Source organism: Cyprinus carpio, chromosome B9 (genome assembly GCF_018340385.1).
Source record: "Cyprinus carpio isolate SPL01 chromosome B9, ASM1834038v1, whole genome shotgun sequence".
Taxonomy (NCBI): domain Eukaryota; kingdom Metazoa; phylum Chordata; class Actinopteri; order Cypriniformes; family Cyprinidae; genus Cyprinus; species Cyprinus carpio.
In genome coordinates, this window is record NC_056605.1 from 21937056 (window position 1) to 22081234 (window position 144179).

The 144179-nt window shown below is 37.0% G+C and overlaps 8 protein-coding genes across 17 annotated transcripts; 5 read left to right on the forward strand and 3 right to left on the reverse strand.

Annotated features, from left to right (window-relative positions):
* Positions 1–567: 567 nt before the first annotated feature.
* Positions 568–14134, forward strand: LOC109096819 (POU domain, class 2, transcription factor 1-like). 7 transcript variants are annotated; one of them, XM_042731572.1, is made up of 14 exons: positions 568–775; positions 4668–4733; positions 5086–5177; positions 6874–7053; positions 7987–8119; positions 8215–8306; positions 8442–8615; positions 8822–8963; positions 9249–9403; positions 10532–10714; positions 10809–10881; positions 10965–11307; positions 11401–11501; positions 12872–14134. In XM_042731572.1, the coding sequence occupies exons 1-14, from the start codon at positions 730–732 to the stop codon at positions 13162–13164; spliced, it is 2073 nt and encodes a 690-aa protein (XP_042587506.1). In that variant the 5' UTR covers positions 568–729; the 3' UTR covers positions 13165–14134. The 7 variants fall into 7 exon arrangements, with proteins under 7 accessions (XP_042587506.1, XP_042587510.1, XP_042587507.1 ...); XM_042731576.1 differs by having other exon boundaries at positions 11401–11489; XM_042731573.1 differs by having other exon boundaries at positions 10535–10714.
* A 5502-nt stretch (positions 14135–19636) lies between these two features.
* Positions 19637–26875, reverse strand: cd247l (CD247 antigen like). The gene is made up of 8 exons (XM_042731580.1): positions 26647–26875; positions 22162–22259; positions 21995–22066; positions 21204–21254; positions 20921–20953; positions 20677–20733; positions 20500–20529; positions 19637–20182 (listed from the first exon to the last, which is right to left on the reverse strand). The coding sequence occupies exons 1-8, from the start codon at positions 26702–26704 to the stop codon at positions 20111–20113; spliced, it is 471 nt and encodes a 156-aa protein (XP_042587514.1). The 5' UTR covers positions 26705–26875; the 3' UTR covers positions 19637–20110.
* A 2039-nt stretch (positions 26876–28914) lies between these two features.
* Positions 28915–34917, forward strand: lamp1b (lysosomal associated membrane protein 1b). The gene is made up of 6 exons (XM_019110472.2): positions 28915–29215; positions 29800–30005; positions 32099–32221; positions 32327–32393; positions 32479–32643; positions 33596–34917. Exons 1-6 carry the CDS (start codon positions 29155–29157, stop codon positions 33733–33735), a joined length of 762 nt encoding a protein of 253 aa, XP_018966017.2. The 5' UTR covers positions 28915–29154; the 3' UTR covers positions 33736–34917.
* A 1-nt stretch (position 34918) lies between these two features.
* On the reverse strand, positions 34919–38629 carry grtp1b (growth hormone regulated TBC protein 1b). The gene is made up of 8 exons (XM_019110470.2): positions 38402–38629; positions 37952–38103; positions 37690–37848; positions 37465–37589; positions 37091–37187; positions 36295–36467; positions 35932–36117; positions 34919–35841 (listed from the first exon to the last, which is right to left on the reverse strand). Exons 1-8 carry the CDS (start codon positions 38476–38478, stop codon positions 35755–35757), a joined length of 1056 nt encoding a protein of 351 aa, XP_018966015.1. The 5' UTR covers positions 38479–38629; the 3' UTR covers positions 34919–35754.
* A 984-nt stretch (positions 38630–39613) lies between these two features.
* On the forward strand, positions 39614–59068 carry LOC109096809 (mediator of RNA polymerase II transcription subunit 14-like). Of its 2 annotated transcripts, XM_042731581.1 has the most exons (30): positions 39614–40021; positions 40533–40559; positions 40922–41027; positions 41111–41284; positions 41372–41501; positions 41628–41756; positions 42589–42696; positions 42925–43057; positions 43140–43290; positions 43735–43846; positions 46111–46236; positions 46318–46396; positions 46472–46631; positions 46714–46908; positions 47140–47274; positions 47368–47444; positions 48184–48344; positions 48430–48576; positions 48950–49041; positions 49147–49299; positions 49485–49754; positions 50052–50268; positions 54310–54435; positions 55485–55667; positions 56414–56640; positions 56752–56931; positions 57181–57288; positions 57761–57886; positions 58112–58301; positions 58426–59068. In XM_042731581.1, exons 1-30 carry the CDS (start codon positions 39852–39854, stop codon positions 58497–58499), a joined length of 4266 nt encoding a protein of 1421 aa, XP_042587515.1. In that variant the 5' UTR covers positions 39614–39851; the 3' UTR covers positions 58500–59068. The 2 variants fall into 2 exon arrangements, with proteins under 2 accessions (XP_042587515.1, XP_042587516.1); XM_042731582.1 differs by lacking the exon at positions 54310–54435.
* Positions 59069–59759: 691 nt separating this feature from the next.
* Positions 59760–62377, forward strand: si:ch211-218d20.15. Of its 2 annotated transcripts, none has more exons than XM_019110789.2 (8): positions 59760–60146; positions 60250–60368; positions 60457–60517; positions 60591–60658; positions 60742–60844; positions 61340–61458; positions 61565–61710; positions 61794–62377. In XM_019110789.2, the coding sequence occupies exons 1-8, from the start codon at positions 60083–60085 to the stop codon at positions 61897–61899; spliced, it is 786 nt and encodes a 261-aa protein (XP_018966334.1). In that variant the 5' UTR covers positions 59760–60082; the 3' UTR covers positions 61900–62377. The 2 variants fall into 2 exon arrangements, with proteins under 2 accessions (XP_018966334.1, XP_018966333.1); XM_019110788.2 differs by having other exon boundaries at positions 59763–60146; positions 60454–60517; positions 61794–62376.
* Positions 62378–62568: 191 nt separating this feature from the next.
* Positions 62569–81191, forward strand: si:ch211-269e2.1 (cohesin subunit SA-2). The gene is given in 33 exon segments (XM_042731583.1): positions 62569–62680; positions 63759–63844; positions 64010–64094; positions 64261–64425; positions 64547–64643; positions 64802–64878; positions 64962–65033; positions 65323–65527; positions 65615–65766; positions 66370–66443; positions 66537–66660; positions 66770–66865; positions 67904–67983; positions 68119–68226; positions 68359–68476; positions 68629–68746; positions 68867–68970; positions 69122–69214; positions 69298–69384; positions 69712–69912; positions 70103–70179; positions 70512–70599; positions 70683–70763; positions 71844–71936; positions 72670–72847; positions 75027–75166; positions 77225–77309; positions 77312–77325; positions 78966–79120; positions 79430–79558; positions 79651–79856; positions 80293–80350; positions 80435–81191. Coding segments are annotated over 32 exon segments (3528 nt in total). The 5' UTR covers positions 62569–62680; positions 63759–63803; the 3' UTR covers positions 80562–81191.
* Positions 81192–81195: 4 nt separating this feature from the next.
* On the reverse strand, positions 81196–101269 carry LOC109096808 (serine/threonine-protein phosphatase 2A regulatory subunit B'' subunit beta-like). Of its 2 annotated transcripts, XM_019110468.2 has the most exons (14): positions 101144–101269; positions 99803–100203; positions 87566–87754; positions 86934–87037; positions 86187–86289; positions 85215–85289; positions 84901–84987; positions 84389–84545; positions 83923–83971; positions 83716–83805; positions 83222–83397; positions 82972–83090; positions 82781–82887; positions 81196–82045 (listed from the first exon to the last, which is right to left on the reverse strand). In XM_019110468.2, the coding sequence occupies exons 2-14, from the start codon at positions 100151–100153 to the stop codon at positions 81904–81906; spliced, it is 1749 nt and encodes a 582-aa protein (XP_018966013.2). In that variant the 5' UTR covers positions 100154–100203; positions 101144–101269; the 3' UTR covers positions 81196–81903. The 2 variants fall into 2 exon arrangements, with proteins under 2 accessions (XP_018966013.2, XP_018966012.1); XM_019110467.2 differs by lacking the exons at positions 99803–100203; positions 101144–101269 and adding an exon at positions 90434–90778.
* Between the last annotated feature and the right edge of the window lie 42910 nt (positions 101270–144179).

Consider the following 144179-nt stretch of genomic DNA (forward strand, 5'->3'; position numbering starts at 1 on the left):
GACTTCAGTAAAGAATATACTATACATATCATTTTTGGTAAAGGAATCACAATTTGTAACATTGTCAAAAATATCTAAATACACAATTTTCCCTGTTTTTGCAAAATTGCTTTTATAAAAAAAAAAACTTTTTTTTAAATAGTGTTTCATCTGCTTTTTTTTCAGTCATATGTGACTAAGTACAGAAAGCAGTCGTGGCATTTTGGTCTTTCGGTATGTTATACAGCTTTATTTATTATTATTTTATTGCATTTTTTTCATATTAACTTGTAGCAAGATGTACTGTTATTTAAAAAAAAATAGTTGAATAATACAGTTTTTATAAAATGTGTGAGATGTGGTTAAATTGTGATTAAAAAGTGCTTAAAATTAATTAGGAAAATGGACACTTTGAACATTGTCTCTGTAGGCTCTTTTTGTTTGTTTGTTTCTTACTTTATTTCTTATTAATTCACTACATTTTTCATAAAACAAAGCTTTTCTCCCGTTCTTTTGTTTTTTGCACATGACCAATAACGCATGCAAAGGTCTACACGTGTACAAGTGTATTTAAAAGTTGACAGTGTAATTATGGTTAACGATCGATGTGAGCGTGTCCTTTGGAGGTGGTTCTGGGTAAGTTGAGTCGCACTGATGGGAACTCTCAGCTCTTCCGTGCCCATGCTGTGTGAGTAGTGCATCGGTGAGCCTCTGTATTGTGTTTTGAGGATTTGGGTTTAAATATTCAAAATGGCGGACGGAGGAGCAGCGAGTCAAGATGAGAGTTCAGTACCAGGTAATCATTACTGCATTTTACATATTCATATTCATATTCAAACACTCTTTCTCTCAACCCAGTAAAGCGCGGTAGGGAAAGCGTAAACAAAATACTCAAACTCGATGTTGCATTCATATGCACCCTTTAAATGAACGTATCGGGGAATAATTCTCTGTCTGTGCGACGGTGAAACTGGCGATGCAGTGCGACGGCAAATTAAAGGAAAATGCCTCCTTTGTGTGATTAGAGCAGCCGCGTTACATATTCATACCGCCGCTGAGAAATCGCCGCTTTGCATATTTTATTAGCCATAATCGGCGACAGCTCGCGGGGTTTTGCACTGTCCCCGGTCAGAGGTTGTTAGTATTTTACAGTTAATCATAACTAAAGGCTGCGGTGTGTATGCTAAGCGGCTAATGCTACTCCAGCGGCTTTGTGTTGCTGTATTGTGCCGTGAGCCAATCCCACAGATAAAGCTTTGAATATTCATTCGCTCGCAATCAGCCGGCGTCTGCGCAACGTGTTTACGGTGAAAATATGAAAGAGCAGAGCAGCTGGGGCTTGCTTGGTGTACAGTTAGGACACGGCGTGATTTTTTTTTAATGCCTATTCTCTTGTCTTTTGTGCCCATTGCAGGCGTGTAGCCCTGTTATGTTATTCATGTGGGCCTTCTAGAGCTCAGAATGCGCTGTTCAGCATATTCTATCAGAATGAATCCATTTCATTGTCGAAGGATGGTGGAACGTGCCAAAATGGAACTCTGGCGGCAGTTTATACAACGTATCCAGTGCGTTGTGACAAATTGATACTTTGTAGCGCAGCCGGTGTTTCTGTAACGTTATATCAGTCTGTCTGCTCAAGGAGATGTATGCAGGCATTATGCCAGCTTTATTTGCTAGTCTAATGGGTGATCCGCAAATAGAGCACAGCGTCTCCACTATTGTTCCAGAAGCTGTATGCTTGTTTATTTAGTCATTTTACTGTTTCATCATCCGTTAAAAGCCCCCCAAAAAAGTCAGTTTTGCTATTTTTATTCTCTTGTGACAAATAATCTTTAGTACTTTAGTTATCATATTGCTTACAATCATTAATGTAACTCTCAATCGTGACGTGGTTTTGTATCTACGTTCGAATCACAGATGTTCACTGTTGAGCTGATATTCAGAACTAATTCAGGATTGGTAGTTTTATTCGTGTATCGTTTTTCACAGCACTTTACAGAACAGCTTGACAGAAAATCGTAATGTTAATGATAGTAATAGTCCACGTTTGGCAGATTAAAGCTTTCTATGGTAAATATCGCTTTATGTGGGTAAAGTTTTTATCTAATATTTATATTTTATTTCAGCTTTATGTAATTTACCAAAGGTTTTAGGTAACAGTAACAACTTGACGCATATCTGGGTTAAAGATTTTGGTCATTTTTCCCAGTTATATTGCTTTTATACAGTTGTTCCTGTAATTAATATAGAGTATCTTCCATTTAAGGCAAAACAATGTCTTGGCTCATCAAATCAAACACCAGACCTAACTGTTGAAAATGTTGTTTGTTATGTTATGTTTCACCCTGATGTCTCAGGAGAATTTTTTTTTTTTAATCTGCTTTGAAATCTATTGTATCACCCTTCTCTCATTTAACATGAATTCTCTGACTACATGAGAACTATTTGGTTTGTAATATAAATTAGCATATAATTGTTTGGCTTTAGACATGTCATGGAGTCAGGTCTAACAGACCCTGCTTTTAAACTGATAACATTTTCACTCTGTGTGTAGGGCCTAGAGAGACAATGACATGCTGAAACTTGTTTGTTTCCTGTATCCACAGCTCATAGCTATAGTGTAAATGACCTGCATGAATCCTTAATTTTATTTTTGTAGTAACTGACACTTTTCAAGCATAGTAGTGAAACTTCATGGCATTTTGCGTCTCCCTTTGACCATCTGTATTTTTCTTTTTGTTTTGCTTGAGTTTTTCTTCATGCTCTGCTGATGTGAACATGTAGAAACAGTCCCTGCAGGCTAACATTCTATTAATTAAAATGATTATAGACCTAAAATCAAGTGAGAATTTGTGGTTTTTGCCAGCCTTTGAGAATTATGTGAAACAGTCCTCTTTGTATTTATATGTGGCAGATTGGAGTGACTTCATGTTGTCCAGTTAAATGGTTTTGTCCTATTAAATTATAATATATGAGTGAAAATAACTGTAATCTGTAAATGGTTGTCATCAGTGTCTTTAATTTTTCATCAGTTCCTCTCTAAAATGCAAATGTATTGTTTTCTCAAATGCACAATTTGAATATGATGTTATTTGTTCCTGCTTGCTGGTAATGAAATATTGAAATTTTGTCCTCTGTGCTGAATTCAGTTCTCTTTTTCATAAAATGGCCCAAATGCCTGTTTATGGAGTATGATATTTGCATTAAATAGAGGATTTTTTTTTTTTTTTTGCTAATTTGAATAATACTCTCCAGGTTAGTTTTGCCATTAAACTAAACTGTCAAATGGTTTTCACAGTTTCTCTTCGGATAAGAAGTTATTAGCTGTTTTGATGGATTATGTTAGTCTTGTAATCTTTCTGTTGTCTGAGTAAAGTTTAGCGCTCTGAAAAAGTATTTTAAGTGTCAGCAATACTTCCTTTTGGATAGGCGGATTTCTTTATGCTTACTCTGCCAGATCTTTGTTCTAATGTGTAAATCTCTGTTCTGTTGTAATTAGGCCAAGCTCTGAAAATATCAGTTAATGAGGTGCACAGTTAATCTGGATATGCAAAGCAGACTTCATGTTCTTTTCCAGACAATACGGCTACAGAAGTCACGGAATTTGATCCGTGAAGTGTCTGGGCCACAGGGGGCTGTGTGAATAGGATGGTGGAGAATGGCAAGTAATTTACTTCCCGAACAGCTCCATCCGCAACTTCTGGTGCTTAGAATGTATAAGAAATGCAACCTGCTCTCTTTATGTCCAGATACCGTCCTCGCCGGTTTGTGCGCTTTGATCGCATTGACAGAAAGCTCACCTGTTTCACCTAATTTAACCAGCGCTCCGTAGGTAATTGGGCTTGTGCATTGACACTCTTTTTTTCCATTCCTCCTTTTTCCCTCCAAAGCGATCCAATTAATATGCTAATGAGATGATAAATATTTATGAACATTTAAATTAGGGAGAAAGCTCTCAGAGCGCCGTGCGAAATGAATTGCTTGCAGGACTTCAAAGTGTTGCTCAGCTAATGAAGTGAGGCAGATTTGCATATGGCTTTAATCAGCTGCATACTTATGCTTTATTACGGCGCTGGCAGCCGCTGCGCTTCTGTTCCGTTCCAGAATGAAAACGAACTTCTTCACACTCTAGTTGTTATGACAATCATGGCACAGAGAGAGTGAGTGAGAGAGAGAGCAAAGCAAGCAAGCAAGCCGGAGAGACTGAGAGAAAGGCAGCCACAGTTTCACTGAAGCTTAGCTGTGCTCTGCACGCGTGTTGTTTTCCCACTCCAAACCGTTTAGTTACGCAGAGAGAGACTCCTTTGCTTTTGAGGGTTGTCTGCGAAAGGGGTGCTAAGTTTGTTGTGATGCTTGTAGAGACACTTGACAAGGCAGGTGCAGCAGCTGCTGGTGAGTGATGTTTGTGGTTGGCAACAACATTTAAGATCTGTTTTACCGTATAGTGATGCTATGCTATCTAGGGTTGAGTAGTCAACGTTTTAAGATTGTTCATTAACAGCATTCAGTTTTTTTCATTTTCTCATAACTAAACTTTGAGACATTCCGTGTAGTCAATAGCATATGAAGTTGGAATATTTAAAAAAAAATATTGGGTCATGGTTTGTTGCTGTCTCACTTTTGAAAGTCACTGAATGATTGGTCTTTGAAGAGAAACTGAAAGTCCGACCTTCCTCGGTCTGTTCCAGATTCTAAAATGAGTAATCCATCGGAAACAAGTAAATGTGCAATGGAGAGCGGGGACGAAAACACTGGTGAGTTACCCAAGGAACCGTTGGTTCCTTAACTTGCATGTTTCTATATTTTCTCAAGTAGTCTGCTCAGATCTTTTGCCTTGATCTTCCTAACACAACTTTCTTTTACGTCTGAGTGAGTTGAAAGACTATCACTTCACAATTTGTAAATTGGCAAAGGGTCACTTGCTCTGACTTAACTTAAACATAAAATACAATACAACTCAACACAAAACGAATAACGTTTTTTTTTTTTGTTTGTTTGTTTTTTTAGATTGAAATAAGAAAGGCCATGGAGCTGAATAACTTGGTTGAAAAGACCTTTTTGTGTGGCTCTGATCTATTGTAGCATCGACTGCTTTTCTTCTTCCAGGTGCCCAAACAAATGGACTGGACTTTCATAGGCAGACTGTGCAAACAACAAGCGCAATCACCAACGCACACGCACAGGCCTTGCTCCAACAGGTATAATCTTTTTCTCTGAGCTCACACACACATTTGTGGTCTGTGACATGGATGAAAGAGCAATAGGAATTTAGAGATGTCCCCAGGGCCTGTGTCTAAGTCACAAAACTGCCATGGTCTTGACCCGCGTGTGTCATTATCATGTTTCAGAGTGACTGCAGAGGCTTTCCACCTCATGTCATGCATTATTGTGTCTATTCGAAAATAATGTGTGAGATTTGTCGTAACTTTGAAGATTAGAGATTTAAAGCACAACATGCTATCTCCTGGTTACAGGGGAAATTATTGGGCCCCATATGCTAATTAGCTGCTCTGCAGTTGCTCGGAAACAGATGGTTGAGAATATGCAAATCTATGCAGAATTTACATGTACTGCATAACAGTTTCGTTAATTAGCATACCCGCTTTGCTCTCCACTTGAAGTCTCAGAAGGCTGCGGTATATTTATATCACCGTACATGAGAATCGAACAAAAAACATTTGATTTCGGAGAGGTGTTTTGGGAAGGTCTTCCTCTGTATTTGCTTTCTCTGCCCCCATTTCCACATTGATTGAGCAAAAGGTAAAAAGCCCTCTTTATTAATCCTTATTTGCTTCTGCCACCAAACTGGAACATTTAAATCAGAAGAAGCATGAACCTTATTGTGCAAAAGAGTACAACAGTGCCTGTCTGCTTTTTCTTCGGTCTTCGCTCCGAAAGTGTCTTTCCCCATTAATTTTTCCATTGAGATTTTAAAAGTCTTTGTTAAAGAGTTAAAAGCCATAAACCAAACCAGCCACTAGGTGAATTGCAACATTACACAAACAGATTGGTAGCAAAAAAAAAATGAGGGAAAGAACATCAATCCTATGAAGCATTGCAATTGACATCACCAAATATACAGCTATTGTTTAAAATCTGTTGACTATAGCTATATAAAGAATATATTATACATGTATTGTAAGCTATTCATATATAAATATTTAAAACCTTTGAGAGCAAAGGCAGACTGACTACATCATTATGTTATGTTATGGATTATGCAGTTTTTCATGAGGAGTCCCACTGTTATACATGGTTATTTAAAAATAAGTTCAAATAACATGTTGCCTGTTCATATTGTACTGCACTATTCATCATCATTTTCTTCATCCTGTACAGTTGGGTATCGATTTCTTTTTTTTGAAGTTGTAGAAGCCTTTTTGTGACTTGAAAAATCACCTTTAGGTTGACCCTTACTTGTCAATATCACAAAAATATATATCACTTCAGGCTGCAAGTCCTTGCTGTTTTGATTGGCCGAACTCGAACCTGGACAGGCTTTAGTATCAATGCATTTTTTTCACAATCAAACTATCAGTGTGGTTTATACATATAACCCTTTATATAGTGATACACTGAAATTTCACTGTGTTCTATTTTGTGCACAAATTAAGGATTTAGGGAAATGTTTTAAAATCATGCACACTCAAGGATTTTAGTATAGGTTGGTATAGTTGTTAAATATAATTAATCATGGCTAACTGTAAATAGCACTTTTCGACAGTGGCAACGTCTGCAACTGCCTTTTAGTAAATAAACACGCTGAATCCAGGGTAAAGCTTTGTGAGTAACGGGGTAATTTCCACTTTGAGAATTTTATAGAAATGGGCCTACTGCCAAATGTGATAATTAGAGATTAAATAAATTGTCTTTGTCTCACTCTCTTTTCTGCAGTTGACTTTGACTCCAGCGCAGCAGCAGTTATTGCTGCAGCAGGCTCAGGCTCAGCTCTTAGCAGCAGCAGTGCAGCATTCAGCCGGCCAGCAGAGCAGCACTACAGGAGCCAGCATCTCTGCCTCCGCTGCCACCCCCATCACCCAGATCCCCCTCTCCCAACCCATCCAGATCACACCTGTAAGAGAGCCGCAGTTTTATTCATTCGAGTCTCAGTACTGAAATGGCCTTGTTTTATTTGATTGCACGGCACCATTCTTTCAATATGATTTTGTCATTTGAATGAATGGCATTTCAGTAAAGGCAAAACTAATGGATGACAGACATTAACGAAAGGACTTTCTAAAAATTAATTTTTGTTCATTTTTATTTTTGCCCTGGCAGTATTTTGACTTGCCTTGAGAATGCCTCAAGTGTTAGAAGGGAAGTGTTTTTAATTAAAATTAACATTTAGCCAAATATAGGACGTTGGCTGAAAGTAATGGTAACAAATATGTCAATGGAAAAGATGATATATTAAGGGATAAATATAAAATTTTTGATGGAGTTTGGGGACCTTTCAAATTGTTCTTTAAATGTGGTGGACTTGGAAATTTGTTGATAGAAGGCTAAGAAAAGAGTTGGTGATGTATATTAATGTAAAATACTGCAAAGTTGTTGTTTTTTTCTGGGGTTCTTGTTCGCTCTGTTACATGGAAATTTATATATACACGTATATAGTTAAAATGCTATAAAATATGAAAAAACATTAACATTTTGTTTTCCAGGCCCTTCAGCTATTTATACGTAGGAAGCTGCATCTGAAGTATATAGAGAATCAAAGTACCCAAAATGAAATTATTAAATCAATAAAAAGGGTGCATTTAAATTGGCAAATTTAAAAAGGAGGCATTTCCACTAGGATCAAAATAGCAGAAAACACAATCATATGCCTAAATGTTTTACTTTGCTGATTGTCATGGCAACAGCAAAATGTATTTTTCCAACAAAATCTAAAACATCTTTACTGTTGAACCCCACTTAATTGGTGAGGTTGTCATGGCAGTCATAGCTTAACTGGTGCACTTGGTATAGTGACACATAGTAACGCTGTGTTTGTGTGGAACAATACAGCAGTTACAGCATCTGCAACAGCAGCAGAACCTCAACCTGCAGCAGTTTGTGCTGGTCCAGCCGGGCCACCACATCGCAACACAGCTGCAGCCTGCGCAGTTCATCATCTCGCAGACACCACAGGGCCAGCAGAGTGAGTCCCGTATCATCTTAACCTTCTTGGATCTCTCCGTTCCTCCATGTGATCAGCCTATCTGATTGTTTGGTCTTTCCTCTTGCTCTAACCAGGTCTCCTGCAGGCCCAGAACCTTCTAACTCAACTACCTCAAAGCCAAGCCAACCTCCTGCAGACCCAGCCAAGCATCACACTTGCCACACAGGTCAGGGGCATCCCATTCACCCACTGGATCCATTTGTACACGTCATCTAGATTACTTTATTTTTGAAAAACCTGTTAGATTAGCATACATTCCAAAACCAAAACTTCTAAACACCTTTTTCCTTCCACTTCACAGCCTGCTACACCCACACGCACGATAGCAGCGACCCCCATCCAATCCCTTCCTCACAGCCAGACGACACCAAAGCACATCGACACACCCAGCCTGGAGGAGCCCAGCGACCTGGAGGAGCTAGAGCAGTTTGCCAAGACCTTCAAACAGAGACGTATCAAACTGGGCTTCACGCAGGTAAACTGGACTTACCTCGTCACAGTTTGTCTTGTTGCACGCTCTAGTTGATTTCACTATTCAGAAGTCTCCGATGGTATTTAATCATCCAGGTCATCACCAAATGTGAATTTTTTCTAATTATTTGTGTTCTCCTCCATCTGAGACTTATAGGGTGACTTGTAAATTATGTTTAAAACTTAAATGCTATTGTGTTGTTGTACCAGGGGGATGTTGGCCTTGCCATGGGAAAACTTTATGGAAATGACTTCAGCCAAACCACCATTTCTCGCTTTGAGGCCTTGAACCTGAGCTTTAAAAACATGTGCAAACTGAAGCCTCTGCTTGAAAAATGGCTCAATGATGCAGGTATGTATTTTCTCTACTCTGAGCCATTTCTCTCCTCACTCAAAATAACATTGTATACCATGAAGGATGTTAGAAAGGATATGAAGATTCCTGTCGCATTCCTCTTTAGTTTTGGAATGCAAAGGTCTGTAGTACTGCAGGTCTCAGCTCTCCTTTCTGTTTTTTTTTTTTTTATATATATATAAAGCTAATGTTTTACTTAATGTTGCTGATGCTTTGAGGCGCGTCTGCTGTGTTGTTTGGCACAGGTGCTTATATCACTCCTTTGTGCTTTCGTGTGCGCTGTTTGTGCAGAGAACCAGACGTCTGACCAGGCCCTGTCCAGTCCCAGCTCTCTTGGCTCACCTGGGCTGGGCATGGAGGGCTTGAACCGCCGCCGCAAGAAGAGGACCAGCATTGAGACCAACATCAGAGTGGCCTTAGAAAAGAGCTTTCTGGAGGTGAGCGACATCTCGCATCAGAGCTTATTTGATGAGCCGTTATTAAAGTTTTACTGGCTCAAAATCTTCCGCTGGTTTTTAGTGACAATGTGATGGAACTATCAATTAAATGTTGAATGCGATGTAATATTTTCTGTAATTCAATGTATTAATCATATTATTATTATTATTATTATTATTATTATTATTTATGTACATTAAATTATTTATATTATTTACACCAGGGGTAGGCAACGTCGGTCCTGGAGTGCCAATGTCCTGCAGAGTTTAGCTCCAACCCTGAAATAAAGCCTCACTTGTCTGTAGCCTTAGTAATCATGAAGACCTTGATTAGCTTGTTCAGGTGTGTTTGGATAGGGTTAGAGTTAAACTCTGCAGGACAGCGGCACTCCAGGACCGACGTTGCCTATCCCTGATGTACACTCATTAATATTTTCTGTAATTTATACACAGATTTATATTCCATTTTATTATAATTACACATAATTATTTAAAATAATGTATTCTTTGCACTATTAATATTAAACTTCAATTAGGTAGTAGTAAAATATTTTTATAATACATTTTTTTTTGTATTTATTTATTTATAATATTTGATTTATATTATTAAAATATTAATAATAATTTAATTTCCTTTAATTCAATTTACACAGATTTATATTACTTATTATTATTATTATTGTTGTTGTTGTTGTTGTTGTATATTGTTAGTAATGTACTTCATTGTTATTACTACTACTTAATATTAACATTTTCTATAATTCAGTTTACATAGTTTTGTATTAAATTGTTTTTGTTGCTATTAGTAGTAGTAAGAGTAATGTAATTTATTATATGATTATTATTATTATAATTTTAAATAATAATACAGTAATATAGAACTGTAAATTGAGAACTACAGAAAATGTTTGTATGTTCTACCTTCTTACATTATAAGAAATGGAACACCCACAACATTCAGCCCCTTCTTTAAGGAACCAAAGTCTCTTGTTTAAACATTTGATTTTGTCTCAGCTTGAAAGTTTCCAGCTGAATTATTACCTCCTCAGACCATGGACTGAAGGCTTGTAGGTCTTTGTGATTTGTTTTTGCCGTAAGGGCGTTTCTTGTGCTTTTGCCCTTTTCAAGCAGAACCCAAAACCTACCTCTGAGGAGATCACCATGATCGCGGACCAGCTCAACATGGAGAAAGAGGTGATCCGAGTATGGTTCTGTAACCGCAGACAGAAAGAGAAGAGGATCAACCCACCCAGCAGTGGCAGCGCCGTCAGCACTCCTATCAAAGCAATCTTCTCTCCCGCCACACCTCTGGTGCGCAACATGCAAACTGCCTCCCTTCATTCATCACAGCAGATGTGACTGCTGAAAATAGTGCTTAACCTCCTCCTCCTTTCCCCTGTTACAGGCACCGAATACAGCAAGTCTTGTGACCAGTAACACTCTCACCAGCACTAGTGTCTCCAGCGTCGGTTTCACTGGTAGGCAAGAAAAGCCTAAAAACCTCCAAAAACATTCCTATTGTTCACCTAACAATCTTTAAAAGAGCCTTTTCTTCCTACAGGCACAACTATTGGCTCTGCTAGCACTAACACTGCATCAGTCATCTCCACTGCACCTGTGATCACCACCGCAGCATCCTCTCCTTCGCTCAGCCCTTCTCCCACCGCAGCGCAGACGTCCTCTTCAGAGCACACTTCAGCTCAGGGGACGGTGACGGCTGTAAGTCAGGCACCTTCTTCACTGGCGGCAACTCTGGGCACTGGGCAGGTGATGGTGGCGGGACCCAGTCTTTCAGCCGCTCTGCAAGGAGCCACCCAGCTGCCCACCAGCGCCAGCATCGCTGCCATGGCTGCAGCCGCAGGCCTCAATCCTGGGCTCATGGCGTCTTCACAGTTCACTCCTGGGTAAGTGTCATTTTAGTTCTCTGAAAGAGCATCAACCTCAAGTTGTGATTGGATATCTGTGTTTAATACTATTCTCTGGTGTTTCCTGTGAAGCGGGGCTTTTCTAAGTCTGGCACCCGGTGGTCTCGGGAGCGCTTTGAGTCCAGCACTGATGAGCAACAGCACCTTGGCCACAATCCAAGGTGTGTGGAGCGGCAAGTACACTTATATTTACAATATGGCTCTGCATGTGCTTATTAATCTTGGCATCATCAGCAAGATGAATATGTGGCCGTAAAACAGATGTCACTCTACACTCTCAAAAGCTTTCTGCATTCAACATATTTGCATGCAATTCCAAGATATTAAATGACTTTTTTGCATACAATGAAAATATTCTAAACGACTTATTTGCATACAATGCAAACCTTTTTATATTTAACTTCATAAGTTCATGTGACCATCTGAGTGCTTTTAGGTGTTATGGATTAAAAAAAAAACTCTTTAAAAGAAGATTATGATGATTCTTATTTATATTATTCTTTATAATAATAATAGTGTATTTCATTATTATGAAATAATAATAATAATAATAATAAATATAAAAAGAAAATGAAGAAAATTGTTCTTAGTACTAACAATAATAATCATTTTTATTTTTTAATGATGAGTATCAATCTGATTTGGTCGATGTAATTGGTAACATAATAGAAAGGCTTATTTGTCCAAAATAGACCTTTCATTGTAATTTTTTTTGTAATATTAACATTATTTTATGTATATTATTAAAATATTAAGTTTCTTTAATTCAGTTTACAGAGATTTATATTACATGATATTATTATTGTTTATTATTAGTAGTAGTGTACTTTGTTACATTATTACTACTACATAATAATATTATAATAATATTAATAATAATAATAGTAGTAGTAGTAATATTTTCTGTAATTCGTTTTACATAATACAGTGTGATATAAAACTGTGTAATTTGAGAACTACATTTTTTTTTTTTTGAGTTTGAACACCCACAACATTCAGCCCCTTCTTTAAGAAACTGTTCATCCAACGACCCGTCTTTAAACATTTGATATTATTTAACTCTTTTATAGATAGATTGATGATTCTTATTAATAATATTTTTTTATATTTATAACATTAATAGTGTATTTCAGTGTTATTTAATAATAATGATAATATTAATAAATATAAAAAGAAAACTAAAAATTGTTCTTAATTCTAACAATATTAAAAATATATATTTTTTAATGATTAATATCAGTCTGATTTGGTCGATATAATTGGTAAAATAATAGACTTATTTGTTCAAAAATAGACCTCACTTTTTTTTTAAACAAACAAAAGTATACTAGTACTACACCTTTGTCAGTATCTGAATTTATAAATAAGCTAAAATGTCTCATAAATGAACATGCAAGGGGCTGGGTATGTGAAAATTCATCTTAACAGTCAAAATTTCTATAGCGCTGCATCTCTGTTCTAATAATTTGATTTGTTATAGGCCACTGCTCTGTTTCGATATTTTGAACACCTGGTGTTAAAATGTTGTTCATTGTCTCTTTAGCTCTGGCATCTAGTGGCAGTCTGCCCATTACATCTCTGGATGGGAGCGGGAACTTTCTGTTTGCCAACACCAGCGCTGGCAGCACCCCTAACCTCGTGACGGCACCGCTCTTTCTGAACCCTCAGAACTTGTCATTGCTTGCCAGTAACCCGGTCAGCCTGGTGTCTGCGGGAGGGGCCGGGGGGGCCGCCGGAGCCCTCAACCTGCACATCACCGCCGATGCCCACCAGAGCGCTGTCACTACAGCAACTATGCCCGCCTCCACCATCACCACGGCCTCTAAGGCCCAGTGAAAGCTTTACCCACTCCTCTCCTCTCCTAGACCCCTTTCCTTTAATTTCTTTTAGTTTTTCTTTAATCTCTTGCTACCACCAAAAACAAACCTTTTAAATAGGATTTAATGCCGTTTTAACGTTATTTTAATGTTTAAGTTTATATGTTCTTACTTTACACCTTAATCTGCTATGTTTGGACCTCATTGATGGGTTGACTTTATCCAAATCAACCGTAAGCGAATGTTGGCGTCTCCACAGAGCTTGCATCAGGAGAGCAGAAACCTCCCTGGACATTGTGCCAAGTCTCTATGCGACGCAAAGACATATTCGTTTCAGTGAACTCGCTCTTTTCTCCCATTTTCACATCAAACCTCTTCTTCAGAGGTATTTCTGAAATGCTTTTAACCAAAAAACTTTGTTTACTGTGTTGAATGATACCTTCTTACAGCTGACAGTAACCTCTTCTTCCTCACTGTAGAAAAATGTTCTGTCTAGATCCTGCTTTACAGACGTTCCTGTCCCCGTGGAACGTTTCCTTTTAGATGCACATGATTTATTTTCAACCAATGGGTTAGCTTTATGTCCAGTATCTTACTAACTTGTGGTTACAAGGCTTTAAATGGAGTAATAAGCAGCTGTGATGCGGTTTCATTGCTTTAAGGAATCGTTCGACTGGCCTTTCTTTCTAGTGAAACGCTTTCAGATATTGTTTTCATATCATTTCGTAGTTTACCCAGTAGCAGAAGACTAATCTGGGTCTGAATCCTCACCCAGTAACAGGCTCATTTAATATACTAAAAGCTTTAACGAATTATGAAATGATTCGTCAAGGAGGAGTTGTTCGGCGTGGGCAAAAGTAACTGAGCAGTACCATCTACTTTGAAGCTTCAGTAACTGAGAGCTGGTGACGTTAGCATCAGGACTATGTAACCACGTAAGGTTAACCTCCTCACGGTCTTCCTAACATGGGATGTACTCACGGTATCACCACCTGATTGTGAAGGTGTAGGTCAAGTGAGATAAAGTTGAGGTGGATGATGTTCAAGTTTGTTTTTGTTTTTTAGGATCTTTGATTTTCTACTTGTGCACAGTATCTGTACCAAAAAAACTGGATTTGAGAACTGCAGTCTGCTCGGTTTTTAGCAGAACTTCTGTCACGCTTTAAGAGGTCTTTATTTCGGAGGTCTTTGTATTGCCTCTATTTCAAGATATACCAAAAATCTTTGTTATACCTGTTGCTGTATATTGCTACTGTAGCGTAGTTTAAGCCTAAATATTTATGAGCGAAGGCTCTAGGTAGACCACAGGAAATATAATGCAATATTTTGATCTTTTCCAAAGACGAAAACATAGTTCTTCTTGTTTTTTTTTTTATTTTATTTGAGATGGCTGTTCCTCCTCAATTTTGTAGTGTCAGTGAAACTAACCAAATAGATCCGAGGTGAGAGCAGAACGTGATACTACAGCAAAGGACCAGTTTGAGGTTTTGGATTGTCCTTTCTGCTGGTCAATGATAAATGGGGGAGTCATTTTCCCATTCTGTTCAGATCATTGAAAATTGTAAACGTGAAAGTAAAGCAAGCGTGTTCTTACCTAAAAGGCTTTTTGAACATTTTCCCTTCTTTGTAGTTGCAAGGTGCCAGATTCAGTCCTCCATAATCTGAAATCAGGGCCTTCTCTAAATTTCACTCCAGCCCAATGTGTTGGCTGTACCATGGAGGACAGTAGCGGGGCCTGAAATATCCGTTATAAAGGGGTGAGAACGTAATTGGGGGTTTTAGCCGGATGGTCCGTTTTGTTTTTCCCTACCAATGTAATGCAGCCATGATGTAAAGCTTGAACCAAAGTCGATTTCTCACTAGCTGCTGTGCCTGTGTGGGTCAGTGCAATGCTGACCACACTTTCACTACTCACTACTGACTAACTTTACCATATATTATACTTCTTTGAAACCCTACTCTTTTGACTTGCATTGTCCAACAAATATGAAGAAATATAGCTTCTCTAGCACAGCGCTAACTTGCTTTAGCTCTCGATATCCGAGCGTTTAACGATCCAAAGAAAATCTTGAGGGCCTTGTGTTTAAGTGCTGTTGAGATTTTGGGAGTCTGTGTCCTTTATTTCATTCTTTTACCTTTACGGCGTGTCTTTGTTTTGGATGTAATCTCACAGGACTCAACACCCATGCTGCGTTTTGACGAATGAATAGCAATAGAAATATCAAGAGTCCACCAAACTCTTAATCCAGAAGAACCTGTGGAAGTGCAAAAGGCTCGAAAATGGCTTCATTTGGCTTCATTTTTAGTATTCCATTGGTACACTGTCTAGACTTGTTTTTTGTTGTTCTTGTTAATGAACAATGGAGAACTGGTATTCTGGGAGAATTACATCACTGTTTTGCTTTTAACACTCTCACATTTTAATTTCTGTGAAGAAGAGGTCAGAGTCTCCCCTTTCTGTCCCTTTTGTCATTCGTTAATGTGGCCCGGTCTGTCAATTTTTGTTACAACGCCATGTGTGTTTTATTGTTAATATGATTTGAAATACCTCAGCAGCACTTACATGGAAGGTTCACTTTAAGCAAAAGACACCAGTAGTCAACTCCAGAATGTACAAAAGCTGTTTCTGACAGTCCATTTTAAAATGACCAATGTGTAAAACAAAACTACAAAGTATGACAGGAAAATCTGTAATAATAATGTCACATAAGTCTACTACTGCTATTTCAAGTACTACTACTACTACTACTTAAAGGGTATGTCCAGGTTAACTTGTAATGAATATTTTGTTATCCTACTTGCCAAAGTAAAAAAAAAAAAAAAAAGCCTTTGTCTTTGCGGCTGGGTCTTGTTGCTGCTCATTCCGCTGGTTCTGTCCGGAAATTTCAACGTAGCCTCTCTGGACATGTAGATTTATGTGTTGTTTTGCGCATTAGTGTCACGACCCGGTGGTCACCGGGACTGTGGGGAGTTACTGATATATTTATCTGAGGAATGACTCAAAAGATTAGAGAACTTCTTTTCTAAATTCTATATATATTCACTTATGTAAGATGCTCATATTTTATATTTGAACTAATATCTAGTTTGAATGTAGTGTTTTTGTCATGCTTATTCACTAAAAGAAAAAAAAATAACAAAAAATTACTTCATTTATATTATAGCTATTCTAAAAAATTAAAAAAAAAAAAAAAAAAAAAGTCAAGACCAAAAATTGCGACCACATCCTTGTGATGTGGGAGTGGCTGTTGTGTGCCCTGCCCACATTTAAATGTGGTTTGTTTGAGTGGGAGGGGCTTGTGATGGTGCTCCTAAAGGAAAGACCCAAGTTTCATTGATGTAACAGACTTGATAGCACCAATTTGTTTTTTTTTGTTTTTTTGCTTTACTTTTTATGAATTTCATTTGCCATGTTGCTTTTTAACAATCTTTAACAATCATTTGAGTTTAATTACTTTATGCCTTTTTTTGTATATCATGAGGGAGCAACGTCAATAGCTTTCTTAGTTTGACAAAAACTTGCATTTATCATTTATGCCTTACTATTATTTCTGAGTTTGACACATTGTAGCAAACTGTAATATGTTGATGTGAGATGATTTTGTTTGGTTGTGTGTGTGTGTGAAAGGGGATGCAACAGAGCATGCACCAATCTCAAAACTCACATGGTGCATATCAACCATGAAAATAACGCTGTGAGTTTTATTTGTTTTGTGATATTTTGGAAGTGTTGCTACCTATTTTTCATAGGTAGAATTCAAGTCGGTTGGATACCTGTTAAAAGCTTTACTAATAACTCAACTCCAGCTGATATGTAGGGGGCGCTAGTGGTGCATTACTTTGAAAGATAATACTTTAGAGAGGTTCCGTCTGACATCATATCTTAAAAGTGAGACTTTTTAATGAGACTCATTGGTAGGAAATACAGGAAATTGATTTTTTTTAAGTGGATATAAGGACGCATCATACATCATTTGATGCAATTGACCACTTAGCTGTAAATGCTATCCTTTTTAACCTGTGTGCTCATGAGATGTTTGGGATGTGATTTATCCAAAGATGTTGAACCTGGCAACAGCTCTGTAAATTTGAAGCTGTTGTGGATCCTTTTTGGCACTTGATTTTGGCGTGTGTGGATGCTCTGACTTGTGATTGGATAGTTTCACGATTGTAGCGGGGTTTGCCGCTGTAGACCCTCAGTCTAGTGACAAAATAGGATAGTTGAGGTCATGCACCAGAGAGCCGAGCGAGAGCTGGTCTGAGTAAAGGAGCTGTTGTATACCTCATTTATAACTCGAAACTGAGTAAAAACTTGCTTTAATCTACTTCAAATGATAAAATAATAATAAAATAAAGATCGGTCCCAGAACGGAAGCCTGCAGATGTCTGTTTAAAGTTTTGAGTGAGGAACTGGATGGATACCCAGAAGGCCACACATGCTTATTAGAAGCTCATCCCACTTAGTTATATTTTCCTTTCACACAAATTTAAGTTCACACTATAGCTCCTTATTAATTTTATAATTTGACAATCTTCTTTATAAACCCCTAACCCTTATTTGTTGCACGGTTTGTGCGGTTTGCTCTTCTGGGTTTGCGGTCTGCTTGTTCCTCACCTTCTCAGTGGTAACCAAAGACTTTCAATGTGATTGTATGGACTAAACTCTCTCTTCTAGTGCCCTGCCTCAACCATCAGCTTGCGGTTTTAGATCATTGGTCACCTGTGGCCAAGTGGGCAGGGTTTACTAGAAAGAGGAAGCAAAACAGCTCTGCCGGCTTCTGGAAAGGACTTAAAGTAACCCCTCGTGGGCTGGGTGATGTTTATTAATACACGCTGAAGGATGTCCTGGGCTCACTGCAACCTGCTCAGGATAAACTGTCCTCTGGAGTTCCACTCTGTGGCTGCAGCAAGACAACACTGTTTCTATGATTGTCTACAGAAAACATGCAACGTCTCTCCATAGTCGTCTTTTAGGTGCTGTCGTCCCGTGGTTTCGCTGTTTTGTCGATGTCTTTTATCTAGCTTTGCTGTTTCCACTATCATGATTTCAATTGGTTTGATCAGCTGTGCAGCTATGCATCGTTGTCCTCCATCCTGCAAGGGCGGCGTCTGTGCGACACGGCCCTTTTCAGATGGATCGTAATAGTTTTATGCCGAGTGGAGGGTCGAAAGCAACTATAAGCTCTATCCCAAAGCAAAAATATCCAAATATGAAATGTTTTACAAGTGCAGATACCAAAGATTACTCTGTTCTTTTTCCTCTTCCTTCCCAAACCCTTCAGCTTGTGTATTAAGAAACAGAACCCAGCTCTGACAGTAGTCCTAACCTCAGTAATTCCAAAGCTTAGATGTATATTTTGGTATTTTTCTGAGATGCTTATGGAGAAAAAAAGTTTGTCGTTTTTAATTTTCTTGTTCCTTGGATCTGTTGCTCTTTCTGTGTCACAGCATGGAATTTAACTGCAAAACTGTCTTACTGTAGGTTAAAGAAATAGTATTTTTGTATGTTTTTGGATGTGTCAATGTATGTGATATCAGTTTCACTGCCCAACTTATCATTGTTTTTAAAACAAAAGAGAAAAAAGGTTAAGATAAAAAAGACTATGTACATAATACTTCAGTCACTGATTTCAAAAGAAATCACTCTCTATACTCTCATTTCCATGTTTCCTGCAGCTGAGGCTCAAGGAATGTGTTCCATTTTCACCCTGTCACATACTGTAGATTGTACTTCTATATCTCCCTTCAGAACGCTGTAACTCACTGTTGTAATAGTGATGATTGGTTGGATTCTGAGTTTCACTACAGACCTGAACTCTAGTGCCACTCATGGCCTGTTATCAAGCGACATATACCCAAGACTGAACGCTAAACGGCTACATCGCTGTAGCTTAGAACTGAATGATTGTGTAGAATATAAGTATGTGAATCAGGATACATGGTAGATTTGATGCATTTGTCTGCTGTATTTTGTTTGTTTTTTTATATATATATAAAGATAATCTTTTACTGTAACTGTACAGTTCTCTTTTGTTGTAAACATCATTAAACCATTTTCCAAGTGTTTTAATATCCTTACATGTCTTTGATCTGTTAATATTTGCCATATTTTGGATCATGTTGATGATTTTATGGAGTTGATAACATTTTACATTTATTTTTACAGCAGTACACACAAAATATGCTATTTTACACAAAATATGTATTAAAAAAAAAAAAAAAAAACAGTATTACCTCTCCAGACAGAGGTTTAGTACTTTAAATTAAAGTACAAAGATGATCTGTTCATGCCTTGCATTAACATTCAATATCCTGTATTGTAATAATAATAATAAAAAAAAACTTTCTATACATACATACATGCATGCATACATAATACTGTTCAAAAGTTTGGGGTCTGCAAGATTTTTTTTTGTTTTTGAAAAGTCTGACTAAAGATGCATTTAATTAGAATACAGCAAAACAGTAGTACTGTAAAACAATAATAACATTTTAAAATGTCTATTTTAGTATATTTAAACATGTTTGTTTAGTCCTGTTATTGCAAAGCTGAATTTACAACGATCATTACTCCAGAATTCAGTGTCACATGATTCTTCAGAATTCATTCTATGTTGATTTGGTGGCCAAAAAGCATTTATGTTTGAAGCAGTTGTACTTCTTAATATTTTTTTTATAAAAACCATAAACTTTTTCTGGATTCTTTGTATAGACAGTTCAAAAGAACAGCATCATAAACATGTCTTTACTGACACTTAATCAAATTCATGCATCCTTGATAAATAGTAGTATTTTTTATAGTTTTTGACACCAAACCATATAATTGTAGTATATGCAAGACTACAAAATACAGGTTAGGCAAAGTAACACATACAAACAAAGACATATAAATGCATTCAACAAAGATACACAATTTATCTGTTAATTGGCAGATATACAGGTTGCTCCCAAGCTAGTGCTGTGTGCTAATTGTAATCAGTGGGAAAAGTGTCCATCTCCACAGCCTCGGCTGCATCCCTGTTTCTCCCTGTTCGACCCTTTAAAAGAATAAACCAATGACTTAAACTGATTAATTTGGGCTTTTTTTTTTTTTTTTTTTTTTTTTTTTTTTAAACAACACTGCAGTCTGTTTTTAACCTACCATGTTGTGATTACCTAGAACACTTACAAGACACTTAACTTAGAGGATACGTTTAAAAATAATAATGTAGGAAATATGCTTGTATGAACATATTTGTAGATAATATGTTATATTTATATACAAGGTGGTCATAAAAATAAATTGTTTAAATATGTAAATGCGATTAAGATACATATAAAACCAAGTGTTTAAAATTAGTAATTGGTACATTACCTCATTAGATTTGCTCTTGGCTTTGCGAGGCTGCAGAAATAGAACATTTAATATTTAGACTGATTTGCCAACTGAGCACACTGAGGATATTGTGCATCACTGCTGGGTAAACCTCACATTAAAAACACCTCCTAACCCCACACACTTTTCTCAAATTCGTTGGCTTAATACACTTACTTTGGTTCCTTTGGTTCTTATTTCCTGGTATTCATCACTTGTATGAGCTCTCAATTCCTATAAAATACACAAACCAAAGCAAATACACCAAACACCATTGCAGAACGATTACAAATATAAGTGCTCAACTGTAAACAACCACAGGAGGGCAGCAGGGATCAGAGTCCTCGTACTAAAAGGTAAGAAACTTTTATCTGGTTTATCTCATCTCTCACATCCTTTTTGACAAGTAAGTGTTACTGACCTGATAGTGTGTCTCTGGCTCTCGTCTTCTTATCTGAAATATGTAGATATAGGGTAGATGTTGGTAGACATCTAAAAATAACTTTTAGAACTGCAATGAACGTTTATCGTACTGAATCATAGATTACAAACAAGATTGGAGATCAAGGCAGGAAGTAAAGTATGTGTACAACACACTAGATATGTAACATTAATTTGCAGTTAATGCACTGCTATGTTCTCTCTACTATTGTGGCTAATGTAAATATACTTGTATAGTAAATTAACACATTAAATAATCTCACCGGTCTATCCAGTTGCTGATAATCGGAACTCATCTGAGGCAGATCCAAGTCCTAAGAAATACAGAACGCATGTTGTCTTTTTAGTGTCATTCCAATAAATAAGGGCTTTTGAATTTCGTCACAATTTAATAAATGCTTCTTTTGTAATTTAAGGAGATGTTTTAAAGTTAAACCCGACTTTTTAAAAGCTCTGGTCAGACTCAGGGTGGGAATTATCGAGACTTGAATGAAGTAAAACGTACTTACATATAAGTATACATTTTTAATTTGAATTTTTTCAAACATTTCAGTTATCACAAAATGTTAGATTAAAAATTAGCCAGAAGGCATGGAGGTAAACAGACTCTTGCAAACAGATATCGTATCGTTACCAAATGCAACCAGAACGCAGAATATTAGCGTTTTCTTTGACATTTAAATTGTTGCCAAAAGACCTTCTGAGTTGATATAACAGATGATGCAAATAATACTTGTTATATATAACGTTTTTGAGTAGCCTATAGAAAGGAAAAAAGAGAGGCCTTAATAAATTGCCAGTTTTTATTTTCAGAAGTGCATAGCAACCATGCACATCAAAAATATAGCTACTACAAACTAAAAGAAAACTCAAACTTCATCTATAAAAACTGGGGGTTTAATATTTTATCAGATATTACACCCATGATAAGGAGAGGAAAATGCACTTCATAGTAGGAATGCCCCATTCAATTTAATACACTTCAACACATGAAGTATTTTTGAACCTTGAACATGAACCTCTATTTGGATGACGTATATTAATGAGAACTCACTGTATAGACAGGCTCATTGGGGTTACGGGCTGAGGATGCAGGATCTGGAGGAACAGGCCCTTCCCTTGTAAACTAAGCGAAACAAGGCAGAACACAGGTTAGTGGTTAAAACCGTGAGGTACATTTCTTCACTTGGAACGAATGGTGCATGCTAGAGCTCAACTTACCTTCTCTCTGAAGTAGAGAGCAGTAAAAATAATAGAATACAGCAGCAGAAAAACATCAAAAATATAGCAATACGTTGGGTCAGACGCAGACAAGGCCCCTGCAAATAGAACAAACATTTGTAAAAAACTTTCGTAAAGTACTCTACTAAACATGGTGTTCGAATTTGGTGGCTTGTTCTGGTTATTTATGGATGTTTTGTAATGTTTTTCTTTCTTTCTTTCTTTCTTTCTTTCTTTCTTTCTTTCTCTGCTTAGTTTGATTGGTAATGTTAAAAAGCAAGAAAACAAGAAAGAATACATAAGAGAATGGAAAAAGAGAGAAAAAACACCTCTAGTACCTAAACCATCATGCAAATAGAGAGAGAAAAAAAACAGTATTGATGTAAGATTAGTTTTAAGGCACGTAAGAAGTTGTAAAACATTTGAAAAGTTGTATATGCCTAAATGTCTATGGGATGTTATTACAACTGTCCAATACCAAGGCTTTCATGTCTAGAGTCAATGATTACTATACAGTGACTTTCTCTCATGTTAATTCTTGTAAAACATACCAATTAAATTTGAGTTTAAACAGGGGCATCTCAAAAGTGACACACAAATTATCTGCTTGCATTTATTGGATTAGATGGATAGAATGCAAACTGATTTTACAACTTAATAAACAAACCACAGAGAAAGAAAACTTACTGAAATTCTTAGACAAATCCAACAAAGCTGAAAGATAGATTATGTGCCTTTTAGTCTATTTTGTTTTGTGTCATTTTTTAAAGGAGGTTTAGAGACGACCTGCCTATGGCCAGTGGATGAAAATTAACCAATGGTTAAATCCACTACAGTTCATTGAATGGAAAAATTGATTAAAAACAGTACACTGTCCCTTTACAAATAAATAAATAAAACAGTGCACACATGTATAGAACATTTAATCGGACTGCTCGATATGCCACAGACTCTTATTTAACATAATAATCCAAACAAATCCATGGATAGTATTTGAGATTACTTGATGTTTCTTGAAGAAAGTAAATGTCTTGAGTATGAACAAAACAAGTCTAAATGTGTTTTCTAATAAAACATAATTATTAACGAGCGTGACATGAAAATCTTTCGAATCCTACTATTTGCACCATGGTTTGTCATAAGTACACAACAGAGATTCAAACAAACAGACAAAAATGGAGTAACATTGCCCTTTGATGTATAGAGTTTTGCATGCACTATATAATTGCATTCATAATTGTTCCTCTTAAACAGAGGAAGCTGGGCCACATCCATGGGTACTTTATAAGGGTTGCATTGTTCATTAATTTAAAATAGTTAATTTAACTATTAATTTAGCAAGGTTTTATGGATAAACTTCCATATCTAACTTGACTTTTCACTTTAATCAATGACTTTTAATTGCAATCAGTTCTAAAAGATATCAAGAAATTCCTGCACTAACGATACTTGCCTATCATTGGGACAAATAAAAAACATTCAAGTATTTGAGACAAAAATGACGGTGTAATGCAAGCAGGAATCTCCTATCAAATAAACTTTGGTCTACTCAACCCATCCTCTACTGCTGTTGAAATACACACACATATCTTTCTATCTATCTATCTATTGACATATATATATATATATAATGTTTAGATAAATAGACAATGATTAGATAAATGCATTCAAAGAAAGTAAAACTAACATGCACCATACGGTACACTGTAAAAAATTCCGTAAAATTAACGATAAAAAACGTAAAATGTACCATAAAACAATATGGTAGCAACATTTTAGGTTTTATGATTTTAACTTAAATTTACAGTTAAATACCATTATTTTATTAACTTATAATGTTAATATACCAACCTATTGTAATACTGAAATCTGTTTTGTACCTTTGTAATACACTGATAACACCAAAAGCAGGTGGTGATGAGAGTCACGTGATGAACCAAAGCCTATGACAAGCATCTTTTAAACACAGTGTCATTAGACTAGAACCCTAATGTGCAAAACGGATAAGAAAAAAACTAAGAAAAGACAGTTATTTCAACAACAAAAAAAGCATCAAATTTGAAATGTAACACTGGGAATTTTAGGAATGTCAATTTACGGTTATTCACTGTAAATTATACATTCTTTTTCACTTCCAAAAACAGTATACTACCATAAAATGACATGTAATGTCCAATACAGTTTTTCACCGTATATAGAAGGGGAATTTACCGTTAACCATTTAAACAGGTTTTTACTGTAGCATTTTTACAGTTTTTACCGTTAAATTCATTGTCATTTTTTTTTTTACAGTGTATGCCTAATTCAGTTAATTCAGCATTTTCTATGATCTTAAACTGCTTGTTTGGTAGCCTATTGAAATATTATTTTAGACTATTCTTGCATAATTAAATGTAAAAGGGATGAGTCTCATTCCTCACTCTCAATCCGTAATTTGTTTCTACATTATGGGTCACAAAACAAATCTTTATGAAAAAAAAAAAAAAACTGCACTCATGCCTTCCTGTTTGAGGCAGAAGAGGCCCAGGCTCCTCTGTCTGTCTCTCTGTGATCTCTGTGTAAATGTGTGTGTGTGTCATCTATTTCAGTGGTTTCTCTGCATGGGTCTAGTTAAGTGCAAGAACGAGCACAAAACAGTGAAGCCCCCATTGCATTACTCAGATCACGTAGGTGTTTATGGGGGCTGGTGGATGAAGGTTAGCAAACTGACCACACACCTTTCACATGCCATGGGGTAAAAAGCACCTTTCTTCTGCAAGATCATTGCATACGGAAACAAAATACAGTATATAAGGCTAGAGAAATAAAATCTTTATACACTCAAAAAACAAAACAAAACAAACAATGTACTGGTACTGTATTAAAGTGAAGATTTGTTTTCCATAAAACACCTATATTTTGAATTTTTATGTTTTAGCGTTAATGCTAAAATTAACAGATAATGTCCCGGCAGATTATTTTACAGTTTACATTTATCAGTGATGCATTACTTTTTTTTAAATTTTGTTTGCTTAATATAAAAGAATGATTCATTACAAATGTAAGATTCAGATTCATTGCAAATGTTGTAGGTTTTATTATGTTAGGCTCCTAATTACCTTGAAGAAGCTATTAATACTAAAATTAAGTTGTTTACCTAGCGTGATTCTATTCAATATATGACAGCAACACAGAATCACAATGGATTAAGAAAATGAGAAATAATATTTGTTTAGTTTTTTTTAAATGAGGCCACACTGACTGCTAAGATAGCATTATCATATACAACAGATTCAATGATTTTGCAGTGTGTTCCAAATGTCAGAAATATCTAGTATGTGTATTTGAATTTAGGCTAAAATCATTGTACATTAAAATGTATATGTAAAAGGGATATGTTGTCAGTGTTGCCTCAAATTTGCACATAAATTCCTCCGATTACGGTGTTGCAGCAAACACAGACATATTTAATAGATACCGAAAAATTAGTTCGTTGTCTTTTTGGCATGTTTTGTTATTAATTTGCAACACAAACTTTTTGTGTATTTGTACAAATGCGCTAGTAAAGTTCAGGCATGTTTCTAAAATATTACTTTATTCAACAAACAAACATTCCTTTAATTAATACTAATATTGTTTTCCTTAAAAAAAAAGTTTGCTTTCAGCTTTTGTACTGAATCAACCGTGTGGTTGAATTTGCTTATCAAATTCTAATTTTATCATATCAAAACAATTATTCAATAATTAAAAATAATTCTTTAAATTACCTAAGTATTTAAACTGAATATATAATCACCTTCTGCATGATTTGTTGCTGTATTTGTTTTACTATAACTTTTTAAATAACGCTTACAACAACCACTACAATAAAATAATATTATTAATGGTAATAATAAGAAAAATATAATAACTTGTTTGTTTTAAATTAAATTTGGTAAATTAAAATAATTTTTAAAATAAATTAGTTTAAAGCACTATATAAATAAATAAAGGTGACTAAGCGGCCAATAATGTTGTTGACTTTTGAAAAGTTGCTATTTGCTGATCCTGTCAATTTTGACCTCGAAGTTTCGTAAAAGGAGAGTGTGGCTTTTAGAGTGTCACGAGTGGCTTTGCTTGGATCCTTCTTTTTGAATCTCAGAAAACAACATTTAAGAATGAAGATGAAAGTTCCAAACCACCATAGTAATGCTAAAAAAAACTTTAATCTTTGCATACATTATGTTGCAAACACAAAAGTGTATTGCACAGTCGTCACAGCTGCTACATTTTATGCTACAAGTCTTGTTGAGTGTAAATGGAAACTAAAATGGCCACATGAAGATGTCCTGATGTTTGACCTCAATGTTCTTTACAGGAGAAAACACACAGAAGAATTTCTAAACATTCACTCCAGCGACAAATACAGATTTCACAACCCATATAGTAAACCATCAAAACTCTGCACCGAATGTGCTAGATGTATGTATGCAATACGTATGTAGAGAGCAAGAGAAATGATTTTACCTGTGGAGGATACATGTGAGGCCAAGAACAAAAGAGAGATGGTCCTGCTCATTTCCATTACATTCCTTGAAATGACAGTTTCTTTGGATGCTGTACCTTACTGTTGCTTGGCCTGTAAGTGTTGTACGACAGTTTTTAGCCTTTCTGTTTTGATTGCTTCTACTGTGTTAGTCTTTTACCTAACAGGAAGTGGCCCTAGCCCTGAGTTTTCTGTTCTAGTAAATGACAACCACTGCCTCCACCAAAGAGTCTCTTGTCCTCTCATCTCCAAAAAGTCTCACCAGCATTTCCTGTGTATTTTTAGACCATCTTCACACTAACAGTTATGTGTCTTTCATCAGTATTGCAGGTTACAAAAGTTACACTGTCTGCTGAGTTTGATTTTTCCATTTTAGCAGCATTGGGTTGATGTGTTCATAACAAATCTGAATCAAACTTCTTTTTCCTCTGCAGGAAATCATACACAATAGAAATATTTGTTCTAACAGTTAAGGAAAATTTTAAATCAGGCAACATCTTCAAAACAGAGATCAAAAACATAAAAAAATTAATCAACTTCTACTTTTTAATTGAAAATATTTTGCAACTTTCATTTCACAAGCTTGTTTTTTGTGCCCCCTGCTGTTCTGCAATTGCCATTGGTGTGGTCTTGTACTTTTTTAAACACTAGTACAAGACTAGCTTAAATTAGAATAATATTTCTTTAGCAAGTGCCCAGCTAACAGAGAACATTCCCAGAACTTTGTCTAACATTTTGGCAAAGTTGTACAAAAATTCTTAAAGTAACATTAAAAGAACTTTCATTTGAAGTCATGTGGTCTTTGATTTGTTTTTTGTTTATTTAATGTTAGCACAAAAACTTTATTTATTCATTGTTCATAGCATTTTTCCCCTGAACTGTTTTCTTTGGATGTTCGTCTAACCTTTTTAAATTATTATGTGTTTCAGAATGTGTAGAGACCATTCAAAGGTAGCGTTCCTGCTTGCAGAATCGTCTAATGGAATGTTCCTTTAATATTTGCATAGCCATGAAGAAAAGGGTTTAAAAACATTAAAAATCTAGACATTTTGAATTTTCAAAGAAAATCCAGAAATAGCGTTCTTATAATGAGAACTTAGAACATATTTTTGTTAGCTGGGGGTCAACTATATAATAGAAGATTTTAACCAAAATTGTAAAATATTTTCTCATTTCATAAATGTCAGATCTATATTTTGTATATTTATTTATAGTTATTAATTAATAATGAATTTTATTTATTAATTACAATATTTGCAGAATATAATTCTTTTGCTGATTTGTATTTATAAGGCATGTTCCACTGTGACGTCATATAGAGTGACAACATTCTATGTATCAGTTGTCTGTGGAGAAACAGATTTTTCACAATAAATCTACCTTGAGAAACTTTCACTAGAGTAAAAAGTTTGAACACTAGCTCCAGTCTCCCTCATAATTGCTGCAAGTGTTAGATACATTTCATAAGATCATTATGGCTCTTTAAATAAACCATTGCAAGCAACATAAAAGGGTTAAAGGTCAGGTGTCACACTTCTGTGATGGCATTGCGGAATGGTCCTAAAATCTTTCGCCTCCTTGTAAATTGTCTGTGTGATGTAACACTTAGGAGTCTCTTAAGTCACATGTATCATCATTCCATTGCTCTCTACATCACTTATTTTAGATCACTTATGTGTAGCTATTTTTAAATCTATATACAGTAGCCTACATTTTCATGATATTTCACAATTCTTTAGGTAGCGCTTAACGACAGTGAACAAACAATATAGGCAATAACTTACTTGTTTATAATTGTCAAAATATTAATCACGTATAATCAAGATGCGAAATACACACACACACACACACACACACACACACACACACACACACACACACACACACACACACACACACACAAACAGTTGATACTGTGGCCCGTTATAGTTATCCAATCACAAGATGAAATGCTACACTACAGGAAATGTTATGCATGGATGTGTATTTTTACGATTATTTGAATTATTTTATGATTCACTGAAAATCCAGGAACTAATAATTTATCACAACGCTTACAGAAATATAAATTTATATGACTGAAATGTGATACATCATGAATCATTTTTTTTATTATTATTATTTTATTTATTATTGAGATAGATAGCAGCACTCCATGGTATATTGTGTTCTATCTGTTCTAAAACAACAAAAACAAAAAATGCATTTAAAACAAAAAACAAGAATAGGATGCGCATGCGCATTGCTGCTGCTGCGTGACGCTAGCAGTCGCTCACATGACGCCAGTGTTTCTGCTGCGGTTACGAGAAACTAAATTCTGACCTCGTGCGTTTATCAGATGCAGATTTGGCACAGTGACAGTTCAAAGCGGTCGTATACGTCTGCTCCATCACAACAGTTATCCGAATAGTACGTCTGAAGGCGCATATTGCACAGTCTGCCATCCTCTGTTTTCTGTCGAGTGTGTTTTGATTACTTTGGCGAGAAACATGATTCCCGTCATCTGCAAACAAAACATGCCCCCCGGGACAATTTTTAGCCTGCTGTTAGGTAAGTTTGATTGAAATATTGTGTATTTTGGGCTGCAGGACTATTTGGTATGGTTATATTTTGGTTAATTAATTAATAATAAGAAACGGTACAGTCCATATATTTATGGGGGACGCTACAGTGTTTTTCTTTATTAATTTAATGTTTCTTTCTTATGTATTTTTTTAAATAATAATGTTTATTCCTGCAAAACCTTGGCCTACGTATGTCTGCTGTGTAAGAAAAGCTGAGTATTTCTCATTTGGAGGGCAATATTTGTACATATTTACAGACATAACTTGTAAAACTACCAAATCCGTGCTGTTTTCTGACTACCAGTTAGTACATTTTTAAAGGTGCAGATGTTCAGTATCTTTTAAAAATAAAAAAAAACGTTTATAAAATTAAGAAATGACATGATTATGTACTTTTAGTAAGGCTCAGTAGCTAGCTATATATAAAAAAGAAACTGTACTGTGGACACCTAAGGGGTCTCCTAATCATGGGTGCCATCATATTGCCATTAACTGAACAGAACCCTTTAACCCTTACCAGTGCTACAACTCATCTGGAGCCCTCTAAAAATAATTACATTACCGTTCCAGCTCTCACTATACATCAGACTTTGAATGCTGATGTTCCGCCCACTGCGGTCGCCCCTGAAACCAGCTCTCCTCCAGCTTCTCCTGCAACCCCCGGACCCCCCGAGCGAGGCAGCTACAATGTCACCAATGCCACTGATGTTGTCTGTCTCTTGGCACGGATGGGACTGCAACTCAACATTAGCTTTATTTCAAGCTCTCATGGCAAGGTACTTGCACATGCAACTTTCATTTTCATTGGCAGGGCTCTAGACTAACTTCTTGCACTGGTTGCACAAAAGTTAGGTGCACCCAAATTTTCGACCACATCGCATTTAACACAGCAGTGTTACAAGTTCACTTTTTTTCTTTTTAATTGCTGTCCACATAGGCAGTATTGACTTGTAAATGATTAACTAACAATCTGGTCAACATAAAGTTCTTTATTTGAAGCACAATTCTACAAGAAAGGTAACTTACTGAAAAAGTGTTGGTGCTTAAAGTGCTTCACTGAGCTGAAATTTAAACTGAAATTTAAACTCAAGATAAATGAAATAAAAAGAAAATCTAAATTAAGTGTTTTAAGGGCTTCAAACTGAACATCTCATGGCTCAATGTCTTATGGACTATCCTCCTTTGCAGTCACATGCCCCTCGGATGGCCAACTCTTGTAGTTTGGCCTTCTTGATCCTTGGCCTTGGCTAAACCAGCTGGCCACACTCTCTCTAGCATCAAAATCTTCCAGACTTGGCCCCTCTACACTGATTCTTATCAGATCTTCCACTGTGTCTGAATGAAGGGATGCTCTAGTAGTGTCTGATCTGAACAGCTAAACAGTCCCTAAACAGCTTATACTACTGTCTCAGCTATTACAATAGTTCAGTTTTGTATGTAATACCAAAGTGATTATATTTCATTTGGTTTTTTTAAGTTAATTTAGAAAAACGTTTGGAGCAATTTTTGTTTGTTAAATATAGGTTTTAGTTTTTTTTTAAGTAATGACCAGCGTTAGACAGTGAGCCTATGTTTGATCAATTTAGCCTTCTCAAATCATCACAACTCGCCTAAAATAAAACCTATAGATATAAAACAGTTGAAGCATATAACAATGTTTAAACGTTAGACCCAGATAAATGTGCGCTATATCCAATAGTTTGTGCGGAGAGCTTCAGGACATGGAGACACCAGCGTGATCACTTGCATTTTTTTCAGTAGATACACCGTCATTTTTGCACATAAAGGTAAGAGTAATACATCATTCGTAACTGCAAAATGTCTACTTTTATTTGTGTGCACTCACAAAATCAACAAAATGTGAATTTATGAAATAAAGAAAACAAACACGATGCGCTTTCTGCGTCTCGTCTTTAACAGGGGTACAAAAATGAACTGAAAAGCAGTGAAAACATGCCTCACAGATATGATAAATATATCTATAGAAAGCTTTAAATGATTACTTAATGAAAAAAACAAATCAAAAACAAAAACTCTTTCATTATAATAATAATCCGTAAAGATGTGCGTCTAATGAGATGGCGAGTCAGGATCAACAAATTCATCCTTGTGACACAGACTCAGAAAAAACTAGTTTATTAGTAAATAATTCAAATATCTCCTTACTATTTCCCCCTGTCACATTAATGGGAATTACTTTTACCGGTGCTTTGCGGCAAGCTTGAGCCTATTGCGTGTATTTAAATGCAGAACTGTTCAGCTGCGCTGCTGCTGGCGGGACACTAAACACCGTCGAGCCGCTCTTGACAGTCGTGGTAGCACGGTCTTGTGTTGTTTTCGCCAGCGCGGCAATTTTTGTTTTCATCACTAATTGAGGGATGTCTGAAATATAAAAGTAAGGAGAAGTCTAAAACAGGCGGGAGGCCCGGCCCGCGTCGGAAGTATGATGTGAAAATTATCCCGAAGCCTGGCTCGAGGGGTGTAAAAAAGTTGGGGTCCGTCCGTCGGGCTCGGGCTGAAATGCAGGTCGCACTCTAGAGCCCTGATTGGACAGGAGTAGCTTGAAACATTCTGCTAAATATTTCCTTTTCTGTTCAGTGGGTAAACAAACTTTTTTAAATGACAATTTAATTTTCCATTCTTAGCTTGTTGTGCACCTGAGATGACACATAGAAAAATGACCTGTATGCTTCATTTCTATGACAATTTATTTTGCCATTATTAAAATTCCTTGGGTTGTAATGTAAATAAAGGGATTTGCTGGGATAAAGTGATTTGTATGATCATTTTATGATTATAATTCAGAGTAATGAAGGTTTAGTCCTCATTTGTAGATGTAATCTAAATGTAAACATACCTTTCTTTCCAGACTGTTCAGGAGGTCTTGAATCTGCATCCAAACCTGGTTAAAGTCTCTGGATCCTGCGATCCGGACAGTGCGACTCTCATACTCACTGAGGACAACATTACTCTGACTTTCAGCTTTTCTTTGGTATGTTTTGCATCTCCTCCAATTATTTACACTAATGGCCTCTTAAATTATTCAGATCATGTTGGTATTATCATAACATATGTAATATGCTTGTTTCCTTTTCAGAATTCCACATCAAACAAGTATCATCTTAGTGGGTTGGAGTTGTCAGCTGCATTGGCTGACATGGCTAGTAAGTCAGCATTAAATATTCCATGTTAAATAGTTGTAGGTTTTAAAATCTGAGCAAATTCAATTATTTTTTTATTTTTGCCCAGAGCGCCTTGTTTTCAGGAACACCACTCTGAACTACATGGTGGGAAGCCTGGGCCACTCTTACATGTGTCAGAAGGAGAAGACCTTGAGCGTTACACAGGATTTCTCTCTCAACACCTTCCAGCTTCAAGTGCAGCCTTTTGGAGTCAATGGAGATTTTGGAGCAGGTTTTTTTTTTCTTTTCTCTCTTTTAACATTTCTTAGTTTTGTCCTTTAATTCTTCAAGGAATGTTTTGGGTTCAACACAAGATTAATTCGCAGCATAAAATGCTTAGTTGTCATAACAATGTGAAGCTGATAAACTCAATAACATTTGCATAAGGTTACTGTGTCGTAAAAGAGACACACAACAATCTTACTAGAATTTTAATAAAAAAAAAAAAAATCTAAAATTTTCTTTTCTTTGGCAAAAAAAAAGAACTATAGTGTCCTGTGTAAAAAAAAATAATTTAATAATTTCAGTCAAACCAAAATATATTCAGACACCAGATATAATTTGTGATTTTCTTTTACTAGTGGGTGCAAGACAATTTAGTTCATTTATGTAAGTGAGGATAGCAAAATAAAGTAAACTATGACTTATTATACCACCAAATTCTTCATACAGTGGACTAACAGTAAAATGTATAAAAAATTGAGACCAAAAATTCAGACACCATGTTTTGCTTAAGTGTTTTTTCTTTAATTGCTAATGTGAACTTTTTACACCACAGACTGAACAAAATTAAGCATTGCTTGCTAATTGGTTGACCTGAATTAGTAGTATCTAATTGTGTACTTAAATCGAACAGCTTACAGCTATTCAGCCTAATCCATTACATACCTTTCTATCAAAGTTATGACATTATCAAGATAAATTTGTTCTGACACAGTTTAACAGAGTTTTTTTGCATATTTTATACCATTTTCTAAACTATAGCGAATAAACACTTAATCTGAGAAGTCTTGAAGGTGTCTGAATAAATTTTGGTTTGACTATATATATATATATATATATATATATGTAATATAAATATACACACACACACATTTTTTCCAGAAATGATGTGTTTTCCAATTTTTCTTTAGTTTTTTCACCACTTTCTCCCTTTCTCTTCTCTTGCTCTTACGCTGTTATAGCTGAGGAGTGTGATCTAGATGAGGACAACATATTGATTCCCATTATCGTGGGTGCTGCATTGGCTGTTCTAGTGCTCATCGTGATCCTGGCCTACCTTATTGGCAGGAACAGAAGTCATGCGGGTTACCAGACCATCTAACCTCATGTAATCTTCAAGCCAGGATGTGTAGGCACCACAGATTTCTGCTCTCATCTGGACTCAGCAACACTACGAAAACTGCAGCTGCCTAGTTTTAACCTGCCCTGCTGTTGTCTCACCCTGCCACCGCTCAGATGGACCTGTGCTTCCTGGACTTTTTGTTGTATTATGTTAAACATAGTATAATTAGTGCATATTTAAGGGTGCAGGGCAAAATCAAAGGTGTGTTTGAGGCTCTAGGTCATGCTAAGGTATTGTTTCCAGGAACCAGATTATGCTTATCTAGAGGAATGCCTGGTGTTTGTTGTTATTTAGGCTTAATCTGGGTTAGAAAGCATATGATCTGTTTGGTACCTCATATTCTTAAATTTAACCTCATGTGTTTATTTATATAAATACAAAGATTTAGGGGAAACTGATGATGCTGTTACTGCTCAGTCTAAAAGGGACTAGATATTTAACACCATTTCCTGATCCTGATTTCAAAGTTCTCATTTTTAGTTGAACACTTTACAAGGCTCAGCTTTTGAGATTCAACAATTCCAACAAATAATGAATGTAATACTGTTAATAAGCCTTACATTATAGTGTTGAATCAGATGTCAATTTGGGACTAAGTTTTAATTTTAAAGAAATTCCAAATCTTGCCTGGATCTCTCCAGAACTGCTGATGCAGTGGGTACAGAAGAGACTCCGCTAACTTATACAAATGGAATATCCACTTTCTAGAATAGAATACCCTTGAAAAACACTAAATAGCTCTGTTGCCCTCTCATACTACATATCAAAACTATAGCCTGCTTGCTTCCATTTAGCATTGTATTTGCACTCAAAAATGTTAAAAGGGAAATTCTGCTAGAGTGAGGAAATATTATGGTTTTGCACTAATGGATGGACAAAGGGTATGATTCACACTAACACAACAGGAAGTTCTGAGTAACTTGAAGTAGGTTTAGACTATTATAGACCCAGGTAAATGGTTAACTGTTACAAACACAAGGAGTGTACTAAAACACGGTTGAATCTCTCCTTTCTAATGCACCTTCATATGGAATGACTGCATAAATGGAGTTGTTGTGGATATTGAAGTGTTGCCTTGATTGCTATGAAGTTCATGTTGTTTTAAGGGAATGCGATTATAAGTTTCTAAATAAAGTAAAAAAATAAAAGACAAGAAAAAGAGTTTGCTTGTTAAACATCTTTATTTAGTTAAAACATTTAGTTATAACACAAAACTGATTGCCATTAGTAAAAAAAGAAAAAAGTTAATTCCTCTTAGATTGTTGACTCAAAAATGAAAATTCTAAAGATCTACCAGTAGGTGCCAGTAAATATCAGTAGGCTAAAGATCATACAGGTTTGGAACGGCATGCCTCCAGTAAATGCTAAAAAATTTTTTGGGTGAACTACTGTTCAAAGGGTTGGGGTCAGTAAAATCTTTTAAAAAATGAATACTTGTATTCAGCAAGGACACATTAAATTGATCAAAAGTCACATTTAAGACGTTTCAAAAGCATTCAGTAAACGCTTGATTTTCCTTTAATCAAACAATATTTAGCATGGTATCCATGAAAGATTAATATTAAACAACACCAAATCTGCAAATTAGAATGATTTCTAAAGGCTCGTGTGACACTGAAGACTGGAGTAATGGCTGCTAAAAATTCAGCTTTTGCCATCACAGGAATAAATTGCATCTCTAAACTTTTCTATATAAATAGAAAACATTATTTTAAATTATAAATGATACTTTACAATGTTACTGTTCTGCTGTATTTTTGATCAAATAAATGCAGGCTTGGTAATCATAAGAGACGTCTTTCAAATAAATAAATCTTACTGACCCCAAACTTTTGAAAGGTATTGTATCCCTTTCATTATGTTTAAAAAAAAAAAAAATCATATAAAAGCTTAACATACCATAAAGTTTTTCCACACAGTAAGTAATAGATTCTCATCTCACATGCTGAACATGCAGAACTGTATGTCTATGTTCACCATTTAGTGTAAAGGAGGGTTTTATGCAGAAGTAATGCGATTCCTACACATCTTCCTGAGTTTAGTAATTGTTGCTGTAGAGAGACCTCCAGGCTCCATAAAGATTTTCTGGAGGGAGATGACAAACAAACACATCATTATAAAGAGGTCTGTAAGTATTAGCTTAGTTAGTGAATAAACAGCATCCACAGAATTTACCTGCATGAATGTATGGCAGTCCTCTACGAACTCCCCGTGACTGATCTGTTTGAAGCGTTCGCAGATTTCGGAGAGACTCTGTGCCTGTGAGATGAGGTTCTGATTGTGACCAATCAGCGTCAAAGCCACTCGGAATAGGATCTTGGATCCCTCGTAAAACAGGCAGTCCCATATTCTCAGCACTGTCTGAGAAAAACACACGGCTACCAATCTTTACATTCAGTATTGGCATTACAAACTCTACTTATGCTACATAAAACCGACTAGTGATTTCATAAGATTTTAAAATTGTATGAATTCAGTGACTGCAAAGCTAACCACTGAATTCTTTTCATAAAGTACAACCTTTGACTTCATCCTCACCTCTACAGGAAGTATGTCAACATACAGGCAGATGAACCAGCGTGAGACCACCAGGGTCCACATTACATTGTGACTATTCATGACCTGCCAGACAGCAGGAACCTTCATCCTGACAAGCTCTCCAAGCACCTCTTGATCCACTTGAAGCCCCAGCATTGTTGATGTGTAATAGTCTAGATAAAATAATAATAAAAAAAAACCTTTGTGGAACATGATACAGAATGGAATTATGATGAATTCATAATTTCTGAGTATTTATAACTTATTTTAGATGTATGTGGTGGGGTGATTTGAGCACTTCAAAACTATCATTAACTTTGCAGAGCATTTATTACATTAACATTACAGTTAACAAATATGAAATTACTGTGTTAAAAGAATGGTTTACCCCAAAATTAAAATTCTTCATGTACTCCCCAAGTTATTTCAAACCTGTATGACCATTGGTGACCATTGACTTCCCCAATATGGACACATATTGAGATAATTCTCAAATATTTTGTTTTATCTTCCAGGAGAAAAGAAGCCATAATGATTTGGTGACATGAGGGTGAGTAAATGATGACAGAATATAAATTTTGGCGGCAAGCTTAAATTACCTACAGCACTAGCCTAAAAAAATGGCTAAACATCTGGCTATTGGTTAACATTATTTTCCCCGCCCACAAGGTCTAGATGATGTCATCTGAAACAGAAAGTTGTTTCAGGTTGTGGAACAATTTATTACATTTTGATTAATAGAATGATTAATCTATGCAGTCCTGGTTAGATACAATAGTGGGTAAAAGTGACCGACCTGGTAAGATCTTGCCAAGTAAAGCATCCATTAACCAGAAAGACTTCTCTTCATCTTTGGTGATGATGAGGAGGTATCCAGCAATAAAGTTCATTCCCTAAAAAGGCAACAAGGGATACATTTCAGCCGCCTACTGATTTGAATGCAGACGGGTACAACAGGTTCAGTCATTATATTGACAGGGTAAACAACACAAAATTAAAGCAGTTTAAAGTGTCTTTACTTCCTCACTCGTTATAATTGACTATTCTCTGGTATATACACAACAATAGTTTTAGATTCTCATCTACAGTAGGAACTTCAATACATCCTGGATTCAAGTGACACTTTAGTGGCCATGTGTGTAAAAGGGCATGTGTACACGACAGTAGTACCTGACAGTAACCAACATCCTTATTGTGGTGTCCATAGGCCAGAAGTACATTAAACAGGGCTTTTTGTAAACATGGCTGGGAGGAGGCACGGAACTGAATGTTGTCAGGAAAGGTTCTGTGCATATCTGGAAAAAAAATATTTTGTTTCCCATATTTCCTATTAAATCTTATTTGAAATCATGCTTTAAAATAAAACATGGTTTCATGACTGGAGAAATAACTTACCAGCACGTATAACCTCTTCTATTTTAGGGTCATGCTCAGCCTTTAATAGAGAATGATAGTAGCCAGGATTTCTGTCCAGCTGGTCCTGGGCTCCACTAGCTGCCATCCAGATCTGAGTGCGATGTTCACATGGAACCCCTTTCCTCACATATCGCTTCACTGCAAACCCAAATGACAGCTTTAAAAAGTGAAAAAATTCTTTATCCTTTATGTGTTGATTCAATAAAATAAAAGAATAAAATAAATTAACTAAATTGCCTACCTTTTATATTTTTCTCAATTTTTACAGTGTCTTGCAAAAGTTTCGACCACTTCTTTGACCTTCTAGTGACAACAGCTAAATGCTTGGACATAAAGTCCTCATAGGATTCGTAGTTGAAATCTTCCGCTCTCTCAAATCCATATTGGTCTACCCTAGAAACACATTTAAACACTTGTTTTAATGACTTGTGGGAATACTGTTAAAGAACAATAACAGAAACTTTATTAGAAATACCATAACATTATGAAGCTAAAACGAGTTCATTATTATATTTTTACATTACATTACATGTCTTTTACCTGTTTAAGTGTTCAGTATATTGACACTGACGCAAACATCACCTGACGCGCAGGTGCATCTCGTGGCGACCCTTCCACTATCCATAATATAGTGATTTGTATTTTATAAGTAACATCATTTCATCATAGTAATGTAAAGTCAGGTTCATACCTCTGGCAGTCGTTGCTGTCTGAACTGGCGGAATCATTAAAGTGATTCTCCATGTAGAGTTTATTCGTGTCTTCCATCGGTCTCTAACTGAGCTGAGCTGAGCTGTTTATATAAACTCCTCCCCTACACTGAAACCTGGCATATGCACAGGTTCTTCATTTTTACCTTGCGTATTACCTGTTTGATTTTATAGTGTGTAGTTATGTTATGTCTATTATTTTAACTCGACGTTTTAGGCATTTGAAATTATTATTTTTTGAGTATTAAAATGAAAATTTAGGTCATATAATTTATGCAGTTCACTTGATCTACTGTAAACTTCCCAGCATGTGATTGGATGGTTGGAAAGCAACGAAAATACAAAAGCCAAGCCTATTAGGGATATTATATTATTAATTATATTATATGATTATATTATAATTATATTACAGGCTATGATTATATTAGTTTTTAAACTACTTATGTTATAACAATTTAAATAAATATTTAGACTCATACTATATATTTATTATAAATAATTTATTATTTATTTATTATTGAATTACACCAATATTTATCACTTTGTTTCACTTTTGACTACATTAACCAACCAATACTGATTAGATCTATAAATATAACTGCATGCAAAAATAGCCCAAACATAACATTTAAAATATTTGAATAAATGTGGTTTTGGTACATAACATTTTTTATTTTTTTTTGGCAAAGTATTTCATCTATATATATATATATATATATATATATATATATATATATATATATATATATATATATATATATATATATATATATATTCTCGATATGATATTTAGTTTTCAGAAGTCCTGTTCATAATGAATAGCTGTCGTCGTTTTATTTGTTTGTGAAAAATGATTGGCATACATTTCATAAAATGAACCAGTTTTTTTAAACTAGTTTTACTTTGTCATGCTTGATGTATTAAAACAAATTCCAAACCGGATATTCTGTCCGGTCGTTTATCTTGGCAAAATAAAGGTCTCATAGGCTTTCCTTTTTCAGCAACTACTGTCGCCTAAATGTTATTTGACTCCACATACAGACAAAAAGTTTTTTTTATTTATGTTTTAATTAAGTTAGTCTTCCGTGTTTATGTACTATGAAAGAAATAAAACGTGAATAAAAAGAATGTAATCCTTTTAAATCACGTTTTTGGCTTTCGGACTTTTATTTTAAATCATTTATCCAGCGCCATTTAGGGAAAGAAGAGTTTTGTTTCCTGCTTCAGCTCCAGTGGGTGATGGCGGGGCTCCATCTCTCCACATCTTACATGTTACACTCATTTCTTCTTTTCTCCATGGGTTGAAAGTGTTTCTGCCGCCTATAAACATTAGGACGAACGTTTGATAATATTCTTTCAAACTAGTTTGCAGTAAACGCGAGTGGTGAGGGTCGGATCCGTGGACGTACATCGCTCCCGTTGTATTTTAAGATGGCTCCAGTTCAGATCGGTTCGGACGGGCAGCTGGTCCCCGCCGGGGGTCCGAGCTCAGCCCCGCAGCCTCCTCCGGGAGCCCCGGCCACTCAAGGAGTCCGGCTGAGCCTCCTGATCGAGTTCCTGCTGCAGCGAACCTACCATGAGATCACTCTCCTGGCTGAGCTGTGAGTTCATTGGTCGGGCATGCTTACATCAAGTTAGATCTAGTTTAGCACTGGCCCATATGTTTTCTTTGGCAAATGTTTTAATTTGCAGATCATGTCAGCTCATTTATAAATCTTGATTTTATGTTGGTAGAGATTATATTGGGGTATATAAATCATGTGGGGATGTTGCTGCAACTCTTCATGACCCTTGTATGTCTTCTTACCATTCAGAACTTAAATCTAAAACAATTTAAAATTCAGCCAATATCAACCAATATTTTAACATGAAGCTAGTTTATGTGAATGGTCTGCTTATGGGGGATATAGTGGGTGGTCTTATGTTTTATCTATGGAACAAGTCTATTAATATCGAGTATGCTGTTATTGCAAAACAAGCATAAATAGAAATGTGCACACTTTCTTGTTCTGTTGCTTTTATGGATCTGTATTTTTATGTCTCTCAAGTTGTCTAGATGTAAAATGTGCTGTCATTTGATATTATTAAACCTTATCTTTATGATTTTCGCAGACTTCCTCGAAAAACAGACATGGAAAGGTAAGAAACTGTAATGGGGTTTCCACTTAGATTCTTAAAAACATGAATATAATATTGGTTACACCAAATTAATGTTTACTAATTTATTTACCTAGATAAAAAACTGAGTAAATGAATGAATGTGTGAATAAATCTAAAAAAAATCGCAATAGTGTTATTATTTATTTTCCAAATAATATTTTAGACATATTTATAACATTAGTTTTTTACAATATAAATTAGATCTAGTATTGATGACTTCTCAAGTTTTAGGTTGGGGGTCCCTCACAGGATTAGAGTGTCCTTGGCTTCTAAAAGACAGGAAACCTGAGATATAGATTATGCTTGAATATGAATGTAACTGATTATGTCCTCTCTTACAGGAAAATTGAAATTGTTCAGTTTGCCAGTCGGACACGGCAGCTCTTCGTGCGTCTGCTTGCTCTTGTGAAATGGGCAAGTAATGCTGGGAAGGTGGAGAAATGTGCGGTACGTGATTTTTTTCGCACTTCCAGTCTTCTAGTTATTTTCATTCTTGTTGAGGTAGTACTCATTCTTAGTTCTGATTGCAGATGATCTCATCGTTTCTGGATCAACAAGCATATTTATTTGTTGACACGGCCGATCGACTGGCATCACTGGCCAGGGACGCCTTGGTGCATGCACGGTTGCCTAGTTTTGCAATCCCTTTCGCCATTGATGTATTGACCACAGGGTCTTATCCGCGTCTGCCCACCTGCATCCGAGTGAGTAGACACACACAGCGTTCAAGAGCTTAAAGTGGATATTATAAATGAGAAATGAACAGCAATGTTGTTACTTTTTTTTTACAGGATAAAATTATTCCTCCTGACCCTATAAGCAAAGCAGAAAAGCAGACAACGCTAAACCAGCTCAATCAAATCCTGCGACACAGACTAGTCACCACTGACCTGCCACCACAGCTGGCCAACTTAACTGTGGGTAAGTGCCAAGCTCCACACATCTGCTGGCAAAGACGTATTCTGCCCTGTAATGAGTATGTTATATGTTTCCAAACATTTTATTCTATATTTTTGTTCTGATTATGAATGATCTTCCTTGTGTGAGCCAATGGGCGAGTAAAGTTTCGAGTTGAGGGGGAATTTGAAGCCACACTGACAGTGATGGGGGATGATCCTGAGATCCCTTGGAGACTTCTTAAACTAGAGATTCTAGTCGAAGACAAGGGAACTGGAGGTAAGATGTGTAATAATAAGACATAATAAATAAGATATGATGGAACCCATTTGCATGAACCCTTGTTTTTCCATACATTTGAATTAAATATATATAAAAAATAAAGAAAAAGTTTTAGAATTTTCATCATATGTTAAAGTAAAAAATCTTCAGTAATATAACTTTGTTGTGTTTTTTTGTTTGCCGGTTTTTGTTGTATTTGTTATACTTGTATTTTTTAAATTGTTTTTGCCATGAAAATTGCCTAAGATGCTGACATGGTGTTAAATAAATATATACTACTACTATAAAAAAAAAGAAGTTTTTTTATTTATTTATTTTTTTACATATTTTATTTGATCTACTGTTCAAAAGTTTGGGGATGATAAGATTTTTAAGAAGTTTTAAAAAGACTCTCTCTCTCCAAGACTAAAAAATGCATTTTTAGCAGTCAAATACTCCAGTCATCAGCGTCACATGATCCTTCAGAAATCATTCTAATATGCTGATTTGGTGCTTAGAATTTTTTTTATTATTATTAAAAGCTGTGCTGCTTAATATTGTTGTGGAAACTGTGATACTTTTTTTTTTCCTGGATGCTTTGATGAATAGAAAAAAAGAACAGAATTTATTTGACAAATCTTTTGTTACATTGTAAAAGTCTTTACTGTCACTTTTGATCATTTTAATGCACCCTTTCTAAATATTATTTCTTAAAAAAAACTGAACTTAACTTTTGAATGGGAGTGTATGTTTTTAATTTATATGCATACAAATATATTAATAGTTATTCATAAATAAATGTCTTAAATTACTATAATAAATAATAAATATTTCTCAATAATTTCTGTAGATGGACGGGCATTGGTCCACAGCATGCAGGTGCATTATATCCACGAGCTGGTGCAGTCCCGACTGTTTGGAGATGACAAGCCTCTTCAGGACATGTACAACTGCCTCCGTATCCTTTCAGATCAAGACTAAGTTTGGATTCTTTGTTTTTAGTAGAACATTTTATAGGTTGCTCAATTAACAGCCCCAATTAAAGCTTTTGTTTTACCAGCCCATATATTTTCCATACTTTTATAAGAATAGTCAACAAAACTATGTAGTGGAAATTTTGTTTTTCATAGAGATGCAGTGACAGAAAGTGTTCAATCAAAACCGTTTCCTTAATGATTGGTATCAGATTCGTTTTGCCTATCACTACAGCTGGAGGTGTTGCACTCCCAGACTCTGATGTTGATCAGAGAGCGGTGGGGTGATCTAGTGCAGGTCGAGCGCTACATCCCTGCCAAGTGCCTCACGTTGTCTGTCTGGAAGTAGGTTTCAAAATTGGCCAATTTGCTGCAGAGGTTTAATTTTTCTCTTTAGGTTTTGCATCTCATGATTCTTGCCTTGCAGTCAACAGGTTCTGGGTAGAAAGACTGGCACTGCACCTGTGCACAAGGTCACCATCAGAATTGATGAGACTGATGGATCCAAGCCATTACAGATCTCCCATGAGCCTCCACTCCCTGCCTGTGATTCCAGATTAATGGAAAGAGCCATGAGGGTGAGTATCATTGGTTAATATAATCTCTGTATTAATAGTTAACGATGATCACTGTATGGGCTTTTCTTTGATGATAATATACAAGAACATTCAAAAGTTTGGGGTCTGTGGGAAATGAATACAATAATTAATTAATATAATAAAAATTATTTTTTTAAATAAATGTTGTTCTTTTTAACTTTTCATTCTTATTTATTTAAAACGTATTACAGTTTCTACCAAAATATTAAGCAGTATAACTGTATCAACATTGATGATAATAAGAAATGTTTCTTGAGCACAGAATCAGCACTGAAGACTGGAGTAATGGCTTCTCAATAAGTAAAGCTTCTTTCAACAACATAAAAAAAAAAAAAAATCTTGCCAACCCCAAATTTTGAATGGTAGTTTATAATAACTGAGAATAAATGAAAGTTTATGTCTGTTTGTGGGGTGTTCTTTCAGATCGATCATCTCTCAGTTGAAAAGCTTTTGATCGATAGTGTACATGCGCGCTCACATCAGAAGCTGCAAGAACTCAAAGCCATCCTAAAAAGTAGCAACCCTAGTGATAACTGTAAGTATTTTACACCACAATGATCTTGACCATCCTTGTGCTGCTTGCTCTGTGTGTGTGTGTGTGCATATGTGTGTGTGTGTGTGTTTTAATAGAAGGAATATAATGATATGCTGTTCTTGGTTACCAAATTGATTTACAATAATTAAGCAATAAATTACGAGAGGGTGCGTTATATATTTAAAAATGGTCCATTTTCATGCTGTTATTATTGATACTGTAAATAAAATCTATTCAGGGCTCCAAACAAAAAAATCGAGTAAGGAGCCATTGGCTCCTATAAGAAAAAAACTTACGAGCCAAATAATTTTTTTAGGTGCCACAGAATAAACGTGTTTTATTTATTTTATGATTATTATTATTTATTTATTTACATTTTACCATTTCAATCATACTGTCATGTGTTTATGTCTCATCTTTTCTTGACTTTATCAGCATTTTAATCCATCTCGTAGATGACCTGGGAACTAAGGTTCACTTAAAGTGGGAACTAAATGTCTTTTCCAGCTTGAAATCTACAGTCAGAAAGAATTGTTCATTACACAAGAGTCTGGACCAGTATCATGGAGCATAAGCATCACTTGGCCACTGAGTGTAGCTTGGGCTCCTCCTCAGTGCATCCTGGAAATGTTGTCATACACTCTTAAAAATAAAGGTGCTTCACGAAGACATAGAAGAACCTTTTTTGTATAAATGGTTTCATAAAGAACCTTTGACATCTGAAGAACCTTTCTGTTTCACAAAAGATTCTTTGTGGAGAAAGATGGTTCTCCAGATTATAAAGAAAGAGATGGTTCTTTAAATAGCCTTTGACTGAATGGTTCTTTGTGGAACCAAAAATGGTTCTGTGAAGAACCTTTTAAGCACCTTTATTTTTTTTTAGCTGACTGATGAGTTTATTGACACAGAATGGTTATTCTGAGGTAAACGTATATTACGTTGCAATGTTTACAAGCTTTACACATTTTCCGCAGTTTAAAACACTGAATGAGCTTTTACACGAGACATTACTGTAAGTTGTACTGTAGGATCTCTTATAAAAATAGCCTACATTTTGATGTTAATTCATGTTCATTATGTACTATATTAGTAAAGAGAAAGATTAAATGGGTTCACTTGCCCTTGAACTGAGGCGCTAAAGCGGACCGCGCCTGCCCCATTAAGGAGCGCCAAAAACTGCATTGTTTGAATTTCGTTATGAATTCGGAATAATTTTTAAAGCTGGTAACGTTACTTTTTATTAAAAAGTTACAAAGCACATAGCTTTTTGCGATTACTGGACGGGCAGTTGCACTTCAAATAATGAAGTTCACGCATTAAAAGAACACAGACCAAGATCTTGTTTAGAAGAAGCCATATTAGTAATTATTATAAACGAGAATTGTTAACGATATCGCCAATATCCACACAGCTGACAGCTTTACCTGTTCTAGTTTGTTCAAGTTGTGCACGAAATAGACGCTGTATTTTCTGCACTTTCCCTTCTTCCGTCTCCGTCATGTCTCTCTCGCTGCACAGCGGAGCTGCGTTTATCAGACTGTGTGCGTCAGCACTGATGTGCGGCAGAGAAGAGGACTGTCTGAAACTCTCTTTTTCCACTAAAACTTTGATGCGCATCCTCTGTTTAATACGTGAACATAACAAACAGATTTGATCGCAAAACAAAATAGGAAAAAAAAAGCATTACATTCAAATGTTTAAGTTATAACGTAAATATATACCCACATAGCATTAACACAGGGCTGATTCTGGCTGAAATGCGTCTCTGTCGGTTCAGTCTCGGCATCGGTGAGAAGATAATGGGCCAGAGCCACGCCGACTTCTACAAAACACTTCTGGCTCTGACAGACGGCTTTTTCCCCTATGGGCCGATCTCTGCTGAAAGCTGTTGTACACGCAGGTCCACACTCGGTGTAGTTGTGTGTATTAACCTTCGGCCCGAGTTCATTTTTATCACAGACGGGGCGCTGCTAGAATGAAGCAAATCATCCGCCTGAGAAAACTTTTTTAGCGGTTAAATCCTGAGGAGCTTTCGGCGGGTAGTCGCCAGTGGCGACCTCAGCAAAAACGTCACTCGCAAATTAATATTTATGGTCGCAAATGCGACTGTTTTAGTCGCAGTTTGGAGCCCTGCTATTATATTTTCTGTTTTAATATTCTTTATTTTTTTTAAATCATTATTCAAAATAGAAAAAATCAAAAGTAAAAATCAATTATTTATTTCATATGCATTAAAAGATTGATTTTGTGTGTTTATTTTTCAGCCTTCATAGAGACTGCACTGCCCACACTAGTCATACCAATCCTGGAGCCCTGCGGCCGATCCGAGTGCCTCCACATATTTGTCGATTTGCATTCAGGAATGTTTCAGCCAATGCTCTATGGAGTTGGTAAGTCACACATCCATTGGATGCACATCAGAATATTTGAACAGATCAACTACTTAACTTGCCTTGCTTATCTAATTCCAGATCAGTCAATGTTAGACGACATTGAGAAGAATATTAACGATGATATGAAGCGCATCGTCACGTGGATACAGCAGCTAAAGTAAGCAGTCAAGCTACCTGTTCTTGGTGCGTTTCATGTTGCGACAGTGATGATGATATATTATGTTTTAAACAGATTCTGGTTGGGCGAGCAGAGATGTCGACAGTCTGTGAAACATCTTCCCACACTGTGCACAGACACTCTCCACCTATCTAACTTAACCACGCATCCTGTGGGCAACCTGTCAAAACATCGCCTTTTCATCAAACTCACTCGCCTCCCACAATACTATATTGTAAATACTTTAATGTATTTATCTCACAGATAAAGGCTTTTGTGTACACATTAAACATTTAATTAACTCTCGTCTTTCTCAGGTGGTCGAGATGTTTGATGTGTCCAACAATCTGACAGAGCTCCAGTATAAGTACTACTTCCTGTCTGTGAGTCAGATTGAGAGTGAGGATGGGCTGCCTTCTGCTCTGCTGCTTCAGCAGTTTAAGCCCAACCTGGAGGAGCTTGTGCAGGACATTTCGTCTGGACGAGTGGCTCGTCCTGGGTCCAAGAGAAAGGTGGGATACTCAGTGGAATATACTGAAGTGAAGGTTTAACATTTGTTACCACTTTGTGTTGTATTTAAAAAGGGTTTCTAAATGCCTGTTATTGATATTATTGTGAACAATTTTTAATTAATTTTTTTTTTTTAAATGTAAGTTTTTAATTGAAATGTCTGACGAAAACATATTTTCTTTTGTGGCTTTTATTATTGTATATACTGAAGTCTTGTTTTGGTCACTCCATAGTTGTCAGGAGAGCAAAGTGCCATTGAACCGAAGAAACCCAAGAGGTCAGGAGAGATGTGTGCCTTCAATAAGGAGCTGGCACACTTGGTAGCCATGTGTGACACCAACATGCCCCTCATCGGATTACGCTGTGAGGTACTGCATATCCATTAGATGGTGAAAGCAGTGCTTTATTATCTGAAGCTATTAGTTGTAAATGTCACATTTTGTGTTTACTGTGTTTCGCAGTTGTCCAATATGGATATTCATCACCAAGGGGTACAGGTCGAAGGAGACGGCTGTAGCCACGCCATACGTATTCTGAAGTAAGATTTATCTCTGGTTGCCAGTACAAGCGTCTCTGAAGTTAATAAACCAGACCGGCACATATGATAGATGCATATCTGCTTAATACTTTTATTCAGCAAGGATGCATTTAAAGGGATAGTTCATCCCAAGCTATGAGAATACTTTTTGTGTGCAGAGAAAACAAAAATAATGACTTTTCAACAATTCGTCTCCTCTGCTTCACAATTTAGTTTCACATATGTAAACAACGTATACATGATTGTATAAAAATGTTTCGGTATAAAAAAAAAATTTTGTTCAAAAAAATAAAAAAAATAATTTTGGGTGAACTATCCCTTTAATTGATAAAGAAAGATGTTTATGATGTTACAAAAGATTTCCATTTCAAATAAATGCTTGTTCTTTGAAACTTTCTATTCATTATAGAATCTGTCTGTTTTAAATGTTGATAATAATACGAAATGTTTATTGAGCATCAAATATTAGAATATAATTATTAGAATGATTTCTGAAGGATCATGTGACACTGAAGATACTGAAAATTCAGCTTTGTCTTCAGAGGGATAAATTATATTTTAAAATATTAAAGTGGATATATTAATATACAAAATATGTCACAATATTGCTGTTTGCTGTTTTTAAAATCAAATGAATGCAGTCTTGGGGAGGATGAGACCTCTTTCAAAAACATTAAAAACACCTTACTGACTTAAACTTTTGGCCATACTAGTTTACTAACTGGTTTTCTTCTCTCAGAGTTCCACCTTGTAAGGGAGTGAGTGAGGAAACGAGAAAAGCTCTAGAGCGCTCCCTGCTGGACTGTACGTTCAGACTACAGGGCCGGAATAATCGCACCTGGGTGGCAGAATTGGTTTTCTCCGGTTGTCCACTCAACAGCACAGCCAACAAAGAACAAGGTAAAGACAGTTAATTATCTTCTAACAGCTTTCAAAACAATAATGTGTGCGTCTCTTACAATATTTTCTGTCTGTTTCAATTCAGCTTTTACGCGGCATGTCTACCTGACTTATGAGAATCCCCTTTCGGAGCCGGTGGGTGGCAGGAAGGTGGTGGAGATGTTCTTGAACGACTGGAACAGCATTAGTCAGCTTTATGAATGTGTGCTGGAGTTCTCACGTGCTTTACCTGGTAGGTACCTCTGTCCTAACTAGGGAAATCACATCTCTTTCATTTTAATTTGAGTTTTAATTGTTGACCAGCTATGATTTGTATTCCTTTGATGCCATAGTACGTTCAAGCTATTAAATTATTGCATACATTTTAAATTCCTTCACAGAAATACATTCTATTTTACAATATATTTAAATAGAATTTTTCTTATTTTAATATTTTACAATATTGTTGTTTTACACTTTTTATCAAATAAATGCAGACTTGTATGCATAAGAGATTACTTTCATAAACCTTTGAATGTTAGTATAAGTATGAGAAAATACTTGATTTGTGAATGGTTTGAAGAACTTGAATTGCTTGTAATTAAGTAATTATCTCTGTTTTCCAGAAATGCCCTCCTATTTGAGCCTTTTCTCAGAGATACGGCTGTACAATTATCGGAAGCTGGTTCTGTGTTATGGCAGCACCAAAGGCAGCTCGGTAAAAACCTTCTCATCTTGTTAAAATGCAGATGTTAAAGGTCCTTAATCCCTTTATTTAGTGATTTAGTTTCATTTACTACAAGTTGAATCCTGTTTCTTTCAGGTGACGATACAGTGGAACTCTGCATCTCAACGTTACCATCTGGCCCTGGGGACTGTGGGGCCCAATTCAGGCTGTAGCAACTGTCACAACATAATTCTCCACCAGCTTCAAGAGATGTTCAACAAGACACCCAATGTAGTACAACTTCTACAGGTATCTAGAGCCTTGACACTACTAAACATACTTCATTTGCTTACTAGAATTCAAGCGGTTACTGGTTTATGAACTGTAAACTGTATTTTTTATTATTAGTACTTGTATTAAATATCTACCGGCATAGATATTGATAAAGCATTAGTAGATGCTGGAAGTATTCTCACATACTTGTCTGTTCTCAGGTCCTCTCAGATACTCAAGCTCCTCTAAATGCCATCAACAAGCTACCCACAGTGCCTATGCTGGGCCTCACCCAAAGGACCAATACAGCGTACCAGTGCTTCTCCATCCTGCCTCAGTCACCCACACACATCCGTCTGGCCTTCCGCAACATGTACTGCATTGACATCTACTGCCGTAGCAGAGGTGTGGTGGCCATCCGTGACGGGGCCTATAGTCTTTTTGACAACACCAAGATTGTTGAAGGTTTCTACCCTGCCCCAGGACTAAAGGTGGGTGGAGCAAAAATATTCCAAAAAAAAAAATTTGTATAATTCTGACATCATTTACTCACTCCCTTGTCTTTCCAAACTTGTATGATTTTTTTCTTCTTCTGTGGAACATAAAAGAGAATAATATAAAAAAAGTTGAACTTTAAAATATCTTCTTTAATGTTCCACAGAAGAAAGTAAGGTTTGGAACAACTTGAGGGTGAGTAAATGGTATCAGAAATGTATTTTTGTTTGGACTGTTCCTTTAACTGTTGTTGTGGGTGGGTGTGATTGTCACTTTTCAATGATTTTCCACAGACGTTCTTGAACATGTTTGTGGATAGTAACCAAGACGCCCGCAGACGCTCGGTCAATGAAGACGACAACCCTCCCTCCCCGATAAGCATGGACGACACCTTCATGCCCCACACCCAGACGCAGCCTCCAGGCAGAGGGGTTTATCCACCCCTCACATCGCCCCCCAACCCGTACCACGTGCCTCCCTCACCGTCCATGATAACAACACAGTCTCCAGGTATATAAATATGTGTCTCTATCATGTCAAATGCTGTCCAGGGTTCCCACGCTTCTTGAAAGTACTTGAAAGTACTTGAATTTCAGACATATGGATTTAAGGCCTGGAAAGTACTTGAAAACTAACATAGGTCCTTGAAAGTGCTTAAATTAAATTTGAAATCAGTTTTGTTTATGCTGATATTTTTAAAATTGTCCGATATGTGCTTCTGTCAAAAACAGAACAAAACACGGGGGGTTATCTGTTTGATAACTGACACGATCGCGCGCAGCAGCGCAAAGTTGATTCTGTGTTTGCTTGATCTAATATAAATATATATTTTTTTAAAATGTTGTTGATTTAAGTAGCAAATGAGAATAGCTAAAATCAATGCATATATTTTGAGACAAATGTCTTCTTTATGATTTTTGATTATGATAATTAAAGCAACGCTTTTTAAATGAAAGAATATGTAAATGTAGGTATTTGGGGTAAAAAGCGCCCCCGCTGTAGCGTGATTAACATGATAATTAATAGACTGCTGACTTTTCCATTTGTTGACATGATATGGTTAGATTCAGATGCTAAATACCATATTATGTTGGGTGTCCTTCTTGGAGATAATCACCATGTTTTAGAATGAACCATCATATTTAAAACATGATATTTATAATGTTTAAGCGCCGCGCGCTTCACATGGATGTTTATATATCTATAGCGCGTGGGTTACCCGCGGGTCGGGTTGGGGCGGGTAAAGAAATTGTAACTTTATTTGCGGGGCGTGTTGGGGCGGGTCATTAAAAACAAAACAACAACAACAAAAAACATATTGTAGTGTTGGCCGATATGGTAATTTTTCAAATCAGATCAGATCGACGATACACAATATTATCGTGCATGGGTGGAGCAAGAGAGAGACTCTTTGGTCTTGTCATAGCATAACTATTTGGTGTTTTAAACCGCGCAGGTGCCCGAGAGAGAGCCGGAATCACCAATAATCAAAAAAAATAAAAAAAATAAAAATTAAAAAAAAACATTTCCTTTCAAACATACTGATAAACTAACGTTAAATATAAAAATACTGTATTTAAAACGGCTAGTTCATATGTAGTCGGACACAACCATAACACCCGTCCTTCCTGAGACAAATTTGCTGCATCTGCGCACGGAAGTTATCAGTCTAAATGTTCTGCAAAGTCAGTCAACGGTGAAAATCAATAGTAGATTTCATTTAAAGTCCAACAGTTTAACACTAATATTGGACATAAATAAACACGTTAAATATAAAGTAGGATATTCAAAACAGGTAAGTTCATATATTTGAAGGTAGTGTTGAATTGAACTGATGCATCAGTCATACAACGCTCCGGACCGCACGCCTCATGACGAGCTCGACGCACCGCCACAGAAACAAGAATGAGATGCATACTATAACTGTGGCATTAAACTCAGTTAGTGAGGGCTCGTTTAAAATATTACACATATATAGGCCGTTCAGATTACTTGTTAAAGTGCAATGAAAAACCTTATATCTGCAGACGATGTACGACGTCTGTTTGTGGATAGAGACTTCACCGGCTACATGCGCTAATCCTCGCGCGCGTGTGTGTGTGTGTGAGAAATGCGGTGCTGAAGTGAAATAGCTGGGCAGTTTGATAGCTGAATCATAATAGGCTGCCTCTGCGGGTCGGGTTGGGGCGGGTAAGGAAATTTTACTTTATTTGCGGGGATGGGTTGGGGCGGGCCAAATAATTCATAAAAGCGGGACCCACGGGTTGGAAAAAACCCCGACCCGCGCATCAGTATTGGGCGTGCTCGCATAGAGTTAGTGAAGGGAGACGTAAAAGACTGGACATCGCGTTGGTTTCATATGGATTACTTTATTACTTAATATTTGTTGTCGATAAGACTTGCTTAGTTTAAAAGTAGACATGTCAAGATTTCTATAGAAATATCTCTCATATCTCTTTGTAGAGTATTTGTAAAGTTTCAGTTTATTTTAATAACGTATTTCTAAATGAAGATCACGCAGACAAAGGCTGCAGACAGCGCACTCTGTTTGTTTTCTTTATTTTATAAATGCCCAAAGTTTTCTTATTATGTGTGTATACAAATAAAAGTAGACCCTTTACAGATTCTATTGATGTATTGCTCTTACCTGTACGATCAAAACTGAAAGTGTAATTTAAGTTATTTTCGGCGATATGCCACAAAACGCCTATATGCGACTGAACAAAAAATAATTTATATTTTTCAAAATGTGCAGCAAATAGTACAAACTCTGCTAAAGTGAATGTTTTGAAAAAGTATTAACTTAAACATTATTAAAAACAAAAACAAAAACAAAAAACATTATTTTAGCTTAAGGTAGGCTATTGTATCTATGGTCCTCTGTGGGCCTCTTCCCCCGTGTTGGTTAAAAGGCCCCTCTTGCCACCTCATACATTTATAGGATTTTTAAACACAACAAATAACTTGAATTGTTTATTTTCACACAAAATCAGTTGCTCCGTTAATAGTCAATACAAACATATTTTTGTATTTATTATTTTGTATTATTTTGAAATATAACATATTTTAGGCGCAGTGAATAGCAACAGTTTTTCTTAAGGTGTGCCTTTAGCCCCGTTGTAGCCTACCTCCCGCGTTCCTGCAATGTGTGTCCTGCTCCCATATATGGCATATAATTTTCTCACATCAGTGAGCCGCTATCAATATGCGGGGTATTTAAATAGGCAAATCTCGCGGTAGCGGGGGTTTTACCCTAACCGGAGATTTGCGTCCCGCGGGAACCCAATCCCAAAGTCTAGCTCATTAACCTATGGAAAAGCAGTGCTAATTAGGCTATCAGTCTCAATGCCGGGAAAGTGCAAATTCAATGGGATTTACAATAAAAAGAGATTTACAAAATAATTTTAAATAAATGTTATCACAACATTTAGCAGCTTTTTATTAATTAAAATTGAGACATTCTTAATTTAAAAAACTCTTAAATTTTGTACAAGAACTACAGCAAAAACCAGTGTAATGCATTTTTTATCAATATTTCAGAAACTGCATTTGAATATTAGCAGTATTGAATTTACTTGGGGGGAAGTCGTGGCCTAATGGTCAGAGTGTTGGACTTGCAACCCAAGGGTTGTGAGTTCGAGTCTCGGGCCGGCAGGAATTGTCGGTGGGGGGAGTAAATGTACAGTTCTCTATCCACCTCAATACCACGACTGAGGTGTCCTTGAGCAAGGCACCGAACCCCCAACTGCTCCCCGGGCGCCGCAGCAGCATAAATGATACCCACTGCTCCGGTGTGTGTGTTCACGGTGCGTGTGTGCACTTTGGATGGGTTAAAAGCAGAGCATGAATTCTGAGTATGGGTCACCATACTTGGCTGTATGTCACGTCACGTCGTCACTTTTAATGGATTTCAAGTCCTTTAAACACGACTGTCTTATTTTTTGATGTAAGTACATAGTAGTTAAGGCCACTTAATATAAAGTGGGACCAAATTTATAAAACCTACACATTCAAAATATCATTATTACTCTTACATTTATTTATGTAAATATTAAGTCTAAGTGAAATGGTAAGTACAGTAAGGACTTTCATGATGTTATGTGCTGGGGTTATGAATTTCAAAGGTGCTTGATTTAATAAAATGGTACTTTAAAAAGTTCTTGAAAGTCCTTGAATCTGGTGTTCATGAAAGAGTGGGAACCCTGGCTGTCATATTGCTGCCTGTGCCGTCCTGGTCATGCCACTGAGGAGTCAGGGAAACCAAAGGAAAGGAAACATTCTCATTGGTGTTCCACTCATTGCAAAAGCGTCCCACCAGCTCTTCCTGTCTGTTGGTATGCATGCTTTTATCAGTCAGTTGGTGTTTGATGACACCATCACCATGCAACCTCATGAAGAAGCATGCTGACAGTTGTCCACCCATCTCCATTTGGGGTCTGCAGCTCCTGTCCCGCTTTGGCTGCAGCGTGTGTGAAAGTGAGCGTGCAGGAACGGGAGCGACATGCTCTTGTCAGATGTTGATGAGGCTACTGATTGGTTAATTGTGTGCAGGGAACATCCACGCAGCCAATTCCCCTAGCGGAGCTCTGCGGGCCCCTTCTCCCTTTGGGCCCACCCCTTCTCCTTCCTCTCTGGGCATTTCTATGGGGCAGACCTCCAACTTTGCTAGCCCTCATGGTAAGTGCACGGGAGACCTGGATCCAGGGCTTTGTTGATTGGCTTTCCTTTTTACCTCTGTGGTCCAGGGCTTTCAATCTCTGATGGGCTGGTAAAAAAGACATCTGATTTGTTGCTAACGATCGACTTTGCGCATGGTGGATGTACTCTCAAAGCTTAAATGAGCACTTGCTTGATACTTCTTGTATTATTTCTCGATTCTTTGTTTCTTTGACTGGTGGGACTGGGAAAACAAAATTTCGGAATCATATGCATTATTATATGCAAGAAAAAAACTAAGTAAAACTTGGTACTGGGATTTATCCTGATATTTTATTTTATTTTTTGTGTTTGTAAAATTTTATTTGACAATTTTGGGGTCTGTAAGAGGTCTCTTATGCTCACCGAGGCTGCATTTATTTGTTCAAAGATATAGTAAAAACAGTAATATTGTAAAATATTATTTCATTTAAAATATCTGTTTGCTATTTTAATATTGTTAAGATGTAATTTATTCCTCTGGTGGCAATTACTCCAGACTTCAGTGTCTCATGATCATTCAGAAATCCTGCTGTTTTTGCTCAAGAAAGAAAAGTTAAAACCATTAATTTTTTTTTTTAGGCTTCTCTGATGAAGAGAGCTCAAAAAAACAACATTAATTTGAAATGTTTTTGTAACATAATTGTCTTTACAACTATTAATTTCTTTGAAAAATAATCTTATTGACCCCAAACTTTTTGTATAGTATTGTCAATTATCTCACATTAGTCACAGTATGTCATGATTCAGAACATTTTCATGCTTCAAAATATCTTAATTGATGTGCAGTTGAAATCATGTGAAAGTGAATCAGCGTCATTGGTTTAAATCTCTTTGCCTTGTTTTAATCATACAATATCATCATTGTTGGTTGTTGTTGAAGCAGCTCTGACTTTGCAGTAGGGATATGTGTGTTTTTGGTGGGTTGTATCGAGTACTGTTACTGCCATGGACTAAAAACTGTGTACATCGATGGAAACTGGCACTCCTCGAGAGAGTTACCAAACAAATGTCTTTGATTTGTATTGCAGGAACTCTTGACCCCAGTTCACCATACACGATGGTGTCCGCCAGCCCAAGGGTCGGACCATGGCCAGGTTCTCCGCAGGTCTCTGGACCCTCCCCAGGGGCCCGAATCCCTGGCATGTCACCAGGAAACCCTTCTTTGCACTCACCTATTCCAGATCCATCCCACTCCCCTCGAGCTGGTACCAGTAAGTTCAGAGAGTCTAAAGACAGATCCATGTTATCAGAACATATTAAAGTCATTTGCTTATTATTTTATAAATATACATATTATCCCACTTTACAGCAATGAGAATTGTTTTATTGTTATTATTAAATTGCAATCAGTTAGTTTTTCTGCTTAATTGTCTTTATTGCAATGCAAAATACCTTGATGGGGTTTTGCATTGGATTGCATTGATTTTGGGGTTAAATAGTACCTGGACATTTTCTTGACACTTTCTGTGCAATTAACCTGATAATTACATAGTTTTGATGTACACTACTGGTCAAAAATTAGATTTTTAAAGATATTTAAAAATATTTATACCTGTGATGGCAAGGCAGAATATTCAGCAGCCATTACTCCATCAGTGTCACATCCTTTAGAAATCTTCTAATATACTGATTTGGTGTTCAAGAATTTTTTTTTCTTATCATATTGAAAGCAGTTGTGCTGCTTAATATATTTGTGTAAACCATGATAAATGTTTAGGATTTGAGATTAATAGAAAGTGGGGAAAAAAAGCATTTATTTGAAACTGAAATCTTTTTTAAGATTGTCTTTACTGTCACTTTTGATCAGTTTAATGTATCCTTGTTTAGTAAAACTACACATTTCTTAAAGAAAAAGTAGTGTAAATGAGAGAATTTAATAATATTTCCATTTCACATTACTACATTAAGCAGTAATTGAATTTGTTCAGTCAGTCACTGTGTGTGTTTGTGTGTGTAGGTTCACAGGCAATGCCCCCACCCCGTAAACTGCCACAGCGGTCCTGGGCCGCTTCTATTCCCACCATCCTCACCCACAGCAAACTACACGTTCTGCTTCTGCCGTCTCCCATGCCATGCCCAGTGCCAGGGCTAGCGGGCAGCTACCTGTGCTCACCTCTGGAGCGCTTCCTGGGCTCTGTCATCATGAGGCGGCACCTGCAGAGAATCATACAGTTAGAACCCAATGTGAGTCAGAAACGGTTAACGACTTAGAACCACATCATTCAACCAATCAGACTGATATGATTCTGCTTACACACTGTATTTGCATCACTCTCGATTGCCTTCCCTTCACAGCTCACTATTGTGAACTCCAACGAGCCAGGCGTTATCATGTTTAAGACAGAAGTGCTTAAATGTAGAGTGGCTCTCAACCCCAAAACCTACCAGACTCTGCAGCTGAAAGTCACACCAGAAAACACTGGACCCTGGTCGCAGGAGGAGCTGCAGGTCCTGGAGAAGTTCTTTGAGACCAGGGTAGGAAATGAACTTTTGAAGAGAATTGTAATGTGTATTTTAAAACACTGGCCTAATGTCATGATTAGGGACTACTTGTTTAAAACTAGTTTGAAAATGCTTATCCTTGCTATTCTGCTTAGTGCAATTAGCTATGCATTTTTTTTCTTTAAAGCAAATCAGTTCACTCAGTGGCCTTCTTGGCAATGCATCAAGTCGGTATTGTGCAGTTATACAAGTGCAAGTCATTTTCTTTTACTTAAACCATAGGTTGCAGGACCACCCTTTAAATACAACACACTAAATGCCTTTACAAAGCTGTTGGGAGCTCCAACCAACATACTCAGAGACTGTGTTCGCATCATGAAACTGGAGTTGGTAAGCATTCATGTTTATTTTTGCCCTTGTGCAAGCATACACTATGTTTCAAAATTTTGGGGTCATTTAGATTTTTAATGAATACTTTTATTTAGTAAGGATATGTTAATATGGTCAAAAGGGACATCAAGGTTTTCAAATAAATGCTATTCTTTTGACCTTTTTTAATAATAATATAAAAAAAATATCAATCAATAAATCAGCATATTAAAATGATTTCTAAAGTTTTATGTAGCTCTAAAAACTGGAAAATTTGCTCCTGAAAATTTAAAGCTTTAAGCAAAAACCTGGTGTTGCCATTACAGGAATAAAATGCATAAATATACCAGAAAACAAGTATTTAAATTGTAATAATATTTAACTATTACATTGGTTAGCATATGAGATATCTTTCCAAAAAAAAAAAAAAAAAAAAAACTTTTGAGCAATATTTTACATTTGGAAACTCACCGGCCCATCATTTTTCCTCCAGTTCCCAGACCAAGCGGCCCAGCTGAATTGGAATGTGCAGTTCTGTCTGACCATCCCACCCAGCGCTCCTCCCATTGCCCCACCAGGAACCATTGCTGTGGTGCTTAAGACCAAGATGCTCTTCTTTGTAAGTGCTTCAGTCACTCCTTTCTGGTTTTGCAATGTCCCCTTTTACCATACAACCAATTCCTAATGGATAAAATACGATCTCACCATACATAACCATGTACTGAATTCTGATTATTACACTAATATTCCAGCCATTGTACACCCAGCAACTTGTATTTGATCTCTGGTTCAAGTTTACTAGGATTCCTACCGTGTATTAACTTGAAGTGATGCTCTTTTACAGCTCCAGCTGACCCAGAGGCTACCGGTACCCCAGGAGCCCATCAGCATCATAGTGCCTATTGTGTACGACATGGCCACTGGACTGACCCAGCAGGCTGATATCCCCCGCCAGCACAGCTCCTCGGGAGCCGCGGCCCTGATGGTCAGCTCCATCCTCAGGAGGTTCAATGAGCACCATCCACCACGACAAGGTTCACACATCTGTTTTGTTTAATGTGAATTTTTAAATTGGAATGGAAAAAAGTATATAATATTAACATGTATGTATTTCAATATTAATGCTAGCCTTTTTTGTTTATTTATTTTTTTTAACAGGAGAGTGCACTATATTTGCAGCGGTTCATGAGCTCATGGCTAATCTCACGCTGAACCCTGGTGCAAGGCCATAACTTGTTGTCTCTTAGGAAACTTCTCCAGACGATCAGTAAATAACTCAAGGGAAATTCAGGTTTTCTGCTACAGCCGATGGACTGATGTATCATATTGTCATGAAAGGGAGCAGAAATATGATGGAACTTTTTTTATTGTATTATGAAGCATGTAAATTAAAATTTGTGGCAAGTTTTTCTTCTTTTTTTTAATTGCGGAAATGATTGTGATAGAAAGATTTTTTTTCCAGATGCACTTCTTAAGGAAATGATTGTGATAGAAAAATGTTTAACTACAGCTGTATTTTTTTATTTGAAACTTTGCAGAAAAATTCTTGTCTTTTTTGTAATACAAGATCTCAATACTGTGCAAGTGTTGAAGTTTTCTTTATCAGCACACTATTTAAATGTTTTTTTTTTTCCTTTGATTGCATTACTTTGATTTCTTGGGATACCTGTCACTTTAAATATGAGTGACAAACCTTCTAAATAAGCAGTGTTTTATTGTCATTCATTTGAATCATGGAAAAGGTCTAAGATTTTTCTTGTCTGTGTTTATTACTATTTAATAAACATTGAAAATAGCTACATCCTTTCATTCATAACTCCTTGTTTGGTTGATTAAGTGAAAATAAATATATTTAAAGAACAAAATGAGAGCAGTTATCCTTCTCTATGTCTGGCATTTAAAGACTAACTATTGTATATTATAAGTTGGTATGGGTACGTTTTTAGAACAATAAGTAATCATATTTAAAATATATTTATAAATTGTTTTGTCTCTTAAGACAATGTTGGTCAAACACAAACTCCACCCACTGAGTGGAGAATTTTACAAGCTAATAATAACTAATTTATCGAATGCATCACACTGATCTATAACAGAGAACTTGCAAATAGATCAGTGATGCATCATCTTTCAGGTGGCGTATGGAGCCCCAAAATGACAATTATGAGGCGCATGCAAACTTTGCCTTATTGTTACGTTAAAAAGTATACGTGATTAAATCGATTCATTTCTAAATTAAGATAATCGCCTGATAACCGCATTTCGCTTCAGATAGCCTCATCTTAACGAATGTGATTGGCCCATCCTTATCAGCGCAGAGAAAAGTAACGAGCACCTCGTGATGTATGTGCAGCTTCACTATCGGTTTGTAGAAATGTGTGAACCCAGCTAAATCATATAACTACGAAACGTTAAAGGCAAATTAATTGAAAATACACATTTTTAATATTCAAATAAAAAAATAAGCTATTTTGACTCATCGTACCTGACCAATCATATAAAACGCCAGGGCCGCAAGTTCCGCCCTTTCAGACACTCGAGCCATAAAAATGTCCATTCTACCGACTTTATTCAATTTCTATGGCAGGTAGTTCAATGCGGATTCATAGAACATCGATACGTTTCGTGGCTTCTCGTCGTTTGGCAGATTTGACCACGCCTTTTATTTACATCTGATGGGGCTGTGTGAATGCAATGAATACCATGGAGAGGAGCACCACTGCAATGAGAGTCATTAATTGATGAATAAACCAATAAATGCAGTATTAATCATATGAATCCGTGCCACTGCTGGGATTATTAATTTACGGTGATAATGGCAGCTGTGAGTCTGACGGATCCACTTTGCAAGCCTTGCTCTTACAGCCCACATTTCAAAGGTAATGCTGATCTCTTCAATAATAGCTGCATTTTTATGAAATGATTATCTGACCGAATATGAACACATTCATGTTTTATTTCTCGATTCTGTAATATTTGCAGTTGAGGTGTGCGTGAGGAAGCCCTTGATGCCCATCCACCTGAGCAGGGAGCAGGTGGCACTGGAAATGCTATGTCTTTGCAGCCAGATGGACCTCCTGATCAGAGCTCAGGTGCATCAGGTGAGACACTTGCACTGATGCTCAGACCTTTGGACACTAACAGTTCTTGTGTGTTTGTCTCATTCAAGTATCTCATCTAAATTAGCAGTTTCAGGAGCAGCTCAAACAGGACACAAGTCCTGAAGAGTCTGAGAGTTTTCAAAAACAAGGTAAGCTTAGGACTAAAATAATCATTTTTACTGGAAATCAAAATGTATGTACAACCTCTGAATTTGTGTGTAGGGGCAGAGATAATATATCAGATGAACCAGTGCCTTGAACATCTCAATGAACCGGTGCTTCAGCTTGAGGTAGCTAATCACCAATTAACCATTCCTCGTAAACCAGTTAGAATTTTAGGATGATGTGTTTCCATTTATTTCCATTTCTTTAGGAGTATTTGGATGTTGTAGGATTATCTACTCTGTTCCCTCGAGTGGAAGTTTATATGATACATGGAAGCCCTGTTGACATGTTGGAAAGACCACCTTCAGATGGTGAGACCACAGAATGAAGGGGAGAATGATAATGGGATACAGTTACATTTATTGGCCAATGGTTGACTTGATGTGGGTAATAATGAATAATAATAATAAACTTTATGTAGCACATTTCAAACAAGAAATGTACCTCAAAGTGCTTTACAAGAAAAAGCATTACAAAAAGCACAAAGTACTTCACATGAAAACATTAAAAAAATATCAAAATTAATATAAGATTAAAAATTCACTTTATGATAATAAAAAAATTATTAGTAAACATAAAATGCATAACAGAAATGGAAATAATGATAGTAATAATAAAAGACAACATAGAAAGCTAATTTAATATTAAGCGAGCTCACCTCCTTAATACATTTATTCTACATGTATAATATATACATTATATTAAAACAAACAAATGATTAAAAAAGTGGAAGAATCTCACTTATTTGCATCTAAACAGCATAGCTGATTAATCAGTTTGATTGGGAAATGTTTTTTTCATTCCAGTTTATTTTCCTCATATTGGGAGGCTGAATCAGCTGCTGGTTCTCAGTCAGCAGTTAGATGAAGATGTGAAGCATCTGGGCAGTCATAAGTACGTCGCACATCAGCTATCAGCAATTTACGTGAGTTTGTTTGACTTGATCTTCATTCAAATCATTATATCTATGTGATCTGTCCATAAAAAAGTTGATTCTGTGTATCATTCAAAGTTGTTTGTTTCTGGTACAGCAAGTCCTAAACTCTCTCAAAGATATTGTGCCATTATCCGTCATAAGAAAGGATATTGAGGCTAATTTCAAGCAGCTGAAGAAGTCTCTTTCAATAGAGGAGGGGTCCAAGCTGGATCCTCAGTTGCCAGCACATCGCGTGAGCTGGTGAGAGTGGTTTTAGTTCCATTTGTTAGAATTAGCCAAAAGTTGTTAGAATCCAGGATAATTAATGAAAGCACTCTTCACAGGGTGTCAGAATTAACACAAAACGTGATATCAGCGGTACTGTCACTCTCAGAAGAGCTCACCGAAGACCTCAGTCCAGTCATGGAATTTGTCTCTAACCTCTCGTAACAGCTAGATCTACAGTGCCTGAAGCAGATGGTGAGAAATTGTCACGGAATGAAGTGATTCCCTGGAAAAAGGTTTTTTTGGGGGGGAGGGGGAGGGGGTATTTATTCATCTGTACACACGCCACAGATAAGACTGTGATAATGTGATCCAGATATATTTCAAGACCTTGAAAAATGAAAAGAAATATGTTTACATTCTGAGTACTACCACTTATAAATAATTTATTTTAACCATTTTAGATTTTTTTTTTGCATTGTTGGATCATGATTTTTGAGTTTTAATAAATGAAGATGATCATTTCTAAAAAAAAAAAACCTTGTGCAATAATGTATTTTTTAATGCATCTGTATACTTGAAGTGACTGTTGCACATGTTCTTTCCATTCTGTACATGATGGTGCTAGCATTGTTCATCAGCATCACACATGATTACATATCCAAAATAAACTCAAACACGGTAATCAGAAGGGATTGTGGATTTATTTTATTACATATTAGAATTTATTATAATCAATGATTATATACAGTAGAATTTTATAATGTTGTCACTTTAAACTATTTTGTATACATGTAAAATATTGAATAAATTAACCTTATTATGCGTATTAGCAGTATTGATGGTAAACTGATTTGCTCAAATTATGTAATATACCTCTCGTGGGTTTACGTCAGACGTACAGCGCGCTCTCGCTGACGTGCACGCGGCTATGTTGAAGTGGGAGTAGCCAAATCTATACGTGCAGTTTACATTCATCCTCCAATCAAGATGATTGCTGTCACTGGTAAGATTTATTAAACTACATTCGCGTTTTTGCATAGTTATCTTTATATATATGTATATAACAGCAAGTCTATAATAAAGCCGAGAGGTCAGCATACACTGTATCCCGATTGTCCTTTCTGTGCTTATTAGTTTAAACAGTAAGCTCAGTAAGCATGCGAGCCTTGTTCTTAACCTGACAGTTTTGTGAACGTTTCGAGACGGTTCACACATTCATATGAATGAAACTGCAGCAGGTTCTCATAAGAGGCTTTTGTTTCAATATGGCACAGTAACAGAGAAATGGAGGATTTCTGATTGACACTCGAACTAGCCAATCAGGTTTTTGGTTTTGATTTGTTGACGTGCATCTCAGCCAATGGCATCCGAGATTAGGTCACTTGTTACCTTATGTTTTTGTGTGCGTTACCCGAGTTTATTTTCATGTCTGCATCCAAACTGTACATTAAAATACGTGATTTTTTTCAAGTTAAAGTAGAAGCGAAATGTTTTTGATTAAAATATTTAGACAAACATTTTGCGCGTTTGCATTTACTGTAGTCATATTATACTATGATTTTGTGCATATTGTAAAAATCACGGAAAAACACTGCAACAGGAGCTCTTAAATGTATTTTAGTATCTAGTTTCTGTTAATATATTATATTTGAAAACAAACAGCTTTGCCAACATTACAGCAGTACCTAAGGAAGTATAGCTTTGAAATATTGTCTTACAGTAAATTGATAATAGGAGTCAAAAGTTTGACAGCTACTGGGTTAGACTGCACAGTATGAACACAATATATCCTGGATAGTAAGTAACAAGATACCAAAACCAATATTTTAGATCTTGTTTCTTTGATGTGAAGAGAACTGGGTAAATAAAATGCAAAGGTGTGTGTCATCTCTTTCTAGATACACAGTGTTGCATTTGATCATAAATTGCATATAACAACGTATTTGTATTTATATTTGACATTTGGTGTCTGACAATTATTAACAGTATTACTGTCAATGATATAGAAACATTGGTGTACTTAACATGATACTCAGTTGAATTATCATTAACATTTCTAAATTGTTCTTATTTTGTTGCAGTTCAGAAGAGCATCAGTTTCTAGTCCAGCTATGATCTGAGAGGAGATGATAGCGGAGCCAACTTTACTGTCCAGATCGGTGCAAAAGTGAGACACCTGAAAACTACCTATGCATTCGCATCATAAAACAGACTCAATACACTTTTCGATTTTATGCCGTCTTTTTCTGAAATATCCCTATTTAATTACATTTTATTATTCAAGGTGTTCTGTGTGTACAGATAAACAGCTGCCTGTTCTTCCTGTTTTCAGAGAGAACTCAGTAGTAGACGTCTCTTCCTGTGCATCGGTGCATCACGTTTCAAGTGAGAGAAATGAAAACAGACAGAAGACTGTGGTAAGAGCTGCTAAAACCACAAAGTTTTTTTTTTTTAAAAAAAGAAAGAAAAAGAAAAAAATTCTAACAATGGGGTTTTACATCTCATATACTTTTCTTATAGTACAACTGACTTCTTTTACTGTAAGAACATTTCTAATTTAGAACTATATTTTGTCATGTGCAGAGAGGAAAGAGGAAAGCCCGGGAATGCTCTGAGAATGCCAAAAGAAAGCATTCAAAGAGCAGTAATGGCAGCCTGGGCAGAGCAGAGAATGAACAGCTCAAAAATGGAGACGTGGAAGCTGTTACACTGTTTGAGGTGGTCAGCATGGGCAGGAATGCAATGCAGGTACATCCAGCATGATCAGCCCTGCTACAGATAACTACTTGGAAGGTCACAAAGTTCTATTTAGGTCATACTGATTTAAACAAATCTTTATTATATGGATGTTCGGTTTGTTTTGTGAAAGGCTGTGGTGGATGACTGGATTGACGCTTACACTGGTGACAGAGACTCAGCACTGCTCGATCTCATCAGCTTCTTTATCCAGTGTTCAGGATGCAAAGGCAAGTTTCGTAATGTCTGTACTCTCTTTCATAATAGAACATCATTTCACAACAGCGATGACTAATGTAAGTAGTTAATTTTCAGAGGTTTGTTTTTGTTTTGTGGCTTGTGTCGTATAGTGTAGTTCAGGATGTGAATTCTGTCTGTGCTTTTGTAGGGATGGTTACAGCAGAGATGTTTCAGAGCAAAAAGGGTACTGATGTCATGAGTAAAATGGTGGAGGATTTGGATGAGGTTAGACATCCAGCGTGCTCATTATTGATTACTTTCCCATGTCTCTTGCTCTTACTAATGTATGTTTTTTTTTTAAATCACAGGACACAGGTTTACAATATAAGAAATTCCTTGCATTTCCATGGATTTTAACTGTCACGTGGCCTCTTGACATGGTACGATTCAGGGCACTTCATATGATTTTGCGATCATGAATTGTGATCATGTTGTCCTTTTATTTGGTGAAATATTATTAAAATTTAAATTGAAACTGTTTTCTTATTTAATGTATTTCAAAAAATTCATTCCTGTGATGCAAAGCTGAATTTTCAGTAGCCATTACTTCAGTCTTCAGTGTCACATGATCCTTTCAGAAATCATTCTAATATGTTGATTTGGCGTAATATTTTAAAATTTAAAATCCAAACTATTTTTCAATCTTGATCCTCTTTCCATCCTCCTTAGGACAGCGGCGAGTATCCCCTCATCATGTCCGGCCTGTACTGGAAGAGGTTTCGTTCACACTTCTGTGAATTTGTATCGGTGCTAGTGGCCCAGTGTCAGAACTGTGTAATCTTTGACGGCTACCTCTTGAACACACTCATTTCACTACTGACAGAGCTCTCCGATTCCAGAGTTCGCGCTTTCAGGCACACCTGTACACTAGCAGGTAAGTTGCCCCGATGATTAATTCCACTTGACCCACACACACATCCAGAAAGCTGATGTTTTGTTGCTGTTGTGTGTGTCTCTGCAGCAGTGAAGCTGCTCAGTGCTTTGGTGAATGTGGCTCTCAACCTCAGTGTCAGTGTCGATAACAGTCAGCGGCTGTACGAGGTCGAGCTGGCCAAGATGGCCAGCAAACGGGCTTCTCCGAGGCTGGACAGGATCCAGAGAAAGATCAGTGAGGTTAGACGGTCGACAGCATGTCTGGTTACAGAGTTAAACATTTCTATACTCAGATCTTTTTGGAGAGTAGTCAGGGTCTAAAACTAACTTGCCAAGTGTGAGTAAAAATTGGCTTCGGCGAGTAAGTATAACTAAAATAATATAATACATTATCTAAATCAAATTGTAAATATGATACTCTGACACTCACTGATGTAAGTGACTTGCAAAATTCAAACAGGCATAAAAATGTCTGCTAAAGGAAATATTTGAGTTACATTTTTAACAGCCATTTCTCTAGTCCTCATTGTCACATGATCCTTCAGAAATTATTCTACTGTAATATGCTGACTTTTTTGTGTTCAAGAAACATTTCTTATTATTATCAGGGTTGAAAACAGTACTGCTTGATATTTTAAACCAGAAACCATTATGTTTTTTTTTCAGGATTCTCTGATGGATAGAAAGTTATTAAGAATAGAAATCTTTATAAATGTCACTTTCGATCAGTTTAATTCATCCTTGCTAAAAAAAAAAAAAATATTACTGACTACAAAACTTTTGAATGGTGGCGTTGATGTACAGGAAACAGTAAAGTCCAAATAAATTACTTTCATTCCTCAGTTACAGGACAGGAAATGTGAAATTGAGAACATGATGGATGCCATTTTCAAAGGAGTCTTCCTGAAGAGATACAGGTGATCTTTATTTTAACCACACTAGCCTTCACTTCCTTGAAAATAAAATCAAATAAAAACTGTGTACCATTTTAATGGCGTTGTGACTTCCAGAGACGTGATTCCTGAAATCAGGGCCATCTGCATGGAGGAACTCACAGTGTGGATGAAGCTGTATAGTTCAGTGTTTCTAAACGACAGCTATCTGAAGTACGTGGGATGGATGATGCATGACAAGGTGGGTGAGCCAGTAGCTGGGTGTTTAAAGAACAATTCATTTTTAAATGTTTAGACGTTTACCCATGTCAGTTGTTGTTGAGTTGTTTTTTTTTAATAATCTTCTACAGCAACCTGATGTGCGTCTGAAATGTGTGCTGGGTCTACAGGCCCTTTATCAGGATCAAAGTAGTTCCAAAATGGACCTTTTCACGATACGGTTTAAGGTAACGATTGCTTCCACATTCTCACACTATAGTTGTGTCCCAAATGACACACTATGCACTATGTACCATGTAGTGCATGAATTTTAGAAGGTTATTTTAGCCTCTCCCCTTCCACTATGTCAGGAAAGCTGCGACTGCTGATCGCACAAAGTTTTCCACACTTTCATTTGTTTTCAGGCAATTAAGTGCATCATCTTTGCATTTGAAGTGCACTTGTGTCTTGTTGTAATTTTCATTGTGAACACACTATTTACATGGCTGCATGAACCGGGATACTCGTCATGTTCGTAGTCAGGCACAACATGAGAAGTTTCTGCAAAATTTGTCTGTGAACTCTACACAAAAATGCTGTAAACCATGCCACATTCACATCCAATCAGAACATATTTGATGTGTGATATACAGCTGAATGGCTCAAAGATACTTAAAAATGGATGAAGCTACTTAACATGATGCTACAGAAACCAAGCACCCTACAAAAGTTCCACTTGTTGCCATCACAGGTGATTAGAATAAAATCTCAGATTTTCATGACTACTATGTCTATCACATGCCCAGTTAGGACATAGTGAAGTTTTAAGCTCAAACTGTACCTGAGAGTAACTGCTGTAGAAAAATAAACTTCTTTATGGAGAGTTGTTTACTGGCTGTAAGTTTGTCCTCCAGCTCTTACTGTCTTGCTGTTTTGCCCAAACTTCTCAAATGGACGCGTTCCGTAAACGTCTTTGGCAGTTTTTAAGTTAAGGTCCAGTCAAGCTGCAGTGGGACAGCAGGAGGGCATGATTGTTGATTGACAGGCTGAAAAGGCCCTCAGGTTTTGCCTTGGGCTCACAACCCTGATAGCTTCCCACAGGACCCCACCCTCAGCGTACCCTCACTAACGGCAGCAAGCACATTAGCACAACCGTGATTTAAAGAGCTGTTTAAGTGCATCTGGGTCTTTAACTCAAGTCCTATTGTAGGTTTTCGAGATAAGATTGCTCTCATAGCGGGTAGTTAAAGTGTTTACATGAGCGATTGAATGCTGTTTCTGTTGAAGAGAGGATGATCTCCATGACTCTGGATAAAGACCATGAAGTGGCCATACAGGCCATGAGATTGCTCATGGTCATCTCTCAGTAAGTATCTCCCCCTGCTCCTCATGCTGACTATTTCTCATAGAGTTTTATCATTCATACTGTGACTTCTCCTCTGTGAAGTGTATGCTGGGCTGTTCCTCATGTAATTGTTGAAATTGTTCCCTTTTGCCTCAGATCCTGTGAGGATGTTCTGAGTCCTGATGACCACAAGAATGTCTTCCAGTTTGTTTACTGCTCCCACAGACCTCTAGCTACCACTGCGGGTGAATTCCTCTATAACAGGTCTGTGTTCATTGTCATTCTACAAAACCTACCCCTTTTGTGTGACACATGTACATATATGTACATGATAGCTGTAAGTAATTTGCTTACTTGAACTGATTTGCTGTCATGGTGTCATTTCTCTGCTCTTAGGCTGCTCAGTAACCACGAATTATCAAAGCCCAGAGATGGAGCCTCTGATCAGGAGAGGCACAGAGAGTTAGTCTTAGCTAGAGTCCGAGCTCTGATCCACTTCCACACCGAGAATGAGGTATGTTAACTCAAAGTGTGCCATGTTTAAAAATTAGATTATAAGTACATGTGCTCTGAGATCTGGTGGTTGTGCAGGCAAACCTGCATTTAAATGTAAAAATAAAATTGTAAAAAATTAAAAAACACATTTTTCTCTCCTCTCTGTCGTAGCTGCACCAGCATGTGCTGTACCTCGTGGATAGTCTGTGGGACAGTGCAGGGGCTCTGCTGAAGGACTGGACCGGTCTTACCTCACTGCTCTTACCTCACACGTCCTGTCAGGAACAAGGCTAGTACTAGTACTTTAGTACACACTACAGTATACACTCCAGTATGCTTTTTTATTTGTAATACTGCATTATCAGTAGCTTTATAAACTGACATCTTATTTGTGCTGCATTAACTACAGCTCTGAGCAGTGCTGAGGAGGCCTTTGTGATTGAGCTCATATTGGCGTCAGTGAGGCAGGCTGCAGAGGGTCCTCCTTTGTCAGGGAGAGGAGCAGGTAAAAAGGTAAGACTTCCTGTTGCATCTTTCATTAAATGGTGCTCTGATCTAACAGGGCTGTCAGATATATAGCACCTTTATGTTTATACTCCAGCTGTTCCACTTCTTACAGACACATTGTGGTTCTGTTGCTAGTTACATATCTATGTTTATTTAGGTGATAAATACTAAAGAGAAAAAGCTACAAATTGATGACTGCACAAAACTCACTGAACACTTCATTAAAGTGCTGCCTGAGCTGTTATCCAAGGTAAAAGAAAAATCACTGCACTGTTCATTGTTACCATATCTGCTTCTTCATAAATTAACTTGATGTCTAATCTCATCCTCTAGTACTCAGAGGATGCAGAAAAACTCGCCTCCCTTCTAAAAATACCTCAGTATTTCCAAACGGACACCTGTGATCATGAAAACTCACAGGTGAGAGTTTGTGTGTCATCTAATGCACTAATGACTTCACTGTGTTATTTATGTATATGTGTATGATTTGGTGCTCAAGAAAAATGTAACATTTTTCAGGATTCTTTGATGAATAGAAATTTGAATAGAAATATTTTGTAACATTATAAATGTCTTTACTGTCTCTGCTGTCACTCAGTTTAATGTATCCTTGCTAAATAAAAGTATTAATTACTTTAAAAAAATGACCTCAAACTTCTGAACGGTAGTCTATGTATTACTTGGTAGAGTTTTCTAGAGCAATTCGTGTCTGGTTTTTATATAGCCTATATTTGTGTTTTGGTGTAGTGTGTGCGGGCATTGCTGGCTGAGCTGGAGGCTGCGGTGGACAGACACACAGATGCTGGACTGCTGGAGGCGGCTGCTCGTTCTTACCAGAGCCTCTGTGCTCAGGATTTGCCCTGGCACTCTCTGGCCCGGCCCAGCTTTGACCGGCTCATCCAGCACTGGACAGACACACTGGGAACGCGGTTAGGAGAATCACTGAGTGTGAGTAGTACAGTAATGGACCACTAAAAGCTCTGAAAAGATGTTCTTTTACAAGCTTGCACCAGATACATACATGCATTTTAAATGGATCTAAACATCAATAAAGAATAAGTTGATTCATGACAGATTTATGACTGTATCTTACACAGCAGAATAGACTTTAATTAAAGGTTCTCCCTTTCATGTACAGGACGGTTGTTTTACTGCAAACGAGGACAGCACTTTGGAATTTCTGTCCACACTGAAGAAACTTAATGCGTTCAATGTGTAAGCAGTTTCTAGTTTATTCTATCCACATACACTCTGCAATATTTGTGATAAGCACATTTCTTTGACCAATTTAAGTATCAATCTGTGTTTTACATCCCTGCTGACAAAGCTATTAAGAGTGTTTTCTTAACATTCTCAGTAAAGTTCTGCAAAAGTAATTATTTTTTTTTATACTTTAAGAATATTTTACTTTGGTTATATAAACACTTTCTGGAAATGTTACCAAGATACAACTACTTGTTCAGTTCGGAAAATCTATCTTAATCTTGTCTGATGCCATTCAAATGTATGTCTTCTTATTTTATTTGTGCTTTATCAAATCTGTCTAGTGCTCAGGATCTGTCTAAATGGAGCCTGTATGAGCTGGGGACCAGACTCTTGGATGTGGAGATAAAACATAGTGGTCTTCCTATGGAGGTACCATTATTAGCCTTTTACTGAACCCTCTACTCCTTTATTCCTTTAACAGGGTTTGTCTCTCTAAACTGTATTTCTTGTAGGTGACAATTGAGGCTCTGCGCTGCATGTGTAGCTGCATCCTTTGGAAGCTCAACACCTTTGGAGAAGGTTTGACCTCTAGGGTGAGCCATCTAAATTCTCTTCCGCTCCGACTGAATTGTGACTGCTTTCATAAACGGCTGAGATCATGCATAGAATGGTAATTTCTACAAGCACAGACGCAAGGCCAGAGTTTTCCCTTGGGTGATTAATTAAACAAGCATTTTTAGGCATGCAAGACTCTCTGTCTACAGAGTTGCTGTATGATCCATCACAAAGAGCCGTGTCCTTTAAACCTGCCACATTGCATTTCAAATATCAACACAGAGGCTCTAGGGTTATGTCCAGCAGATTTTAATAAGTGATAGAAAGCGATTGATCGTGAGTCTTTAGGAAAAGTCGGTGCTGGTGATGGATTATAGGGGGCGTAATGGTTGCACTCTCGTGTGAACGTTTCACCACTAATAGCTGGGCTTCTTATTAGGCCTGTGTTTCCATGCAGTGCACGGGGTAATCATATCTCCCCACCTCTAACCTTTATGCAGTGAAATATTGGTGGCCATTAAGACTGCTGTAGGTAAGATTTGCTCAGTGCTGGCTCAGAAATGGCCGCTTTCTCCTCTGGCCTTGTCATCAATAACTGACAGCGCAGGGGGCAATTTTTGGCCCAGGCGGCAGCTTGGCTCAATCTGCAATTCTAATGTCAATGGCGACCCGAGGTGAGGGGGAAAAAAAGACGTGTTCAGCATAAAATTGGGATGTATGTCCGATTCAAAAGAGTAATTTAGCTGAATTGACATTGCTACTACGTGGGATGGAGGAACCGATCCAGCACGTCCACCCTGGAGCTCCACATGCATGTAATTATGAAAGAATATTTTACACAAGAGTCTGGCGGCACTGCTCACAACGATGCTTTCATCAGTCTACATCAGTTCTGTTGCTGTTATTTTGCTGTTATACTCTTTCTATTCCTCATATGACTTTTTCCCAAACTGTCAAAGCTTTGTGTACTTTCTCAATCAGTATGGTCATATGCATGCATAATAATTAAACAAACTGAGCGAAATGCTAAGTACAACTCCAAATGTAGTATAAATCAAAAGCTGCATAGGAAAAGAATTGTCATCGTTATGGAGGTGTGTGTTTGTGTGTGGTTTTAGGAGTCCGCCCTCCAGCAGAGAAGCCAGCTACGTGCATTCTGTGAGAAATGTCACCGCTGTCTCTCGCACGCTGAGCAGCTTGTACGAGAGCAAGTGAGCATCCCGTTTCTCTTTGTTCACAGCATACCACTTGATTCAGCCCTTTCTTCAAAGTGGATTATTCCAAGCACATCAGAGCGTATTGTCTGTGCGTTAAGCTGTAGCATGTGTGCCAGTGGGCCGATGCGCTGGCATTGTTTGAATCCTGTTTGTTTCGACTTTAATTTCTTGCGGAGTGCCCTTGGCACCTGTGTTTAGGTTTTTAGTAATGAATCCTCACTCCATGCCAAGGCACGCTGACAGCAGAAAAACACACTAATTGAAACTAAAACAAATGGAAGTTCCGGACAATCTTTGTTTATTTCAAGACCGCTTTGATAAGTCCATGTTCTCAGTGAATTTATTCCATATATTTTTATATTTTTAGGGCTCTAATTTTAATAAAATTACATCAGTGAATTATGTCAATCAATCAATCAAATTAATTGTAGCAGAAGCGTAAAGCACTAAGTTTGAATTTTAAAAACTGAGAGCTTCAGCTGTTGCATTGCATCTTTTTAAGCATCTTCAGCCATGAGTGTTTGCTTAATTGTTTATATTGTAATATTTTCTTATTTATTTGTAATCTAAATAATTTAGTACATTGATGCACTAATTTGGAGAAAGATATAATTAGATTGATTAGGATTTTATTAGATTTTAGATAAGAATTTATTGTGCTGTATTGTCAACTTTACATCACATCTGTTAATCAGGCACTGTCTGTTTTATGTTGTTTTTCACAAAGGCCTTCATGTGTCTGAGTGATGTTCTCATAGCTCATAATTACCAGCTTCAGATGTGGGATTCATCTGCAGGCACTCCGTTGCTGTACACCCCTGATCCCAAACTCCAGAAAGCTCTTCTTTCCTTCGTCGTGGAGCATGTCTTCACCAGCCCTGAGCAGGACACCCACAGTAGTAAAGGTTTTTTTCTCTTTTCATTTCAGAAAATCTTAAGGGTTCTTGTTTGGCATGTGCTCTGCTGTAGGCTGCTATGTGGGCGACTGGGCGGCCTCAACGGATCCAGTGTTAGCTAAGTGTTTAGAGAGTTTTTGGCCTTTAGATCAATTTTTTTTTTGGTATGTTCTTGAGATTTAACTGAGGTATCTTTGAAAAAGTGCATAAAACAAAAGAACTTTCATGTTGGTGAAACTCAGTGCACTTAACACTGGATGTGCACACAGGATGCTTTTAAGGGAGGGCCCAAAATGAGGATAAAAAGTAGCTGTGGCGTTCAAATTAAACTATCTACTAAAGAAAACATCTGATGCAATATTTTCTTGGAAAATTTACCATTACGAGATTATCTGGAATACCTAAGGGTACCATAAAATTCTGCCACTAAAATTCACAGGGCCTGGGACAAACTTTTTATGTGTGGGTGTGGGCTCCCCCTCCCCTGGGCCCAATTAAACCACAGAGACAAAAACATGAGGAACAAAATCACAACGGCTCTTGATGCTTTTGTGACAGACGCAGTTTCCCTGAGAGACAGAGGTTGTCTCATTCTATATGTGATGCTGTGAGTGACACAGTGACATGTGCTGTTTGTCAGAAATATGCAAGGAAAAACAGCTACATAATTCAAATCTCATAGAGGTTAATAGTTTTTTTTTATAATAATAATAATAATAATAATAATAATAAAAGCTAAATCCATCTATAAATGAGTGTTTGTGTATGTATACTGTGTGTCCATATATACACATATAATGTTTATAACATTATGAGCAATGATTTTTGAGGACCAAATCAGCATATTAAAATGATTTCTCAAGGATCATGCAACACTGAAGACTGGAGTAATGGCTGATGAAAATTCACCTTTTCCATGACCGGAATGCATGACATTTTGAAATATATTCAAAAATATTATAGTTATTTTACAAATAATAATATAATATTTAATTTAATTATGCAGTATTTATTAAGCTATATCACATGCATGCAGACAAATACATCTTTACACACACACACACACACACACACACACACACACACACACACACACACACACACACACACACACACACACACACACACACACACACACACACACACACACACACACACACACACACACACACACACACACACACACACACACACACACACACACACACATACATATGCAATACATTTAACACCTTTGCATTATATACTGTATACAATACTAAGGTATCTTGATAGATAAGTATAGTCTCAGTTTCACCAGCAGATGGCAGTCTGCCTCTACACCTGCCTATGTTAGGCACAAAATAATCACATAAAGAAACACAATCAGCCTCATTCTCCTTCTATTAGTGAAAAGCACTGTAGCAGAACACAGTATTTGTTTGCGGTTAGTTAATTTAATTGCAGCCCCACCTCCTCACTGACCTATCAGACATACCATGGAATCAAGGAGTGTAAGTCTAACAGATAAAGCATTATGATAATAATCCCTTATGATGTCATTAGGTGAGATCTTACAGAAGCTGCACTTGTAAATGAACATGTAATTAGATCAACACAGAGCCCTGTGGAATTATATTTAGAAGCCCACACGAAAGCCAGGAAGCTTTGGTAGGCATATCCAAAATGACTACATATGCTGAAAAATCAATATTAGCTTTCCTAAACTAGTTTTTGTGTTGTTTTTGGCCTTGTGTTGCTTTAAGACAAACACAAGCAACGTATGAGATAGCATCAGATTTTGGGGTATTTGATTAGAAATCAAGTGTGACTGAAGCAAATCGTATCAATTCTATAAATATTTCAGAGAGTCGTCGATTCGTGCTGCCACAAATTCCTTACCTCTTGAAAAATGCAATATAAGCTTTTGCTGGTAACATGTAATAAAAAGCAATTTAGTTATTGGATTTTCTTCACGTCACTAATGCTGTTATGAAACCTCTCTATTAGTGATGGCTTCAGGACCAGGCAGGACGACGACAGACACATTCTGTTTCCAGAGCAGGAAATGTTGTTAACTTTAGCTCACCTCAGGAAAGCATTTCATTTATAAGATTTGAGTATCATAATTATACCGCTCTCTTATTGAATCTCAACCCCTCTGTTTCAACCTCTCTCTCTCTCTCTCTCTCTGTGTCTGTCTGCGCAGTCAGTGAGAGTGAGTGTGGAGACGGACGGCTGGAAGACTTGCACCGGCGGAGAAATCTTCTGGCGGCTTACTGCAAGCTGATAGTGCACAGTGTGTTAGAAATGAGCATGGCTACTGAGCTTTTCAAGCAGTATGTGAAGGTATGACACTTCACTCATCGCACAGCTTTCTTGTCTCTCTCACTCTGATCTTTCACAGATAATTTTAGATTTATATTAAGAAACAAACTACAGATTAAGTTCTACAGATAAGCACCACAGTTTGGTGGAAAAGCACAACATGCATTCAACAGGAAATAGCAGTGTTCGCAGCAAATCTTACTTTTTTCCAAACTTCAAATATCGTAGTTAAAAAATACATATACACATATATGAAAGTAGTGTAAAAAAAAAATCTATTTAGCATACTGTTTAATATTAGTATTAATATTAGATGGAGGCGGTCTGTTCATTTGGCTCCTCTTTTCATAACTGGAGCTCTTAGGCTTTGAATTTACGATAGGTGGGATTAACAGTGTTTGTGTGTGTTTGTGTGTTTGACATGCTGACATGTTTGGAATGCCCGCTTAGCTCGGCCAGCACAGAGCCGCCAACATTCTCTGATGAGGCCTTCGAAGAGAAAACTACACACACACTCACACACTCACTCTGAATGCCATCGTTTTGAACGACAGCTTTCAAAGTTGAGGCAAATGATGTAAAGTTGGCAAGCGCCACAGACCCCTCATTTGAACAGCTTCCTCCCGGAAACAAGTGGTCACTTCTCTGTATGACAGTGCAAATTTCTACCACTAAATTTCTAGTGGTATTAGAATATGTATTAAAGCAAATAGATGGTAATAAATGAAGGTTGTTGTTTGGCAGTAGGTGGGTCAGTGGCTGAGGGGGGTTAATGCAGAACCTCACCTACAGTGTTTGTGTTTAATAAACAGCATACTGCATTAACTGGCAGAGGTCTCAAAGCCACTCAGTGCGAGCGTGGGTTTGTGTGAACCAGCTGAGTTTTCAGCAACAGAGATATGCTGGAAATTTTAATTTCTGAAAGAAACCCCCACCTTCAGAGCCGGCACATATATATTGAAACACTTCACGTAAAGAAATATTCTGTGTAAAATATGCAGCTCAAGCTTTATCATTAGATATAATATCATTATAACTATCAAATAGTAATTGACAGTATAAAAACATATTTAAAACGTACATTTACTGATACTGTAATATGGTTTGATTTTAATATGTTTAAATATTTTATTAATAATGCAAGGTAAATATGTTCCAGAAGCCAAAACATAGAGACTGTGTAAACATTGTCATGTCACACACTACTGTTCAAAAGTTTGGGGTGATTAAGATTTATTTATTTTTTTTGGAAAAAACAACACATTAATTAGAAGTGATAGTATAGACTTTAAAATGTTACAAAAATATATTTTAAATAAATACTGTTCTGTAGAACTTTCATCAAAGAATCATGTAAAATATGTGAAATTTCAGCTTTAAAAAATTCAGCTTTTGTATCACAGGAAAACAAATTACATTGTAAAATATAAAAATAGAAAAGTTATTTTAAATTGTAATAATATTGTACAATATTAGTGTTTTTACTGTATTTTTGATAAAAATAAATGCCTCATTGGTGAGTGTGTATTTTACAAACATTTAATAATCTTACTCCAAAGTTATGAATGGTAAGTGTATATTAAACTCAAAGAGGAGATGATCCTCAGGAGGATCATTTGGACAACTAAATATCTTAATTCTTTATAAAGCTTTATATTAGCCAAGTTATTTTAAAGAAGAATTCATGTAATTTCTTTAACAAAAATACAAGTGTGATGCTGCTTTCCCCAAAGATATCCAGAATTGCATTACTGTCACTTATCTGTGATAAATAACATCACAATATTGTTTCTGACCCTGATTATTCCTCTAATAATGAAGTGAAGTATGATACATTGTATGATATGATATGTATTGTATTTTGGTATGTTTGAGCATAATTATCACCATATTAAAAATAAAAAAAAATCTTAAACCTCTCATGACTAATAGGCTACACTTCCAGAGTCTTATCCCGAGGGCCAGACAGACTTATGGGTAATGTGCTTTCAGTATGCCACAGGCTTGCATTCCTAGGCGTGAAGCCATATGGCAGACATGGAGCCTGTATCGCTCACTGCTGTCATATCTCCCCTGCAGTTCTACAATGACTTCGGCGACATCATCAAAGAGACCCTGAACAGGACACGGCAGATGGACAAGATGGAAAGCGCACGCACGCTGGTGAGTGCCTTCAGCAGGTATGGAGGCTGCAGTCCTTCACCGGCGCTCCCTCTCATGTGACGCGCCTCTGCGTGGCACATCTGCTCAGCCGGTTGTCCCAGGCCCCTGTGCACTCTGCTCTCTGATGGGCCCCTGCAGCTGTCGACACCTCAGAGACACAATGAATCCACCCTCCCGCCATCCCATCATGCTCAGTGGGGGAACGTTCTAGCAGCTCTTTCACTCCTTGAATATCTTAATGGTAGATCCTGTGCTTAGAAACGACATGGAAGCATTGCTCACACACACATACACAGCTCTTTAGACTTTGCTTTCTTCTAAAAAAATAAAATAAAAAAATAAAAATACCTATACACATATATATACACATATATATATATATATTAGAACAAAGCAAAGTCTATGTATGTATGTATGTATGAGCAATGCTTCCATTTAATGTAATAGTATATTTAAATTATACGTTGTACACTACTGTTCTCTTATGTTCATCAAGGCTGCATTTATTTGATACAAAATACAACAAAAACAGTAATATTGTTAAATATGATAAATATTTTTTTAATTTAAAATAACTGTTTTCTGTTTAATATATTATCCATTTTAATATATAAAAAATTAATAAAATGTAATTTATTCCACTCGTGGTAAAGCTGAATTTTCAGCACACCAGTGTCAAATGATCCTCTAGAAATCATTGTAATATGCTGATATGAAGATAAAGTTCTGTTATCAGTTTTAAATATTATCAATGTTGATAACAGTTGCGCTGCTTTTGTATATGCGGAAATCTAGATTCTCTAATGAATAGGAAGTTCAAAAGAACAGTATTTATTTTGAATATAATTGTTTTTGTAACAATGTAAAATTCTTTCCGTTCACTTTTGATTAATTTAATGATTGGTTAAATTAATTTAATTTAAAAGTATTAATTTCTTTTATTCATTAAAAAATCTTACTGACCCCAAACTTTTGAATGGTAGTGTACATATATTTAATCTAAAATGTGTACATTGTATACTGTCATAATTCATTATAAGATTATTACAGTTATGTAATAATATATTTATAACAAATATATTTTAGACAACAATAGAACTTTGACATCCAGTATACCGGAAATGTATTGTACCATAACCATAGTATCCATATTAAACAGATACATGTTAATCTAAATGTAATATTTAACTATAGTGAAGTGTAAGCTACTCCAAGATGAAAATTATTAAATATTACAATAATGTAAAAAAAATGTATTCAGGATTTTAAACTTTTATTATTAAATATTATTTCATTACTTTACCTAGTATTTTATATGATGTCATATGTTTATCTTACACTAATGTAATTATGCATATGCACTATCAAAGCATGTTTATTTCATTATATATCAGATATATTATGTTTGAGTACAAATGTCCAGCATACTCCCCACAAAAATATAATCAACAAATTTTGTACATATGCTAATATATACAACAAAACAAGAGTTTTCTTAAGTTCCCCTCTTTTCGACAGAGAAAAATTAAGATGCAATATATTTGCGATCACAGATAATCATTAATAATGCAATAGAAATAAGCACAGATTTTCTATAATCTGTAATGTGCATGGACTTACACACATGTTCTGTGTGTGTGTGTGTTTGTGTGTTCAGCTGTATCTGAGGCTGAAACAGGAGCAGGACAGAGGAAACACCTGCAGCTCCAGGGTCCAGACCTACAGCAGCATCAAGGAGCTGGCCAGACGCTTCTCACTCACCTTCGGCTGGGACCAGATCAAATCCCGCGAGTCCCTGGCCATGATCCACAGGTAGCACAGTCCACTCTGCTGCTGACTCAGTGTCAGCGAGTTCACGTCACATGTCTGGCAAAGTGACACAGCTAAAACAGACTCATTGCCATGTTTGACCGCAAATAAAAATAGTTTTGTCAAGATGCTGCACCGCATGGCTTCATTTAGCCAGTACAGAGGAGTCCGGTCTTTGGTTATTTCAGGCCTGACAAATTCATTTTGCCAGCTGTAGTTTTGGTCTTACATTAGGATTCAAATTTAGATAGATAGGAGAAGGAATATTTAGGTCTTAAAAGGAAATGTTCTCTTACTGGTTTCTCTGTGCAGAGACGGCATTGAGTTTGTTTTCAAAGGCTTCGTTCAGCAGTCTGAGAAACACTCTCCACCGTACATCTCATACCTCACCATCCTCAGCGAATTCTCCAGCAAACTGCTCAAACCGGACAAGAAGACTATGTAAGTTAAAGTTAAAACAAAAAGAATTCTGCAAGCTTGACATCTTGCAATTTGGATCTTAACATCTTTAAACTAGTCATCTCTTCCCTTAGCTACAGTTATTTGCAGAAGTTTGCTGGTGAGCAGGTGATTAACAACAGAGAGGAGAGCTGGATGCCGCTGATTTACTACAGAGCGTCTCTGATGGGCACGGCTGAGGGAGAAGATGCCATCTCCTTCATCAGCTCTGACACTAACAAACAGCCCTCCCTCAGCAACCGCTCCAGATCACCCTCCGTCAGACAAGTCAACTCTGAAGGTATGAACTCTCAGCAGATCACTTCTGAGGTCCAGGTTTTTAATAATGCAATATATAAAAGGGTTGGTGATAACTTTTTCAACATCAAGACTTTAGGTTAACATTGATATTTTAGGTTGATTTTAGAATTAAAATGTTTTAATTTATACTAAACTTGTAAAAAAAAAAAAAAATAATTTAATATGTATATATACACACACACACATCTATCCATAATAGTATAAAATATATATAAAAAAATTACAAAACTAACAAATTATAAAAAATGATTTTAACAATTGGTGAAGCGTAGCATGCTTTAATTTGCAAGACAGCTGATGTCACTAGAAAATATATACAGAAATAATTTAGGGTATTTCCAGTAGTGTTACTAAGAATAATGAATTTCACAGTGTGAAGTTTAATATTATAATTTACCTATTTCTGTTTTTAACAGGGGACCAAAGGTTTCTTTCGCCCTCTTTAGAACCAAAGGGAAATGAGCTTCTGAAAAGGTGAGGTCAATAAACACTTTTCTTGACTGTGTGAAAAGTCAGTCAATTGAGTAACATACTATTGAATTTTTCTTCCGTGCGAAGTTCCGAAGACTCAAAAGTCCAACAAGCCCCACTGAGCAGAGAGCAGCTGAGCAGCAGTCTCGTGTCTGATAAAGTTCTAAGGAGCAGTGATGAAGTGGATGTGGATACTGTAGATATTGATGGCTAATGTTGTAATCATGGCTAATCTGTCATCATGGATCTGTTTTTTGTTTGTTTTGTATTTACTGTTAAAGGACAACATTTTGCATAATGACCAGTATATGAAAATTGTGCCATTTAAAATGATAATAATCATGATCAGATTTAGATCTAATAAGGCGGTGCTGAAATAGTTGTAAAGAATGTAAATTCATGGTGCATTGCTATTGATGAAATTTTTGCACAGCCAATGTGGGCTTAAAAAGAGAGAATGATGCACTTTCAAATCTTGATGTGTAAAACACTCATTTATTACTAACTGTAGTGCAAAAAGAAAAATATTGTAATTTGGACCAAGCTTTTTTTAATATTTGTTGCCCCGTGTACTTTAAGACCATGCACATATATATTTTGTTGTGCATTGCTGAATCATAATGTGGTGTTTATTCAGGTATTCAAATAAGCTACAGCTGTGTTGTAAATTGAGGAGAAGCAGCTGTATTTTTTTTTTTTTATACATTTTTGATTACAGTTATTATGTTTATGCCTTCTACTTGTAAAATTAAAACAGGTTGCTCCATAAATATTTCAAATGAATTTGACTGGCAGAAAGGTAAACATTAACTTTAATTAAAGGGCAATAACATCCTGCAGCGAATGTGTGACTTTTGTCAATACTTTATTGAACTCTTTACAATAATAAAAGCACATTGTTAAGAAGCACTTCTATAGAAATAATACAAACATGATTTGTTGAAAACATTTAGCTGGACTAAAGCCTAAAGGTTTAGAACAAATGAGGCAAACAAATATTTACAAATACATATAAATACATTATAATTTAGAAACACTTCTCACACAGACCGTAAAATGTCAGAGTCTAATTACTGCATTATTTCATATTAATGTGACCCTCAAACACATAAGGCAAGTCGACAGAGCTCCATGAGAAATAAGCCATCCATGAAATCAAGCTGAAATCACTTTGGTGAATCTCTGGAATGTCTTATTGGCCAATTCTGTGCATAAAAATATTGAAATATTTAACAACTTAGTGCATATTCAATAACTCAAGTGTACCGGTTTGGTTCCAGTGTAGTTGCTAAAAACCTACAGTGCAGCTACATATGTTTCAGAAAGCTGGTTGTGCATTGATGTCAGACTGACAGATAGACTGGGCCAGCACAATCTGTCTTGCTAAACAGATCCTCGTCAGACTGCTGGTTTACTGTCTGGTATCCAGCCGTTGGGGGAGCGTATCTGTACACTCTCAAGCCTTGGTTAGCTGAACCAGGAGAGCAGGATTGGTCCACTTCCTGTTCTACACACTAGCAGATGACAGCCTTACTTGTGTTGCATGGTGGTGGCTGTCATTCAAAATCATCCACGTATTCGTATTCATCAAGGTCCAGGTTACAGTGAGGGTTGGGGATCTCAAAGAGATGCCTCTTCTCATTCCCCAGGTCAAAAGCAGATGTAATGTGATCAATTGGGTGCAGAACATTGTCATAGCTGAAAACAAAACCAAAAATTGTACACTGAATTAATGTCAAAATGTACTTCACCCAGCCCTTTCAGTTTGAATGTTTTACAACAGTCTTTTTCAATAATATCATCCATAATACTTGGGGAGAGCAGTTAATACTTTATAATGGAATTTATAACATACACAGTCCTGTACTTTGATTGGACGCTTAAAATGTAATGAAAATTGGAGAAAGGATATTCATATGGAGAAACTACACGAGGGGGAAAAAAAAACTTTTAGAACCAACTGGAAGGCAAAAGAGTTAGAAACTGACATGTAAACGCATGCCATTGAAAAGACACCTGACTAAACTGGAGTTTGCTGAAACTGTAAAACATACTTTAATCCGCTATGTGATGGATCTAAACAGTGACCAGGTGAAGCCACGAGGCATAGAAGTGAGGGAGAACAGAAGGAACCTCAACCCTGCATCTACAGTATCTTACCTGTTTCAACTCTACTCATCCTGCCATTAGAAGTCTGTGCTGATCCTAAAAGTGTCCCATGATACCTCATCAGCCCTCTGATCACTGATTTAGTGCAGTGACAATGCAGCAAATTACATTTGATGTTATTAAAACTGCTGCATGAGGTGAAGTCCTGTTACGTTTTAGAGAGGCTGCTCACAGCTGAAGTTCAGTGTTATTAACTCATATAAGATGCTGCACAGTGATAATACTGTGGTCTGTGGGCAGTTCAACTGAGAAACGCAGTCTTACCAATCGTTGTACGGCTCGTTCGCAGTTTCCTCAGCTACCAAGTTATCATACTCCTCTGCAGCATATCTCTCCCAGTCAGAAATCTCCTGTCCCACTGTCTCAGCATCCTATAAAATAACAAATGCAGAACAGCAATAGTATCAAATCATCAAATTGACCAAAACAACCATAAAAATCATGTTATTCTTTACCCTTGCAGCCAGTAAGGGATCCTTCTGTTCGTGGTCTAGGTACTTCTCAATGTTGAAGAAGGTGTCAAAGAAAATATGGGCAAGTTTACATCTCTTCAAGTCCCTGAGAGAGATTTTTCCTGACAAAAAATAAAAGCAAGTTTTTTTTTTTTTTTTACGGTTGTGCAACTACTTCAGAATGATGACAGTCGAGCATGCAAAGTCTAGGATATTCAATCCAACACATTAAGTTATTCATTTTAAACAATACCTGGGATTTCTGGCTTAACCATATCTAACATTTGGCACAGGCAGTCCTCGAAAGGCAGTGGTTCAATGGCCATGGCCTCAAGCTTCTGAGACTGCTCCTGGTAGAAGTACTCCAGCTCATACATGGACAGAACTCCATCCCCATCCAGATCCATACAGCGAAACCAGTACTCTATGCTACACAATCAACAAGAATAAAAAGCAGATTATTTAAATACTACTGTAAAAATATGTAACAAAAGATATTCATTCATAGTTGGTTTAACTTTGTTTTTATATCCTTAAGTTTTTACATGTTAAGATTTCATTTTTTGGGAAATTGTTTTATCAGATTTAATCAAAGAAAGAATTGATAAATTAATTATCAAGAAAGTTTATAGTTGCAGTCCTATCATTTAAAAAAAAAAAAAAAAACTCCAACCATTTTAGAACATCTATAAGCAATAATAATAAAAAAAAAAAAAAAAACAGATGAAGGAAGGTAATTTCAGTTACCTGGTCTCAGTCTTTTTGTCCTCCTCAGATATAAGGAACCACACGAAGTCGGCGTAGCTCAGTCTGCCCTCTTTGTGAACCTTTCTGTCCCTGAGCATCAGAGTATAATTAACCACAGCACTCATAAAATCTATAATAATGTGACACGACACGTAAGCTTTCAAAAATTGGAGAAAAACAAAATGTCTGAAAAATGAGAGATGGTACCTGGTTACAGCTCCTGAGAATAATCTCTCAGTCATTCGGTGGGATATGGCTGTCAAAGAGAGTAGAAAAATCACATCACAGTCTTCTCCTTTATTCATAGAAAATGCTTAAACTTGGTAATAATTCACTGTCAAAGGTTGTAAATATTGTAAATTGCAACCGCAAGACATAGTGATTTAATATCCTTATTCTATCATTTTAAAGACACAAAGATTGTTGACCCTGCCTGAAAGGAGATAAAACGATTAGAGTACCAGACATGCCGTCATGCTAGAGGAAATTGATGTTAAAATTTCATCGCACTTTGTTCAATTTACTAAACTCATTCTGCAGCAAACAGAAACATATGCAGTCAAGTGCTGCTGGAGGGGATATTTAACGTCACCTCCAGGAATAAGCAGCCAATCAATAAACAGCATGTCAGAAGAGTGTGATGGTCTTAAGGGCGCAGCAGGTGGATGGGTACCTTGATCATTATGTCGCATCAGGTCTCTCTGGTCTATGTACAAGTCGTGATCCGTGTCCAGCTCCCAGAACTTACAGTAGATGACATAGAAATGTTCATAAGAGAAGAACTCTGTCAACTGGTTAATCTCTTCCTCTTCTTCCAGAAGTGCCACATTCTGTTGGGAAACATTTTCACCATTACACAGCGGAAAAGCTTAGTCACCTAAATTGTAGTAGATTGGCCAAAGCAGTATAAATTCCAAAAAAACTAATCTCAACAACATCATATTACTTAAAACCTACAATAATAATAATAAAATAATACTAAATCAGCAATTAGTATAAAATAATATTAATGTGGGCTTGGTTAAAATACTGTATATTTAGCATACACTTTAATTTTCTGTTACACTGGTTAGAATTACATTTATTGATTAGAATAAAAATTGCAGTTTCTGTGCACTGCAGGTCTAGATAAAGCAGGTCAGGTAGATACTGCAGGTCTAGATAAAGACTACTGTAACATATTACCTGTAGAAAACTACTTTTCCTGAGTTCTGAACATGTTATTTTTCCAGTCCATGAGCGGTTTACATTATAAAATATCCTTTGGACTACCTGTTGGCAGAAAAAACACTTGTTGAACATAAGGTTGATTGATGCAATTCAACAAGACAGTGCTGATCTGAATTGTCCAGACTAATGGTGCACCAAAATAATAACATAGTATATATACACAGTCTGTTCAGGTTATTTTAGGTTTTAGTTAATGGTGCAAATCCATGCTTAATATACAAAAAGCATTTGAATTACTAGAAAAATACACAACTGGAAGTATTCCTTACAGTGGTAATGTAGCGTGAGTGAAAGTCTGAAGCCTCCTTTAGAAATGCCAGACCTGTATGTGAATCCACCACATCCAAGAAAAAGAAAAAAAAAGGTATAAAAATGATTCACACACCAATATAACATCAAAGTCAGCATATAATAACTGACACAGCTTACAAGAGAAGAAAAAAAACAGCAATGTTAAATCCATTTGTCTGCAAAGAGGCTCTGGATTAGATTACAGAGAAAAGGCGAATCATTTTAGTCTGTCCACTTGCAGAGGCTAATGCGTTGATACAAGATGTGTGGAAATGTTAAAGGTATTAAACTTCTAAGAACAAAGGGGTGATTTTAAGGCCAAGTCCAGTTTTTAGCTTGTGCATCAGTTCAGCAGTCTCACTCTCTGCATACATATGGCCTGCTGGCTTTTCAATCTAGTGCATTCTTCAGCAAAGAAACAAAGATTATACTTGTGCATGTATCATAGTCAAATACTGGTATATATGCGTAAAAGGCGATAAATTACGACAACTTATTTTGGGGGAGGTGCGGGACTCTTTGACCCTTCCCCATGTGAAATTAAACAATAGAAAAACACATAAATCACTGCTGTAAAGGAGCAGACGGGAACAGGCCAATCTACTCCAAAACAATACTTTTTTCATTCATCAAAACGGTCAAAGCAATTGCTAAAGCTACACAATACAAATTAAAGTGCAGATGCCAGAATACATCTCCTCCAGTGTGCACGGCCAATCCTGCCAGTGAATATAAATGACATGTCCATCACTGATCTCAAAGAATGCACTTCTGCACACAATTATTTCATAACGTTAAGCTTCACATTTGGAATTTTGCAAGTACATAAAAAAAAAAAAAAAAAAGAATGAGAGCAAATAATATAATGCTGAAATCATCAGTGCTCTGTGCATTTTGACCTGTGTGTGTCTGTGTTCTCAGTGGTAGGTCTCTATTCCAGAACTCTGTACCTGCAGGAATGGAATAAAGTCCTCTTGTTCCAAATAATTGCAGCCAGGCTTGGCCAGAAGGTGAAGAAATTTGGATGCGTCATCATGACAGGTCTGAAGCACTCTGCGGGGAGGAAACAGATGGTTTCAGGCTCCCTCTCACCCTTTCAAAGAGAAACATGGTATCCAAAACCCTTCACTTCAAATATATGTCTTCGGATTATTGGAATCTACAAATGAGGCTCCAGAATTCACGCTCAGCCAGTTCTGACATGCACTGATGGAAGAATAATGATTAAAAACAAGAGATTTGAACCTTTACAGATTCATAGACCGCCCACCCAGATGCTCAGCCAAACACTAATCTCATTAAAAATATTTACGTAAATGTATTTCTAGAAGTAGTACATTAATGATATAAAAGGTATATCATATAGGTATGTGTTTTTTTCATTAAATTATATTTTAAGGAAATTCTAGTGTATATCATGGGCTCTCTGCAGAATTTTCACACCCCTCAGTTTAAAACTTGAATGAGTATATACACAAGACAGCCACACACAAAATTTAAAATAAATAAATCACAAAGCAATGCACAGTATCATTGTACAAAATAATAATATCCCCAAAATCGTACACATAGAGCTCACTGCACTTCAGCTCTTGGTAAGAGGACATTCACATACTTGTTAAAAAGCACCATGTGCAGCCATTGACCCCTGCCGATAATAATATGAGAGGGCACTGTGAAGAGAACTGTTGTCTTACTTTCGCCACATTGCCACAAACTTGTGAACGGACACATGTCCCCTCCTGTCTCCTCCGGCAGCATGGAACAATGGAGCTTTCCAATAGAGTGGGCACTCGCAGGCCTGCAGGGAGACGAAAGTGTCACACAGAAATAGATTGTTACTGCAACGTCAGGATGACAAAATAGATCAAGACGTAATGAATTTCAAAATGACTGTTATATTTCTATCTAAACAAATAAGTGCCAAACAGACCGCAAAGTTTTGAGATCTGAATGTTACAGTAGAGTTCAAAAATAAAATGCAACACTATAACCTTTCTCTCTTAAACGGGCAATTGAGCTCAATCAGAGGTTTCTGCTAAGTGCTTGGACATTATGACTACATCTTTCACATGCGCTGTAGAAACTATAAATGGAGCCAATTAGCAATGATTATGTTTATAAATCATTTTGTTTAAATTCCTGAATCCCGTCGTTTACCTAGACGGGTTCTATCCAGGATAAGTAATTCAACATAAACAGTGGTGATATTTTTCCACTGGCTACAGGGAAAGTAAAACCTTCAAACTTGTAAACAGTTATACGTTAGTTACACAAAATGAACAATTTGCTGAACGGATAAAGGTGGCACGTTACAAACCACACTTACCTTGGCGACCAACCCCATGTCTTTTAAAGTGACTCTTTCATCAGGAAATTGAGAAAATATTTTTTCTATCTTGGAAATAAGATTGTCTATGTTGATATTGGCCTGGGGCTGTCCTCGAGGGAAGTAGAACTTTGGAATGCTTTCACTTAAAGCTGGTGTAACGGGCTCCTCTTTCTTTGCCTGCGCCTGCTGAAGAAGACAGAAATAATAACCATTAGCCACAGGACTCATCGTGGGAGAGATGTACGGTTGCTCTGAAAATTTCACCTCAATCAGCATTTCACAGTGATGGCTTAATTAAGTCGCCTCAGAGTGCGTAAAACACACAGTTTAAAACAACTTTGACAGACGCACACCCTTGTGGATGATTTTAAGGAGAAGGCTTGCAATATTTTTAGGATTTTTGTTCCATGTGATGACATGAAGGATAAGAAAATTTAACGTGGATAATGGTTTGAAACATGAGCTGTGACTCATTCATGACAACTAAATACAAAATACGGGTAAGCCCTTTTGGATTAGCATTTTAAATTTTTCCTTAAGCTGTGTTACATTTCCTTAAAACATACAAAAAAATTATAAAACAAAAACTCTTCCACCTGTTGACAGAAAAAAGGTCTAGTACACAATGTACACAAACAACTATGACTTTTGGCTGAGTCTGGATGAAGTTAAAACAGGAATCTCTCTAGTGTGGTAACCAGTGCTAAGCTGTTGTCCTTGTGTCAAATCTATTTGCTATCATGTTATGAAAAGTACAGTTTTAAACAGTTACAAAACTGATAACTACATGTGATGGACTGCAGGTTCAGACTTGCAAACATTACTGTTGGAAACACATTAACTTGGTATGGTAAACGACATCAGAAATAAACAATTGAACTGGTTATAAATTCGAGAATCAAGTATTTAGTAACACTGATTGTTCTTTTTATAAACTCTCTTTATAAATGCTTTAAATTGATAAAAAAAAATAATAATAATTGTCAGAGGCAAATGCTGATGTTGACTTGACAAAGCCTTGCCTGAAATGTTCAAGAATAAAAAAAAAAAAACAAAAAAAAAAAAACTTGAAATTTGCAGAACAGGTTTTACCTTGACCTAGAGTTGGGTGGATGAAAACTCTATGAAGAGCAATATTTAAAAACTGTTGGGGATTTTGAGAAAACATAACAAGTGTGCAAAACAAAAGTATGATGGCATTATCAAATGACAAAATGTCCTTCATGCCCAAATGTTTTGTGAACACTTGTGGTTAAATTCCTCTTATTACTGATTTTACAAAGGCTCAGCTTCCCACAGTAACTTAAAACCTCAACTATTTGAGTGTCAGGCTGCAGCTGTGAAGATCTTGACCCCCTAGAACTTCCACACAGGGGACAAAAACTCCATCAAAGCCCACTCTCTAGAATAAGCAACATTACACTGAACAAGATCCATTTGAATTTTCTGTATTAGACAAACACGTGGACATGTAGGCTCCAGCCAACCTGACCTTCTGTGCTACCATTTATCCTGAGAGATGTAAATATTTTAGGTGGCAAATATTTGGTTACTGTGATATGGAAGCAAATATTCATAACCTTCACTGCCATGCTTCATTCTGGCATAAATAAAAGAATGATCCCATTTGTGATCCCAGTTTTAATATGCTATTTATTCCAAATCCATTATTAACCTCTTGGTCCACAATACTGTAATGTAGTCTTCACTCTTCACATTAAATTTCATTTATTTTATTTACTCAGCATGGCAAAACATGACATGAAATGTATAAACAAACATTTCACATAATAGAAAGCAACAGTGAATGGCCAATTATTTAGCAGCCTTGGTTCCCAACATGTTCCACAATTATTTTCTCCAACCGGGATTTCAAAAAATTTCTTCAGTAAATATTTCTAAGCCATGAACAAAACAAACCAGCTACAAAATTTCCTAACATTTTAAATATAGCAAAAAAACAAATCCCAATTGGGGCAAATTAGAACAAAAAACAAACATTACAAGACATGTAATTAAACTATTTTCAACTACACAATGAAAAAATTGAAGAAAAAAACAAACAAACAAACAAAACAATATAGTGTCATTAAGAATCATTTAGTTTAAGAAGAGAATACTGCTTTTTGTAGTTTAATAAATCACACAAGGCCATACTGAAAATTCAATTGTCATTAACTGTGCAGCTGTATTTTATGTAGCAATAAAACATCACATGGACAGCTGTATCCCCTCTCAGTAAACAACAGCTTCAGGAACTGTTTACAAGAAAAATGTCATGTGGAAATTGATAATTTACTTATTGCTACAGTCTCTTGTGATATCAGCTATTTGACTACCTCATCTCATTCTAGAGACATCCATAACGTATATCTAGCAGTAGTCCACTGCTACTCACAGCACAAAAACCAGCTAAAAATTTGCTTTCAAATACACTAACTTTTAGGACCCTGCATGGAAGTGTGGAAGCCTAATGCATTTGGAAAGTCTTTCTCTGAAGTGGCATGCAGGGGATTCTGCTCAGTCTAACCCACTGTGAGAGATGAATGCATTTAATCTTGCCTTCCCCAGTCAGTGTCAGCCATGTCTATAAAAGGGAATGACCATTATCAACTCCTGAACAAGGCAGACAGAACCTTCTGCTCAACCCTAAACATTTGGATGCTCTTAAAACCGCCGATCATCCTCTCTAGCTGCTCGATTAAAAAAAAATAAAAAAAAAATAAAAACCTACAATTGCACAACTATAACCACACATCTACACAACATGGAAGCTAACATCACATCCCCACTGACACTGACAGCAATAGCATTAAGCAAGTACGATCGGTCTGATGGCTTCACACAGAACATAAGACAACCTGCCTGTCCTTGCTGGAAGGCTTTGAGCCTCTTCTTAAAGCGAGAGGGAAGCACAAAGTCGCAGCCGCGTGCCAGCAGTGCCAGCTCCTTCCTCAGGTCAGGGTCCTGCCGTAAAGAGATCTCCTTCATTCTCATGCTGCTGTCAGCTAATGGAGCCAGTGTGGCAGACAGTATGCACTCCAGGGTCAGGATAATCTCGCTCAGTGACTGTCCCACCACAGGACACTCCTCTGCCTGTCTTTATCAGAGCACCAGCTCTCTTAAACTGGAATGGCAGCTGCTTGCTTCAGCCGTGCAGTAGCCTGAATCACAGCCTAGCCTGTTGCTCTATACATCCAATAGTGGCTGGCAGAGGTCATACAGTCCGGTCCTGAAAAGTCACTGGGGAGATAGGACGAGGGTGTTTGTGTGAGAGCGGTGGGGGGGTAGGGGGGGTGACAATCGGAGGGTGTGTGGATCTGCCCTTTTCAGCATGCATTCCACTGCTCTCGTAGTGGTTATGTAAAGACACAAACCTGCTCACTTGAAACCCTGTGATTCTGTATCAGGGAGATACAGCAGCTAAGAACACCACAGATTAACTGCAATAGGATGCAATGTTCTGATAGATCAGCATACTTCAAATCTACAAAAGCAAACTGAAGATTGATCAGCTATTAAAAAAAACAGATCCCCCCAAAATTAATATTCAATCATCATTTAGTTTCCCTCAAGTTGTTTTTTTTATTTGATATGATTAGAACTGAATGCATTTTGCATCTGAAACATGCAACGTTAACCAATCATCTGCATGGGGTGACTGAGATATGCAGGATTTTAGAGGAATAGTGCATAGCTCAGATCACTAAACATGGGCCTATTCGAAATCGGAGTCGCTATAGGAGAATTAAAACATCTTAAAACAATATTCACTTATTACCTATTGTGCCAAATTCAAAAAGCACCATAATGTTTTGATATTTTATAATTAATAAACCAACATCAGTAATTAGCCAACCTAAAACATTTGGATCAACATGTATTAGGGATGGTAAGTAAAATTTAACGATGCAATGCTTCAATTTCTAAAAAGTGTGCATCGGACACAAGTTGGCATTTGTATCGCAATGCATCACTTCTAACATATTTGCTTCTGTAAAATCAGATTGATTTATAATTATTAGTAGATCCACTACACTTTTATTATTTAGAAAGTTGCCAATAATTTGTGACCAATATTTTATATGTAGACTGATTTCTCCTATCTAAACAGTTTCTCAAGCGCATTCTCTCACACCACTGCTGCTACATGAATATAACATATCACACTACAGAGACCAAGGCATGTCCTGAGATCCACAATGAATATAGATTAACATGGCTGTCTAAACCAAAGAAATAAAAGCGATCTATCTGTACCATATTGAATTGCATAGAATACTGTTTTCAATTGCATCGCATGGCATTGAACTGCATTGTGCTGAATCGAATCGAAATCGGATAGCACTGCATCGTAATAGGGGTCAATCATATTGCATCAGTAGCTGCTTCACATGTATTTTTAATGTATTGTAGGCTATGCATCAAGATGCATATTGCATCGGGCTCAGTTATGGAGATGCACATCCCTACCATGTATGCTACCAAACCTCAATCTCTTGGTGCGAGCGAGTGGTCAGTCACGTGTGTGTAGGATGACCGAACTTAAGGAGCTTCCCCTGGAACTTACGTGATCGGCAACCGGATGTTTTTTTGTCTTATTGCAACTCATCTCTGTTCTGGACCTGCACAAACTGCATTGCAATGCAATCATTTTCCAAAATGTAATTTACGTGAAAATATGAAGTCTGTAAATGCCCGTTAACACAGGCCAGAGACGCTGAAGAAGGACGCAAAGAGAAAAATACTGCAGCAGGCAGATCTCTCACGGTTTAAGATGCACAAACTACCCTAAAAACTACCCTATTAGTTTGGGGTTTATATGAACGTGTTTTTGAGGGGAACTCACTGTCTTCAGAAAAGTTTACATGGTATTTTCTTTTCATCTCGTCTTTGTATAGTTCATATTAAAGCAGTGTTTCAGCGCAGTGATGCTTTGTTTACAGTGGTAACCAAGGAAATGCTGTATCTGGTGTTCCAGAAGTGCCTCCTGCTGTCAGAGAATGAATATTGCTGCATCCCAAATTACGCACTATACACTATGCACTCATACACTATGTACTCAACCATGTAGTGTATGAATTATATAAGGTTATTTTTTCACTCATAATCGGAGTCTGATAGCCTCTCCCCCTCTGCTACGTAATTAAAGCTGCGACAGTTTTGAGTATATGAAGTGTCCAACATTTCACACTTTATTTTTTCGGATATGTAAGTGCATCATCCGGGTATTTAAAATGCACTTTTTTCTTTTTGGAATTTTCAGTGTGGATGCACTACTCACACTGTTCATACTAAAAAACGTCATAGAATAGTGCATATGTACGCGATTTGGGACGCACCTTATGCGTCTCATTCAGGTCTTCTGCTGTTTGTTTCGTTCAGGCGTGTAGTATAATTTCACAAAGCTAGTCAGAACAGTCTGTTTTTGCTTCAAATTGGGTTATTATTAAATTGAATTATGTATATGAAATGATATAACTAAATGATATGAAATGATATATATGATATGTATATGAATTATATAACTAAATTTAAATAACTGTAATTACAGATTTAGGTTAAATAAAGATGTCAGTCTTTATTTTTCTTCTTTTTAGGAAACAAATCAAAGAAAAAAATAAACAAATTCTACTGTTCCTAATATCAAAATGCTCAAAAACAAAATATTGTGATCAGCAAAAAAAAACAAAATCAACACCTAGTTTTTTTTACCCAGTCATTTAAAAGGAGCCATATGTAGGATTGTGGCCTAAACTGGTACTGCAATCACTATAAAAATACTGTAGAGCGGTGTATCCCCTCCCCCTACCCCTCTGACTCGAGGTTGCCAGATGAGCTGCAGGATTCAGCAGAAACGTAGGCTGCTTCAATGAGCTTCCAATGGCAAGTGACGAACAGAGTACACAGTAAGTTTTTTTTTTCTTCTGTTAATTATGTTTATGCTTCATGAGAGATATTTTGATAAGTAATTATTACGGGAAAAAAAATCAATTTACAAGTACTAAAGTTTTTATCATAAGTAGGCTAACAAATAACCAAAACATTTGCCACAGCAATTATAACGCGGGACAAATTCAATATCACCAATGGCTATCACAGGGTTGTTTTCAGTTCCATCAGAAAATATTGTTAGAGTAACTAAATTACATTAGCAATGGTCATACAGGTCAACTTGCACCATGTGTAACTTAGTCCACGATATACGTGAAGAACAAATGACGAATAATTTTTACTGAGGTAACATTAGGCTACTGTCTCAATTACGTTTCAAATTGCCATAATGGCCGTGCTAATGTTGTTTTCCTCAGCGTCTCAGCATAATGACAGAGCATACGTCCATGTGAGCTAATGTTATGTTACTTTGGACAAACATGCATAACTTTGTTCGACTGTCATGAATATATGAAATGTCCATTGACATCAAGTACAAGTTAGCCAAGCATAGATGAATCTTACCTGTCCAGGAGAAAATTAGCAACGTTGGCGTCTGTGTTCTAATTCTTCTCCGTTTTCAGCCGTCTCCATCTTTCAAAAGCATCTCCAATACAAATTCTGGTTTTATTTCGGACTTTGTCACGACGAATTTCTGAATTATAACGAGGTCTTTTTGATTTAGTAACATTAGACATTTTTATCCGACTGGAGTTAGGGTAGGTTACAGAAAAGCTGGCAACACGGATCCCGAAACACTACTGACTTAGTGATTGGTGGATAGGTGGAGGGAGGCGCGTCAGGCCAACACACAAAATGACAACATCAACATCAGTTGAGGGCTGCAACTCCACTTTTTAAATGACAATATCCTGGCCGGACTACTGTTGTCAGTGATATAAGTATTTGAAATGAACATGATTTCTTAATGTCTAGTGACACATCAGGGCCATTTTATGATTAATTGAAATAGATTTCTTAAATACAGCTCCTTTAAAAATAAAATTTTAGATCTGTAATGACAATACTGTGATACTGTGATATTTTTGCTTAAGGTTATCATACTGTCAAAATCTCATACCGGCCCATGCCTACTACTAGGGGTGGGAATCACCAGAGGCGTCATGATACGATATTATCACGATACTTGTGTCACGATACAATATTATTTCGATTTTAAATATATTGCGATATTCTGCAATATATTGTAATTATTACCTTTTTCCAACTTCAAATTATTTCCCCAAAGGAAAACTTTGGTAACATCTGTTTTAACTAAAAAGAAACCTTATCAGTTTATCTCACTTCAATTTTATTGCTGCGCAGTTCTGTGATTAGTAGTAAATTGGCCAGAGGGCGCTCTTGCGCTGAAACTCCAAATATGCTCAGAAGAAGAAATCCAGGAAATGTATATTCTGCAGCTAAATAAAGAGAGGATTTAACTGCTTTCATTGATTCAACATGACTAATAAACACACGACAATATATGGTTTCTCCGAGTTCTCCTTATTATAACTCTTATAAAGTATATATTATTGCAATGCTAATTGACATGGCCTTTATCACTGCTTAGAATACTATGGAATGTTGTGTGCCTTATTCTATGTAAGAAGACATCTTCTCACAAAATTATTTTTTTAAAACACTTGACTGATTTTATGAAGTGAGTTTGGAGTAAAAACATGTTATTAAAGTTGCTGTATGTAAGATTTTGACTCTACTAAAACATAAAAATACCATAATATGTTTGCAAATATTTAAGAAACATGCCAAGTTAACATACTTGTTTATCTGAAAAACAATGCTAAAGTCAGTTATTCTCCTTTGAAAATATGCGTGCCGGAATGTCGGGATTTGTTTTGGTTTGTGAAACCCGCCCACTGCCAGTTTACCCAACTGTACTTCGGCACCCCGGGTTGCCAGTTGGCGGAAAACACCGTTTTACATTTCATTCATCGTCAAGTGCGCTCGTTCCTGTTTGTGTCATCAATCTGGCAACCTGCGTGCGCGTCAAGTCTGAGGAGGAGGGGTCGGGTGAAAAAAACCCTCTCCGATATTTTGAATTTTGACTGCAATACCTAGTTCAACCACTCGATGTCAATCCTACACACAGCACCTTTAAATGTGGTGCTTTTCAATAACGCAATAACGCATCATGCTTTAGATGGAACAGCATTTAATTAGCAGTAGTTAATGGAGAATCACATTCATGACAATGTCACTCGATTAATCGTGCAGCCCAAAAGATCGTTACTTGGCATCCGTGTATCGATACAGTTTTGCAGCAGAAAATATCACGATACTATACTTTATCGACTTTTTCCCCAACCCCTACCAACTACCGACAAAAATAGTTTGCAGGAAAAACACTTACTGAGCTTTAATGTAGTTTAATTTCTATTAAGAAATTTGCACCAGTCTCACACAGCACTCAATTAACACAAAGGGGAAGACACCAGTTTACATGTTACAGCATCCTCATGTCGTAACTTGTCGTACATAAGCTCTAAATTGCCGTTTAATGTAAAACAATATTTTAAAAAAAAAATGATTGAATAGATTCATTAATCTTTTAACCATCTATATACCCATGGTCAACTTAATCTTTATAGCAAAGCTGCACAAAGCCTGAATTGGCCCTCCCTGAAAGGTGAGAAAACACACACACACACACACACACACACACACGTATTACTGCCTATGCTTTGTTTATTTTGCTTTCCACGGCTACAGCTTCCAGCCATTCCGTGGCTTATTATAGATGACAAGTCTTAGTTAGTAGCACAGCGTAGAAGTATTGAATTCAAAGAATGATGGCTGAAGCAGTTGAGGACTATTAAAAGACCCAACATGCTCTGTTTAGGCAACCCCAAGAAACAAATGTATCTTCAGTCCTTTAACAAACATCCGCTTCCAGACTGACTGCAATTACATCAATTCTTTATAACTGTGTTGATCCAAAGAAACTCAACCTCTGAGGCTGGGTGTTGTGCATCTGAAAATCCCTTCCTTATGTCCATTATTGCTTTGAAAACTAATTGGATTAATAAAAGTAGACTTTAGTGACAACTGATCTGCCATAAAAGTGAGTGAATATGCACCGAAGGCTTGGAGCCAGAGCATCTAACAAACAAAGTGGTGCAAAAATAAAGCCCTGCCTGGCTTAAATAAGTATTTTTAGATGTCAGATCATCAAGTCCACATTCTTCCACTCATTCCTGTAGAAACAGTTCCTGTTGTTGTCCAATGGCAGGATACTGCACACATTTGATAAGCCCAATTTTCTATCTAACTGCTTTTGAAGTCCTTGCTCATCAGTCCATTAATAAACAGGGAAAAACAACAAAAGGGCCAAAGTAAACTTGCTGGTGAACATGTCAATATTTTTGTTTTTCATTTGGGTCTATTGGAAAGTTTTTTCCTACCAGCACTTTCCCTTCCATTTGACTCTGCTATACGTAAAACAACTCTCCACTGTCAGAGTAAGCTGGTACTAACAGAACGAGAAATAGATCTGCCTGAACAAGAGGTGGCAGCTGTCCGCACAGACTGTGCCAATTTCCAAACAAAGCTCTGTGTCCAGTCAGTAAAGCCAAGTGGTTGAAGAGAGGATGACCAGCAAGGCAGAAGTGAGGAGCTCTAACAAACATGCTACAATTCAAGTGCTGGAGGAGAGAAAAATATAAACACTGTGATAACTGTTCCGATAGCCTGTAAGAGTTATAAACTCCTATCAAAAGTCAAAACAAACTTTCAAATAAAAGCTAGAATTCAAAATCTTCTTGTAACTGCATATCATTTTAACATAATGAAAGGGGGAAGAACCAAAACAAGGCAGAAATGTGCTTCAGAGAGCACAAAACGGTCTTAATTCCCAATACACAACTTGATATTAGAACTAACACTTCTGACATAATGGATCCTTTTAATTACCCATACTTTCAAGGGAAGATACTAAACCGTAGGGATGGTACGTGCAGAAAGCATTGTGTTTTTTCTTTGACTAAATTGACTTTTTATGTATATTAAATGTTGAATATTAAAACTTAGAAATGTAAGAAAAGCAGGAAAAATAAAATTCATGAACAAATCTCACACCATGTAGGCAAGTTTTCCACCTTAGACATTAATGTACATAACATACTTAAGTTATTTCTTCAATTAGCTTATTTTTCCAAGCAACATGCCTTAATGATCTCTCACCTTGCAACTGGGAGTCAGGGATGACGGACACCCAATTATTCTGACCATTAGCAGCTTCTGACTGAATTTATGCATACTGTATTACACCATGGACAAATATGTAAACTGCCTATGAAGTGTAAGCCAAATTCCCAGTAGTTCATTCCTGCACAGTGGAACCAAGGCTATCTTTACCGGTGTCCTGTGTCAGAGTTGGAACAGTTGTTCCGACAGCATCAGCATGACGTTAATTGAATTTTTAACTAATACTTTGGAGAATGTATTTGTATTCTGGAATTCCTTTAGCCTCTTAAAATAGAACATACGGGATCAAAATCTCTGTAATACATTGTGACAAGTTGTGGGCACATGTTGATTGTATCATGCCAAAAAACAAAATACCCAACAGTTGTTCCATCAGCACGTAGGATCACCAAAGCATTTGAGAATAACTGGACATAGAACTCAAAGCCTAGACACATCTGCTTAGCATTTCACATTAAAGTATCACACTGGTCAGATAATGTCCCTACTCATGATTTACATTCACTGCCAACAGATGTCTTTCCTCAAAATGCAACTTTGTTTGTCATCCTTAAAGAAAAAGTTTGCGGTTTCTGCTCGTCACATTTTGCTATATTATCTTTCCTCAAGTTTTGAACAAATTTTTGCACGTGACTGAAATAATACTTTTCAAAGACTCTGTTGTGCAGTGTCCAAATTACAGGGACTTCTTGCGTTTCACATAAAAACCTAATTTTATCTCAGTCTTTTTAATTTCCACTGGTGCATCAATGTTATTTATGAATAAGCCTTCTTGATATCAGCTTCCTCCTACTGGGCCAATAAGATATGTGTGAATTTAATGACACATTGATCTGACACTGACAGCAGGAAGTATCATGGAGGCATTGCTTTAATTACAAATATCCCTGCATAATCCAATTTGTAGGCTTTGAAACCTCAGCAGCAAAGTCCACCAGCATCGCTGGACAACACGATGACAGAGTCATTACCATTCCAGGGATTGACAACATAGAGATTCACCCACCTCTGGCCACACACGAACAGGATTTCTTTACACAATGACATGCAGGGTTCACAGAGCTCATCTGACCACATGCACTGACCAGGAGCTGCAAAAGCCATTCAGCATCCTCTTGTGGTTAAACTGGGAAAAATTAGTTTAACCCTCTCTTAGTGGTAAAATGGCTCTTATTAAATGTGTAGGACCATCATGAGAACGTTCCTTGAAATTTCCTATTAAACTGTGCTAGAAAACCACTTTAAAATGAGTGGTTTCTATATTAAAATGTAGAAACACGTTTGGCAAAAGCTTTTTACCACATGAACTAGTGGAAAAAAAAATAAAAAATTGGTTGTTTTAGCATGATATGAGGGATTAATGGATTCGAGATTGCCTTATATAAAAGTAAACATAACATTTCTTTAAACTAACCAGGACTTGACAGCGTTAGCTTTTCACATGCATTTGCAACTCAAAATAGATTTGTGCAAAATGTAAAATGTATTTAGGAGCATGTGTATGAATTAAAAAAAAACCTGCAGGTTGTTAAAAAGTAGAGAATTATCACTTATTAAATTTAAGATTCTAAAAAGTCTTAAGTGTTTTAAATTACATAATAAACGTCTTATTAAGGTTTTAAATTTGGGGATGGAAAAACAGGAATTGCAAAAAATTCTAATGTGAATAATAAACTTAAAAAGGCTTTGATTTCATTAAATGTAAGTGCTGCACATTTAAAGTAAAAAAAGTTGATTCCATCCATTACATGTTATTTATTATTTATTGGCCAACTTTAAAGTAGGCCAATACGTTTTTACATAATTATTAAATACAGTATGAGGCAGAAGTATTTTAAAATTTTACTTTTTAATACTTAATTTTGCATGTAAAAGTCTTCTTGTATACCTTTATTAAGGGACAATTTATTTTTTGATCAATTCTGATTGCGTTCCCACATTTTTTAACGTAGAAGCACAGGTGAAAAGCAAGCATCAAACTCTGATAATCAGGCCTGGATATAAAACTCTGCAAGGTGACAGAACTGGGGTCATACTGCATTTTAAAAAGAGTGCTGAGCACAGATGCTTTACCTTCTTAGTGCTGACAGAGCGTCGCAGGGCCCTCGCATTCACTCCCGCTCTGTTATTGCTGCCACTCGCAGATGGCAGGGTGGCTGAAGGAGGGCTGCATGGGGCACCAAGGGCCGCAGTCATTCTCTCTGTCGCATTAATCTTTGAGGCAATGTTGTTGTTGTTTTCTGTTAAAAACAAAGTGCTTGTGCCCTTGAAATCAGCAAGGCTTAGCTCTATTTCTTCTCCGTTCTTGATTTTGTTGAGGTACACTTTAAGCATTGCCTGAGTACTCGGCTCACTCAACCAAAAGAGGAAGAGCTCGTCGACCTTCATCTTCAGGACAGGCTGAAGCGTTTGTGGTGATGCCATTTCTGGCTTGCTTCATGCAGCAAAGATCCTCCCAAAAAGATAAAAATAACCTAAAGTATAAGACAGAAAGGACAGTCAAAATCCTCAAATTTAGATGTTTGAAACACACACTAAGCAATTCACAAATGACTGATCATTATTTCTATTTATATACATGCAGCTTTATGTCTGCATGTATATAAATATTACTTTGTAACGTGCTAAACAATAACTGTATGCCATTGTGTCAACAAAGCATGTTTATTAATGCATATGTAAATATACATATACAAGATACATATGGTACACGTTAATGAAAAATATGAAATGTGTTTTTTTTCTAACAAATGGAAATATTTGACACGTCATACAAAAACTGAAACATTTTACAATGGCCCAAGCTTTAACAGAAACATTTATTTACTTAAATGATTATAATTATTTATTTTTCATGCTTACACACAGGCCTACCCGAACATAAACATCACTAACAGCTGCTCTTTACAAAAAGTATTACAAATATTGGTAATTTAGGTCCAGTCAAAACATTATAGTCACTTTCATTGTTAGTACTGAAAAACTGTGGTAATTTGGTATTACCTTCTTTTGTCATAAATTTAACACGATGGCAGGTTTCACGGATTTCGCGTTTTACAATATTTTTAAAAGCAGTAACTATGGTATTGCAACGTTAACTGGTTTCTAAACACCCCACCACGGAGGACGAAACTAGAGAACAGCGAAAATATCTTCTTATTTAAATTCACTTTATTTTTTCCTCACAATTCCACACATAAACCAGAGGAAAGCGTTTAAATAAAACCAATAACGTTAGCTAAACTGTTTGTTGCTGTTGCTAGCTGACTACACGCAGCATACACTCCCACAGCTAACGGACTACGGGTAAATAATTACATAAACACCGCCAGTATTCCGTAACATAGACAAAGAAACGTATTTTTAATCATTAAAGTCCACATAATTAAAGGTAACTGATTGGCGGTACTCTACCTTGTGTTATTAGGATGAATTTTGATTGTTTTCGTTCATTCAAATGGGTACACTTTGAATCAAACTCTCGTTTCCTCAGGTAACCGGGAAAGTTTATATCGCGAGAGCAGAGGTGAGAGTTCATGCGCGAACGACTCGTTCGTTTGAAGTGGTTCGTTAAAATGAATCAATCGAGTCGATTCGCAAGAAAAACGCGTTCGAACTGTACGAGTTACCGTTTGAATGGATTAGAGAGTTGAATAATGAGAGTCACTGGACGAAGCGAACGTTTTCTGATCTTGCTCGACTCCAACAGAATCACTGTTTAAATGGAAATATTTCTGTAGTAAAGTAAAAAGTTACTGGAGGAATATTACTCAGCATTTCAAGGCAATGTTTTTCCATCAACACCATCATCAGCAAGTGAAAGATTTTTATATGAGGGAAAAATATTCTTGTTCAAACACAATGACTTAATCTACGTTCTTGGACAGCGTTTAGATTTTACTCACAAAATAACCACAACTAGAAAATTAGTTTTTATTTGATGTACTACCCCACACGTATTTATATTATTTACTCTCACTTGCTTTACTTATTTCATTTAAAATGTAGACATATTCTGTTTAAGAATAGATTATTATTTAAATGTGACGTTGAATAAAGGTCTCGAAGTGCAGTGGAAATTGGTTTAGACAACTAAAGTACTAATTCTAATGATCACAATATTAGACTCGATGAAAAAATAGTAATATGGAGCCCCCTGCAATGTCCCTGAAATTTACAATAATACCACATTAGGCATCGCACCTAACAGAAAGACATTTTTTGTTCATGTAATGATTTTCTTGCAACCATTGCTGTGTATAAATTGTTTAAACTAGACTACTGTAATAACATCATGCTTAAGGAAACACAAAAAAAACATATGATCTACAGAACAGTCTGAAATCCTTAAAAAGCTATTCCACCCTGTACCTCACGATTTGTAATAAAAGCACAAAAGGACGCCCTCTTTATTCAAAAAAAAAAAAAAAAAAAAAAAAAAAAAAACATTTAGATTTGTAATTCACATAATAAATCAATGCTTGGTGGGAATAATGGATTTCACAAGACACTTCAATTGCTCTCAGATGTTTGGATTCTTTATTTGAGATCACAATGGGAAAAGGGAACGACGCTTATGCCTTTGAAAATCCATGGAGATTTTCTCATTCTATATTAATGTTAACGGTACAGTATGGAGGGAACTTGTATTGCTAAATAAAAAAGAAAATGTTTTTGATAGTAGACAAACACAATCTTTTAGTTATGTTCTAATTGCATCTGTCTTTTTATTTTTACTTTTCAGAAAATACATTGTGTCTGCATAAAAAATAAATTAATGAGGACATTGAAAAAAAGAAAAAAAAAGAAAAAAAAAAGATTTTATATAAAACAAAACAAAAACAAATGGCTGCAGGTTACCACTTTTTACAGTTTTTTATGACCTGCAGAGATCGTACTTCACCAGAACACACACACATGCATGTTTATTATTACAACATTTAAAGAAGAATAATATATCAGTTAGTACATTTATGCCTAAAACACATTACCAATTACCAGATGACTGGGTAGATTTCTGAAACACATCTCTCTGTGGCTACAGTCACCAGGCAAAGACCACAACATCTATTTTTTGCCTTTAACTTTGGAAAACCTTTCAGGTCTTACTTGAGTGCTGTGATTTATAAGCATGTTGCATGAGAACTACACTAAAATACATTTCCATTTTGAGTTCACAGAGAAGTTTTATATTTGTTTTACAGCAAGGTACTGAACTGCAAACATAATTATGCGCATATTCCTTTTATTATTTTATTTAATCACACTCAAGTATCAAGGTCAAGTAGCATGTCATCAATATTAATCGAAGAACATCGCGGTGTTTAAAGCTATTTGTTTGTTGATGTGCTATTAACTGTATTTAAAGGCAGATAAGCCAGTTTCTTTCAAGATAAAAAGGAATGGACATTACATCATGGCATAAATTATTTCATGCATTAACTAAATTGCCCCCTAAATGCTTCCTACAAAAATGAGTAACCTATTTTAGAAAAATGTGTTTCATCTATTAATTGACTTGAGATTTCAATCTAGGTTTTTTTTCCTCAAACATGAGAAGAAAAGTCATGCGATTCCCCCCATAATGCTGGACAAAGAGCCGTTTCTTTCCCTGACATGCCACGTGAATGTGGAAATAGGTTTAGGTTAATTTTGCCAAAGAAGTTACAGCATATTCATCCCTGGTTAAAAAAGGTAAAAGAGGCTGGTTGAGCCCCCAGGGGCCTAGGGACCCAGGCCCCACCTTTGAACACGCATCACATCACTCTTTCATTTCAGCTCCCAGAATTTCATCATTCATTTCACATTATCTGAAGCTCTCTCATAGGGAGCTTTGCTCGCTGTCGAGACGCCTCTGTTGCTTCAAGATCTCTTTGAATAATTCAGAAAAAGCAGGAGAAGATTAGAAGGCATTGGATTTGACTGCGTGAAGAATCAGTCCAACAACTCCCATCATAGTTATCAGTAGAGCCATGCTTAGGCAGACTGTGGTAGTTGCGGTTCAGATGTATTTACAGTGGTGTAATATCTCATTGATGTGAGTGACAAGGTGTAGATTGAGAATTTAACTCACCTCTGCATCACGAAAATCAATGGAAGTATAAATACAGTTTAAATGTCATAAACGCTGTTATTCAGGGCTACAGTCTGAGCTTAGCGCAGCTCAAGTTCAGATTTTTAGAATATGAATGATCTGTACAAAGGACAAACTAAAAGGCAATAGTTTATATAGCCAGAACAGAAACAAAGAGGTCTGCTATTAATCTTTAAATAATTGTTTTTCATCCAATCCAATTAGACAGACCAGGTTTAAGTTATACATTATACAGCTGATCTAGCTTTTTGTGTAGGTAAAAAGCAACTTCTATTCACCGATATGCACAGGAAAAAAAAGTAAATTGCAATAAAATGAAAGAGACTGCAATTAACAACCATTAATGGCCCACAAAATTATAGCTTGAATTGAACATGAGGCAAATTGTCACCCGTAATACTGTGTTGAATTACTTTTTCTGCCTAAGTATTAATAATAACCATTTAATGTGAGAAATTATGTTATTATTTTAAACGGGCCACAATTTGTCATGAAATTAATCACACACTGAAACGTAATTTTTTTAATGAGCATGAAAATTCTTATCAAAGGAAGCAAACTGTGATCTTTCAATAGAGGCAATATTCTCTTTATCTCTGCCAAAGAATGTCTCCTTTGACCACAGCAGGATCTAATTTGTGAGCATCTTCGCTACGTGTGATAAAAATTCAAAAAGTTCTCAAAAATACAGCCTAACAAGTGTTTCCATCTGGTTCATGTGCAGAGATATGTGTGTGTATGTGTGTGTGTGTGCGTGTGTGTGTATATATATATATATATATATATATATATATATATATATATATATATGTTGAATTTTACATTACATACATATAATACAGTATGGGATTCTGTGTATATACAGTAGATTGAGTGTGTGTATATGTATATAGCCTATATTATTACCTAAAATGAAAAGCATATATACATGTAAATGTATAATTTTCTTTGTAATTAATTCTTAAATTTACTAGTGTTTTTTCTTTTTTTTTCTTCTTTCAAAATTTTAACGCTTTATGGAAATATATATATCTGCAGCTCAGGGGCCTTGTGTCTGTCAGATCGCATGATCTCATGGAAACTTGTTCTGTCTTATTCCTAAAACATTATTCCACCTCACCTTCTCAGAGACGTTTGTCGTGACGTCTGGGATGTAAAGATCTGGTTCTTATAATTAGGCCGTGAGTCAATCCACTCAAAGTGCTTCAGTTACAAATGTACGGTACCATGGAAACAGATATGGCTGACTGTATGGTAAAATGAGAAACCTTTTCGAGGATAGTAGCCATCGTATCATGTGAGGAAGTATCTGTTTGATATGTGCTGAAAAGGACACATACTTTTCACATCACAAGAGGCTAAAGCCTTGGCACTGCTCCCTGAAAAAGGATGAAAACAAGCCGTCTAGTCGGACAGAATCAATGTAAAGCAATTACATTAGCAACCCCAGGAGCAGGCAGCATGTGTACCTGTGCAGCATGTAGACAGTGAAGACTGCAGTGATGGCCTGCTTTGCTCTTCTTAAGCATCTGCGAAAATCTGCATCTGCAGGAGGCTGCATGAAATCACTCAGATGTGAAATATCAAAAACATGTCTTAAACTGTCTGTACCTGTGTATGGGAGGCACAGACAACAGAAATGTGTGCGCATACGTGTTCTCACTCAAGGTCTGATATTGCACCTCTGCCCTCCTACAGAAATTACATTCATTGTCTGTGTTATTGCTAATCACTGACAGAGCACGTTGTTCACAGCAGGGAAAAAGAGGGCCATCGAGAACAAGCCTGACTGATTCCCACTGTGCTAGTGCACGCAGGATATGCGAATAAATCCTCTTATTTGCATGCTTGATTTGCAACATGTTTTGCTCGTTTTCGTTGTTCTTTGTTCTTGTTTACTCAAATTGCGAGACAATTAAAGGACACGCATGTTGATACAGATCAACTTCGGCTTTCTTAAAATTGTTTTCAGCCACAGCACCATTATACATAATTTGATTACACAAGTGCCAGAAATATTTGCCAACTTTTCACAGCCTAAGCCTGTTTGTTTCCTGATTGAATATTATAGTAAAAATGTGTGTACTGTCACGGGAACAGCTCGTCAGAAGTTGAATGACTAGCACGTACAGTGTCTGAAGATCAATTGAAAAACGCTGTTGTATAATTACTCCACTAGATGGCAGTACACGCTATTTATATCTTCAAACAGATAACGGAGCAAAGATTTTTACTTAATAATACTTAGAGACACCGAGGTTAGGAAAACAAACCAACAAAGAAATCACTCCTGCCAAAATATTTTGATATTTGAATTAGGCCTCTATCTTATAAAAAAATCTTTGAACATTAGATTAAAATGGCAATTGTCAACACTCACATGAAGGTGAAAGAGCACTAAAATAGGCTTAAAATAAACTTGCCATAGAAAAAATAAAAACATCAAAGCTTTTATTACAACACACATCATACAAATTCTTAAAAAATAGTGGGTCAAGAACAAACGGACAACATTTTTTTTTCACATGGCTTTTTACATATCTCTAGATATCAAACATTAAAAGCCTTTCTGTCAAACTTATTACCAGTGAGACAGGGTCACTGACTGCTTCTTTGTCCTGAAATTAAAATATATGCCATATTTAGGGCACATTGGGTCTAATTGTCCATGTTTGTTTTATATTTTATATACACTATTTTATATTTCTTAGGTTATTTCTGTGAACAACTATTAAAGTCTTAACTACAAATGGGTATTGAACATTTCCAGTGTTACTGGCCAAAAAAAATACATTTAATTGAGCGCATGTTGACATTGTAGTGGCGCTGGTTGTCACAATGTGAGCCTAGCATTAAATATTCTATTTAATGACTTTTCAGCAAAATTAAAATGATAAACAATTATCAAGCACACAAAAATTAAAGAAACAGAAAGAAAAACTGTGAATGATACTAATGATGTCAGATTATATTCGGATACAATGTATTGATATATATTAGTTGATTTATGATGTCACAACACAGCTTAAAAAATTTAATTGTAGGCTTAATTGTAGTTTGGAGGACAGAATTAACATTATTTTTCTAAGATAGAATTCAAACAAATATTTGTGTAATTCTGCCTAAAAATAATGTAGTTGTTGCAACATTTGTATGTCCTGGTCTGCTCTATATATTTATATAAGTCCAGAAAGCTGAAACATTTGATTCTTGAATAATTCAGCTTACGTAATGGTCTTAATTACACTTTTATATATTTACAATTTCTTGTCTTGTGTCATTAAACGGTTCCATATAACCAGATCTCACAGCTAAGAGACAATCTGGGACACATCAGCTGCACAATGAATGTTAGCTATGAATAAGGACAGTAAATTATATGAAAAGATGAAAATAGATTTTTTTTTTTTTAGATAAAATAACTTTTATTATTCATATAAAAGTCCAAATGCACACTTCATAAAACTATTTTTTTCTAAAAAGTAGGCTTCCAAAGGCAAGTCTACAAGTGAGAAAAACATGCCGCAGAGAGCGACTGTCCACACGGCCAGACTGCTCAATGCTGCCTTCTATTATGATGTCAGCGCCTGAGTTGAATAGCATTCAATATCTCAAGGACGGCCGTTAGTGGAACATCAATAGAATAATACAGAGCAACACTAAACAGTCATTGCTCATAGTTGCCCAGTTCATTTGCCCATTGACTTATTGATATTTCACTGCTTAATACAATTAAAGCGCAGCAATTAGGGGTGCTGAAAAACAGGTTGTTTGTGTTATTATGTTGCCCTGAAAGCATCTATCCACCCTGAGGCTGTGCCCCTCCCTGGACGTCATCTCTCAATATGATTATGATATATGTTGACCATACCATATCACTGGATGATTCTAAAACAGCATGCAGCAGAGATCTTTTCAAGAAACCATCCATCTCCCTGAAAAGCATAATTAAGAATGAAATCGACAGTGGCCTATGTAAAATAAATATAAGCATAAAGCAGTCATGACACTCCCCACAACAAAAAAAATAAAAAACAGCATCATCATTTTATAATAAATAACAACAACAACAATTAAGAACCCCCCGTGATAAAAAAAACACAACTGTCAGCCCAATAAAAAAGCAAAATAAAACACAAAAGAATGAAGAGGACAGAAACAAACACTCTTTTATTGGTTGCCTCCAAAAATAACACAAATAACAGCTTGTTGATCCCTTATCACTATTAACAAATAAACTGCAAATCGTTATCTTTAACTCAAGTGTTTAAAAAAATGACACGATCCAGTTATTTAGGCCCATTTATTTACTTTCAACCCTGGCCGGCTCGGTTGCAAATCAAAATAAAACACAGGGAACGGTCGTGGAATGACAAAAAGTACAATTGTTCTCTACAGCCGGTGTCGGTCTACTGGGGTTTGAGCTATCGAGGTACTCAGCTGTCAGAGTAGTAGATATAGGGAGATTTGAGAGCAGATTAATAGACTGCTTTGTGGGTTCTCTCCCTCATTTCTGCTCCCTTCCTGTTTTTTAATTCATGCAAAATTGGAATGAAAACCTTCGTAGCAACATGCAGATTCTTATGCAAAGCAGATTTACCTATGGTGCACGGACTGCTGCGTTTGCCTTTGATCTGTGTTTCTGACACTCTCCAACTATAAAGAAGAAAAGAACTTAAAAACCGTAAAGGCTTTTAATTGAACTGAACATAAAAGAAGATACATGGTGTTAATTGGTCTATGCTAAGAATAATTCAGGCCTTGGAGACTACTGTCCCTTACCGGCCCCCCTGCCAAAGTGTCAAGATTTACATCTTTAATTCAAGATTTCCCCGTATTAATTACCTCTCAGCAAGATGTGAATCAGTTCATTATAAAGTATAATAAACACCAAACATATATATATATATATATATATATATATATATATATATATATATATATATATATATATATATATATATATATATATATATATATATATATATATATATTTTGGTCTGTGAATATCAGTTTTCTTCAGTGAGCACAGTGAAATGTTTCTGCTCTTTTTTTTCCTGCCACATATTTTTGGGAGAAACTTCTCCAAATTATTTTTTGATACTTCGCACTGAAGGCAGGTTTATTTATATAAATGCATATAACCAAATTTTTATAATAAATATGTGGAAGCCCATTACCTTAAACTGAAACACAAAGTGCATTTTGCTGACATGCAGTGTTTACTGCATTAGGATAAAAACAGAAAATGGTGCTAAATGTCAAAAACATAAAATGTTAATTCCAAATTCAAATAGTTATAATCAAGTTAAAATATATACAAATAAACTGCAAAGAGATTATATTTGCCATAAGCACTGAAAATTCAATTTGATTTAATCAAGACTATGAACTTTTCACAGGATTTTAGAAAAATTAAGCCAATCAGCGAAACTACAAGAACAAATAATTTTCACTTACGAAAAATATACAAAATGTGACAACCCAAAACCCACGTGAATGCCTAATGGGCTTCGCCATCTTCCATTCAGTGCAGTGCTGAAAAAAATCTATCGCCTCAGCGGCCATGAAACCATTTGAAATTCTACCTCTGCTTCAGACTGCGTTCCTCGGGTATGGCACTGCTCGGGCTGAGCATGTTTCATTGTAAAGTAAAGCAATTTCAACACTCCACCCCCTTTGTGACCTTTCATTATCACAGCCCAGTACGTGGCTCCTCTATCCCAGAATCCTTGGCTCACTGCTGAAGATGACAGATGGGACGGTAGAAGCTGCTGGACAACACTAGCATTTAGGGAGGCGGAGCAACACACATTAGCACTAATACCCAGCAATACAAGTGTAAGGTAACCGCATTGGACTAACCTCGCAAGAGCATGCTAAGCATTATGACTTCTCGGGTTAGATTTGGAAGGGAACATTTCTGAATCCCATATGCAGTACATTAAGCAATATTCTGCGCATGTAAACATAGCTCCCATACACCTTATTGTTTTCAGTGTCATTTTATTTTTAAGATCTTACAGTAATTTATTGACACAAAGTGCGTGATTTTACGGTGGTAAAAATTATTTGATAAGGAAACCTGCAGGGATGTATTAATTAAAAAAAGAGAGAATCTAATTAACATTCTGCAGTGACTTAAAAGCTGAATATTATTAGAGCTGCAACCATCAGTGTGATGAAAAGAGAAACATGACAGTGAAATTTAAATTCAAAGAGCTGCGAATAATGTACACACAGATCAAAAGAATAAACAGTGGGGAAAAAAATAACACCACAAAGTTTAATTTCCCTGCCATGCGAGAACGAGTACAAAAGCGCTAGGAGAGAGCGCTCTCACAAACAACAGTCTGCTCGCTGATGAGCTCTAATGCTGCCAATTAAAAGGTGTCACAAACAGACACGCTAGGAGCGCCACATCCCGAGATTCGTCTGCTCTCATGTGGCCTAAATTCTCTAGATCAATGGCTTCGCCCACATCACCGAAAAACAAACCAATATGCTCATAATTTCGTCCGCGAGAAATGTTTCATCCTTCACCTTGAGTTTGCATCGGCCCTTCGGCTAATCTGCCGCATGCTGAACCCGCTAGTCATTCCTAGCGGTGTACATTTAAAGCGTATTAGCATTTGTCCCTGCAGTGTGTCTGGGTGCCAAAGAGCCTGTAATTATTATTCATTAGTATTCATTAGTGCTGGGTCCTGCCCGGTGTGTAGCTCATGTTGAATCAGCTCTGGTGTTAGATTTCTGACGAGGCCTGGGTGTGCAGGTCAGGGAGGATTCCTTAATTAGGCTTACAAGTCACAAGTTATTTTCCACGCTCTACACGCGAGGTTAAGAACGCAACGGTGCTATCACTCCACTAAGACGAGAGGAGAGAAAGCAAGGATAAAAAGAAAACGTGGCTTCTATCTCTGGCGTCTATCGCCTGTCTTGTTGCTTTGGACGAGCGTGATTAGTTCAGCAGGCTACGTTCATTATGCATTTGGCCAGATGAGAAGGTTTTTTTTTTTCATCTAACTTTAATTTAAAATGCATGCTCATTGCGGACATCGGGTCTGTGAAAAAACCTCAGGATGGGTCGTGAGCTTGCTGAGAATTCTGGCTCGGCTACAGAGGGTTTATCATCAAACTACTCAGCAAAACAAAGAGATGCTAATGCTCCAGAGAGACATGAGATCAAGTATGTATAGGAGGTCCACCGTCTGCAAAAAAATGTCAGACTTCTCCCTGGCCTCCGTGTCAGAAACTTGGTATTTAGAAACAAATTTGTGTCATTTGAGAGGTGCTGCATTGCATCGCCATGTTGAGCAAGAACAAGTTCGGGCTCACTGAGTCTGGGTGGTGGATTGAGCGCATTTTAGCGACTGTAAATATTGCATCATTATAATTGCATCATGGCTGTATTCAAGTCAACAAATACATAAACATCTAAAACGTTTTTATGGTGTCGCCAAATGAGTCTCGCAGGGTGGCAGTCAGACACTACACTGCTACGTTGCATAGTTCACCCAAAAATGAAAACTCTGTCATCATTTGCCCACTCTCACATTGTTCCAAACCTACAGGATTTGTTCATGAGGAAAACAAAGGAAGATATAATGAAAATCAGTAATTGACAGCTAATATTAGATTCTACATTGACGTAATTGTGTTTGAAAGTGTCTGTACAATATAAAATAAAGAGCTTGATTTTATATTACAGGCATAATGAGAGCCAGTAAGGATCCTTCCGTAAGTAATCACATTCACAAGTGAATCTAAATGAAAAAATATCGCTGCTGTTGACCGTTTGGACAATGTGTCCCTGAAGAGCATCTACAAAGCACTGAGAAAGGGATATTCTCAATTACTCTCCCCATAATGGAAACAATTGTTTCTCGGTCTCAACTGTTTATCATTGCGGTTATCGAGACGTTTATGGTATTCACAATGGAGCAGAAATAATGAGAGAGGAGTGGGTGGGTTAAACATCAGGGGTGAACTCACATTATTCCAACCCCCATCAGCATCAGAGAACCATAAAACCCCACAAATGATAATTGTTATGGTCGATGCATGTAGGAGGGTGGATTGTTAGCTGGAGCTGAATTTCCCTGCATGGTTTGCACTGCACAGCTAATTGTGTAATTGTTAGCATGACTGAGTGCACTTCTTCCAGGCATGCCGGTGGCTCTGGAAAGGACCAAAGTATAACTGAATGAATCTAATCAGAAAATAATTATGCTTGCCCCAGAGAGAGTTGGCTCAAATTTATCAAGCTTTTTTTTTTCTTTTTTTGCTAAGCATGCCGCAGAAATGGGATTTACCCATCAGTCTAGGTCCCGGATCCTACAGCGGACATGAGCCCGCCAGGGGGTCACGTTTGCACGAGCAGTACAAAACGCAGCAGAGACGTCCCATTCCCAACGTCACTTAATTTAATTTGAGATATATATACATACAAAGGTGTCACATTCCTCGAGATCCTCCCAAAAAGAAAGCGCCTCCCACCCGCAAGCCAACTGCAAGTCCCCCGTTAGAAGATCCCAAAACGCAACTGAACGGATGACATCTTCCCGCGTCTCAAGTGCGTGCGTCTTCCTTTAGATAAATGACACCGCTATATAGGTGCGCTTGACAGCTTTCAGATTGGAGCAGAGAAGAGAGAACTTTTCAAGTGAGATGGGTTAGCTGGGTAAATCTATCAAGGGGTCTGTCCTGGGAGAGAGGCGGGAGAGGGGGCTATGAAGAGCCCCGCTGTGCAGCAAGCTTCCATACTGCGCACATCCTCGGCTCTCTGACAGTTGTGCTCAGCCTTCACTGTAATAATGAATAAAAGGAAACTCCCTGTAGATTACATATCTTCCATGTTTTGACATTGACCTTAATACATAATTTAACCACAAAGCCTGAAGAGTGTGTAACAAGATAAGATAAGACCAGAAGAAAACCAGCAAACAGGGGTGATGCTAAGTTGCAAATTGGATCCAAGAGGACACAACCGGAGAAATAAGGAGGAGAGGGACGAGTGACAAGGCGAGAGAGGGAGAGTGCGTATGTGTGAAGAGCGATGCTCCAGAGGGCCTGCTGGAAAATATGTCTTGAGCTCCTTAAAGAGCTCAGGGAGCTGTTGAACAGCCTAAGCAGCGCTCCCCATGCCACCTAGTTAATAATTGCTGAGATTGGCTGCTCTGAGCACAGACGTGCAACTGGCATCTGTGTTCCCATGAACGCCATAGAAAGGCTGCACAGTTTCACCTCTTTCTAAATTCCCAGTGGCCCGATGAGTGGTCGGTCTTAATGGTGTAGCGTTTGTACCATATATATACTGAATAAAACGTGCGTTCATGTGCGTGTTGGAGATTTTACATCTTATAAATTTGTTGTCAAGTCTGTTTTCTCAACGTTCGGTGGGCTGGTGAAGGCTTTCGCTTGCGTCAATGTCCGTGTATGTGGCGTTGTAAGCGATGAGACAGCCCCTTTGGAGCGTTTGTTGAACTCTTGTATCTGCTGTGCATGCACTATATGACAGGAAAGGGACAGCCGTAAAGAGCCATCACGTCAAATTGGTGTCATCGCATGACAATTCAGTGTGACATGCTGTTACTCCATAAATTTGAAGAAAATGTCATGCGGAGCTCTGTTTTGACCAGCCTTTAGCTTGAAACTGTCTCCCTGAAACAGAATGTTTTTCTTTACAGGACTTTCTAGTAAATGAAAGAATAAAATGTTGATATTTTGACTCTAGTCAAGGCTTGAATGAAAAAAACTATTATTAGCATTGCTTCTAATCCAGACATCTTACACATATTTTCCCAGCACTGATTACTTATACTTAGCGTCAGCCCAAATGCACTCACATATCAAAACGTTAGATGGCAGCACGGAATATCCCAGAATTCATGCTAATGCTTGACATTGACTATGCAAATGAGGACTGCACATGCTTTCCTATTACTTTTAAAGGAAAAGTTCCAACCCATTCTCAATGGAAATTTGTGAATCTGGCTACATTTCTGCAAAGCACTGAAAAAATATGATTTGGCAGCAAAACATCCACAAATTATAATTTCAGGGGTTGAATAAGACTACAGATTGATTAATATAAAAGCATTTTTTTTGGCATAGTTCCTTGTGCAATATTATGCTATCAAAACACTTTTATCAAAGTGCATCGTTTGTAAACTAATACATTTTGACATTTGGATCACATAACCCGTGCCATATGTAAGACTTTTCTGATATAGTAAAATTGCTCAGTAGTGCACCTGGTACAGCACTGCAGAATCCTTAAGTACAAGTGAAACATGAGTCGCGACACTCCATGGTTGCAATAAAACAAGAAAATGGAACAAGAAAGAAAATGTTTTGTATTTAAATATTTTATAAATAACTTTTATTCAATAAAAGTCAATGGGGTTCAGTGTTGTTTTGGACTCTGTTGACTTTGTATCTATATAAAACATATTTCGATCATCTTTCAAAATATTTTGTGTTCTGCAGAAAAAAGAAAGGCATACAGGTTTGAAATAAATGACACAATTTTCATTTTTGTGTGAGCTATCCCTTTAACGCATTCATTACCTTTATGCTGGTCTGGAATAATTAAGAAACATTAATTGCAAGCTTCGTTTGTTGCATGTAAAAACAAATTCCTCAGGAGTTGCCCTTAAGGGCATGCAAACAGCATAGAAATCAGTGATGATGCAAGTCATATGGTTCTTAAGATCTCCTTTGCATCGCAAGCAAGCTGGGATTCTCATTATGATGATGATGATGATGATGATGATGGGAGCAATGAACATGAAGATGCTGAAACGAGACGAGAGCCCCAGATCTCCCCTGCAGCCGGACAGTGACCTCCTCCCCCCTTTAGTTCTCAGTGGGACGCCTGGCTGAGGAGCCCCCACTTCCCCTCCCCTAATATCCAGCCAGCTTCACTCCACAGCGCCATTTGAAGTCCTGGAGCCCAGTCTGCATATTAACTAACTACTGCAAATGTGAGCCGAGCAGGCTGATAAATAAAAGATTTGTGAGGCTCTGTAAGGTTTGCGGGCTCTCTCGCACTCTGTCAGCCAAGCCCCAGAGCCTGCCCTGTCACACCAGATAGAAGGCCCTCGAGACCCCAACTTGGCCGCCTTACAACTGGCTCTGAAGCGGCTCCAAACAGCTCCAGCTGTGTGTGCCGGGGCCCTCGCCATCGGTGCGACGGTGGCCGAGGATGGAATGAGGCTTTCCAGGGAGAGGGAGGTGCACTGTCAGTACAGCACTCATCCAATCAGCCTGTAAACAGACTCATTTGACACCAGTAACTGGAGGGAGATCAGAAGACTTCAGCCAAGAGGGGGGTGGGGGGTTGATCCTATCAGAAAATGTTCTCCCAGATCAAAGATTTACACTCTAAAATCCTTGATTATGTGACATGGAGACACATTAGATGCATTTTTCCTTCCACTGGCAGGGAGAGATGAGCCGCATGGACAGCGCCAGAAAATCCAGCTGATCAGACACGTTCGTTGGCACAATGTGGCATTTGACTGAGGAGGGGAATTAGAAACTGCACAAACGGCATTACGGAACGCAGAGGCCTATGATTTTGCTGGCAATTAAGTTAAAAAGGAGGCTTAGAAGTAGAAAAAGGCCTGGGGAAGCAGCTCAGAATTCATTGTTCTATCCAATTGATTTTCAACTTGGCAGTTTTGTTTGGCAATGTTTTCTTTTCTCCGTAACTTCATGTCTAAAAGCCAGCAAATCATTTGAGCTGATACTTGTGCACAGCATATCATTGTGCATCTCCTCACTGACTAAAAAACCTGTCCGCTAATGATCAACCACCTGCACAATGGAGTTTCGTTGCCCTATTAGCTTTCATGTCTGAACCTCTAGACTCAACTTCCTCGTCTGCTTTATTCTACACGGACACACTCGTCTTCTTGTTTTTGGACTTGAATGGGAGCTAGTTTGCGAAGAACTTATTTTTTCGTGGAGAGCGGCGAACGTTATGAAGATTTAACTTTCTCCCTTTGATTCCCTCCTGACATTCATCCTTCAGCCTCCCTTTAAAGTCCCACTTTCAAACCCTAATGGCTGTCATGTCATTTTGTTCTCCAGACTCTTACTGAAAGTGTCATTGGCATAATGGTCGTCCGCCGTTGGCCTCTTTTGATCATCCATGCTGTGTGCGAGAGGTTCTAGTGTGGATACTGGGGGGTAGGAGAGGGGCACTCGACAATCGCCAATCCCCTCACCCATTCTCGGAAGAGAGCGCTTTGACCGGAAATCTAAAATTCACTTTCAAATGGTTCATTTCGTTTAATAGCTTCACAGAAGCAGTACACTCATTAAAATGCGTGAGGAAGACATGTGTCAGATTCTTCCTGTATCAGCATCTCAGGCACATCTCAGGGAGAGAGACGAGGCCCTACCCTCACCTCACTGCTTCCAGTTCCAGATCCATCACTCTCATGCGCTGCCTGCTGCACCTGCACATCCAGGCCTTGAGAAGACCATTCAGATGGTACTGAAACTTCTCTCTGCATATACTGTATGAAAAAAAGACAGTAGTTCAAAATACAGCACATCAAGAATAAAAAGTATATATCCAGCTTTTTTGAAACACACCAGAAGTAATGTTCACAATGACAGCAATTTGCAGCAACAAGCCATTCTTTTTTTTTTTCAGCAAGAGTTGGCCATTTCTGGTGACATGAGCAAAGTATAACTTTATGCAGATAAGCAGCAGCAATTGTTATACAGCAACTACCAACTGCAGATATGCTGCCTACGGCTGCCATCGTAATGCATTGGTGACCTCCTGTGATTTCATCACTGTCAGTGTGAACAGGGGTTGACACTAACCCAAGCTGAAAACATAAACTAAACTATATCATTTTTAAAACAATATGAAAAATGCAGTTTAACTGGTCAATCTAAAGTCAGACATATAAAGGTTATCCAATTGTTAGCTACAGAGAATAATAAGATAACGCAAGAGGAACAGAACAAATTAAAATTAATGTCAATAAGCAACAACTTACACCCACAGAAACAGTGCAAATACCAGCAAAATGGGGATGTGCCATAAAAGTATAGGCACATCCCCAGAGAAAACAACACATACTGTAGCATGCTTGTTACAATATTCTTCCAGTCTTATAAACACAAAGAATTGAGGCCGGTAAGATTTTTTTTATTTATTTATATGTTTGTGCAGCAAGGGCATATTAAAGTGTTAAAACAAATAGTAAAGACATTAATGTTAAAAACGTTTCTCTTTCAAATAAATGCAATTCTTTTCAACTTTCTATTCATCGAAGAAACATGAAGAAAATGTATCAAGGTTTCTACAAAAAAATTAACTGTTTTTAACACTGATAATAATAGGAAATGTTTCTTGAGCCACATCTTCTTGCACTATGTATTTTATTACTAAGCATTTAAAACCTATAAAAACTATTATTAACTATCGTACAAAAATTACAGAAATAAATTACATTTTAATATAGATTAACAACAGAAAACAGTTATTTTAAATTGTAGTAATATTTCACAATATTATTGTTCTATTGTATTTTTGATCAAATTAATACAGACTTCCAAAAACATTAAAACATTTTCACAATATTATTTTTCTACTGTATTTTTGATCTAATTAATACAGGCTTCTAAACACATTAAAACATTTTATGACCCCAAGCTTATATATGTATGAACATTATACATATTTTATAGTGAGTTATAGACATCAGAAGATTATTTGAACTCTAAAGGAGTTGTTTGGAATGTGCACAGCACAAACAAAAAGGTTTTTAAAAAACTGCCTCTGAATAGAATTAGTTTCAAAAGGGCACCTTCAAAGACCAACGTCAACTTTTGGCTCTCACAAATGCTTAAATATTAATAAGAGCAGGTGAATCTAGGCGGTGTACAGGTTTCTTATTTTATACTGGATGCATGATTGTCTTTCTTATGCGATGACCCCATTTCACATGTTAAAACAGAGGCTGAATATTGATAACGCCTCAGAAAAAAGCAGTAAACTTTTCATGCCAAAAAAGTAAACTTTAGAACACATACTTTATCAATCAATTTGTTCGTTTGTTTATTTATTTATTAGACCGAGTCTGCTGAATTTGCCCTGCCTCCCCTACGGAGAACAATGATCAGAGTATGTGGCCAAGTGAATGTGATGCAAGGTCTAGAGAATAAAAGACGTCTCTTTCAATAACACACTTTCAGTATGTATTGAAAGACATGTCAATTTCACTTACACAGAGTGCTAGAGTTGGAAGAGAACAAGTTTTTCCATCGTAAACGCAATGCCATCCAAGTCGCTATTGTGCATTACCTAACCTGTATGACTGATACTTAAAACACAGGGAAACAGCAGGAGACACAAGAGGATGGGATTTCAAAGCTCAGCAACATCTTAAAAAAAAACAAGGCAACACAATCAGCACATTCTTCAGGAAAGCACACATAAAGGGCAGAGCGAGCGTACCTTTTTCAGTACCATCTACTTGATTCTGCGTTTGCATTGGGGAAAAAAAAATCCATCATATTGTCATGTAATTAGCAAGAAAAATAAATTCTTCAAATGCTGGCCGTCAGGGAGGAAAATCTATACAACAGGAGGATGATAATGTTTGAAAAGGGAGATCTCACAGCTTTTCAAGTGCTCATGTGCTAGCCTGCAGAAATGAATCTCCAGAATTGAAACCTACAACTTCCACATAAATCTGACAGAACTGCCATAGTCTTGCACTGTTGCACGAAATTAACTCAGACATGTGATAGGACAACTTAGACCTGAAATCATGTGGGGGCAAACTCCGTAGAGACGAATCGCCTTTGTTCACCGTTGGACACATTTTTCCCTTCCATTTGGGAATCTGACAAAAGTCATGTTCTGCCCTCTGACTGCTCCCAGGAACTCATCAGTGTTCTACCTCAGTTCTACCCGAGCACGGCACAGGTCTACGAGGCCACCCTGATTTTACACCTTACGAGCAGAACGGCTTCTTGCACTACGTATTTTATTAGGAAAAGCACTCATAAAGTTTATGAGCTACAGTGCACGAAAACAGCACTCAGCGGTTAGCTGAATACTGGATAAGCCTGATAGAGGACAAGGCTGACCGATATTGATCACAGTCTCCACTCCCAGCGCGGTTGCAAAGGCGGTTTCTCACACCAGCAGATTTTGTCAGTTTTCAGCGGTAAAACACATCCTTATCTACTATGTACTGCGGTAATTGGCAGACATTATTTCAGTGGTAGACCTCTATTTTTTCTTCGCTAACTTGAGCAACTGGGAATACATGCTAATGGTTCAACAGAGCCTCTGGCTCATACTTCAGCATTCAGCCTCCTGAATGTATGTTTGCTAAATGGCCTCAATTAGGAGTCTGGCAGGAAGACCTCCCTCTCTCCATATAAAGCACATGTTGTCCATCTCGCTCAAACCATCGGTTTATGCCCTTCATTCTTTTCAATGAAAAAGTGTGTCTGTCAGCCGTTCGACGGGGGGAGAAAACCCTCAACGAAAAAAACTAAAAAACAATTTGAAATAATGATTTTTGGAGTGCATTGCTTACATATTAACGAGGCTGCGATTATCGTAATAAAAATAGCATCAAATATTTATCAGATTTTAATTACACTGCACTTAGTTATAATTTGAGCCTAATTAATAATAACCCACAGCCATCTACATTAAACTGCTGGAGCTCGTAAACCAGCTCGGTGCAGAAAAAAAAGGCAATGGGAGAATGTCACAGCTGCCATTTTTTTTTTTTTACAAATACATATGTTTGTGCATGATTGATTGATAGGCTAGATTTAAACATAAGCCAGCAATGATATGGCTGCGATCATATGCGCACGGTGAATAATGCAATGCCAACAGCTATAGTCTGGTCTCACCTCGCAGTGGAAGTGATGCCAGTTTGTGGCATGGAGCTGCCCATGTAGTCGGACTTGTTGGCTAGTCAGCCTTAATGCCAAACCATGTCAAGTGGGAAGCCGTCAGCCATCATGCAGACAGCTGGATAAACACTGCCAGACTGACCCTCTGAGAAGAGCTCCGCTATGGACACTTTGTGCAGAGAAGTGTCCAAACAAACACAAAAATACAAGTGCATAAACTGAAAATAAACTTTCTGGCCAGCCGCGGCCTGAATACCATTAGACATAATAAACCGGTGGGAGACAGTATCAAAATGGCGTCATGTCAGTGACAGTGACATGTATCTTGGTGCTCATTATTATCCTTGAACAGCACCAATTTACATCTAATGCAATGACTAATTCAGATCCAGTGTTGTCAAGAGGCATAGGAAATGCCCTGGCAGAGATGACAGTGTTCCTGTCAGGAGGTGCAGGATGGAGGATTCCTTGGGGCAATGATTTAATGCCCATGTCAAGTATTGCTGTCAGGCTTTCTTAGCCGACCATTAGGATTCAGTATATGCTGCAATGGACTTGGGCCCTGGCTAGTTGAGATTCATACTTGCATGGAAAGAACGCCCTATTCTGAAGTTATTACCCTTTGGCTGTAAACTAGCATTAAGGCTGGTAAAAAAGGGTAAAAAGAAACACAATTGTGTGACCTAGCAGGGCAACAAGCAAACCATGAGCTGTTCATCATCATGCCTCTTACCATGTTTGTTCTTTCCAATTTCCAAACAATGTTTATGCAGTGTTTACAGCCTGCTTAGTGATGTCGCAACAACAACCGAATTCGCATAAGCCTTTTGTGACTAGACTTAATTCGTTCCATGATATCCAATGATAGATTCTCTCAAAGAGTGAGGGAAAGAAAAAAAGACAGATATTGCTATGAGAAAACAAGAGTTACAGGAGAGACTGGAGTTTGTTACTCTAGTGAAAATTTCTCACTTATTTTTAAGTTAATTTTAAGCACATACCTTAAAGTCTTGATTACAAAAAGCTGTTGATTATATACACTGTTAAAGCCTAAAGGAAAAAAAAAAGTTTAAAGAGTTCATTAACTACCAAAACAATTTATGAAAACATCAAAAATGTACAGTTACATACAAAAATATCAATCCATTGTTTCAGTCAACAAATATTGTATTTCACATGACAAAAATAAAAAAGATGGAAATATTCTAAAACTGTGATCTAAATACATATTATGAATAGAAATGAGAGTTAAGGGAGGCAGGGCTAGTTGTCACACTTTTTTCTCCAGTGAAATTCATCATTCATTTACGAAAGTTAATTTCAAGCACATACTTTAAAGTCTTGATTACAAACAGCTGTTGAATATACCCACTGTTGAAGCCTAAGAGTCCATGTTAATCAATATTGCGGCATGTTATCACAATGGAACCTGCCATTAAACAGTATTAATGTTTTAATTATTGTAAAAAAAAAAAAAACATATATTTTTATAATTTATGTCCATTGGTTACAATGACAAGTATAACCCTTTCCTGAATGCTTGCTTATTATGTTTACTTGTTATAGCTACAGCAAAGACATGAAAATGTTATAATTTTATTTTAAATTATCTTTCTTGAATTAAGTGTTTGATACCAATATACAAAACCACTGCTAAAGAAAACATAGAATTGCATAATTTGACTTTTAAAACTTTATACTTAATGAAATTTAGCCCTGGTGACAACTAACCCCAGTCTCCTCTAATTCAAAATATCCTGTGTATCCTCAGGAAAGAGACACATCCAACATAGACATGTACTTGACAGCTCCAAACATTATAATTGCATGCAGTGCAAAAGTACTCAGTGACTCCATACACACCTGTAATCTATTCAAGACACAGTCCATATGGACATTCCTGTAAAATGACAACTTGTTCTTGCACCGGCCAGAAGACAGACTCAAACATGTGGTAGAAGCTAATGTAGAGGTACTGTACGTCTTGACACATACCCTTCTCCAGAGCTGCAAGTGGGCCAGGTTGATCTGGAATGGTCATCAGCGAGCCAAGCCTGTGACTTGCCGGAGCTCCCTCTTTCCTTCATTAACCTACGAGCCCCGTCTGGTTCCCTCCGGAGTCTTCGCCAAGGGTGTGAAGCCTTCTCATACGGGCCTATGATGAATGACTTCTGCTGGTGCTGCTTAATGAGTTTGTGGAACGTGTGCTTTGTTATGTTTTCATGTGGTTTCACTAACTCCACAGCATTCCTGGGAATTTGCAGGACGTGGGCCTGTTTTAACCATATTATTTTATCAGCACCAAGTCCACCAATTACCTCTCTTATAGTGGCACAAGTTTTGTGTTGTGCATGTGCAAAACATAGCCAAATAAATCCAAAGGGACACCCCATGATCTTGCCCACCTTACTAGGTCCCCTTACAGACCTCATTATAACTTTGCTACATAAACACTAAAGCTTTGCATGGGAAGATTTGTGCCACCTGTTAACTATGCATTGCTGAAAAAATATGGCGCATAGAGGAAGTTGTACAACCTGTGGAATATTCTGGAATATACATCCCACAGAGTGTTGTAAAAAGTAATTAGGGCTGAGTCAATATTTGACAATTCGACAAGAATACAAATTACAGTATAATCACATATGCCGTTGAAGTTTTGCAAGTTCACTACTCATAGGGTCAGTTCTTGGTATATGAGGCCATCCATGGACATTCAATAATGCAAAATACCTCAACACAGCCTGGCATCACTTCTCCAATAAGACTAAAAATTCTGCACAAAGCAACCTGACTATTTTTCTTCCTTGAAGTCGTAATGAGCATTAATTGCCAGTGGAATGTGGTCTGCATGTTTAGCTTGATATTTTCTCTGCCCATATGAACTGGAGCTGAACGCAGCTGATTACTACATTTGCAACGCTTGGGCTGCAAAAGAAAGGACACATTCAATTTACTGCACCACATGGACACAGGAAACCAATTAGGGCCAGAGAATGATAAATGGCCATTTTATAAGCAGTTTGCTTGATTTTCCTATTAAATAAGAACCAGTACATTTTCCACTTCAGAGCCAGCAGCAACAGGGGATTCACTTAAAGCTAACACAAGGGCCTTGCACAGACCCTGCACAGAGGAAAATGACTTTTACAGCTTTAAACAGCCAATCCTGACAGACTCCAGTATCTTTTTTGGTTATTCTTAACTTTCAGACACAGGCACTATGCACTTTGTACCACACACACATTAATGATGGGGACAGGGTATTTAAAGGGATCATCGGATGCAAAATTCACTTTTACATGTTGTTTGAACATAAATGTGTGTTGGCAGTGTTTGTATATATCCACCTTAAAATGATAAAAATCCACCCAGTGTTTTTTTTTTTTTTTTTTTAAATCCCTAAATAATATTCCTTTCTCAAATCAAACCGTTCTCAGCTTCTTGGCAGGATTCAGACGCAGGTGGGGGTGTTTTTGGGTTTGAGGGGAGTTAACGTACTGTAGCCCCCACATTATCGCAATGACCATATACCAAATATTAAAACTCAAAATATATGTCTTTTCCATACCTAAAATACATATTTTACAGTCACCGTTATGCAGGTTGATCATAAACACTAAAAGGCTTCCTACCAGCGGCCGTCATTCAAAACACTTAACATCTACCACAATTTTATCATAAATACAAAGCAAAATGTTTCAATACAAGCATTTCAGACAAATGTAATTTATGCAATATTTCTAACCTTTACCCAGGGGAGAAAATCAGCCCGCTGCAACAGTTTAAAATCAGCCTAATTCCGTGCAAAAAAAAAAAAGTATTTTGCATCCCTGCATCCAACACGATCTGCATCCAAAGTTGTTAAAAACTCTGCAAATTGACAGCGGCTCCTGGATGCGCGAAAATTATATTCAATGTAGTGGTGTCCAGTATCCGCTAAGAGGCTAAGCAGTGGAATGAATCCGTGATGTGTTTCGATGCAAAAACAGGAGGTTTTATTTACAAGGATGATACAATGAAGATAAATGATGACAGTAAAGTATAAAATGGAAAATAAACAAAAAATGAAATTGGACAAACGAAATAAAACGGTCAACAGAAAGTGAGCGCTCCAGCTACTCACCCTTTCCTTCCTGCCACACTTTAAAACTAACAGGTAAATATACACCTGTGCCCAAGTGCTTACCAAACAGGAAATAAAAATTTCAAAATAAAAGACATCAAACCTTTCCTGCACCTACATTCAAAATTAGAATGTTTGCGGAAGCGGGCTGCAATGGTCAGAAATTAAGCAGAAGCGGGATCAAGAAAACAGTCCCACGCAGGGCTTTAATACAAAAACGCACACAATGACTGTAAAGCAAAAGCCGAATCCCAGACATTTTGGGCGATTTAGAAATCCCGGCTGGACGCATTTTTAAGGTCCAAAAAGAGGACATGTCTGGGGAAAAGAGGACGTAGGGTCACCCAATGTTAGTTAGTTAGTTCCACAGCTAAATATGGCTAAAATTTACAGTCTCATGAGAACGACGCATCACCTGACCCCACAGAAGAGAGGGGTGGAGTAAGCAGAGCTCATTAGCATTTAAAGGTACATGCACTAAAATGGCTTGCTGTTTGCAGAGCTGTTTTTGACAAGGTAAAAAGGTTGTTTTTTATACTACCATTGAGAAATGTTAACCAAATTATGTTATAGACCTTTCATTAAGACCCTAAATACTCATATCAACTTGTGGAAAATGAGCATCCGATGACCCCTTTAAGGAATACAGGAAAAATTTAGTATAATAAATAGATACAATCAAAAAACTTTTTAAGCACAACCCGACACTAGAGCACAGGTAACCACAATCCTGGGGATATTCGCAATTGCACAATAGTATGTGATATTGCTGTTATACTACAGGTTCAATAATCAGCATCAAGTTTATATTGAGTAACTTACATTTTATAGCTTTTTTTGCTCCACCAACAAAAATGGTTTCAAAAAAGTCACAAAGTCTCACAGAGTATGAAGTGTTCCTGAATGAATGAGTGTTTTGAATCAACATGCTAAATGATTGATTCAATGACTCACTCAAATGTTTCATTCCTGAATAAATCAGCAATTTTGAATGAGTGAGTCATCGATTCATTTATTCAACTGATTCATTTATTCAATCGATTCATTTAGTCAACTGATTCGAATCAGAAATGACTGACTCAATAATTTAGCAGTCACCTGTTGCCACCTAGTGGCGTCATTATGTAGATAATAAATAATACAGATAATAATAATAATAATAATAATAATACAGGTAAATAAATAAATAAATAAATATTGCAGAACACTTTTGTTGATATTGAGGTGGGATATGGTTACGTTTGAGGACATGTTTCGTGGTAGGATAAGTGGTAGGAGCAGAATCAACTGCAATTATATTACATGCAGCTAATGTTTTTAATGGAAGTAAAATGTAAAATCATGTATGTACAATAAGCACCCAATAAGTATAATTGTATCCAATAATTTATTTAAAGGTAAGTAGTTAATGATTCTTAGTGGGTTCACATGGGTGTGGGGGTGCAAAATTCTTGGCCATTTTGACCCTTTTGTTTGATCAGTTAGGATATTGTTCAGGTATTTTGACACTTCCTACTGTGTATGTTTACATTTTTTTTTTTTTTTCAAATAATTGTACTCCACTGTGCCAGCCTATGCAAACGTCTACCTATTTTCTATGCAGTTGCATAGGAGGGAGAGCCTGGCACTTAGATTGAACTCGGCATGGTATCAACATGCCAATACAGTTCCTCTCCCATCATGCCACGCTGTCAGGGAATTCGCCGTCTCTAGCTACCGCTGTTATCCCTGCTCCCTTTCTCTGGCGTGGGAATGAGGAGGAGACAGGAGACAGGGAGAGCACAGGAGATGACAGCCACATAAAACACAATCTCCATTTTTGACAATGGGGACATTTCTGAACTGCAGAGAAAATGGCGAAGAATTTAAACACTTTCATCTCATTATAATTATTTCCAAGAACAGACATGAAAAGGAGAATCCAAATTTTTTTCTTTTTGTTTATAAATTGTGGAACACAGAGACAGTGTTGACGATTCTGATGTTTTTTTATTTTTTGTCAGGTTAGAGTTCAGGCTAATGATTTGCCATTTTATTAAACAGGGAATAATTAAAATTAGTATCATTATTATTATTTTACATTAGACAAACTGTATAAAAAAGAAAAAGGAAAAAAATTCAATAAAGAAAAAGAAAAGAACAGTGGGGACTCCATAAGCAAAGTTTCAAATTGCAATAAAGTAATAGACCAGTAAAGTATTTTCAGTTCAACCCTTCAATCCAAGTAGTCTTAATCAATCAGGGTTATTATAGATAACTAAAATTAAAATGACAATAAACTAAGAAAAAATTAAAAACATTAAAAAAGGTTAACAGATTATAATACTAAAACATTGCCAAGGCAACATTTATCATTTTAACTGTTTAATGTGCTAAAATATTTAAAAATGAACTGAAATATAATTAATAGAAAGTATAATCAAAATAAATAATTCATAAAAATAAAATATATTTAAATATTTTACAATATATTTTAATATGAGAAAATATAATTAATTTAATTCCATTATATTTTATTAATCATTATATTAATTAATTCAATGACTCATTAAAAACAATTAAATTAAAATGAAATCAGAAAAAATCTTTTTAAATATTAATAAAAACTATAATCCTGTCTCAGTTATATTAAAATAACATTGGTCTGAATGAATAAATGAATTAATGAAAAAAAATAAGGGTTTTTGTAAAAAAAAAAAAAAAAACAAAACGAATTCAAATTGGAGGGTGATCACATTCAGACACAAAAAATATGGGTATTGTTATGTAATTGTTATGCAATTAAAAAGTCACCATTTAATAAATAAATGAATAAGTAAATATTTAAGAGAAGTTTTGTAAAACACAAATAAAATAAGTCTCACTTTGGAGTGGTATTAAATAAATCTACATCACATTCAGACACTAATATGGGTATTCTGTATGAGCTGCAAAGTTAGCAGCACTATTTCCATTGGTCCATATGAGTTTCCAGTATTCAATCAGCACCATTTTTTGTGTTCACTCTCCTTCACACGCTCTGTACAATTTATTGACCAATGTCCGAAACCCAGCATTGACTGTTATGTGTCATGCTGTGCAGGCCCAAAGCCTGATCAACAAATGGAGAGCGAATACAAAGCCAAAACCAATCAATACTTCCCTTTGTGAAGGACTAAAGCATTCTATGTATCCATCAGTCTGAAGTAAGCCAATAACTCAGCCCTTTCCAAGCCTCAGAGGATCGTGGTCTGACAGTGAAATATGACATAATACCGTATCTGTGAATCTGATGTTAATTCAGTGTAGGTCCAGCTGTACAATTCCATTTTATATTGTCAGACTGCTCAGTTTAACAGTGCATGCTCATATACACAAACAATTTTACATGAATACCACAGACGGCTAGGTCTGACATGCCACAGAGATTCCCTCTAGGGATATAATTATAGAAATAAATACAGCGGAGGCTGTAGCTGTTAATAACCATGTGATTGTTGACAGTCAAGAGTATAGTTTAACATGCATGGTGAGGGGCTGTGGTGTAGCCTTTCAGATGCAACTCTGTGTGTGAGGCTCCAGGCTGGTCAAAGAATTGCACTAATGCCCCTGGTCCTGGTTTTTCTGCACTCCTGCAGACAATGACCTTGTCTATATAAGGAACCTGAGGACCTGAGTTGCATTTCAAAATAGCAACTGATTCTGACCTTGTAGGATAATGAACAAGGATATACAAAGTCTGTGAATCTCAGATCTCTGTTTGCCCATATCTGAAAGACCATTTAGTTTACAGTTTACTTTATATCGATATACATACATATATACACACACACTGCCGTATGTGTAAATACACAAACACTTCCGTTCAAAAGTTTGTGATCACTAAGACTTTTAATGTTTTTAAAAAAGTATCTTATGCTCATCAGGGCAACATTTATTTGATCAAAAACACAGAAAAACAGCATTATTGTGAAATATTATTACAATTTAAAATAATGGTTTTCATTTATAAGATACTTTAAAACATAATTTATTTCCATGATGCAAAGCTGAATCAGCTGTTACTCGAGTCAGTGTCATATGATCGTTCAGAAATCATTCTAATGTGCTGATTTATTATCAATGTTGGTAACAGTTGTGCTGCTTAATATTTTTAGGAACATGTGATTCTTCTTTTTAGAGTTCTTTTAATGGATAAAACAGAAAGTTTATTAACAATATAAGTCTTTGCTAAAACTTTTCTTTTATCAATCAAACACATCTGTTGCAACACATCCTTGCTGAATAAAAGTAATAATATCTAACACTTAAAAATTCTAATACTTAAAAAAAAAAAAAAAAAAAAACTTGTCACACTTTGTTGTGATAAACTTAACATTTCTAGTTTGAAATTTTTAATGAATTTCTTTTGATTTTCAATGTATTTAAATTATATTTCTTGTATATAATGTACAGTCATTAAAGATATGTATAACTGCACAAATAAGCGCTGGATTTGGGTTACAGCATTAGAATGTAGGAAAGTTAGAAAGTGTGATCAAGGAAAGCTTTGGGATGTGTTCAACTCAAGTCAATCACAGATGAAGACAGGAGATAGTCGTTAGGGGACTGCAGCTTAACTAAGCTCCTTAATGGTCTTCAACTTTGAATGGACTTCTGGGTTCAATTATGACATCAATATTGCATGTCTCAGAACTACTAGATGAGACCCTTACAACCCTCCCAAAAAAATCAGCCATATGAGCTTTGAGGTTGTACATCAGTAGAATATATCAGAGGGCTTTGTATTAGATGAGATTAAACCTGCCAGCTCTGGCCCCCTTCGTTATAGTGGTCCCATACAGAAGGACCGATTGATCAGTTTGTTTAAGAGAATGTAAATAATGAATTCCCTGGGATTAATTGTGGCCTGGTCTGTAATTGCTGGAGATCACAGCCCCCAATTCCGAACTTCAAACTGCAAGTGTGGGGCGTTATGATGATTTTGACGAAAAGAAAAGGAATTGGGAAATGTAAAGAGGCAGGTAGGCAAGGAGAAAGGAGAACGGGGGAAAAAGAAAAAGCGCAACTAATGAGGTACAAAGACCTAACGAGTTTGGTGGGGAAAATCAAGTGTTTCAAAGTCATCTTTAAACTTGGTGAGATGAAACCGAAGCGCGGCAGTTGTTTTTGACAGCTGGGGATGAGTGGGGCCACAGCTCTGAGAGAGGGGTAATTCCCTATTCCTTTTTTATTATCCCCCCTCTGTTTCTCTGCTGGGAGCCCCCTCGTCTCTCTCCCGGTCCCAACATTGATTCTTGAATTAGACTGTTTTATTGAATAATTAATATGGCGCTCCTTGTGATTGATGATTTGCATGGCTTGAATATTAGCTTTTCAATCAAACGCTGCTTGTTCTAATGTAATCATATTGAAAACATGTCAAGAAGTGTTTACCCACTTTGTGTGTGATGTCATCTTTTGTAGCACCAATGCCGCCACCGTATAATGCTCTTCAGCGGGGAATAGCCTCGTTCGACATGCACGCGCTGGTGATTACACAAATCTTCAGCTTTGGCAGCTCGGAAAAAGGGCTGATGGATTTTTTTTTTTTTTTGTCCGCTGAGAGCCATCATTTCCTCTAAGAGTGCCGCTCACAGACAGGGAGAAGCAGGACTCATGTTGAGTGGCAGGACGGCATGACTGGGAATACAGAGTTTGCGAGGCATGTAGATAACGGCATGCCAAAATAAGCACGAAATGCATCAATGAGTCTGCATGCGAATATCGAGAGGCCGCTTTAATTTGGGCCTGATTGAAGTGGCGCGTGTGTTTGTTTGTTGTTTGGAGTCCATTTCTGGGAGTGTGTCAGCTCTCAACTGGGGCTTGAAAGCACTTTGCCTCATTGAGTGTCGGTTGTGTTTAGACTTTTCCAAACATGTGCACAGCTAAATTATTTACGCCAAACACACTAATGACAGGGAGGGATCATGTAGAGCAAAGGAAGTGGGGATGAGCGATGATCAGGGACTGGGCCCGTCTGTTTGACTAATGCTCACAACCACGCGAGGCCCATCCTTTCCCCAAGTCTCAGCATTACAACTCACATGCTCCAAATAGTCACTATCACACACAGACACGTCATGGTCATTCAATATCGAGGGGGAATGTGGATTTTGAATCCAACTTTACAAAAAGAAAACAATAATGATATCTTTGATAATTACTTTTTTATGATTGTAAGAAGCGTTTGTTTAAAAGTCTGAGGAAAAATCAATCGGTTTACATGCCTGGCCAGCGCAATTGAGATGCTTCTTCCGCAGATCATTTGCTTCTCATATGGCTTTTTTCCATGAAACACTAGAGTAGCATAAAAATGTCAAGCTGGTTTTTTTTTTTTTTTTTTTTTTTAGAAAACGGGCATGGTGCACACTAGATTGCACATTCATTTGCCAAAAAAAAAAAGAGAGAGAGAGAAGCTAGGTAAGTGTTTTCCCTCCTTTGGCCATATCTTGCTTTATAAATAATTAAACCACTAAATAACTTAATTAATAAATAAAAAACACACATTCTTTCCCCTCATCCATACTCTTAATTTATGAGGCCATTACTGAATTCCCATTGTTTGTTATTGTGGCAAAACTGCAAATTAAGTTGGAAACATTGTCCTTTGATTGTTATTGGGAAAGCAATGTGTATGATATTGCATTATAATCGATGTTTAAATATGTCTTGCAGCCAACTGCAATTACTAATGCGACATAATATTATATACAGTAATATGTTGTGTTGTTTTCATGTCACTTTTAATGTCATGGTATATTGTTTTCATGACATATCATGTTAGTTCTGAATAAAAATAATAAAAAAGCCTCATGAAAACACAAAGCTCACTTACATTAAAGGCACCTTGAAGATAGGGGTCCGCTCCCTGGGGCTTACTACATGTCTCTTATATTATGCAAAAAATCATTAGGCTAAATTAAAAAGCTGTTTGAGAGTAACCAGATCTTTTAATGAGGCCAAAGAGGGAAAAAAGCAACATTAAAACAGAACACTAGAACAGAAACACAATACAGACAGAGCGGGCAGCTATCGATTATCACTCGGCCAGGTCACTATCTCACTTTCTCTGGACACTGCTGCTGAGTCCATGAGAGGATGAGAGAGAGGCCAGTTAATACCATGCAATCTGAACACGGTACCAGACCTATTCATTATCAGTCTCGTATTATTGATGGCAAAGTACTGCAGGAGAGGATCGATTTTAGCATTCAGCTACCCTAAGGAATGAAAACAGATGAACAGATAAACAAGGAAAGAAACATTTATAGATATCAAAAATAGCTCGGATTGGATATCATATACCCTTTATATCACATTTTATGGTTTTATTTCAGGTTTCTTGCACCAATAACAACCATAATTTAGCTTCATATACTAGCCATTTTCATCAGTATATGAAATGAGTAAATGCTTATAGATTGTGGGTTTGCTGTCAAACCTGGTACCAATTGACTCTAAATACCAATTAAAGTATCTTCAATGTCTAAAGCTACAGTACACCACAATTGAATTGGCCAAACAGGCATTGTTAATATGTAAATATGTGCAGTCATGTGCTGATTTAACAGTTTGCTGTTATAATAACAGTATATTAAATATACAATAGCCTACTTTCAGTGATTTTTTTCAGTTTTATACCAAGTTACTGCCTTTGCGACTGAATCATTGAACCATTCACTGAACCAATTCATTCAATACGCTGACCGATTCTTTCAGAAAAGAAGGATATGTGAAGTGTGATGGCCCTTCCCAATACTCACATCTGTGCTCTTTACGATAGGGTGACTGTACATCCCCTTTTGTTTCCTGGGAAAAGTCGTTTAAACCTCTATGGTACGGAGTTGCCATATGTCAACAATTAATTTATACTCATTTCCTTGTTATTCTGAAAAAACTACGATATATCACATTATGGGAATTAAAAGGTTAGGCCTTAAGGTAGCCAATGACGTGCTGTTTTTAAGTCACATGACAACTGAATGTCCTCCCAAAACTCCTTTTCCCACTGTCACCCTCACACAGAAGACACCTGTTGAAGTGCTCCAGAAATTGCTCTATTAACCTAAATTTCTAAACATCTTTTCTCAAGGGGGATTTTTTTGCAACATCTTTGGTAAGTAAATTAGATATTTTCAATCATAAATACATTTTGTCTAACATAGTTTTACTGTAAATTAAGAAAATATCAAGGTTGCCATATAGCAACACTGTACCACTATGGAAAAATAGGTGTGTGGCCATATGGCAACACTGTACCACAGTGGAATTGCAGTAATGTATTTCCCCATTGGGATTTTTTATAGATAGTAGCATCAATAAAATTATCACATTTATTTAATGATTTGAAGTGTTTATTGTAGTATAGTTGTATTTATGTATAAATAACAAAATTATGTCTTCATTTCAGAAAATGAATATAGCTATATTTTATGGAAAGGGCAATAGGAAGAGTGCAGAGTTGGCCTGTCATGGAGAATAAAGGGAAGTGCAAATACCCTGGCTGCAGGGGGATCGTCCGCATGAAGTGCAGCAAATGTGACTTGCACCTTTGCATCACAGCTGAAAGGAACTGCTTTTTTGCAGTTTCATGGGATGTCATGAATTGTGACTTGAGTTGGACTGAGACATGTGCACAGTGATGGACTGGGAAAACCCACACTGAGGGGCAGCTGTGGCCTAAAAGTCAGAGTGTTGGGACTAGTTACCCAAAGGTCACCGGTTTGAGTCTCGGTGCTGGTAGGAGTTGCCGGTGGGTGGAGAGTGAAATGAACAGCGCTCTCTTCCACCCTCAATACCCATGGCTGAAGTGCCCTTGAGCAAGGCACTGAACCCCCAGTTGCTCCCCCGTGCGCTGGATATAGCTGCCCACTGCTCTGGGTGTGTGTTCACGGTGTGTTCACTTCTCACTGCTGTGTGTGTGCACTTGGATGGGTTAAATGCAGAGCACCAATTCCGAGTATGGGTTACCACACTTGGCAAATGTCACAACTTTCACTTTTCACTTTACTTCAGGGAGCCCCCTATCGTAATACCTGAATTTTATGTTTTCATGTTCTACATGGTATTAGTGCATGTTCCATGCTACCATACATTTACTTAACTTGTATAAAATACTTTCAAAAAGACTTGTTTTTGGAATCTTTGTGGATGTAAAACAATAAAAAGTTGATGAATTTGATATGCATATATGGTACAAAAGCGAATTTTTTTGTCCGTTTGCAAGCATTATAATAATACTTTTAAGTACTATTTTGAAGGTTAAATGATAAGAACCTACTTACTTTTGGTTTGCATGAGTTCAAAGTATAAAAATCTATCAATACCTAAAAGAAATGTCAATTTAAATAGAAAAGATAATCATAGTTTAATAGAAAAACTACTTTTTTGGTCATTTTCCATTGTGGTACACTGTTGCCATATGGCAAAGTTTTCCTAAATACCCCCCCAAAAAAATTTTTTACATTTTTTGGAGGATTTGTATAATTGAAGCTATTTCATGTAATAAAAACTTATTTAAAAAAAATATTTCATGGTTAGAACATAATGCGTACCATAGAGGGTTAAACCTCTTCTTGTTGTTATTCTTCTTCCGTTTTTTGGCGCGTTGAATTTTATGTTCATATCGCCACCTACTGTTGCTGTTATGCAGTCATGATTTATTTCTTATCAATTTCCTCCTTGTTTTTGCTCACAATATTTATTATATATTCGTACTTATATAATTATTTGATCCCATTCCTTCTCTCTAAATCCCACCCAGCGCAAGTGTTCAGATCCTCCAGATTAGATCCCCTAAAATCCAGAAAACAATAGAGCATTCTTACTCTATATTTAAATCCTTTCACTTAATCCAGCAGTTTATATGTGTTTTACTAATATGATATATCCTACTCAATCTCTATTAAAATCTCCTAACAAATACGCCAAATCCTTATTTGCATTACCTTTTTTGTTTGATATTAATTCCTTTCTTTCAGCTACCTGCTAAATGATTGTTAAAGCACAAAACTATGTAAAAGCAACAGCTTTTCCAATTTGCTCACTAATTTTCATTCACTCATTTAACTATATTAGTGGATTAATGTAGGGAATAATGAATTAGAGTAAAGTGCTTTTGAACAAAGCCTTTGTCATCGGTTTCGAGGGCCTGAACATGGTGAAAATTATTCTATGTACTTTGTACTATATATCGTAGAATGATTTTTGATTAATTTCATTTTAACCAGTTAGGGTAAGTTTGACCCCCAAACATCAGTATAACTATTTTGTATATCTCCTGTTTTCATTTCAGAAGTTTCTGTAACATTTGCTGCATTCACGCCATGTTGAGTTTGCCGGTCAGGTGATCTGACCAATCATCTGCCAAATCTGCCATTTTTGAGTATTGACGTCTTTCCACGATTGAAACAAGATACCTTCTGATGTTCATTCATGTTTATTTCGTGCTAAAACTAGTAAAGAGGAAGAGATAATCAGTTCACATGCTGCTTGAACTGAGGCGCTACAGCAATCTGCCACGATACATTAAAGAGCCACAAAACAGTATTTATTCACATCCTGTTCACATCCTCTGACTTGCTAATATGCGTTTCTGTGGCAACACTATCAACACCTAAATGAATTTGCGACGTTGGAGTCTCGCAATTACTGTAATTATGACATGGCGTGTCTTAAAGTTACTTAAAGTTAATTAAAATAATTTCTTGTTTATTGTCTATTGATTAATTATTCCTTTCTAAGTTTATTGATTAATAAATATTTTAACTGTGCTATAAAATTGAGTTTTGTCAAGATATGAGTTCAATTTTAATCAAGCTGTTTTTAAATTAAGTAAATACATTCATTAATCAAGTCAATAAATGCAATCTACAATCCTGTTTATCGTACAAGCAATCTCTTAACTCATGTAATAGAGACCTAATTGGATGATCTATTTCTGCATCAAATCATCATGTCTGACATAACAGCAATTTCGTAACTGGTCAGAAGATAATACTTTGAATAGCTTAGATGTTGTGTCAGGGAATATATCATGTTTAAGTATGTTCATATCTTTGGCACAGGCACAGGCTGATGGTACAGGTGACTGCAGCTGGCTAAAATATGTCATCGATGGCTGAGACACACACATGAACTACAGGCAGTGGTGACTTTACATCCAACTGACAAGGTAATGTGAGAGAGTAGGAGAGAAAATAAAAAGTGTGAGGGTGAGAAGGGAGAAAAAGAGGGAGAGAGAATCAGAGTTTTGATCCTGGGGTTAGAGATGTAATAAGAACGCCACATGACATTCTGGTTTGGCTAACCCTGGCTGGAGGTGAAACAGGGTTTATGGTTTTAGTAAGTGGTGTGGTTGTCTCTTTATGGCTACTCTGCCAGAGATATCATCTCTTATTTGTCATATTGGGTCAGCAGAGGTGGCCTTGTAAACCCTGCTGACACAAAGTGCACTGTCACTATAAAGTGTGATGTCAAACCCTTCCTCTCCCCGAGACATGAAACCATGTGATATAGTGAGACAACAAGCCATGACATCCTTACATACAGTACACACAGCTTGCACTACAAGTGTCTACACAGAACCTGTGTCTGAACCAAGAGTCTGAAAAGCAACAGCTCTGGATGAAATTCAAACACTTATTCAATTATTTTGTCAAATTAGTAAAAACACGCAACTAAAAAGTATAAAACATATTCTCAAACTGATGTTCCAAAGGATATTCCCCATGATTTAAATAAATATGTCTGCTGTAAAAAAAATAAGTAATCAAAACAAGGCAATATGGAAATGTATTGGTATTCTTCAAATCAAAGGCATTATGCTTATTATTTAATTATTTATTATTGTTAATACTAATTATTAAACTATATATATATATATATATATATATATATATATATATAGTTATTAATTAATAAATGATAATATTACAATCATATTTAATTCGTATTAATAATAGTAATTAAATATTAAAATAATTAATAGCATTAATTATTAATGAAAAATAATCATTTTAAATATAATTATTTATAAAAATCTTTATAATAAATATATTATTTTCAAAATGATGCTGGTGTAATATTACATAACTTAATCTATCAATCTAATTATATTTGAATTATCATCATCATTATAATTATTGTAAATTGATCTTCAAATAATTATAATAAAAAATATATAAAGATTGAAAGATTATTAATAGCTTTTTTAAAAAAATAATAATAACTGGATGTACACTTTTTACAGCATATGTGGGATCTAAATCCAACCCTTTTCATACTAGTAGGATGACTCTGTAGGATGTCTCTAGCAGCATTTGTGTAAATTTAGCGAACTAAATGGAAAGCCATAGTGCCACAGTCATATGAATATTGCATCAGTTCCATACACGTTACTAATGGCACATTCTGATACATTTGCTTTTGAATGCATTAAACCTCTTTTTATTCTTTACGAAAGATATAGTGTTTCAGCCGTGGGAGGGAGGCCTTCAGCTGCAGTTAATTTAAGCTCAATGTCATCCCTCATAACTGGCTCACTACACTTGTTTTAAGTCAGTCGCGGGCATGCGGTGCCACAGCAGGTAGTGAGTGGAGGGATTAGCACCGAAAATAACCCTGTCGCTGATACGTCCAATCAATCACTGAGCCGCCCACCCCCTGACCCCGTGTGGCTCTCGGCGCTCGCCGCTCCCACGGGGCTGTGCTGCCGTCCCCAGGTCCCACTCAGAGGGGAAATCACACACCTGCCACTGGAGCTGAACTCTGACCCACTTCCTGTGTGCGAGCTCCCTATCCGGGACGCTATCAAACGGGACTTTCTGCACAGTTAAGTCACATGTGATTATGGGCCTTGATCACACCACTGTCAACAGAAAGCTAGGCAGAGAGCAGAGTGCTGAATTATGGAGAAGCTCTGTTGCACAAGAGACATAACCTAAACGCAGGGTCTAACCCCATGTGCCCCGGCACCCTGCTTGTTATTCAGCACAACAGCGGGATGTTTTTGAAAGGGTGTTTTAGGGCCAGCGCAGAGACGGATTGGCAGATTCGTGTCTGATGGCTGTGCACGTGCAGGGATGTCGTATTGGTGGCGGTGCTGATGAAAACACAACGTCTTCATCAGAGACTAAAAGGGTCATAGGAAAGCAACAGTTGTCAGTTGATCTAACGCCATTGATTTCGGCACCTGCTTGACTCGTGTGGGAGCCGGGCTAAGGGCCTTGGACGCCCAGAATACCAATCTCACGCATATGTCGAACTCTGCGTCTTAATCACCGCAGGGAAAGCTTTTGGGTTCCGCAAGCTATTCCGTTTCGTCTTTTTCAGGCAGAAGAAATGGACAACCCAGGCCAATTAAATATCATCCCTGACACAGTTACCACGGCGACAGTGAAAACACATCTCAGCCGTCATATTTCTATTCTCAAAATAGCTATATCAAGGAGCAATTTGGCAGGTGTATGATTGTGGGCCGGGACGCAAGGAATTTAAGAGGAGCTGATGGATTGCCTTGTGCTGGCAGGGTGTCTGGGTGCCACGGACACATACGCCCAGCTGGGGCGGGACACAGAGCGGGCCGACGTTTGATCCCAGAGCCCCTCCTCGTTATGAGGACAGGCCTGCCAATTCTTTCTGCCCTCCTCTTGCAGCAGAGGAATGATTGTGTGTGTGTAAGTGTGTTAAGCTATGGGTGAAGGAACATGACTGGGCTTCTCTGCAGCCAGGTGGCTACTCTGAGCAGGCTGGGAATCTGACAGCTAGTGATGTCACACATTAAGCGGGAGACTAGGAGTGGCTGCCATCCTGGGAGCACATTAATGACACATACTGCACATAGCCCGGCTCTGAGCTAACTTTTTCCCAAACGTCTCACTCATGTACATACTCATGTACAGGGCCAGCTAACTAAGCTAGTGGCCACTCTAGAGAAAAATAAGCTCAGCTAAATTAGCTAGTTACACTGCCGAGCTAATACATGTTCATGAGAACACAAAATATATTTTCAAAAGAGATAAAAGATTAAAAACTACACTGCCAGATGCGTAAAAAATATTTTATTATGTAATTTATTCCTGTGAAGTCAGCAGCCATTACTCCAGTGTCACATGATACTTTAGAAATTGTTCTAATATTTGGTGCTCAAGAAACATTTCTTATTATTATCAATGTTGATACTGCTAATATTTTTTTCAGGATTCTTTGATGGTATGTATATATATATATATATATATATATATATATATATATATATATATATATATATATATATATATATATATATATTGATATATATACATATAGAGATATTTTCACTTTTATAAATATAAACATTTAATCCAGCACCCTTTTTGTTCAGCTCAAGATGTTTGTCCAATTTATTGAAAATATGTTAACATTTAAAAACATATTTGCTGAAATATTGTTAGGGAAGTGTAAAGTTTATCAACACAATAAAACAGTTTCCCTGCTGAAAAGCTACATGATTTGAAAAGTAAATGCAGGTTACTCTCACCTTGCTGGTTAGAAAAGTAATTACTAATAGCTTAATTATGGCCCTGTCCCAAATGGCACCCTAAACCCTTGCGGTCTTCCTATGAGTCTGCACTTTCGTGACGTAATGCCGCTTTGACTGTTGGGTAGAAGTCTGCTGCAGAGCTTGCCCCAGTGCGGGCTCGGCAGAAGTGTGTATCGAGGGTGCATAGAGGCTCGCGAGCGCCCTTCTGAATGCTAAAATGACGAATGGGACACCCTATGATCTCATGGACTTAACGGACACGCGCACGCTGCGGCCATTGTAAGTCTGCAAGACTGAAAGTGCACATGAAGTGTTCCATTTGGGAAAGGGCCTATATGTAGTCACACTACTACTGTACACTCCATACCCTCTGCTGGTAGATGTTTTCATTACCCCAACTGGCTGTAAGGAGCACCGCCAATAACAGCCATTCAAAAATATATGAATTCTGACTAAATTATTTTTTAGCAAGGAATAATAATTCACAATTTTTTTCATGATACGATAGTAGATGTTTTATCAGTGCAGTACCAGTTTTTGGACTTGGACTTCTTCTGACGTCACTGTGTGACAAGTATGGAGCTGTGCATGATGTTGTGGTGCCATCAGCCATTCAGGGTTGTCATGATGTTATTTCTTCTGTAGTAGAGTGATTAGTCACATGTCATATAAGTTCAGGTCACTGTCTCAAAACAGCATAAGCAAAGATGGCAGATTTTAAAACACATACTTCCTTTTGAGATGAATGGCCATGGTAACAAATACCTTTTCTTCATTATATACCCTATATATATTTGTTACTGCCCAACTGCACCTATACTCTCTGGCGGGTGACATCACACCTACCCTAAAGCTCAGCAGGAATGAGAATTTCAGTGTGTGTAGCGTTGTGTGTACATGTGTGTGTACTTTCCAATAAAACTCCAGCTAATGATCTACTAAGTGCTGGAGCTCAGTACAGAGCCAACGATCCAGCCCTGCTCTCACAGACTCTTCAGATCCTCTTAATACGGCACAGTAGGAAGCAACCTTGCCACTGTGTGATCTCACTTTCATGCAGCTGTGTAAAGCGATTTGTTGGCCAAACACTTGCAACGAGCGGAACTCTGACACAGGCCCTTTTCGAGATACAAATACGGCACTGGCAAAACGTCACTTCATTTTTTGGGTGCAGCTCCTCTAATTGTAGGAGCCATGCCGTAATTAGCCACTGGAGACTTTTGCTGTTATAAATAAAGTGACTTGTTTGGCGGGAAATTAAGCGGAGTCGCAACAACGCGGGGGTGTTAAACCAACACAAACAGCATCTTTACAAAGAAAGTAGTGCAGTTGCGTTTTGTGTTGCCGTTTGATGTCGCACTCAGAGGCGTTACTTTGCCGAGGTGTTCCTCACAAAGCTTGCTTAAATGAAAACACATGTTCATTAGTTAGGATTACGCCTATAATAAGCTCAAACGGTCGTATATAAGGTTTAAGACTCCGGGAAGATGGGAGATGAAGAGAGATGCTCTCGTACTTTCTTCCTCACGTCTCTCATCTGTCTCGTGCATCTGTACGCCCCCACATCAGCGTTACGATACGTGCATCAGTCTGAAAGTCTGAACTTCAACCAGTTGTTAAAACATGGCACCCTTGTGGTTGCATCTGGCTTTGAAAAATAAAGAAATTCTTGTCTTTGAAAGGAACGGAGAGAGTATAGTTTCAGCAGCAGTCAACCCATACACACACACACACACACACACACACACACACACACAAAACAAACACACAAAGGGGAGGGGGGAAAAACAGACAGACACACTAATACACATTTTGTTTTTCATTTTGAAATCAAAAGGTTTCTGTATCACTGTTTGCCCCAAAGCATCATGCAACTGCTTTGGCGCAAGACTGCAGGGGTGTAAACCCACACTTGTTTTGCAAAATGCTGTGCATCTTTTGTAGAATAAAAGAACTTGTATGGATGCGCTCAAAGAGAAGAAGGCATTTCTTCATCTGATCTATACTGCAGTTCATGCACTCTCACAGAAGCTTGCTTTAATCTCATCTCGTGTAACATAAATATTTGCAGAGCTGTGATCTCGTAAACGACGTCTCATTGCCAAAGCGTGTGCCCCATTCGCACGGATTACATTTTGCACACTTAACCACCTGCCCCTCTCAGATCAAAACACTCACCATTATACAGGTGTCAAATGTCTTAAAGGGAGATATTCAGGCTTATGTTTCACCTTAAGTGACATGCAAGACTGCACAGGGCTCCAGTTGGTTTTCAAAAGCTAGAATTCAAACCATACATATCTATTCTTTTTCAGCATGAGGTAAAAGGCTCCACCTTGATTCGATCATCTAATTTTCAGCGATGCATGAGGGATAAAATCAATGGATTTAAATTGGATTACAAATTAATAGTGAGAAGCCCACAGGAGCTCATTTACGTTTCGAAAGGTTTGACAGGTTACATTGAATTCTTGTGTTTGTAGTCCATTTATGGGCTGCATTCAGAACCACTTCTTTTTGCACAATATTTCATCATCATAGTTTGTGTTCATACAATACACTGGAGTGCATTTTCAACAATTCAGTATAACATAAGTATGTAAGTAAGTTTGAAAAATTGCAGCTATACCAATAGACATTAAAGTGACCAAAGTCAGCTCCGATAAACTGAATCACTCATCATTAAGCATACATGTGCAAGCAAGGTACGCGGCAGATGTTTTCTTCAGGATATGGTTTGTATCCTTTTGATTTAAATCGTGCACGTTTCTTACATCAGCAAAGATCACACTGTTATTTTAACACAGTTTGACTTCAACTATTCAAGGGAAAATAAGGATGGGAGTAACATTTTCTGAGCTATTTGCAGTATCTCATACTTTCATATTATTTTTCACATTTATTTTCTACAAATTAAAGTTGTTTTGAAATCTACAACTTATCCCTGACCTGTGTAAATGAATTTCCAGTCCAAAGAGTGCTGTTTATACAACCTACACCATTACCTGCACGAGTTGTAAGGGGTGGGGTGTTAGAAAAAAATACGCTTTCTACTTCAAAATGTACATATTTAAGGTTCTATAAACCATTTATATGCCTTTATGTACTCTGAGAAAAATGCTCTCAGCTGTAATTGGGGTGGTGCACTTAAATATTTTCCATGTAATTTAGGTACTAATATGCCACTTTTAGTATATTTTGTGTGTATTTTGAAAGGGTCCTGCCTCAGTGATAGCTTTTGTAACATTTGTTTTTGAGTGTTGAGACTTCAGGAGGATGTCAGTCATGTATTAATAAGGATAATCGTGCTTGTGACTGGTCAAATCATGTTACAACTTACTCTACCCTATGTTACAACCATCCATGGTCTCCCCAATTAACGTTGTGGCTCCTAATAAAGTTACTGGCCTCTTGCAAACCCACTTTTACTTGCATTTGGTGCTTGACAAGTGTGAATTTTGGACCCTGTTAACAAGTTTATTGTCAAAGCGAATCTGCTTCAGCAGTGCGGAATTAACACAAAACTGTTATAGCAGCTCAAAACCACTAGCTAAACAGCTCATAAACAATAAGAATTTGATTAAATGAAACACACACACACACACATACACAGAGACACAGAACGAGAACAGTTGGAAACAGGGATGGGGATTCTGCACCACAGCTCCACTGTGGGTGCGTTTTTCATTTCGAAGAAAGTTGAAAAGATCAGGTAATTGAAAAAGAGAAGACAATCCCGACAGCTTGTTCTCTGCAGATGCCAATGAAAAGCTTGAGGGGTATTAAAGCATTACACTTTGGGGCCTTTCTTTGGGTTTCTTTCACCAGGGCTATGGAGAAATGGCTTTTTAATGACAACACCTGAAAAGTGTTTTTCATCCCGCCATGCATCATTGTCAGCGGAGGAGATTAAACCTTATTGTTTCCTTTTGGAGGGCCGACAGAGAGGTGGAGAGTGGGACAGCCAAATGCAAAGTGCACAGAGATGAAATAAAACAGAGGAGAGACCCCCCCCCCCCCCAGACACACCACCCTGAATAACATCACACCATTACACGTCTGCCAAAGTATGTCATTACCAGATCTTAGAAAAATTCAATTATCAAACCCGGCCAAGTGATCTGGAGCTCACCAGTGTATCTTGCAATAAATCGATTTAATAAAATGCTTCTGAATATACTAAAATGGTAAATTATGGATGGCCTAATTTATATAAATAAAAATGACAAGAAAAACATTTTAAATACTAAAATATAAATGAATAAATACATTCATTATGCATGTTCTTTTTTGTTGTTATTTATTTTCATCTGTTAAAGTAAACATTGTGCAGTGTGCAGCACGAATGGTTGTGTTCCACATTCATATACGTGGATTACGCCGGGACAAAGTAAAGCCATTTTTACATGATATTTCACAAAACTGGGATGAGATATATGACATTATGTGGCGATAATATATCTTCCATTTCTAACCCATATGTCTTGCTCCCCATCAAACGGCACATCATTTCTTTGGACCTGCATCTGTCTGTTATTAATAGTTTTATGATTTATAGGCAGAGGCTGGATGCAGCTCTGAACAGCCACATATACAATTATCCAATGCTCAGCCTATATGAATGCCATTTTCCTGCTGATCTCTACCTAAAAAAGACAAGACCATTTGTCTCTCCTTCTCCTCAGCTCTGCTAATAATAAGCCATCTGGTGGATCTAAACATGAAAGATTAAAATGATATACAGTATGAAAGCTCTCTATTCAATTGCTAATGTCCAAGATTCAGGATCCAGAGGCCAAAGCTGTCATTTTTTTTCTCTCTCTCCGAGAGAAAGAGAGTGAGGGTTAATTATAAGAATTCCTCACCGAGATTTCCCGACTTTGGCCCGTGCCGCATGCGACTGGCGAAACTCATTTACGGCTAGAGAACAATGCCTACCAAATGTCTTATGGGCTAATCCCCTCAATCCTTTGTATTCATTGACGCCTGTTCGCGTGAGCTTTGGGAGAGGGCTGACTCCGGGGCTCGGAGGGTCAACATCAAGCCCTGGTGCCATGGGCTAGCTGCGCTCCAGTGTAATTATTTCACTTTCCATCGTTAAACCTTTACGTGGGCCGCTGAGGGAGGGGGTATACATAAACAGAGAGATTTGAAAGACAGAAGGGGGAAACCGAGAGATGAGGGAGTTTGATCTCCATCTAAGCTGCAGATAAAGCGGGACCAAATTGGCAATGCTGTCTGAGTGGACAAACACTTATTTCGGCAAGCACGTTGATTAAACTGACCCTCGCTGAGGGAGAGTCAACAAAGTATGTTGTGTTGAGAAAACGGAGTAAGGGGTGTTGAGAAAACGAAGCTTGACAAGGCCGTAGATGCTTCAGAAAACATGTATGATGGCAATAGAGAAAAATAGACTCAACTAATTGTATTAATTTACATCAAGATTCAAGTGTACATTAAAAAAAGTTAAATTGCTATTAATTAAAAATGAAGTAAAAATACAGATTTTTTTTCTGTAAAAATAATTATTTTTGTCAATTAGCAGAATCAGTGCAACTAGTATTGTGATCACATGCATCGTTGACCTCGTGAAGCTGGTTAACTGCGCAAACCCTTGACCTTACGTCTGCCATTATCTGCAGTTGAATCAAACTTTGACACAGCAGGAATAAACATGCATGAGACTGGGGAAAAGAATCGTTGCAGAAAAATAGGTTAGAAAGAAAATAATTCATTCTGGAAGTTTTCCTTTTTTCTGATTTTCATTGAGATCAAA

Bases quoted from the DNA above. Each gene is read 5' to 3' on its own strand.
- LOC109096819 (XM_042731572.1), top strand. From the start codon at position 730: ATGGCGGACGGAGGAGCAGCGAGTCAAGATGAGAGTTCAGTACCAG. The intron at 5,178-6,873 runs GTATAATCTTTT...TCTTTTCTGCAG, and splicing joins CACAGGCCTTGCTCCAACAG to TTGACTTTGACTCCAGCGCA. The intron at 10,882-10,964 runs GTAGGCAAGAAA...TTCTTCCTACAG, and splicing joins CTCCAGCGTCGGTTTCACTG to GCACAACTATTGGCTCTGCT.
- cd247l (XM_042731580.1), bottom strand. From the start codon at position 26,704: ATGGAAATGAGCAGGACCATCTCTCTTTTGTTCTTGGCCTCACATGTA. The intron at 22,260-26,646 runs GTAAAATCATTT...TTCTATTTGCAG, and splicing joins CTCACATGTATCCTCCACAG to GGGCCTTGTCTGCGTCTGAC. The intron at 20,530-20,676 runs GTAAGTGTATTA...CTATTTCTGCAG, and splicing joins TAAGAACCAAAGGAACCAAA to CCTCGCAAAGCCAAGAGCAA.
- lamp1b (XM_019110472.2), top strand. From the start codon at position 29,155: ATGATTCCCGTCATCTGCAAACAAAACATGCCCCCCGGGACAATTTTT. The intron at 32,222-32,326 runs GTATGTTTTGCA...TTTCCTTTTCAG, and splicing joins TGACTTTCAGCTTTTCTTTG to AATTCCACATCAAACAAGTA. The intron at 32,394-32,478 runs GTAAGTCAGCAT...ATTTTTGCCCAG, and splicing joins TGCATTGGCTGACATGGCTA to AGCGCCTTGTTTTCAGGAAC.
- grtp1b (XM_019110470.2), bottom strand. From the start codon at position 38,478: ATGGAAGACACGAATAAACTCTACATGGAGAATCACTTTAATGATTCC. The intron at 38,104-38,401 runs GTATGAACCTGA...ATGTGTTTCTAG, and splicing joins GACAGCAACGACTGCCAGAG to GGTAGACCAATATGGATTTG. The intron at 37,590-37,689 runs GTAAGTTATTTC...TTTTTTTTCCAG, and splicing joins AGAAGAGGTTATACGTGCTG to ATATGCACAGAACCTTTCCT.
- LOC109096809 (XM_042731581.1), top strand. From the start codon at position 39,852: ATGGCTCCAGTTCAGATCGGTTCGGACGGGCAGCTGGTCCCCGCCGGG. The intron at 43,058-43,139 runs GTAGGTTTCAAA...CTTGCCTTGCAG, and splicing joins CTCACGTTGTCTGTCTGGAA to TCAACAGGTTCTGGGTAGAA. The intron at 43,847-46,110 runs GTAAGTATTTTA...TTTATTTTTCAG, and splicing joins TAGCAACCCTAGTGATAACT to CCTTCATAGAGACTGCACTG.
- si:ch211-218d20.15 (XM_019110788.2), top strand. From the start codon at position 60,083: ATGGCAGCTGTGAGTCTGACGGATCCACTTTGCAAGCCTTGCTCTTAC. The intron at 60,147-60,249 runs GTAATGCTGATC...TAATATTTGCAG, and splicing joins TTACAGCCCACATTTCAAAG to TTGAGGTGTGCGTGAGGAAG. The intron at 60,518-60,590 runs GTAAGCTTAGGA...ATTTGTGTGTAG, and splicing joins TGAGAGTTTTCAAAAACAAG to GGGCAGAGATAATATATCAG.
- LOC109096808 (XM_019110468.2), bottom strand. From the start codon at position 100,153: ATGGCATCACCACAAACGCTTCAGCCTGTCCTGAAGATGAAGGTCGAC. The intron at 83,398-83,715 runs GTAACTGAAATT...TTGATTGTGTAG, and splicing joins GACAAAAAGACTGAGACCAG to CATAGAGTACTGGTTTCGCT. The intron at 83,091-83,221 runs GTATTGTTTAAA...ATTTTTTGTCAG, and splicing joins GGTTAAGCCAGAAATCCCAG to GAAAAATCTCTCTCAGGGAC.